Source organism: Pseudochaenichthys georgianus, chromosome 11 (genome assembly GCF_902827115.2).
Source record: "Pseudochaenichthys georgianus chromosome 11, fPseGeo1.2, whole genome shotgun sequence".
Taxonomy (NCBI): Eukaryota; Metazoa; Chordata; class Actinopteri; order Perciformes; family Channichthyidae; genus Pseudochaenichthys; species Pseudochaenichthys georgianus.
Genome location: NC_047513.1, coordinates 25,201,529 through 25,345,707, shown reverse-complemented (window position 1 = coordinate 25,345,707; position 144,179 = coordinate 25,201,529). Strand labels below are relative to the sequence as shown.

Sequence of the window (144,179 nt, the reverse complement as noted above, 5' to 3'; positions counted from 1 at the left end):
CGTTTGAAGTTTGCAAAAGAGCACCTGGATGTTCCACAGCACTACTGGCAACATATTCTGTGGACAGATGAAACCAAAGTTGAGTTGTTTGGAAGGAACACACAACGCTATGTGTGGAGAATCCAAAGGGTTCACTTATACTTTTTCTTGCAACTGTATATAGAACTCCTCTTGGATCAACCAGAGAAACATTGTCAGAATTCTTCAGCAGGGAGTTTTTTTCTGAGCTCATAGAAAGTTGACCTGTTAGAGATATGTGGTTTTCACAGAACAATGACGCCAAATATTCTATCTTATAGAATATGATGCATTGCCGTGTATAAAAGACTAAACCTAAACATCTGCAGCAGTCAAATGCATTATCTGATTTTAAACATCATCAATAAACATCATACAAAAAAGTACACTGACGGGGAACATTGTACTGCACAATGAGTGCTTTTATTTAGAAAATGTGAAGAAACTCATACTGTTAGTACTTCAATTATTTAAATCAAGTAAGGTTTTAATGTACAGGACTCTTACTTTAAAGTTTAAAGGGAGTATTTATTTTCACAGTGTAGTAAAGTATCTTCTTCCACCACTGGTGTGTGTGCATGTGTGTGTGACGGTCACACAGATTTTGTGCGGACATATGGCTGCAGTATCTGGTGTCCGCCATTCATCTCATAGTCTCTGTAATCAATATGACGCTTATGATGTAGAGCCTCCCCCCCTCTGAGAGAGTCAATATGGAAGCAACGCTCTGCGCCTGTCATGTACACACACACACACACACACACACACACACACACACACACACACACACACACACACACACACACACACACACACACACACACACACACACACACACACACACACACACACACACACACACACACACACACACACACACACACACACACACACACACACACACACACACACACACACACACACACACACACACACACACACACACACACACACACACACACACACACACACACACACACACACACACACACACACACACACAATGCTGACTCTTGTGTTTCTTGTCATATGAAGCCCTCTCACTCTGCCTTTTTTTATATCCATGAAACTATTCCGCAACAAACTTTGGCATGCTCGCTCTGGAGGATGGTGATTGAGAAACATCCTTCCTTTGACTGAGTTACCCCTCCATCTTTTCTGAGAAGCAGACACCGTGAAATCCATGTCTGTCCACCTCATCTTCCCATCACCCTCTTTCCCTACACCCCATCCTCTGTCACTCATCCTCTATTCTTCCCTCCTCAGTTACACTCTTTACCCCCACCCTCGCTCGCCCCCCTCTTGAGCTTTTATCCTCAGTCATCCCTGATCAAAAAGATCTTGACCCTACATGAAACAGCGAGACTTTAGAGAGGTTATATCCTCCATTTCCCAGGAGAGAGCCTACAAAGACACAGAACTAACAGACTGGAGAAACAGAAGCGGCAATCTTTCAGTTTCCCCATCTATACCACTTTCTCTTAGCTCCTGATCCCCTCTTTTTTCTCTATATTATGCACTTTTATCTCCTTCCTCTCTGTTTCCTGCCTTGTTACATACTTTGAAATGCTTAATCTTCATCCCAGCCTTTGAATGTATCATCAAAAGTCAACGGGTGTGAGGACCTGCTCCTGCAAATGAAAAGAGAAGACATTTCTTTTTAGATAGTACATTAAGTGAGTTCAGTCCTCATAAGGAGCCCCCACTGTTTAAATCATTTATATGCACAAAAAGAAAATGCGTTTTCTTATAAACGCCAACATTTCACAAACATTTCATTTTTTCCTTGCAGACATGGATGTGCTGCGGTGGGGCTCCCAGGGAAATAGCTCATTTACAGTAATTCCCCTATGGATTAGTGAACCTTGTTTGCATGAAAATAGGAGAGAAAACTTGTGATCTGCGTTAAACCTCTGATCTATCTCAGGCTTTTTTTTTTCTATCTCTCTAAAATACCCATACAGTACAGACATGCCAGCGACAGTCTCTGAGGATTAGTGATACGCCATCACTCACGAGGTACCAATTAAACTCACAGAATAGACTGTCTGATGAAGATGATCTGCACTATGCATACTAATATATAACATACTGGTGCTGGTGTGAAACTAAAAGCAATCTTATTTTAACACAACATACAAGACTTTGGGAAATAAGCTTATTTGTTTTCTTGTTGAGAGTTGAGAAGATTGTTATTACTCATATCTGTCGGGAAATATGAATTTACAGCAGTCTGTTAGCTTAGCTTAGCACAAAGAAAGAAAACAGTTAGCCTGGCCAGAGGTTTAAAATAAATCAGGCTCCTACTACACATCTTCCGTTATAGGCTGAAAACCCAACTGTTTTGACTGCGCCTGAATGCACCTGCTTTCAAAATACATAAAAAAATCATTTTAAAGGGTTGGCCTATTTGTAGCCAAAGCATTTCGCATGTTTTAAGCTAATGTATTTTCAGGATTCTTGCTGATCCAAATCTGATCCAAATCTGTATGGTTGAATGCAATCATTTAAAGTCGGATACAATTTTAAATGTAATGTAATGCACCACCACCTCTTAGCTCATCAATACAAAACGTAGGCTATATCTTGTTTGTTTAATCTACACAAAACTGACATTAAAATATGTGCAAGACTATTTGTCAGGGTAGGCCTACACTTCTCTCCAATTAACAATGTCAAGGACATAACCAGACAATTCAGCCCTTTTCCCAGTCTTTATGCTAAGCTAAGCTAACCATTTGCAAGCTGTGTATTCATATTTACAGATTGTGACTGCCATCAATCCTCTAATCTCTTCATTATCAAGGCTATATATGGACCTGTGGTGACCACCTATTTATACACTGGGTTCATAATTCATACATGGAACTATGTGTATTGTTCCCACACGGACATGTTATGTGTTTATTATATGTTGTGTGCCCTCCTGACTTTTCTCTCTTCTTCCCGGTCTACCCTTTTCTACTCTCTAATAAAGTACCCTTTTGCACCTTCCTTGCACCGCCTCTGACTCCCTATCTCTCGGCACTACACTGGTGACCCTGACGAAGTCTCGAGAAGTTTCCGGGACGGCAAAAAGAACGCAAGTTTTTTTCTCGAAATGCCGGGGATTTTTTGGAATCGTCCGTGGCTGCACGCGGACTGAGGCTCGGTGCGCGCCCCGCAGATGATCTGGGGACGTTGCTCACCATTCGAGAGGCGTCTGCCTGCAGACCTCCACTCTCAGGACAGTTCCGGTGCAGACCTCCACTCCCAGGACAGGAAGTGCAAGCTAAGAATTCCAAAATAACATCACCACTATATCAGTACAGTGCCACTTTCCAAACAGGAAATGCACGCAAATACAAAATAAAATCGGATCTTGATGGATCGTGACACTTATTATATACATATGTATATATCTATATACGGACACCTTGTATTCTTTCACATACGGGTATTGGGCCGAGGGCGACACCGTATTTCCGGTATCCGCCGTTTTACGCGAGGTGCAAGCAGGCCGAGGGTTTAGCGGGTTTACTGTAGCTTTAAACCGTCTAGGTGTTGCTAAGCTTCCTGTACTGAATATCATAGTCTATTGCCTTAATCAATATCTAGTCAACTCTAAAATACCACATATATGCAATGGCATGATAATATTATTGTGACAAGTGGGGTATTCACCTGGTGTTTCCAGAAATTAGACGTAGATGCAGCCAAAATCGACGAAGGCCACTTTCGAGGGTCATTTTTCCATACATTGTAAGGGCAATCCGACAACCCACACAGCTCTAGTTTACGCTGGTAACGACCTAAAGCACACCCCTCAAGTCCAGAGATGTAATCCGAAGACATGCAGCGATTTCTTCGGTCGTTAATTCAGAAAAAAAAACTAGTGCGCTCTGCCTGGCTACGTTAGCTAGCCGTTTATATTTGCACTTCCAGGATATTTGCACCTCTAGGAAAATGGCGTATTTATATATATATGGCGCGTGTTGCATTGTGGGTAGCTCGTGACGTTACTATCAGTACAGCCGCAGCGCCACTTTCCGAACAGGAAATGCACGCAAATACAAAATAAAATCGTACTGACACTTATTATCTATATAGATATATATTTATTTATATATATAAATACGACATCTTGTATTTTAGTTACACCCGCTAGACAACAGTGGAAGGTTCAAGAAACAACCGTGTTTGCCGGTGTTACGATGTGTGAAGCAGGCAGGACACAAAACTAGGGCCACCAGGGTGGGTGGAGGGGGTCTGGAGGACGGGTCTGGGCTGACAACCCAGGGGCACAGCAGAGGACCAGGAAGGGATCTCGGGCGGACGGCCCGGGGGCAAAGCAGAGGACCAGGAAGGGATCTCGGGCGGACGGCCCGGGGGCAAAGCAGAGTTCAAAAAGGGGAATTCGGGCGGACGGCCCGGGGGCAAGGCAGAGTTCAAAAAGGGGTTCTCGGGCGGACGGCCCGGGGGCAAGGCAGAGTTCGAGGAGGGGCGAAGACCACAGCTCTCAGGGGACCGGGCAGGAGCCGGTGTTGACCGGACAGTAACCAGAGCCGGTGGGACAGGTGTCCCAAAATTCCCCACGGAAGAGGACAAGGAGTTGGCAGGACCCCCGGCGAGACATGTAATGTCGAGGCCTCCAACGAAACAGGACATGGGGTTGGCAGGACCCCCGGTAGAAGAGTAGTCGGCGGGGCCTCCAACGGCACAGGACATGGAGTTGGCAGGACCCCCGGCAGGAGAGCAGTCGGCGGGGCCTCCAACGGCACAGGACCGGCAGGACCCCCAGCAGGAGAGTTGACGGCGGGACCTCCAACGAGACAGGACAAAGGGTTGGCAGGACCCCCGGCAGGAGAGTAGACGGCGGGACCTCCAACGGCACAGGACATAGGGTTGGCAGGACCCCCGGCAGGAGAGTAGTCGGCGGGGCCTCCAACGAGACAGGACAAGGAGCTGGCAGGACCCCCGGCAGAAGAGTAGACGGCGGGACCTCCAACGGGACAGGACAAAGGGTTGGCAGGACCCCGAGCGGAACCTCCAACGGTACTTGAGTAGGAACTCGAGAGGAAACTTGAGAGGTAACTCGAGAGGTGATTGGAGAGGGGACTCGAGAGAGAACTCGAGAGATGACTCGAGAGGAGACTCGAGAGGGAACTTGAGAGGAGACTCGAGAGGAGACTCGAGAGGAGACTTGAGAAGTGTCTTGAACAGGGACTCGAGAGGGGACTCGAGAGGTAACTCGAGAGGAGATTCGAGAGATGAATTGAAAGGGAACTCGAGAGGGGACTCGAGAGGGAACTTGAGAGGGAACTGGAGAGAAGACTTGAGAGTGGACTCGAGAGGGAACTGGAGAGAAGACTTGAAAGGAGACTCGAGAGGGAACTTGACAGGGGACCTGATAGGGGACTTGTGTCGGTCGGTACGCCGACGGGGACTTGTGTCGGTCGGTACGCCGACAGGACACGGGGAGCTGGCGTCGGCTGGAGAGCCAACAGGAGACGAGGAGCTGGAGTCTGGAGTTGGGACCATGGCTACTGGGGCCGGTACTGAAGCCGGAACCATGGCTGCTGGGGCCGGAGCCATGGCTGCTGGGGCCATGACTGGGGCTGGGACCATGGCTGTGTGGGCCGGTTCTGTAGCAGGGACCATGGCTGCATGGGCCGGTTCTGGAGCCGGAACCATGGCTGTTGGGCGCGGAGCGGAAGCCTGGACCCTGGCTGTGTAAGCCAGGTAATGGAGAATGGAAGCATGGCTGCGTGGGCCGGTACTGGTGCATGGATCCATGGCCCTGTAGGCCGGTTCTGGAGCCGGAACTGGGGCTGGAACCCTGGCTTTGCGTCTCTTTGGAGTCTTTTGGAGGCTTCGTGGACCTCCAAACGCCAGACCAGACCCTAAGAAAGGGTCAGAACATGAAGACTGGCACTCAGGGCTACGTGAGAAAACCCTAAGCCACTCGGGCAACAAGCTCCAGAGCCAGGGCTTGCGAGCAACCTCCTGACGTGCCTCCTTCAACGCAGCCTCTCTACCCCGTCTAGATGAGGCGCCTTTCCACGTATAACAAATGTACTCCAGAGAGTATCCAAGACATTCCGCCTGTAGCATCAAATGGGCTGAGTCTGCTGGGTCCATAATGGTCGGTTCGTAATGTTACGATGTGTGAAGCAGGCAGGACCCAAATGCAGAATAAAGTGAAAATTCCTTTATTTCAAGGCTAGGTGATAAACAAAGACAAAACAGAACACTCACCGACGAACTAGTCATGACACAAGACGAACCGACAAAGACAGACAGAAAAACCAGAACTTAAATACACACAAGACTAATCACACAAACAAGACACAGGTGAGGAGGGAGGAGAAAACACAGGGGCCACAGGTGAACACAATCGGGTAAATTAGACACACCAGGGAAACTAACGACAGGGAACCACAGACAGATCTAAACAAGACAAAACACAATGCAGACAGAAAACCAAAAACAGATATAGACAAGACACCATAAAGACAGATCGTGACAGCCGGGTGCTCCGCGGCGGAAGTGGGGAGGTTCCAGCTGGGAACCTTCACCCCGCTGCGGTGGGACCCCTGTACGGTGCGTCTTGGTCACGCTTCATATCGGCCGGCCCGGGAAGGAAGAGACACGCAGAGTGGGGGAAGTCCCCCACCCCAACGCAGCACACCCTCCCGGCCATCAGAGTCGAACCCGCAGTTCGGAGGAACCGCCCGCCAGAGCACCGGCACTAGGCCGGGCCGGCGCGGAGGCCCTCCGACAGTGGGTCACGTTTGCCATTCGATCAGTGAGAGGAGAGGAGAAAAATGCAACACAAATGGTCAAAATCCGTTATATTATATATGGATGAGTGTGGGGGGGGGGGGGGGGGGGGCTGGACACAGGCCGTGGGGGGACACCCGAGACTGGGCAATGTCCCAGGTAGAAACCGGGTGGAATAGCCTAAAAAATAATAAAACCGGGGAAAAGTGAAAAAAAGTGTCCGGAAATAGGCACTCGTGAGGCGGGCAGAGTCCCCTGTCAACTCCCGTTACATTCCTCCATGGTGTAATTTGAGCAAAAAACTTTTACGAGAACCAGGCTGGGGGGGTCAAAAGGGCTTGACCAAGGCCGACCGAAATTGCACGGTGGGTGGACTCATCACCTCCGTGATGAGTCTCCATTGTGATTTGAAAACTTCCATCAAACGAGTCCTTCGGTGGGCGGGAAAAAAAACGCGTCAGAATCGTCACTTCCTGTACTGACAGTGGAGGTGTCCTGAGCAGAGAGTGGAGGTCTGCACCGGAACTGTCCTGAGAGTGGAGGTCTGCAGGCAGGCTCCCATGCGCCATTCTCGCATCAGCCTTCCATCCAACAGGGGGACGATGCACGTCCTGCTGGGTCGACCAGGAACCCGATTGCTACCTCGTGGGCTTGTTTCTTCGGGGCGTGCGGCTGCACGTCCCGGCTGCGCTAGCTGACGACGACTAGCAGCTAACCACATGGGGCTAACCACGGCTAGCAGCTACCCATGGCTGCCAGCTAGCGGCTAACGGCTAGCTTGTTAACGGCTGTCGACGTATTTCTGTTAACATCTGACTGTTAACAATTTTTGTTCCGGTGCCGGAGAGGAGGTTCGACCAGCCGGTTGACCTCGTGTGGACACTCTCACCTTTTTTCACCACCTCGACGGCGGTTCCAGACGCCACTCACGTTTTCATCGGCGCCTGGGTGGCGCACTCCTGGACCCCGTCTCGCCTCGACAGTCCCTCCATCGGCCCATGGTTGGCGCGCTCCAGGATCCTGTCTGGCCTCTCATCTGTCCACGGCTCCTTCCTCCCGGGGTGACTGCTCCTGCCTCCCGGGGATACCTCAAGGCATGCCGAGGACTTCGTGCCTGCCGCCGCTGCACGTCTGCCTGCGGCCGGGTTGCGCTCCTTCCTCCCGGGGAGACTGCTCCTGTCTTCCGGGGATACCTCGACGCCTGCCGAGGACTTCGTGCCCGCCGCCGCTGTGCGTCTGCCTGCGGCCGGGTTGCGCTCTTTCCTCCCGGGGTGACTGCTCCTTCCTCCCTGGGATACCGCTCCGTCCTTCCGGGGACTTCATTCGCCACGACACCTACTGCAGCCCCCTTACGACGGCCCGTTCCGGCCCGCCCCCGGTGGGGGTGCCCTTGCCCTCGTTGGGGCCCCTGCCCTCTCCTGCGGCCCCCTTTCAGCCCGTTCCATGGCCTGGCCCTCACCTGCAACCCCACCCTCCTCGGCCCCTGTGGTGTTTCCTCCCGGACGCCTGCCATGTTTAAATTCTGGGGGGGCTTGTGTGGTGACCACCTATTTATACACTGGGATCATAATTAATACATGGAACTACAGTTGGGGGTATTGTTCCCACACGGACATGTTATATGTTTATTATATATGTTGTGTGCATATATGTCCTTTTCTACTCTTTAATAAAGTACCCTTTTGCACCTTCCTTGCACCGCCTCTGACTCCCTATCTCTCGGCACTACAGACCCACTAAAGCTTAGTGCCAAAATGCAACATCATCTGGCAAGACACCGCATTGACCAATCACAAACACACTCCTGGTGGATGACTTAGAGTAATGTGAATGCTGTTGTCCTACTGTTGACTTCACGACTGTAACAACATGTTTTCTGCCATGATAACTTTCCAGAGATGTACAATCCTGTCTCATTGTATGTATCCTAAACTGAACTTCTCCTTTAACAGACAGCAACTATCACAAAACGTTACTTGATTGTTTTTCACATATTTTATTCCAAGACAAGGGAATTACAGGTTTAGCATCTTGTTAGTTTGTCTGAAGATCTCTCCCTGAATCCAATCATTATTTAATTATGTGAGTTATTATAACACTCACATGTTTTCCTTTCAAACTTCACCTGCAGCCTTTTCATATCATACTGTGAAAATAATCGTGTTTCATTTTACTGTTAGGTAGTGACTTCTAATCATAACATTAAATTAGATTACATAAAGCCACAATGATCCCCACGGGCTGATGCAGCAGCAGCAAAGTGTTTTTATGATAAATGACTTTATTATACTGCGGAGTGAGTGTGTGTCTTTGTGTGTGTGTGTGTGTGTGTGTGTGTGTGTGTGTGTGTGTGTGTGTGTGTGTGTGTGTGTGTGTGCGTGTGCGTGCGTGTCTTTGTGTGTGTGTGTGTGTGTGTGTGTGTGTGTGTGTGTGTGTGTGTGTGTGTGTGTGTGTGTGTGTGTGTGTGGCATATGATCAGATTCACACATGGATGTAATACAGAGAAATAATCCTGCACACATTGTTAGCTTTTACATTTCTTCAGATAATAAAACAAAAGTAGTGCAAACACAGAAATAAAACATCCTGCAGCTTGCTTGACTCTGTTACTTTATTAAACATACGAAATAAAACCTGCTCTGACAGGAATATTAATAATTACATAACAGGTTGTGACTCATTATGTGTAAAGAGATTATTTATTGCACTGAAGTAAGGGAGTAAGGATGGGTGGAGCTGCAGTGATGAGTGCTTTTCTGGCTCGTAAGGTGGAGGGAAGAGACGACAAATGGCGACCCCCCGTCTTCCTGGGTCATCTCTCCACCCGCCCCTGACCTTCCAGACTGATCAATGAACACCTAATCTGGGTCCCGCCCATCAGTGTGTGTGGTGTCTGGGCCTCCACAGGTTCGCTTCATGTAATCTGGGAGCCCGGAGAGGAAAAGTGTCAACTGATACCCACTGCATGGTGTTGACCTCCCACTGACACATTAACCACACATCCTGACTCCACCTCATCCCATGCTTGTTCTGTTAAGGGTTAGTTTACCCCAAACAATGAGATGGTTTCGTTTAAAGGTTACGAGTTTGAAGATCTCTCTCTGCTTCTGCTACAGTACGTTGAAAGGAAACTTGTTTGTGTTGTTCTCAACAATAAAAACAGTTACAATTACATCTATCTTAAAGGTAGGTAAGTTTGAGAAACCGGCTCGAGATACACTTTTTGTTATATTCCATGGAATGCTCTTAACATCCCGATAGCAATGAATATCTTAAGTGTTTTGACAAAAAATCCATACAAACATTTCATCTGTGGAAGCCGTAGTACTGTAAAAAGCACGACCAATCATTTTAGCCGGCCCGGCTAAAGTAAATGGAAGGCCTACCTGCCTGTCAGCCTTCCATCGGGGCACAAACTTATCTCGTGCCCTCATTGGTCATGTGCGCGTTCGTGTGTGTTGGAGGAGGGGCTCTGTAAGGAAGTGGCAGAAGTTTTCCGGCTGTTTATTTTCAAAGTCTAGCGCACTCGAGCTGGTTTCTCCAAAATTACCTACCCCACCTTTAAGATACAAATCATATAATTAAAGAGGCCCTATTATATTTTGTGTAATTGTGACATGTTTCCATTCTTTAATGTTCAAAAAGCTCTTTGTTGTTCTCATACTGCCTGTGCTGCAGCACCTCTGTCTGAAACCAGAGTCCAGTCTGCTCTGATTGGTTAGCTGGCCAGCGCTGTTGTGATTGGTCAACCAGAGATTTCCCACCCCTTATCACGTACAATGTGTTGGATCGCTAGCCCATAGAAGCGATAGTGTTGCATTGTGATGTCACTATGTTACAGAAGTAAACAAAGGAGTCCAAGGAGGCGTTTCAGGCAGGGGGGAGAGTGTGTGGGAGAGAGGGAACACAGGGATTTTAGCCTTTGTGGACCATTTTCATCTATTTAAAAATGACAGGGATTGGAAAACCTCCAAAAAGCATAAAAGGGCCTCTTAAAAAAATTATATTTTTAGTAGTAGTCCCTTCTCCTATAATTGGTAAATTTTAACCTGGTTGATGACTTTGGTGTAAGTTCCTGAAATAAGGATTAACACAAGCTAAAAAAGAAAATATGGAGTACATCCCACCTTAAAAACAGCAACATATACAATTAAAAAAAACACTTCTGTTACACCCATTCGTTAAAACATTTGGCACATTAGGTTATCCAGGAACATGTATATGGGGGGATGATGCACCCTGCAGTCATACATGCATTAATTCATAATGACTCATCATGCATTTAGGCCTTACTTAAAGGAGAAGTGTGCAGCATTAAGTGACATGTAGCAGTCGGGATGCATCTTGCACCGAATTTTGCTCGGCTTATCCCTACCTTTACAAGTGTTTCCAAAATCTGACTGCAAGAGAAGCAGCTCTCTCTATGCAGATACGAAGGGCTTATTTTACTGTGACAAAAAGCGTCTTAGTTTCAGGTAGTTACACACTGACGAAAACACATAACTTTTGATCAGAAATTCATCTAAATACTACACACTGGTCCTTTAATATGTGAACCCACTTTTAAAACTGTTACATAAAAGCCTTTTGTTTCAGAAACTCACGATCATCTTTCATTTGTTGCTTTGTATGATCCAAAGAATGCACTGTACTTTTTCTCAAGGACTTTTTATTTGGTACGAGGAAGATTCAGTAAAATAATTCTCACACATGGAGGAATGCATGGTATTCAGAGTAAGAAGGACACATACTGTACAGTTTGTTGCTGTTGAATGTTTGTAATGTTTTTTCTTCAAACACAACCAAAACAATCAAAGCAATTATTTAAAAAACGTGTACTTTGAATGAGTGTTTTAAGGGTATTATAACCAATTTTCTTCCTCATGATATTAAGCACAGAGACATTTCTGCCAAAGCTGAAACTAAGTATTTTAGGAGGTTAAAAATCAACAGCATTTTTTAAATTTCAATTAAATTGAAAATGCTTTTTAACGACTTCCTCCTCAATTGCATTTAAATGCAATTTGGTAATTTTGATAAAATATGCTAAATGAATTATTTTTGCACACCCTAAAACTAAAAAAATAATCCCTAAAGATGTCTTCTTCCAAACTTTAACTGTTTAATCATGAATATTTAATATTGGAGACATATTTAGGAGTTTTAGCTAAGCTATAAAACTGTGTATATTGCCTCTATGTGTGGGAGAATATTTTCCATTTAACCAGAAAAACAAAGCAGTTAAAACAGCACACCCTTCATTTTTACTCCCTGCAGAATATATTTTGCTCTATAATCTTTATATAGATGTTCCTGGGTCATGCTTCTGTACATAACCACCGCGTGTTTTAAAAACCACAGCTGTGTGTCATTATGTTAGAAATTGATTTTAGACAAACGGCAACACAGCTAATGATTAACAGTTATAGAAAAAGCCTCAAAGTGGCAGGCAATCCATTCAGCCTGATTAGAAAAGGACTGAACGCTGAAAACACAGAGTACCTCATTGCTTTTACATGTAACGACTAAAAACGTCATGTGTAGAGACAGTTACATATCCTTTCAAATGTGTGTGTGACTGCACAAGCACATGGAAACTGCCCAACACAAATCACACACACATCAGCATCACTGATTAACATGCTGTTGTTACTCAGTGTTACCCCTCTTCTTTCTTTGGTAACTTTTATTGCATTCTGGGTAGAAATTAATTGTGGAGGAACAGACTGTGAGCACAGACTGTACCCTGGAGAGACACAGAAAGAGAGGGAGGTAAAAAAGAGAGGGTGTGAGAAAGAGAGGGGTGTGTATGAGTGTGTCAAAGAGCAAGGGAATAACAAGTCTGCAGGAGATGTACAGTATGGAAGAAATGAGAGTATTATATATGAAAGAGGAAGAGGGGGGAGACAAAAAGGGGAGAGAGAAGAAATAAATGATGGAGATTTAAGGAGGTGGACGGATGGCAGGAAGAGGGTTGAAGAAAACGGTGCAATTACATAACTGATCTTTGGCAGGGCGGTGTTATTGAGCTTTAATGAAGCACACACACTGACAGATGCACACACACTCTCTCACAGTCAACACAGAGTGCAGATAAACCCACATGTATGCATACAATAAGTAGTAAATGAATACAAGTCTGCTAGCGTGTCCTCTGATAAACCGCTTCGCATTTAGGTTAGATTACGTGAATACAAAATGTCTGGCAAATTATCTGCGTGCGTGCGTGCGTGCGTGCGTGTGCGTGTGTGTGTGTGTGTGTGTGTGTGTGTGTGTGTGTGCGTGCGTGCGTCTACACAGCGAAGATGCACTATTGCTTTGTTGTTTTCTTTAAATACAGCTTCTTAATGTCAGCCGGCTGTACAGCGGTTTTAAACTAGATAGGATAAATATTGCTCGATTCCCAAAGTCTTCGTCTAAATAATGCCTAATTTTATTAAATGGTGATTGCTTCTGGAAGTGATGGGGTGTAACTACAGTAAGCACATTTGCTCTAGAAAATTGTATTAAAATGTGCAGTACTTGTATTTTACTTGAGTATTTCGCCTTCATGCAACTTACAACAATACATCTCAGAGGAAAAAATACAATAGTAGTACATTTCCTGAAATTAATCAAATATTTCACATCTTCAGTCTGCTAAATTAAAGATTATATTGTCCATGATATCATTAAATTGTTATTTCTTAGAATTATTTGTGAAATTAAGGGATTTGAAGTTTGATAGGGATGATGCAAATATACATATTTCAAATACAGAACATTACATTTTCCACTGTTGTCTTTTGTCGGGCCTTAACATGCGTAGTAATAATGTTTTCATCGAATATAATATAATTACCTTGACATTTAGGCATACATACAGTCTGTCATCATCATTGGTGTTGATTAAACTACCCATAGCATATTAAGGAGGTAAAATCAACACTACATTAAGCATCCAATCAGTAAAATGCATCACATACATTGGGTAATATTAATCCAAAAACATCATATGTAATATTAAAGCATTAGTTGCATCTCTTTTACTCGTAGTGTAGTATTTTCACTGTGTGATATGCTTCTGGTCATCTGGACTTCCTGTAAGGTAAGCAATTATTGATGATGCAATGATAGATATAATAGATGTTTTGAGTGCATGTGGTCAAAGCATCATAGACAGATAAGAACTAGGCAGTAAATGTCAAGGACTAAATATTATAAAAACATCTGTTGTCATAACATTTAAAGCTGCATTTACTGCCAACTGGGAGCAGTAAAAGCAAGCTGTAAACACAACACTGACATGCTGTCCCCCTATAAGGTTGATATTGATTGATTTGTTTATGTGAGTGTACTGGAGTGTCCTGGACTATATGGTGTCCATGTGGATTAACACCAGAAAGCAACAACAACAACAAACTCCACTCGACCAATCAAAACACACAGTTCCACAAATTTGATTAAAACATTACATTTCCATGAATAAAAATAGTTATTAATGGTGTCTTTTGTTGTTTTTTGGCTACACATCCAGCAGTCAATTGATACATTAAATGGTAAAGTGATACAAGTACTGTTTTCCACCACCATAATTTAAATTCTGGTGTCACATTGAAGCCAAATGCAGCATCTCTGTGTCCCTGCACAGCTTTTGGTACATTGCCTGAATCCCCGCACCCCCCACTGTGTCCCCTCTGCAGCATATCAGGACGCACTCTTCAGCACTGAGACATCTAGTGGTGAGAAATAATGCTTCTGACTGAGAGTAAACTGCAGGCGCACTGGCCTTGAAGCTTAAGTGATGTCTGTACTTTTCAATTCCTGCATTTTTCGATCTAATTCCATTTCTATGAGGTTTTTCAATATTGTAAGGAGGGAAATAGTTGTCAAGGCAGCAAGAAATAGACATTTCTATGTGCATGGCGAGAGCTTGGTGCTAATTTGTACAGGAATTCACAGGCAAAAGAAGTAGTTACGTCCTTGAATGTGCTTTCTGTACTGACAATGAGGAAGAACTCACTTGGCTTTTGAACACGGTGAAGATGTAACCTTGACGATCCGATGCAGAACAGTCTATGCAGACAGCAACAACCTGGCAAACACTTTGATGCAGAGCAGATGTCAAAACAACAGCTTGCACAGGAAAACGAAGCCCTCTAAAATAACATTCACACCATAAAACGACTTAATTAAACCCGTGCATTTTAGGCTGTTGAAGAAAATCTATTCAAATCTTGCTGTGATGAGACAGTGTTGACACAAAGTTGTGCAGGCAACACATTTAAATCAACATTGTAATGTTTTCAATTAATCAAATTTGGAAGGTTAATGCAAAACGAGTTGCTTAGAGAGACAAACTCACGGAAAAATATCACCCCGGTTAACAATTTACTTGTTTGTAAAAGACAACATTTCTAATAATGTGGCTAATGTTCCTCTGACGTTACTGTCATCATTTAAATTGAACACAATGCTAATTTACAGCTTTTGCATTCCCCCAATGGAACAAAGCTCATTAAATTAATTGTGGCCATGGATGTTTAAATTGAGTGTTAAAGCAATATTTGGGTTGGATTCAGGATTTTCATGAGCCCTGGAAATAATCAATCAATAACATTGTTTTCCCTCGTGGGGAGTTGTTAAAGCTGCAGCATTGTGCCGATGTTAAACCGTTTCAGCCTTGGTTGATGAAACAAGATACAGCATTTCCCTTGTGTTTTCGTAATGAGCAACACAAAGTGTGTCACGTGTGAGCCAATTGAGGAAATCTATTGTATCTCGATTTTAGGATGAGTTCAAGCAACCTTTCTAAACATCACTTAAGATATACCGCTAAGGCCCTTGAAGAGCGCAACAGAAACCAGCAAAGCAGTAACAGCTCAATTCAAAGTGTCGTTTCCATTAGTGTCAAATGTAACACATTAATTATGATAAATAATAAAAACATAATTAAATTGACATATGTTAGGCTATGTGATCCAACAATAGGAAATAAAACGCTTAATTGATTTTCTCATTACACTTTTTGATATTTCTATTCAACTCTTACTCATGTGCCATAATATTTATATGTTTTCTTTAGTTAAACTATCTACACTTGAGGGCTTGTCAGTCTAAATATTGATAGGTTGTGATTGTTTGTGGTTAAATCAGCATATGCATATTTCTACCACCATTTCTACCAAGTCACAATGTTGTGTTGCCAGGACATAACATTACTCTAGAGATCTATCTATCTTTGTCACGATTGTAGTTTCTGTTTCAGGTTAGTCAGATTCATGGTTTTTGTTTGCAGTGGCTCCTGAATACCGCTCCTGAGCTGGTCTTTTGGCCTGGAGGCTGGAGAGGTGGGGATGTGTGGTCGTGACATACAGATGGGCGCTCCGACACAGATGGGCACAAACACACACACACAAACACACACACCAACACACATGCATACACACAAAGGGCCTTGCAGAGAGATCAAAAGAGGGAGTGTGGCTCTGGCTTGTCAGCGGAGAAGACTGATGGACGGAGGCATCTGTGATGGTTTGAGAGCGGAGGAAGTTGATGGATGAAGAGTATGTTATCAGTGACATCTTTTAAACCACTTCTTAAAACTCATCTCCTTATTTATTTAATGCCACTACTCGGCTTTACTTAGCCATTGTTGACCTCATGCTCTGCTGATGCCTGAACGCCTTGTTTTGAAACCATGTAAAGCACTTTGTAGGTTTGGTTGGAAATATGCTGCATAAAGAAAGTTATCATCGCTATTATTTGCTTTTTTTATAATTGTTTTTAATGATGTTCCGCACTCTTTATTTTGTATCTTGTCTTGCTCTGTAAAGCACTTTGGGCTGCATCTTGAATGAAAGTGACTTTATGAGAGGGACTGCTCGAAAGTAGGATATTTGGGATATCCGTCGTAGCCAGGGTTTACGATCAGTTTTTGGGTGATTTGTACTGAGATAGTACACCCTCCTGAGGGTCCGATTGTGGATGTCATGCGAGCATAACATGGTGAAAACAATCAGTCTAAATTAACAATCGGGACGGAAATGTTCGGATTTCCAAAGGGAGGTTCTGTGAATAAATTAAAAATCGAACTGAAAGAATTGAACTATTCATATCTTAGACTGCACTGTAACTTTGATCTTTTAATGTTTATTTTATTAGCTTTTCTTTTTAATGACTGATTTTAAATGCCATTTTCTTAATGTCTTTCATTTTTTGTTTTTCTTTTAATGTTTCTTTTATTATCTTTTACTGTTTTTAAATGCCTTTGTCTGAATGTCTTTCATTTTTGTAAAGCACCTTGAATTGCCTGGTGCTGAAAGGTGCTATATAAATAAACTTGCCTTGCCTTTATACATAAAGAGTATTATTATTATTATTATTATTATTATCTTCAACATCTCACTGAGTGAACAATATCTGGGTTTGCCTAATAAATGGGGTAATACGGAATAATTTAGCAAGATTAAAATACACATAGTAAAATACATTGTTAGCTTTAAAAAAAATTGTATAATTGCTCTTGTAGGCTTGACTGATCTCCTGGATTTCCATCGTGACAGCTTTGAGAAATTTGTTATTCAAATGAACTCGCCCTGTCACTGTAGATTAGATGGGGAAACCACTTCTGTTTTCTTTCTCCTGTTAGAAATGTTACAAGCTATAAACAAATGTATCAACGCAACAGCGGAGGATAAGTGGAGATGAGAGACCACCTCGCCTCATAATTATTTCTAATTAAGACTAATTGCCTTTTGAAGAGCGAGGGGTAATTCCTATTGGCCCTGTGGGTGTGATTTCCCACACAATGATGATTCAAAACAAAACAAAGCTGTCGAAACGCAGATCACTAGTTAGCATTGTCTCAGAGTACAGTACCCACTTTATTTCGGTAAACTGGGACAGCGACCTCATTGCTGCTCGGAGGCCATTTATTTAGAAATGAAATACTGAGAGCATGCTTGCAGAGTAAGCGTAAGATAATGAAACCAAAGCGGCTGAAACGTGTTTGTTTGAAGCCGCTATAATCCACATTCTTATATTAACATGACTATTTGTATGGTAAAGAAGTAGCCTGAAGAGATGAACCCACGGGAAATTAACACAGAGGCTCAATGGTGCGATTTAGGGTCTTTCAGCACATTGTTTTGGTTTCCTGGCCAGCCATTCTACTTATTTAGACAAAGCAGAAGGATGTTTTCAGCCAAAATAAGCTCTGAAAAAATATCACTGAATGCTACCTGCCCTACACCATTTCTAAGTGGTTTTAGATTATAAAAGTAACGGAAATGTTGCTACCTCTGGAGTTGGTAGAGGCCAAAAACAGAGTAAATGTTGGACTTTTGGTGACCAAACGGCCAGAAACACAACTTAAAATGAATGAAAAGACTTGGGTTTTAGGTTTATTTCTATTTTATTGCATCTCTGCTCAAGAAGGACGGATAAACTCAGATATGTCTCAGATATGTCTGGTTTTTTTTTTACATAGAGTGGTTTTCCTTATGCCCTCTTCACATGTGTTATTTGAAATGGATTAACTGTTTGCTTTTGACAAAGATTGACACAACCCAGATGGAAGTAAACACTTTTAACACTTAGAAATAGAGTGTCTTTGAATTTAAATGTTTTTGCATCTTTAACAATGTACCACCTTGAACTATGTGCTTTAGCAATACTGCCAGTCAGCTGTTCCTAAGGCTGACTTCATCTCTGGCTACGTCTCCCTGCAGACCCTGGATTTCCTTGCTCTCACTGAGACCTGGATTACTCCATTCAACACATCCACCCCAGCAGCTCTCTCCACAGCATATTCCTTCTCCCATACACCCAGACCCACTGGCAGAGGAGGTGGCACTGGTCTCCTGCTCTCTCCCAAATGGAGCTTTTCCCTCTTCAAGCTACCTAACTTCACTCCTTCCACCTTTGAATTCCATGCCGTCACAGTGACCCATCCTATACAATTAACCATTGTTGTCCTCTACCGTCCACCAGGCGCCTTGGGGGACTTCTTGGAGGAATTAGATCATCTCCTCTCACACATCCCTGAAACTGGCCCTCCCGCTGTACTTCTCGGAGACTTCAACCTCCAGACGGGGAAGATAGACGAACTAACATCTCTGTTAACCGCCTTTGCTTTCTCACTGTCTCAATTCCCCACCAACTCATAAAGCTGGCAATGTCCTTGATCTCATATTCTCAAGGAACTGCACTACTTCTAACCTCTCTGTAAACCCGCTCCACACATCCGATCACTTCTTCATCTCATTCTCTCTTCCCCTTTCCAAACATAACAAACTAATCTCTTCTCATCCTGCACCTGTCCGCCGTAACCTTCGTTCCCTCTCCCCCTCTACCTTTGCCTCATCGGTGCTCTCAGCCCTCCCTTCCTCTGACTCGTTCCAACTCCTGCCTCCAAACTCTGCTGCAGAAACTCTCCTCTCTACGCTCTCATCCTCTCTGGACTCTCTCTGTCCTCTCACATCTCGGCAGGCTCGTCAGTCCTCTCCTGCTCCCTGGCTAAATGACGCACTGCGTGCTAATAGAACCGTCCTTAGGGCAGCAGAGCGGAAACGGTGGAAATCCAAACACCGCGACAACCTCCTAACCTATCAGGCTCTCCTCTTTCTCTTCTTCGATCTCTCAGGCAAAAAGCACTTTCTTTCAAGATAAGATCCAATCTTCCTATTCCAATCCTAAAAAACTATTTGCCATCTTCTCCACCCTCTTGGACCCTCCCAAAGCCCCTCCTCCCTCCTCACTTCTGTCAAGCGACTTTGTTAACCACTTTGAAAAAAAGGTTGATGATATTCGCTCTTCTTTTTCTGACTCACCTTTACTCACCGCTGGGTCACCAGACCCTCCTTTCACCCACACACTGACCTCCTTTTCCCCTCTCTCTCCAAGTGAGGTTCTTACCCTCATTACCTCTGCCCGCCCTACCACCTGTCCTCTGGACCCTATCCCTTCAAACCTCCTTCAGACTATCACTCCTGATATTCTACCGTTTCTCACCCATTTCATCAACACTTCTCTAACTTCTGGTCACTTTCCAAACAGTCTCAAGGAGGCAAGAGTAAACCCTCTCCTAAAGAAACCCTCTCTCAACCCGTCAGATGTTATAAACTACAGGTCTGTCTCTCTTCTCCCGTTCCTGTCTAAAACACTTGAACGCGCTGTCTTTAAACAACTCTCCTGTTATCTCCATCAGAACAACCTTCTGGATCCGCACCAGTCTGGTTTCAAGGCAGGTCACTCCACAGAAACTGCCCTCATTGCTGTCACAGAGGAGAAGGGATGCTGCTTTGGCAGTGTGCAGTTCCTCAACTGCACACTGCCAAAGCAGCATCCCTTCTCCTCTGTCATCATCCTTTTGGACCTGTCTGCTGCAATCGACACAGTGAACCATCAGATCCTCCTTCGCACTCTCCAAGAACTTGGAGTTTCAGGCTCTGCACTTTCCCTCCTCACCTCATACCTCAAAGACCGTACCTACAGGGTAACTTGGAGAGGGTCCGAGTCCGACCCTTGTCAATTAACTACAGGGGTCCCTCAGGGCTCTGTTCTTGGTCCCCTCCTCTTCTCCCTGTACACAAACTCGCTCGGATCTGTCATTAGCCCGCATGGTTTTTCATACCACTGCTACGCTGACGACACCCAATTAATTCTGTCCTTTCCCCGCCCAGAGACCCAGGTCGTCGCACGCATCTCTGCTTGTTTAGCTGACATCTCTCAGTGGATGTCCGCTCATCATCTCAAGCTCAACCTTGACAAAACTGAACTGCTTTTCCTTCCGGGAAAAGATTGTCCCACTCTTGACCTGACTATCAACATCGGCACCTCTGTTGTTTCCCCTGACTCAGACTGCAAGGAATCTGGGTGTGATCCTAGATAACAACCTGTCCTTCACTGCAAACATCGCTGCTACAACCCGCTGCTGCAGATACACGCTTTACAACATCAGGAGGATACGTCCCCAGCTGACCCAGAAAGCGACGCAGGTTCTGGTCCAGGCTCTCGTCACCTCACGCCGAGACTACTGCAACTCCCTCCTGGCTGGTCTACCTGCATGTGCCATCCAACCTCTGCAGCTCATTCAGAATGCAGCGGCTCGTCTGGTCTTCAACCTTCCTAAATTCTCCCACACCACGCCGCTCCTCCGCTCCCTTCACTGGCTTCCGATAACTGCTAGAATTCACTTCAAGACACTGGTACTTGCGTACCATGCTGCGAATGGATCTGGCCCTTCCTACATCCAGGACATGGTTAAACCGTACACCCCAGCGCGTGCTCTACGCTCTGCATCAGCCAAACGACTCGCTGCACCCTCGCTGCGAGGGGGACCCAAGTTCCCATCAGCAGAAACACGTGGGTTTGCTATCCTGGCTCAATGCAATGTAATGTAAAAATGTAATGTTTTTTATATTGCCATATCAACAGAGCTCCTTTGCATTTGAAAATATAATGCTCTATGTCAATGAAAACTCATGCAATCTCTTATCAGAATACCTTTTTTCGTCACACAGAGGAGGACATTTGTTGTGGAAGGAGAGGGAAAATCAAATGTTCTACTTGTGTAATGGCATGTGATCATTGTGAGAACACTTATCGCCTCCCAGTCAAAATACCAGTGCTGTAGGTATGATAACACTCCCATAGTCCTGTTCTAGAGAGAGGGAGACAACATTGTGATGATGAAGTAGTATAAACAGACTTGTTGCCTTCAATGTGGCTGCATCCCATTCAAAATAACTGGACGTTGGGGATTTCCTAAGAGAATTGTGGGTGTTCCTCATCATTGTCCAGCATTTGACGTAAGGTGTCCTCCCAATGACACATTGTGAGTGTTCAGCGCCCACACACAATATGCTGCAAAAGACTTTATATTCATTGGGTCTGTTTGGGATCCTCGCCTCGTTACAAAGACTCACTCCTCACCTCCCCCCCCCCACCTCCGCACAGACACCCAGCGATTGTCTCTCACCGTCCCCGCTGAAGAAGAAGACACAATGGTTCACTTTCAACAATGCCTCCTCCTCCAGCAGCTCCTCCTCAAAGTGAGCCACTGTGTGTGTGTGGATGTGTGTGTGTGGGTGTGTGTGTGTGTGTGTGTGTGTGTGTGTGTGTGTGTGTGTGTGTGTGTGTGTGTGTGTGTGTGTGTGTGTGTGTGTGTGTGTGTGTGTGTGTGTGTGTGTGTGTGTGTGTTTGTGTGTGTATGCGTGTGAATCTTCCTCTTATTGTCCACAGAACATATGGCCTTCCGACATGGCCGGCACAAGGTCACAGTCTGAAGGAATTCAAATCATTCTGGGAATCTTTCTGCCTCCCTGCCTCTTTAACAAACTCAGTTGAAAGGCGCTCAGGCTTGAAAGTGCAGACACACACACACACACACACACACACACACACACACACACACACACACACACACACACACACACACACACACACACACACACACACACACACACACACACACACACACACACACACACACACACACACACACACACACACACACACACACACACACACACACACACACACACACACACTGATACAGGTCATTCAATACGACCTGATTCGGTTTAATTCACATGTGAAGTTAATAATCCCAGCCTAGTTAGAGCCTACTGTCGCTGCATACTTTTAATATAACACTTTGTATGCAGAGGTGGAAAGAAATAAAAACATTATTATTGTCAATCATTCTGCTACTTATTTTTACCTTGATTGTGAACTTATTTGATTTCCTCTTCATTTAAGCCTACGTTTTTTTTGTTTACCTTTCATCTTCAATTCTGTCCCTTTGCTATTGTAACACTGTTCATGTCCTCACTATATGGATACATACATGGTAAAGGACCACACTGGAAATAAGCTCTTGGGACTTTTTCTGTTGTATCTTTTCAACAAAGCTATTGTGCCTCCTGGTGTGGCGGTGCATGTATTCTTTTCTACATCTTTCAATTTCAATCATCCAGAGATAATACACTATTATAGGCCTGTGTGTAGTAACTTAATACATAATAATAATATTCACTTTATTTGTAGAGCATCTTTCATTCAGGATGCAACAGAACAAGCAGAAACAAACATAACAACAATATCAAAATTAAAGTTACAAAAAGAAAAAACGTGATCACAATAAAACAATAATGAATTAAAAGCCATAACAATGAAATGAGAAGCTTTTGTAAAAACAATACAAAGAGACATATATATAAAACTTATAATAAAACTTATAAATTATAATAAAACTTCAAATTACACTTCAAATTACTTAAACAGTTTGAGGACACGCCATATTCATTTAGATTTCAACTCATTAGGAATTACATTAAATCAAATCACATATAAATGTACATCATGTTTTGTCCTCTGCAATAAAACATACCAATCAATGGTCCCAAATTGTATATGATGTGGTAAGACACACACACACACACACACACACACACACACACACACACACACACACACACACACACACACACACACACACACACACACACACACACACACACACACACACACACACACACACACACACACACACACACACACACACACACACACACACACACACACACACACACACACACACACACACACACACACACACACACACACACACAGATTAGCCAGATGTTATCAGGAAGAGATATCAATGAGGAGCATCTTGTTACATCTTAACTATGGGGAGGGGGGACACACACTACCCCTATTGTGATGCTGCTACCTTGGGGGAAGGGGTGAGGGGTAAACGGTGGGGGTTTTGGGGTGGGATGGAGATAGAGAAATGCAAATGTTCTTATAATCTTGGCCCATTGTATGTGTAAGAAAACCAAAATGTTGGGGGTGAAGGGATGACAAAGAGATGAAGAAAACTGAGGGGATATTTAGTGTTGAAAAATGGCGGTTAAATTCTACGCTGGGTTTGGGTTAGGAGATGCTGGAGTGAGTGGACCCCAGGGAGAGGCTCCGGTGGTGGGCCTGGGTCTCTCAGGTGGTGGCCTCTTGCCTCGGGGGCTCTCCATGTGTCGTCCCCGACTACAGACAGATGTCTCTGAAAGCCATTATTCAGCAGTGATCAGCAGATGATACTGTAGAAGGAGAGGGGTAAAGTAAAAAGAGAAGGAAGGGTCTCTCAACCCCCTCCCCTGAACACGATGCATTACATTAATCATGTGAGCTCATATTTCATACTGTAAATTCACATCTCTGTCTATTTGAACGCACAGCTCTGATAGCTGCACATGTTTTGAGTAAATCGTCATATATGTATTGTACTTACATGTTTGTTCTTTTACATTTCTTAATTTGATCATGTTCACTTTTATTTGTTACAACTTAATTATTCTTAGTGTTGTTTGCACCAGTGTACACTAAAGCACATTCCGTGTTTGTGTCAACTTAATTGGCAATAAACCTGATTCTAATATTGAATCTGGGAAGGATTTATGTTTTATATGTCCGCCAGTTAAATACAGTATTCACCTTCAGACTCAGAATGTGAACTCCTTTGTTCACCCCCTTACAGCAAAGGGAGCAGTGCAAATAAAAAGGCAGAATCAAACTAGTAGACTAACATAGTGAACAAAGAGGCAAGCATACTTTAATATGGTGGAATAAGATATGTACATGTGGTAAAATAAATTATAAAAATAGTGGCATTATCATGTTATTATAATTCTGATGGGTTTGAGTCTTTTAGTTTTAAATCATTTTACATTTGGGCAAGGAAATAAAGCAATTTTAAATAGATATCATGATATGAGACTAGATCTCTCCTCAGTTTTCTGATATCGGAATAATGCAAACGTCTCTTTCCTGGTTTTAACCGTTACGTTACAATAAGGCGATGTTGTTTTCTGAATTTAACACACTGTTTTATTATCTGTCTTTTCCCACAAAGCTTTAATACCCACATAAGACACGATTGCTTATTACAAATAATTCTGTAAATATATTTTTAAAGCACCAAGAGTCAATATCGTCTCAATATAACGATCGAGGTTTTAAGCATAAAAGCTATATTTGATTCTAGAGCCCTGTTTTATATCATTTCTTAACACACCTGATATTTACTGCGTGATGGAGCGTGTCATATAGGATCGAACACACACACACACACACACACACACACACACACACACACACACACACACACACACACACACACACACACACACACACACACACACACACACACACACACACACACACACACACACACACACACACACACACACACACACACACACACACATACACACTCACAGCAAATGTTCATGTTCAGCTCGTTTCTTAACCTTGTCCTTCTTCTTTATAATCTCACTATAAATTGATCCATGGAAACAATGTCCTTGTTACATTCGTGTAAAGCAGGTTGAATTGAAAGATTGAATAGAGTTTGTGAATATTAATTGACTTTCGATGAAATCCTTATCACACAGGAGATTTTCTGGGTAATGCATTTCTCAGTATCTGTGCACATGTTTGCACCCCGCTTCGTTAAATGTCACATAGCGCTGCACGTCTCCGTCCCTGAATCTCTCTCCTCCAGTCCCCTTCTGCAAGATACAATGACCATGATGTGTGTGTGTGTGTGTGTGTGTGGGTGTGTGTGTGTGTGTGTGTGTGTGTGTGTGTGTGTGTGTGTGTGCGTCAGTGTGTCCCAACCATGGCAGTAAATCCATCGAGTGTGTATATTTCAATGCATGTGCACGTGTGTGTGGATGCACTGTGTGTCCATGTGTGTGTTTGTGCATGTGTGTGTTATGCAGGATCCTCCAGGGAGGCTGATGCTTGGACCAGGCCTGTAAATCACTGTGATTGATCAGCCTTCTGCACCCCCCGCCCTCATTCCAATCCAATCCCCCCCATCCTCCCCCCGCCCTCTCCACCCCCGCCGAGCTCCCTGGTGATTAATCACTCAGTCAGTGAGACAGGTAGCTGTGATATCATCCAATACTCCCCCCCCCCCCCCCACCATCTCACCCCTTCACCATCACCCCACTTAAAGAGACACTGGGAATTGGCGGTCAGCAAAGTGATGACAACAGAAGAAAAAAAAATCACCCGCTTTTGTTCCTTAACATCCCTTAAGTAATTATATTGACAAACTCTTACATTCAATTGTGACAAAGGGACAGTTTGCATTTAAATGAATTCGTTTTTAAAGAAGCAAATTTGCATTACCAGCATCTTTAGACATTTCTTTTGGTAATGGACAGTTTGAAGCTTAAATGTACACATCATTAAAAATACGGAGCTCATAAAATGTTGATTTGTGCACAATGTCAACCAATAAGTGACATATTATCACAGTAACACATAAGCCAGAGACATCAAACATGGAAGAGGTCATCATCTCACCTCTTTGTTGTCCATCGTAGATATATGACTGAAATGTTATCAGCTGGAAATGTAATTTAGACACAAGAGATATATATGTACATATTGTTTTAGATACCTATAAAGTGTGGTAATGGTGTTTTTCCCTTTTTTTAAAGAAAACTTACAAAACCCTGGTCCGCTTTGTAATCACATCACATTTTGTACTTAAAGGTGTTGAAATGCAGTTCAATATTCCAATTGCAGCAGTCTTTTTGAATATCGTTGCTCTAAAATGAACATTTCTGAGCCATCATTGCATTACTGTATAGTGTTGGTACTTTTTCCAGCTGTTCATCAAATACAAACCTACAATTTCATTCAGTACGAGTACACAAATGCCTCACACAACGAAAGAAAGATGCCTCTTCCATATCTAAGATGGACAACAGCTTGATATGTGCAAATAAAACTATAAAAATGTATTTGCATGTAACTGTGGGAAATACGTATTTGATCTCCTTGCAACACATGTCTTAGTACTTGGTGGAGAAACCCTTGTTGGACAGCAGAGGTCAGACTCTTCTTGTAGTTGGTCTCCAGGTCTGTGCACATCTCAGGAAGGATGTTGGTCCACTCCTCTCTGAAGGTCCTCTCCAAATCAAGAAGCTTTTGAAGCTGATGCTTGGCCTCTCAAAGCTTCAGCTCCCTCCACAGATGTTCTATGGGATTAAGGTCCGGAGACCGGCTAGGCCCCTCCATCACCTAACTGCTCTTCTTCTTTAGCCTCTCCTGTGTTGCCTTGGCCGTATGTTCAGGGTCATTGTCGGGCTGGAAGACCCATCCAGGACCCCTTTTCAGTGTCCTGGCTGAGGGAAGGAGGCTATCGGCCAAGATCTTACGGTACATGACCCCGTCCATCCTCTCCTCGATGCAGGGAAGTGGTCCGGTCCCCTTAGCAGAGAAACACCAATGTCCCCTCCTCCATGCCTGACGGAGGGGAGGGTGTTCTGGGGTTATAGTCAGCGTCTCTCTTCCTCCAAACACGGCGTGTCGAGTTGATGCCAAAGATCCACATTTTGGTCCCATCTGACCACATCATCTTCTCCCAAGTCTTCTCTGAATCATTCAGATGTTCATTGTTATATTTCAGACGGGCTGTTAATGTTCTTCTTGAGCGGGGGACCTTCAGGCGCTGCAGGATTTGATCCATGATGGTGTAGTGTGTTACCAATAGTTTTCTTGGTGACTGTGGTCCCAGCTGCCTTGAGATCATTAACAAGTTCCTCCCGTGTAGTTCCTGGCTGATCCCTCACCTTTCTCATGCTCATCAATACCCCACGGGGCGAGATCTTGTGTGGAGCCCCAGACCGAGGGCGACTGATGCTCATTTTGTGTTTCTTCTATTTACGAATAATCGCAGCAACAGTTGTCTCCTTTTCACCAAGCTGCTTTCTGATGGTCTTGTAGCCAATCCCAGCCTTCTGCAGGACTAAAATCACGTCCCTGAGGTCCTTAGACAGCTCTTTAGTTTTGCCCATGGTAGAGAGGTTGGAATCTGATCGATTGATTCTGTAGACAGGTGTCTTGTATACAGGTAACTAGTTGATATTAGGAGTACTTTTTTAAAAGAAGAGGACTTATGTAACCGGTCTGTGGGAGCCAGAATCCTTGTTGGTTGCAAGGGCGATCAAATACTTATTTCCCACAGTTGAATGCAAATCAATTTGTATCTTTTATATAATGTACATTTCTGGATTTTCTTTTTGATATTCTTACTCTCACTGTTAAAATAAACTTATTAAAATGATAGACTGTTCATTTCCTACAGGGGATCAAATACTTATTTCCTTCACCGTATACTTTATTTCCTTTGCTTTTAAATGACTGTTCTTACATTTCATTTTATAATGTGTTTCCACTGCACTATTTCCTAATGCTCTTAAAGCCTTTTATTTTTTAAAAGCACTTAGAATTGCTTTGTGCTGAAAGGTGCTATATAAATAAACTTGCCTTGCATATATGTCATGGTCAGGGTCTGTAATTTGTCCCCGGCTGCTTCATATTTACATCTGTTCAGTCATGTCATGTCCTGTATGCAGTAATCACACCTTCTGAGGAATAAATGCTTCTTGGAATAACTGCATGAATGATCGTAAATTCTTAACCCTGGTCACACAGCACAGCAGGACCATTGACTTCACTGCTCCCTGCTGGGCATGTTGTTCTCCTGCACATTACAACCAATTAAACCAATCCCATTGGCTTGAATCCAGTAGTTTTGTAGGGAACAACATAAGAAAGGAATTATGAAATCATTTCACGGACTTCTTAACAAAAATGTTAATGTCACATCCAAAATAGTCATGAAACACGTCATAAACCTCTTAGAATATTAACACTGGTAACATGTGTCATCAACAAAAGAAAAAAAATCTTTTTGGACTATTTTTTGTTATTTATTTAATTTTCAAACAGCCATTCACATGCATTTCTAATTTTCAAAACGTCGTACACAGCAACAAACATTGATAATAATTCAATTAAAACGCACACAAATCTAAACACATCAGAAAGACAGTCAAATACATCAACTAGTGAGCCCTTAGTAAATAGGAAGTAATTATCCCAGGCGCTTTATACTCCTTTTTTTAATCGTGTATTCCAGCTATTTTAATTTATAGTTCTGTTGTTTTTATGTTGTTTCTCAATACAGTTACTGCATTAATGAAACCTGTCAGTGTTAATCCAAACTGTGCTTTGTTTTTTTTAATATATTTTTATTTTTCAGTTATAAAATAAACAGACATTGCTCCAGATAACAGAACATACAACAACACATGTAACAACAAACAGCTAAACAAAACGTAACGGGGGGGGGGGAATGCAAGGATGACTTCCTAAGACAGCTGATTGTGACATACATAGGACATTTCATACACAATACATTATACATTACACAGGAGATGCCATATTGACAGGGTCAGATAGGAGAGCTGCGGACAGTGAACCGCAATCCTCCTGTCTCCCCTCAAAATCCCCCAGCAGAGAAGCTGCACGCTCCATGTTCAGTAGGTCCAGATACTCCCTCAGCCATGAGTCCCTAGTAAAGCAGGCTGGTTTGCGTTCCTTCCAGTTTAGTAGCATGAGTCTTTTTGTGGCTAAACAGCCCAATGTCCAGAGCCGATCGGCAGTCCTTGCAACATTGCCATCTGGCTTGAGACCCAGGAGACATGCAATGGGACATGTAGGGAAATTAACTTTTAAAGATTCAGACATTAAGGATATTACTTCTGACCAAAGTTTTTTTACCGCTGGGCATTCCCAAAGTACGTGCAACAGTGTACCTCGCCTGCCACATTCATGCCAGCATACGTCTCTGTGTTTATTGTCCATCTTGTATTTTGTAACAGGGGTGATGTAAGCTCTATTGAGAATTTTGAACTGTATGATCCTGAATCTTACACATTTAGAAGAGAACATAGCTGACCTCCAAATGGAGTTCCATTGCAAAGCAGACAGAGAGATAGTCAAGGCATGCTCCCAGGACAGTTGGACAGGAGAATAGGTATTCGGGGCAGCCCTAGATAATAATTTATAAATGTTAGAGACCACACCGGATGATATGATTGCTTTCTTGAGGCGCTGGTCCTCTTCCATACATGAAGCAGGCATGGCTCCCTCCTTACATTTTGTACTAATAATAGATGCTAGTTGTGCATATGATAGAAAAGATGCGTCTGAGAGACCGTACTGATTTTTGAGTTGTTGAAATGGAAGGGTTTGGTCTCTATATATCTGTCCAATTGTAGTAATGCGAGCCCTCTGCCAGATATTATTACTTACGGTGCCTCCTCCTGCAGAAAGACAGGGGTTACTCCAAATGGGGCAAGATGGTAAAGAGAGCCCCTCTATGTTGAGTCTCCTGTGCAGTGGCTTTACAATAGAGCATGAAAAGCGGATGATGATATTATCCATTGAGGGTGGTGGTTTTGGGCAGTACCACATTGAGGCCAGAGAACTGTGCTTTGTGACACCTGGTGGTAAAGAAACGTCATCACCCAGAGGGCATGGTTGAGTCTGGAAGGGCTCTTTAAGCTTTATGTCATTACTGTTTTTATTCAAGGGAAACTCTTTGTGCTACCTTTAGGATGAAGATATATCAAATACATTAATCTGAAATGCTGCAATATGCCTCATTAAGAACATGTGGGTGTATTACAGTATTGCAGTGTACTTTTCAGGTGTTTTTATTATGTCAGTCATTAACTCATATTATTATTATTATTATTATTATTATTATTGTATATGTGCAAAATGGAGAGTAAAAACACAGAAAGTTGGCAGTGACTGAGTTTTGAGTGAAAAAAGCAATTAAGTAAAAAAAGTCAAAGTCACCTCTATTGTCAATTCCTCTATTTGTGTTACACAGACACATGACATTCAGTTTGTCACCATCCCAGAGAATACAAATATTTAAAACAAGTATATATACATAATATAATATAATAATAATAATAATAAAACATAATATACATATATTTAAGCAATAGCTCACGACAGGCCGTGGTATACATAGACATATAAAGAGTAGACGCCGCATTGGCTGCTGGGGCGCAAGAAATACGGCCGCCATCTTGGACCGGTCATCCTACAGACATTCTACCCATAGACAGCAGAGGTTTCAAGATGCCAGAGCACTGTGCAGCATATTGCTGTGCAAATCGGCGGACGATTGCGAACAGGGGTCGGGGGATTACTTTTCACAAGTAAGATTCAACATTATAATTGGTTGTATTTTGTAAATAGAATATTATTGTACTGTATTGATGTCCGCCAGCGAAATCGTAGCCAGCAAACATTATGTTCATGGCCAACTGAGACTTTATAAATCGCTGCTGTAACAAGTGAATGTCCCCGTTGTGGGATGAATACAGTAAAATCTAATCTAATCTATCTAGGAAGAAGAAGGAAGAAAATAAGCTTGACCTCCTTCTTAAAATGTTTTTGTGTTGACTCTCAAATCTCCCGTTTTTATTTTTGAAGGTTTCCCAAAGACAAAGATATGAGAAAGAAGTGGGAAGTTGCTTTGAGGAGGGAAGGGTTCACTGCAAGCGAGTCATCCGTGATTTGCAGTGAGCATTGTAAGCAGGACGAGTTTGACAGGACAGATTGTCCGACTCAGAGATGGTGTTATTCCCTCCATCTTCAGCTTCCCGGTTCACCTCCAAAGAGTAGGTGTATCATCATACGGTTATTAGCATTCATAAATGTAAATATTCTATTATCAATAACAGGGCAGGGTGACGTGTGTGTGTGTGTGTGTGTGTGTGTGTGTGTGTGTGTGTGTGTGTGTGTGTGTGTGTGTGTGTGTGTGTGTGTGTGTGTGTGTGTGTGTGTGTGTGTGTGGTGTGTGTGTGTGTGTGTGTGTGTGTGTGTGTTGTGTGTGTGTGTGTGTGTGTGTGTGTGTGTGTGTGTGTGTGTGTGTTGTGTGTGTGTGTGTGTGTGTGTGTGTGTGTGTGTGTGTGTGTGTGTGTGTGTGTGTGTGTGTGTGTGGTATTCTGCTTTTTCATTTTAGCCAGAAAGGGCAGGACTACGTCTACTTCCAGAAAAGCTGAAGAGAGCCTGTCTGTGGCCCCTCAGGACGACCCAGAAGCTTCAACCTCACACTCACAACCTCAGCCTAATGATGTGAGTATTTCTATTTTCAACATCATATCATAATGGTCCTAGACAAAGTCAAATCTCATCTCTCTTGTTTGCTGCCACTCATATTAAACACACTCACAAATAAACACATACACACACAATTGAAGACATGTTGAACATGCATTCCTGGCACACACACACACACACACACACACCACACACACACACACACACACACACACACACACACACACACACACACACCACACACACACACACACACACACACACACACACGCATGATGCTGGCAGTGGCTTTGACAGGTGATGACTATAAGAAAGAATGTGGGCCATACTCTAGTTGTGTCAAAGTGTTGTGTGTGAAGTGAAACATCACTCAAACCATGTTCATCCCTCTTTCTACTGGGATCATAGCTATGTCTTGCCTGCTTCTCCTACTGCTCTTAAGGCCAGACTCAATGAAGCTTTAGCAAGAGTGGAGAGTCTCGAGCGAGAGAGGAAGAATGCCATGGCTAGAGAAAAGAGGGCAGAGACCACAGTGAGGACTCTTTTGGGGGATTTGAGGGAAAAGAACCTCATTAATGAAGAACTCAAAGAGGCTTGATTTCTACTCAGGGAAGATGAAAGTAGCACTTTGAGATTCATGTACATCTTACTCTTACACTCTTTATTAAACTCCTTTGTTATTATATGAAGGGGACTTATTAATTTTTTCTCATACAATTTCAGATCTTCAAATAGACTTGAAGGCAAAGCAGGGCCATGAGTACTCCAAGGACCACAGAGAATGTGCCCTCACACTCCATCTACATGGTCCAAAGGCATACAAATACCTCAGAGAGACTACAACAAAAAGGTAGTCTTAATGTTGTTCAATTTCATTTTTGGAAATTACGGTTGCAAGTACGTTAAATAGCTACTTCTCAATTTTTTTACAGGTGGCTGTGTTCGGTGGATGGCAAGCCTGGCCTGAACAAGATGATGCTGGATATGCTGGAGAGAAGATGCCAGGACGACCAGGCTAAACATGGATGTGTTTCACTCATGTTGGATGACATGGCCATCAGAAAACATGTGCAATATAATCCACATAACCAGTCAATGTCTGCTTTTGTAGACATGGGTGATGGAAACAATGAGACCGATGCTGCTACTGAGGCTCTTGTGTTCATGGTGGTTGGCCTACACGGACATTGGAAGGCTCCCATTGCATATTACCTGACGAAGTCTTTGTCACCTGAAACACAAAGGGTCCTAATCTAAATCTAAAATCTAATCTAATCTATCTAGGAAGAAGAAGGAAGAAAATAAGCTTGACCTCCTTCTTAAAATGTTTTTGTGTTGACTCTCAAATCTCCCGTTTTTATTTTGATGGTTTCCCAAAGACAAAGATATGAGAAAGAGGTTCTCAGTCATGCTTTGGAGGAGCCGCATGCACGGGGCATTCGGGTGTCATGAGCAACTTTGTGTAAATATGGTTTGGGCGGGGGTGGTGTCATGTTCTTGTGTTTAACTTGAACATTTACATTTTTATATAGATGTAGAAGTACATTTTCATTTTTTATGACATAGATATTCATTTTTACTGATATATAACTTCTGTCTATGTATAATGTATTATTGTTTCTTCATTTTTCAACTTATTAAAATAGCTGAGTATAGGCCTACACAATATGCTTCTCTATCATATATAGACCATTAGTGTTTTTTTATGTGTGTGTGTGTGTATATATTATATATCGTGTGTCTTTTGCAAAATACCTATCATACATAACATAGGCTATCAAATACCAGAATATTCTATTGCTGTTAAGCCTACTATGAATATTAAAATACGCCGAATCATGTGTCCGGTATCATGCCTACATATATGACGTTTGCAGAAACCCCCCCCCCCCCCGTGAAAATCAGTTTTGTATTCAGCGAGTTATGATTGATAAAATGCGCTGACACTTCATTGCGCCTGCCAGACAGATTACACTGAGTGGAGCGGGTGACCGGTCCAAGATGGCGGCCCCACGGCTCGTCAGCGCCAATAGGCAGCAGCGGTCGATGCGGCGTCTACTCTTTATATGTCTATGGTGGTATATGCTCATTATATCACAGCTAAGGGGCGTGGTTCGGCCCGACGCGAAAAGCAAACTGCAGGCAGTTTGCTTTTCAGCCCAACGGTATACTGTTTTTCTCAGACGCGGAGGGATACTGACTTGTTGTGAAAAGTAATTTACAATTCTACCCGTGGTATACGCTCAGTATATCACGGCTAAGAACCAATCAGATTGCTTGATTTGACTTGTCCGTTTTATAAATATAGTATATACATTCATACATGCCTTACACCACTTATATATACACATACATAGACACAAATATACATAGACACATATTTAGAGATGAAAATACAAATAGACAGTAAATATACAAAAAAATGACGTCCACAGGTTTGAGTCTGTCTAGTGGCCAGACTGCTAGACGGATTAATTGAAACATATTCAAAATTATTTCAGCAGTACAAATACATACAGTAGTGCAACACTTTCCATAGCAGCGTAAAAAGTGTCTGTTAGATTCATAACCAGGTTTATTGCTTAGTAGGTGTACAGGTAATGTGCTTTGGTGTATAATGGTGCGTGCATAAACACAGCAAGAGAAGATGTAATATAAGAGCAAATGTAGAAATATTATTATAGTAGGAAAAAATACATTTCATCCACAGTATATTTGACATTAACAGATGTTTGCATGTGCAGTGTAATCAAAGTAATCTCAGTATCCCAGACGCTGTAATTCTACAAATATTCCATGAGGTGGCAGCAAAGTTAAACATATGTAAGGACAGATAGAGTCATTTGTGTTCAAAGGGTCAGAATGACAGTGTAATATATATATTTTGTATAATGGTTGGTTATTCTGTATTGTGTTATTTTGGTTTATGTATGGTAATTACATTTAAAAAGTCTAACCTACCTTCTTCCCAGTTATCTGTTAAGGACAAGAAGAAAAAACTGCACTGAGGAAATATACAAGAATGGAGAATAAACGGTTAAATGTTTTTAATGTTAAGGTGATACAAATCTGACATGAAATCAGTCCATACCTTTTTGATGTTTATTTGTATAATATCTACTAACTTGCTGGCAGGGCCGGACTGGGACAAGAAGTCAGGCCGGGAATTATACACCCAGCCAGGCCACTACCAGTTTTTTTTGTGCCATTTTGCTGGATTTATTTGTCAATTTTTACAGCGTTGCTGCCCGTAGTGATAGCCCTCTAAATCTACTACCCAAAAATAAACATATGGACATGGGTTACTATTTTAAAAAATGTGCAAATCTATTTAGGAACCTATGTGAACATATTTTAGGTGGGGGTGGACCTCAAATCCTATAGGGGGGTCCCGGTAAGATTTTTTTTTTTTAAATGTTGAACTTAAATGCATCAATCTGGTGCATTTTGAGGGGTAAATAAAGAGACTACACCCATATGAAACATAACTGTATACATTTAAATAATCATAAAAACATGGCCATAACCAATAACATACCATATCTAATATGAAAAAACATTGAAACTTGTTTATTTATTTGTTTTTGGTTCATTTATAGTTGTGAGTGTGTGTGCTCCTGAACCAGCCTCACCTGTCTCCCTCCTCTGCCCCTGCTCCTCTTTGAGGCAGAAGCAAAGACTAGTTTTAGCTCTCAACAAGTTTTAATAGTTTATCTTGCCTTTTTTCACCTAGTTAACGTTTTTTTATTATTATTCATGCATATTTTACTAATCACTCGTCCCCTCAAATGGAAATATGTGTTTACATAAATGGTGACCAAACCGTTTGAGACCCACAGAGATAACTTAGACTAACGGCCCCTACACACGGCGGCGTGCGTTGCCGCTTCAACGCTTCTGCCCATTCACTTTGAATGGGGTGACGTCACGATTCGCCGAACTGCATTGTGGGAGCAAAGCGTAGCTTCTCTCGAGGTGCTCGCTGCAAAAGTAGAGCAATGTTCTACTTTTGCCGCCTCGACGGAGGCGTCAGCCAATCAAATCCCTCGTATGTAAATCTGACAGTACAAGCAGTAGCCAATCAAACCGGGTGTATGTTGGGAGAGCCAGACCGCAGTTATTTCCCATATGTCAACAAAAGGAGGAGAAAATGATCGTGGCGGTAGGGAACATACAGGGATACAAACCGGAGGAGCCAGGCATGGGGGGAGGTGGCAGAGGCAGTGGGGGAAACTGGTAGGTTTTCGCTTGTTTGGGGAGTTTATATCCAGTGTATTTCGTTTGAATGGACAGCTAGCAAGCAGAGACAGTATATTTAGCCAGCATGGATGTAGCATGAATGCTTTGCTTTGTATGTCCGGGGCGGGACATTCATGTGGTTGGTTGTTGGTCGGGCTGCTCGCGTTGATTCCCCAAGCTCAAGACACGCCCACCGCCAAGCGGTAACGCACGCCGCCGCCGTGTGTAGGGGCCGTAAGGGTGCGTTCACACCTGCCTTGTATAGTCCGGTTGAATCGAACCCTGGTGCGTTTAGCCGCTTGGTGCGGTTCATTTGGGTCGGTGTGAACGCAGTCCGAGACCTCTTAAGTGAACTAAACAAACGGACTCTGGTCCGCTAAAATAGGTGGTCTCGGAGCGCTTGCTTGCGAACTCTGGAGCGGTTCATTGCTGGGGTGAACGCAGTCCGCACCAAAACATAGGAAGCGAAGTACTTACGTGTCACAAGAACACGGATATCTTCAAAATCTTTAGCGAAAGAGTCTTTCAAGACATCCGCGGTTGTTTAGTTAAAGAGTGAAGCAGAATTAAGTGTTGAACAGTGTCATGTAAAGTAAACATTCTCCGTCAGCTACATACAAGTAAGAACACCTGTCGTCGGTGAAACACCCCTCCTCTGCAGAACGTCTCTCATGGATAAGCAGGAAAAGAACACCGACAGGCTGATCAGGAGCCCGACGTGAAGCGGAGGGATCTAGATCGGGATGAAGGTGTTCTTTTCCCCATAATGACCGCGCTGCTGCACATTATGCCGCTTATTACATGGCCACATTCCCAACAAAGTAACGACATGACTCACAATATTAATTGAAATGCTTTTGTGGATTTAGAAAATTATTTTATTGATTTAAAAAATAGTTGTAGTCTATGTATTTAAATGTACATGCATCCGCTAAGAAAAATAGTCCGTTGTTACTGTTTGAACTTAAGGCCCTGACACACCAAGCAGTCACCAGAGGACTAGCCGACGCTGAAGTCGGCTGTTGCCTGGCCGTGTTCTCCTGCGTTTTGGCCATGTGTCGCACGGGAACACACCGCACCGACTTCAGTGCATGAGTGGCAATAACTCTCCTTACCAGCAGGCAGCGGTAGTGTGTATTCGTCATTCAAAAGAGGCAACAACCGGAAGACAGAAGAAGAAGAGTATATTTTCTCCGTAATATCATACAGAGCTGGCCTCTCCTGGATCAAGGTGATGAGCAGGTCTTCGTTTGCATCATTCCAGATCGCCATGATGAGATGAAAATGAATAGCAGTCTGTGTGTGCCTTCTTAAATCGTTTGTTTACGTCCCTCACTTCCGCTTCGCTTCTCATGCACTGATTTGCTAGCTGAACAGCCAATCAGAGTGATTATTTGGTCCGACTGCCAGACCCGATGCATGGCCGATTTAACATGTTGGATCGGCCATGCATCGGGTCTGGCAGTCCAAATAAGGCGTGTCACGGTCGACGGTGCGGGACACACCAACCTGACTACGGCGCCGCGAATGCCCGACAGCCTCTGACGGCCTCTGACTCCCAAAATCGGGTTGGTGTGTCAGGGCCTTAACGTAGCAACGGCAGGAACTGCTTCAATAGCGTTTTTGAGGAGCTTTTTGATTACAGATTTGAAAATCGTTGCTTGCTTTAAAAGTAGCACAATTCATTATGTCAAACCTTGGGAAGTATCTAGATATCCCTGCCATAATGCCAAAGTAACTGGCAACTGAATATGTGTCGCCGTCTGACCTATGTCTGGACCGCTGCGTAAAAAGGAGGGTTTCTGCCCGTTACTTCTCCGCTGTTTTCTTGTCGCTCTTGTCTTGTCAGTTAGTTTCAGCCAAACTGTATACAGTTAAATCGAACGGACCGATGCTCCATGGCGGAGGCTCCGCTAGAAAATGCCCAGGATTTGCGTTTGTAGGCTACTCCCTTAATGTCTGACCAATGGTTGAACAGCATTTCCGTGCACATGACTTGTGTTTAAAGTTTATAGTACCTTTGAGTTTTTGCCAGTGTGAACGCAAACCGAACCTTCTGAAAAATGAAACAATGTAACAAACTGTGGTCTGGTGCGCACCAGAGAGCGGACTATTAGGTGTGAACACACCCTCAGAGAGTCCTTTACCTCACCTGAGCTGTAGTTATTAGTCTCTCAGTCTGACTGGAGTTGACTCTCCAACCACCTTGTTGTTGAAAAAGCTCCTGATATCCGTTAGCGCAGCTAGGACCAGATGCTAACAACAACAATACATGTAACCGGTGCGCGCGCTTTATCTCACTCGCTCGCGCCACACATACACTAACACACACCCTCCCGAGCTTGAATGACACACAGAGACCAATCAAGGGCATTAGTATGATCTGTATGAAAGTGGCCATGTCGGCAGGCCACATCATGTAGACAGCCAGTCACCCTCTGTGAGGCAGAGTCAGACCCACATTTGCGCAGCGTTGCGTTCACAATATATACATTAAAAAAAAATCCTCAGCCCAGCAGGCCACTTAACAGGCCAGGCCATCGGGAATCCTCCTGGTCCTCCCGATGGCCAGTCCGGGCCTGCTTGCTGGCACCATGTTGTCATTGGAGTCACTGCACATTAATGGAGCAGCCCCACACAGTTAAATTTAACATTTAAAGACTCAAACACTTCAAAGATGCACTCTTCAGAAGCACCATTTAGAGAGGAGATACGAGAGGTCAGAGCAAACAGGAAACATTAACAGCAGTATCCCTGGAGAGGCAATAAAGATAATGACTAATGATGTCTGATAATGGTTTACTCTTGGAGATAAGTGACCCAACAACCGTGTGTGTGTGTTGTGATATTTGAGAAACTGTGTCAATGTTCTATATTGAGAGAAATGCTCATTGGGATATAAGTGATAGAAACAAAGCAGGAGCAGCAGATATTACGCACACACAGGATCACAGAGATTACACTTCAACAGGCTGGCGGGGAACTTGCCAACTCTAATTTCCTTTGACTTTCCTTGACTATTTTCTCCCTGGAGGCCAACATGCCACGCGGGGTGAACGCAACACACACACACACACACACACACACACACACACACACACACACACACACACACACACACACACACACACACACACACACACACACACACACACACACACACACACACACACACACACACACACACACACACACACACACACACACACACACACACACAGATAAGACGTCACAGTTTCCATCCCAAACATAAATAAACCTCTGAGAGCACAACCATACACAGACAGTCTATTATGACGCCCCAGCTGCCGTTGTACTGTCACCCGATGTGATAAAAACACAACATTACCACCACGTGTCGAAAACACTAACCAATGTAAGATCTCTGTCCAACTTTCCATGATTTACCTGGATTTGTCATAATAGCCTCGTGGCAGCCTGAGGTGACCCCTGGATAAATAATTACACCGACTGAGCACATGATCCTACGCACACAGCACGGCCACAACATTATAAAGAGCGTAATCTGTAGGTGATTAAAATGCTGCGGTATGTGTTCATGTTTAGAGAGGTTGCAAAGGCTTTATTTTAAGTCATGTGATGACTGTAATAAATGGGTCAACCAGTACTGGGTTAAGTATTCAGGTATTTCGCTGAAATTAAAAAAGTATTCCTTTAGTGGGAAAATCCTGTTTGAAGTAAAAGTCCAGCATTTTAAAATAGTAAAGGTGAGGGGAAAAAAATCTACAATAAATATACTTTATTCATACCCTGGGGTTATTGGATAGTTGCTCTAATTAAAATAACATACACATATTTATAAGTATTAATTGCCAAATGTAGGGGATACCAGGGACAGTTGTAACACGGGTCGGTTGTAACACCTTCAATATCTCCAATCACAATCAAGCTCGAGTGATGAAACTCACTCTGCACATGCGCAGTGAGATGGTAAGATCGCTGAGAAAAAAAGGAGCCATGTTTGAATTTCTCGCGTAAGATATCAGCAAAAGTGTGTTTCTGAGGTAAAATATTAACTAAAATTATATGATGTATTTTTGGGATACTGTCTTGAGTTCAAATGTCTAGGAATCCAAATTAGTATTATTAGAATCACTGTTTTGTAAGCTACAAATATAACTAGCTAAATATGGGTCAAGCTCGCAACCAGGCAGGTTCACAGGGGGTGGAAGCAAGACTGGTGGTCCTGGGACGGTTGTAACATGGCACATTTACAATGATCAATTGTTCATTCAAGCATACAGTTGTATTGTTGATTGGTGTGCATTGTCCCTGTAAAAATAAACAGAATAACATACTGTACAGTAGGCCTAAAGTGTGTGTGTGTGTGTGTGTGTGTGTGTGTGTGTGTGTGTGTGTGTGTGTGTGTGTGTGTGTGTGTGTGTGTGTGTGTGTGTGTGTGTGTGTGTGTGTGTGTGTGTGTGTGTGTGTGTGTGTGTGTGTGTGTGTGTGTGTGTGTGTGTGTGTGTGTGTGTGTGTGTGTGTGTGTGTGTGTGTGTGTGTGTGCCAAATGTCAGAAAGAGGAAGACAGACAGGGGAGTGCCACTTGCTCTGCTGCAGAGGGCCTCAAATGAAGTTGAGAAGGGCAAATCATTCAGGGAAGTGGCAAAGTCCCTGGATATATGCCATGTCACCCTGTACCGGTTCCATACAAAGAGGCTGAGGTTGGAGAGTCAGGGATCACAAACACCCCCAAGAGTAGGCTACTGGACACCAAAGAAGGTGTTCTCAACAGAGCAGGAGATGCTTTTGAGAGACTACCTGATGGAGGCAGCTGATTTATATTATGGTCTCAGCTCAAAGGAGGTAGGTCTACATAATTAAGGTAGAAGCACCTCTCAGAGAACAGTTTAATCCTTCACAGAGGATGATGCTGTGTGTGTTATCTGTTATCCTGTTCATTGTTTGTTGGGGGAAGTGTGAAACCCCATTCAAATCTTGTTGCCTTATAATTTGACAGCTTTCTCTATTTGTTGTCATGTAGTGTGGAAAAGGTAACCGTTATTAAGATGTTACAACCGTGCCTGGCATGTGTTACAACTGTCCCTGTACACAAGGACAGTTGTAACAGTTGAGTTTTAAAAAAAAAATACATTTTCCAACCTGTACTTATTTCATAAAAACATCTTAAATACATTGTTTCAGTAGCTGACATATTGATAATGTATAATATAGCAAAATGGCTATCCTATTGTAAATGTTTTTTTACTTATTGGGGAAAAACCCAAAAAGTGTTGCAACTGTCCCTGGTCTCCCTACTTCATTTTGTTTATGTAAAATAAATGCAAAATATGTAAAAGAAAAATGAAATGTAATAATATGCCAAATATGTAAAGTGTGTAAAATAAAATAGATAAGTAAGAAAATGTATTGTAAAGGAGGGGCTTTGTTTCACTTGATGTAATGCTGGGTAACTTGTATATTTCACCAAGGGGTCGATAAGGTTTTATAATATCCTGTAATAACATTTTTATTCGAGTCTTCAGAGTAACAAAAGTTGTGGTAAATGTATGCTTTTATATGTTTCAATGTTGCACTTGTGTTTATTTTTTATTATATTTTCTGATAGTATGCTCATGTTAGGCACCGCCACACTAAGACAGATGGTGAAAGTGAGAATGGACTTGTATTACTAAACTTCCTGGAGGAGAACACAGTGGAAATCTACATCTGACACCTACGCGACTGGACTTTGGCTTATGTTGCTATGCTGTGTGTGTGTGTGTGTGTGTGTGTGTGTGTGTGTGTGTGTGTGTGTGTGTGTGTGTGTGTGTGTGTGTGTGGTGTGTGTGTGTGTGTGTGTGTGTGTGTGTGTGTGTGTGTGTGTGTGTGTGTGTGTGTGTGTGTGTGTGTGTGTGTGTGTGTGCTGAATAGTGTGTGTGTGTGTGTGTGTGTGTGTGTGTGTGTGTGTGTGTGTGTGTGTGTGTGTGTGTGTGTGTGTGTGTGTGTGTGTGTGTGTGTGTGTGTGTGTGTGCCAAATGTCAGAAAGAGGAAGACAGACAGGGGAGTGCCACTTGCTCTGCTGCAGAGGGCCTCAAATGAAGTTGAGAAGGGCAAATCATTCAGGGAAGTGGCAAAGTCCCTGGATATATGCCATGTCACCCTGTACCGGTTCCATACAAAGAGGCTGAGGTTGGAGAGTCAGGGATCACAAACATCCCCAAGAGTAGGCTACTGGACACCAAAGAAGGTGTTCTCAACAGAGCAGGAGATGCTTTTGAGAGACTACCTGATGGAGGCAGCTGATTTATATTATGGTCTCAGCTCAAAGGAGGTAGGTCTACATAATTAAGGTAGAAGCACCTCTCAGAGAACAGTTTAATCCTTCACAGAGGATGATGCTGTGTGTGTTATCTGTTATCCTGTTCATTGTTTGTTGTATTACTAAACTTCCTGGAGGAGAACACAGTGGAAATCTACATCTGACACCTACGCGACTGGACTTTGGCTTATGTTGCTATGCTGTGTGTGTGTGTGTGTGTGTGTGTGTGTGTGTGTGTGTGTGTGTGTGTGTGTGTGTGTGTGTGTGTGTGTGTGTGTGTGTGTGTGTGTGTGTGTGTGTGTGTGTGTGCACCCTGACTCGTGCCAATCACGAATCAAGATGGGCGTATTATAGTCGCCCTTTACTCTACTCTATGTTCCCACATACCTGCTGTTGTCTACATGCTTCTCACACACTGTATTCCACAAGTAAGAACATTCAGTACATCATTGATCTGACCCCATTTATCTCCTTTAACCCTGCATGCAGTCTTCCATGAGTTCACTGCTAACCATGATGTTCTGTGAGTGAAAGGCCCAGAGATGAAAGGGCAAACTGGTGTTTTACTCCATTAAAGGAAGAGTCGCTTACCAGCCAGAGGAAGATAAGTGATGAAGACTGGTTTCAATCTTTTCTAAGTCTGAAAGAAAACAATCTTTTATCCCAAAATGTCAAATTCTTTCCTTAAAACCTTCTTGTGCTCACTCTTGAAGAGGCCCTATTATGCTTTTTAGTGGATTTCCCTTTCTTGTATTGTGTTAGATTTGTGTGCATGTGAATGGTTTGCAAAGGCTGAAATCCTTCGCTCCAGAGGGAGTTTCTCTCCCACACCCTGCCTGTAACACCTCCATTGGACTCTTTTGTTTTCTTCCCTAACATAGTGACATCACTACGTAACACACGCACTTCTATTGGCTAGCGCTCCAACACATTGTGCATGATAGGCTAAGGGGCAGGCCATCTCTAAGCGTTTGACCAATCACAACAGAGCCGACCAGCTAACCAATGAGAGCAGCCTGGGCTCTGGTTTCAGACAGAGGGTGAAAAGAGGTGCTGCAGCACAGGCAGGATGAGACAAATAAAGCGCTTTTGAACGTTACAGCATGGAGACATGTCACAGAAGAGACACAAAATAAAAATGATGAACCTGGAAATGAGCATAAAAGGGCTTCTTTATTGGTTTGCAAATCAGAGCTTGTGGTTACTTTTTTCACAAGCTGACACTGAGTCTTCGTGCGATTCTGGTTCCAATTGAGTGAGTAATGACTCAAGTATGAAAGAAGGTGTGAAGCTTTTATATTTTATTAAACAATATCCTCAGTGACTGTGTCATCAAACCAATTAATATCGTTGTTCTGCTGCGATATAAACTGCCATGTGATGCATCTATACTACAATGAGAGAAGAGAACACAGACTCACAGATGCTATAGTTTATTTTTGTTCAAGTATAAGATGTGATCTAAATGTGGGGTCTAAGGGAGCGTCCTAACACCAAAACTCAACGACAATCGTCCCTAAATTGATTAGAGATATTATGGGTAAACCAGCAGCAGCCAGTCACCAACTGTTACTCTGATCGACTGATCTTAAATGCCATTTTCTTAATGTCTTTCATTTTTTGTAAAGCACTTTGAGTTGCCTTGTGTTGAAAGGTGCTATATAAATAAACTTGCCTTGTCTTGCCTTGATCACGCCTTCAACAAGCCAAACCTGAAGTTTGTTCAAGTCAGGTGAGTCAAAGTGTTTTTTCTGTCCTTCAACTCTTAAAGCTGATTACAAGGACAAAGCAGGTATACATATTGTACATCCAAAATAAAGAAAACAATGATGTGCAATAAAAAAGTAATCTGTGCAACCGTCAATGCCAGAATGGCGCAGTAATCAGGAATGTGTAGGATGGTAATTATTCAGTTTGTATTTACATGTATATTCGTGTTGTTGCAGATTTCATCATATTAGAATCACCAACCCAACTGCAGAATGTTTTTGAGGTTTACCCTTGCAGGTTTTTTGTCTGTGCATGTTTACACTGTCCTCTTTTCTTCTCACGCATCTCCTGTTCTCATTTATTCCCCTCAAAGGTGCCTGAAAATCCCGAGCAGACGCACAGCACTGTTGACATGAAAAAGATATCTCTCTGTGTGATCTTTTCATTAACACGCCATAATCTTTTATAACATCTTGATCTGTTCTTCTCTTCCTGCCTGCTTTGTTTGTGAGCCTAGCTGTGCAGAGATCTATATGAAGAAGACATGAACACCATTAATAACTCAGAAGTCATGATGATTGAGATACCTTAGTTGATGCATTAATTATTGTTCCTGCATTAAGTCATGCATGAGATACCATTAATACCTGTACATTACTGATAGTTCATGAGTACTACATGAATGAATTCATGCTTTTTCATGCATTAAGTTATGCATGAATTCATGATGATTCATGTACCCTTACCGTAAAGTGTTACCATAATGGCTAAAGACCATTGCAGCGGTTTATGACCTCAGCCAATCAGGTTATGTTTTTTATTTGTTTTTTTTGGTGGAAAAACCTATTTGCTATCAACCAACTGATCATGGGTCAAAGAGAACTGTATGTTTGGGAGCAAATCCAAATCAAGGGGTGGATAAACAAACTTTTATTTTACTTTCGTTAAGATTCCCAATTTGGGCATATGTCCTTTGGAGGGGTCTGCTCCCTTTAACCCTTGTGTGGTGTTCGGGTCAAATTGACCTTTAGCTTTTGGAAAAAGTAAGAGTTGTATTCCACTTAATATAATAATATCTTTCCTAAACAATAAAGCAAGGTGGAAATGTCTTTCAAGCTCTGACAGTAGACACGCCATGACCCCAAAGAGATGCTTTAAGTAAATGGATGCTACTTTACTTTATCAAAAAAAAGCAATTAACAAACTTGATTTTTCACAATTATGGCTTGAAGTTTATTATTAATACTTTCCTCATGGGTTAAGTCAAAATGCATATAAACATATAATATCCTAGCAATAATCTTTCCCAGATTTGATTAAATCATTATAGCACCTTCTCTACTTGATTTGGACTATGTCCGACAATTACACAGAACATAAAAAAACAAATACTGAATATATCAACATGTCAACACAAGGCACATGTTTTTTTGTGGTCATACCGAAGGCATTGTTTCCTGCAGATGAGTGCACAGTCATGCTAGAAGCATTCACACGGTTTCGATTTATTGACATGAATGCTGGTCATACATTAGTCTGTGACTGTGGTGCAGGTTGTAAATAACTGTCAACCAATCCCTGCAGTCTTCATGTAAAAGTGTCCCTGTTCAAGAAACTTAACCCAAAATTGCCCCCATGTCTACGGTATTAAAGTGAAGTAAGTTACTTTGGATAAAAGTGTCAGCTAAATAACATGTAACGTAATGACAGCCAGGTATTTGAGTTTGGTCCCACTTACAATATGTGATTCCTTTATTTTCAGAAATTCATCTATTATATCTGACCATATCTGTTAACAGATCCTTTGGACTTGTAAATATGTAGCTACATTAATGCACTGAGCTTTAAACAACATAGAAATGCTTTGCTAAAGAGTTAAGGTGTTTACTCAGAATTAAAGACGTGGCTTTCTGCGTGTAATTAGTAAAACAAACTTTACCCTCCATTAGCAAACTTCCTGTACACAAGCTTCTCCTTCATTGTACTGGCTACCTGTAAGCCTTCTTTAGAGTACATGAAGGAAGGACATATTCCTTGTCTGGGTTCAGAAACAGCAATATATATTAATCCCTACTTCATTAAGTATAGCTGCAAGTCATGTTCCATCAACACACACTCATACATATGAATGTGTGGGTGTCGGCAAGAGAAAGGGCACAGCTTTCAAAGCAAGTCACAACGGGTAAAGTTCAATTTAAGAATAATTACTTCTCTCTTTCATTCCCATGTGTGTGGGATCACAGCAATACAAGCATTTGACATGTCCCAGCATGAAGGGATAATGCGGATATTTTGAAGTGGACTTGTATGAGGTACTTGAGGTACACTACGTAAAGTTCATATTTGATTAATTCAAATGTTTTACCAAAAAAATTATGGGTTTAAATGCAATGTTTTGCTATATTAGTCAATCGCTTAGAGAGGTCCCGCCCCCTTAGCCTATCACATACAATGTGTTGAAGCGCTAGCCAATAGAAGTCCTGAAGTTGCTTTGGAATTTTAGCCTTTGCAGACCATTTACATGCACCAAAACCTATAATACACTACAGGAAAGGGAAACCTCAAAAAGCATAATAGGGCCTCTTAAAATTCCAGGCTCCTCCAACAATGCAACATAGAGTGTACTTAAGACACAAAAAAACGTTAAAAAGTGCAATTTAACGATGCAAATTATATAACGGTGATAAGTAAAAAGCAGGAATAAACAGGAATAAATAAAGTTTATATATATATATATATATATGCATGTAAAGTTGAATGAGGTAAAACCGAACATTTCATACTGTGCAGACTTAATTGGACACCTATTTGATACTACCAGTGACCAAGGATCAACTGCTTTACAGATGATTGAATATCTTTTGAACCCCATTTTCATGGGAAAATACCTGAAATCCTGGACTCAAGGCACATGACAACTCCCCTCTGTGTGTGTCTTCGTGTATGTGTGTGTGTGTGTGTGTGTGTGTGTGTGTGTGTGTGTGTGTGTGTGTGTGTGTGTGTGTGTGTGTGTGTGTGTGTGTGTGTGTGTGTGTGTGTGTGTGTGTATTGCCTGCCCATCTAAGTTTCCATACCACCTGTAGCTATGTTTACCCGGCGGCTGGATTGACGCACACAAAGCTCGACCCCTGCATTCACCGCATTGCATTACTCTCCTAAACTCTCACACGCACTGCGTTTGACAACAAATACAAATAAAGAGGCTCTATTCCTACACAAAGTGCACACAGACACACACAGACACAGAATAAAACAGCCTGTACACGTTGCAGTTGCCAACGTGATGTCTATGAACTGTCCTTGTCAATATGATGTTATCTTATCTTGTGTAACTCTAACAGCAGTTAGTACATACTCACACACACACACACACACACACACACACACACACACACACACACACACACACACACACACACACACACACACACACACACACACACAACTTGGCCTAACCCTTGGGCTTGCAATTGTTGTGCCGATGCAGAGATCAAGATTTTCCAGACTGTGTCCCTGCTTGCACTCATCTTTCAACAAGCCAACCACAAAACAATATTTGATTAATTTAAAAGGTGAGGTGATCCACGGGACGTTTCTGGATAAGGGTTAGGTTAGGTATCCCAGGATGCAGAGTGCACGGCACAGTCTTTGTCTGGTTGCAATAAAAAGCAAAATACTTAAGTTTCTAATCAGTTAGCACAAGCCCTCAGCTTGGTTTAGGCTTAACTTTTGGAGGAACAGAACATTTATCAGCCTGTGTGTATTAACTTTCAGGTAATAGGCGCGTTCACAAGTACTTTTCCCACAAAGGTTCCTGAGAACTACGATTTAGTTGCGTTCACACCAAAAAGCCCCAGGAACTAAATTAGTTCAGAATTTTTTTTACCCCCTTTCCAGTTCCTGCTAGACTTTCGTGGGAGCAAAAGGTTCCTATGTCTGATTGGCTGGGCGGAATGCAAACCACGCCCCGTCAAACTCCCAAAAACGTTTGTGAAGCCGCCATTTTATTATCCTCGCATTATTAGCATTAGCCCAGCGCAGAAACGCAGAGAGACTAACTTATGACAACACAAAATAAAACATGGGAGCGGTGGAGATGAGGAGGTCTCGGCGTTCTGGCGATTTACTCTGGCTTCAGTAGAAGCTGCTGGAAGTCCGGGGAGTTCCGGCCGGGGATTTTGGACGGCAGTATACGCCGTGAAGTGGTTTGCGGCCTGCCAGTAAACCCAAAGCAGAAGAAGAAGAAGTGACGTCAACGGCTTCATTTGCCTAATCCACCCCCAGGGACTTATTTCCGGTGTGATCGCGATCTGTATTTAGTTCATGAGAACTAAAGAGTTCTCAGGAACCTTTGTGGGAAAAGTACTTGGTGTGAACGGATGTTACGATCTCAGGCACTTAGGATGTTGGACCCAATTGCAGACAGGGAGACAGAGGTAAAGTATTGGTAAGATACTTTATTTTTCCAAAAAAAAAAAACACGATGAACAAAAAAAGGTCACCAACTAATCTCAGGATGAGATGACAAAAAATGAGACCAAAAGGAAAATCGCTCCCGTAGTGAGGAACAAAACTATTCTTGAGCATAAAAGAGCATAGACCAGACCATGACAAGAGACAATACGAACTGACACTGAACACTGGGAGACAGGGGAATTTAAACACAGGGTAGACACAGGTGGGAACAATCAGGGGTGGGGCTGACACTGATGAGCACAGGAGACACACAAGGAGTGACAGGTGAAAACAATCAGGAAATTAGACACACCAGGGAAACTAACGACAGACATGAAAACACAGGGAAAAGAGACCAGACAATATACAGGGAGGAAACATGACAAGGAGAACGGAAAACCACCCACACCTAGACATAGAAACGTGACATGACAAAATAATCCTGACAACGGACGCGCCTAATGAGATGCATGTCCTTAGCTAAGATCTGGGGTTACGTAATGTAACCCTGCTTCTATGAGTATAGGCGCAGCCCTCTAAGGCTATCGCTATTGGGTAATCCCCACTGCACGTGTGCAGCACTGACAGACTTATTCCACGCCCACCTATTACGAGGGCCCCACCTCCAGGCTCACTTCCGTATAAATAGGAAGTAGGCCCTACAATCCACTCCAACAGCTTTTCTTCAGCTATTCGCGGAGCCAGTGGGGCCCGAACCTTAGAGGGCTGCGCCTATACTCATAGAAGCTGGGTTACATTACGTAACCCCAGTTTTATATCGTATAAGGCTTCGCCCTCTAAGGCTATCGCTATTGGGTTAAGGGCGAAGCAGGATGTAGTCTACGCCCCACTGGTTCCGTCCGTTACCAGAAGCACAAAACACACCTAGTTAATAACCCATGTCCATTTCGCCGTGCGTAAATGGAGCATCCCATTCCCAGGGAATATAGCATTAAAAAATGAATATTTCTCCATCAGGGAACGAAGGTAGGCTTACTCGGGCTACCTGTCGTTTATAAAAAGTAGAGATAGAGTCTCACTTGTTAAAACGAGAGAAGGGAACAAAAGGCCGCTCTCTAAGTGCCGACAGGCACAGGCAGGAATGGGAGACATCCCTCAAATAAAAACGAATAAAAGAACAGGGGGAAGACCAAGATGCAGAAATGCAAATGTCTTCCACTGCCATTCCTCCGTGCAACGCCGTAGACGTTGATATTCTCCTGGTGCTGTGCGCTTTAATGTTTTCCGGGGGATCCAACCCAGAGAAAACATACGCCCAGGGGTGGACTGGCCATCTGGCATACCGGGCATCGTCCCGGTGGGCCGTTGACCCAATGTGGGCCGGTCCTGTCTGTTTTTTTTTCTTTTCTTTTTTTCCTCTAAATTCCCTCCAATTGGGCCGGCCAATTGGCTACAGAGGGCTAGCAGTGTGTTGCCAGCATCGACACATATTATTGGTCTATTGTTTGTCATTGTCAATCAATCATGGGCTGACAGGCTCAGAGAGCCCTGACAGCGCTGTCAATCACAACACAAACCAGGGTGGGGCGGGACCTCATGGCAGCATTGGCGGGAGTCGCGGGACGGGCTGCTGCTGTGCTGAGCTGAAAATGGATAAGCGGAAGAAACGCCCGGGTGGTGCTGAAAAACTGCGACTTAAAAAGCTGAAGTCTCTGGAGGTGGAGGCTACTAAATATTCTAAATTGACGGACCTATTTGGTGCCAGGGTCACCACCCCAGCAGGTGCTGCTGCGCAAGGAGACGAGCGAGTGGAGGCATACATGGTAAGTAACGTTAGCCAGGGGCTGGCTAGGCTACATTTTTGAGACATGTCCAAAAAATGTGATGTGACCTAATTAACTGCATAGTCCTACTTGTGACAACATATTAGCCCAGAGTTGAAGGGCTGTGAATGTTGGTAGTTGTGGTTGATTTTGTTTAAATATGCTGAATTGTGATATTATGGGTTATTAATATTATTGTTCAGATGATTTAGCTAGGCTAGCTAAGAGCTGCTAACGTCAGCGGTCTCTTGTTGCCATAGCAACAGTAAACGTTCATATGGACCAACGAGCTGTAAGTAGAGATGCAGAATCAAGCTATATTGTAAATACAGATGAGATACTTTGAATTTTATCACAAAATACAAGTAAACCTATAGGAAATAATTAGTTTAATTTGCAATATTTGCCATTGTATTTATTGTAATCTTTCAATTCATTTATTGTTTACTGAGGTGATAACTATTTCATAATTTGTGTGTAACTTTAATTTCTGTGTAAATGTGTTACTTTTACTGTAGTTTTCAAATGGCTGTGTATAGTGCTGTCTTGAGCATTTTCAGGTATTGTCACAAAGATCTGACTTTTTTGCATTGGAAAACACTAGTAAGTGTCATAATGAAAACATGGCAAAGCCACTAGTGTTGTTACACTCACGAACGTTTCGTTCAATGTGAACTAATCTTTTATCTTGTACATTATTCTGTGGTTTTGAGTTATTTCCCCATCCAATGATATATGCTTTCCCTATGTCCAGCCCAGACAGGTTCAGGGCAAGTCCAGCTGGTCAGTTCAGGGAGAGAGCCAGACCAATTCAGGCAGCCCAAAGACAGGATCACCTGAGAGGGAAAAGGTTGTAGAGAGTGAGGAGTATGTCAGCCCAAAGACAGGATCACCTGAGAGGGAAACAGCTGTTGAGAGCTATGAGTGTGCCAGTCAAATAACTGATTTTTTTTCACAACCTGATCAGAATAATCTCCAGTCATTTTTAAATTACCATGCTCAGCAAAAAAGTAGCAATCCAGTGGTGCAGAAAGTGTTCTGTAGTAGAGACGGCATCAGTAGAAGGTGGCTGACGTACTGTCCAGAGCGTCACATGCTGTTTTGTTTCATCTGTATGGCATTCGGTAAGAGAACTGATAGCAGTCTGTTCATCAGTGGAATGTCAGATTGGAGGCATATACATCAGCGCACAGAGGAGCATGAGAGAAGCAGTGCACACAGAAACTGTGCTGAAGCTTACCTCTTGAAATCCGCCAGTGCTGATATCAGCAGTGTGTTTGGTGGCAGTCAGATGTCGGCGCACAGAGAGCAGGTCAGAAAGAGACGGCAGGTTTTGGAGCGCATCATAGATGTCATCAAGGTTCTTGGGAAGAGGGGGCTTGCATACAGGAGGTCAGAAAATGAGGCAGCATATACTCTGGAAGACCACACAGTTGATCATGGTAATTTCTTGGAACTCATACTTCTACTGGGGAAGTATGATTTCTGTTTAAAAGAGCACCTGGACAGCTGCATTGAGAACAGCAAAAAGTTGCATTTGTCTGGTGGCACGAGAGGCAGAGGCTCCCTTGTAACGTTACTCTCCAAAACCACAGTCAACTCAGTGATAGATGCAATTCACCATCTGATTCAAGAAAACATCTCCAGTGATATCAAGAAAGCAGGAATGTTTTCAGTGCAGCTGGACACAACGCAGGACATCACCTCTCAGGATCAATGCTCTATAATTATGAGGTATGTTACTGATGTTGTTCATGAGAGGCTTGTTGCAGTGCTGAAGTGCAGTTCATCCACTGGACAGGCCTTTGTCAACATGCTGTCAGAAGTTCTGGACAAGATGGGCCTCAGCAAGACCATGTGCATTGGAAATGCGACTGATGGGGCATCAAACATGCAAGGCCAATACAAAGGATTCTCCTCACTGTTGTCTGCACAATCTCCAAACCAGGTGCATGTATGGTGCTACGCACATGTACTAAATCTGGTGCTTGCAAACACAACCCAGATTGTTATTGAGTGTGGGTCCCTGTTTGCGCTCCTCAATGGCATTGCGGTATTCATCAAAGAGTCATATAAAAGGATGAATGTGTGGGAAGAGTCAGGCCGAAACAAGAGACGTAGACGCCTTGCTCCTATTGGCGAGACACGCTGGTGGGCCAAGCATGAGGCCCTGAAGAAGGTGTTTGGCTCCTTTGGAAAACCCGAAGATGGTCTGTACATTGATGTGCTGTTGACATTATCAGCGATACAGAAACAGGCAACAGTGAAACCATGTACCCGTGTCATGGCCAGAGGATATGCAGAGTCATTGCTCAAGTATGAGACGATCTTGACGGCTCAAATCTTCCTCCGCATATTTGAACATACCTCTCCATTGTCTAAATACCTTCAGACGGCAGGATTGGACATCCTCTCTGCTCACAGAATGGTGGCATCGACACAGGATACGCTGAAAAGCTTGGGAAGAGATTTTGATTCTGTAAAAAAAGCAGCAGACACATTTGTCAACTGGACAAACACAGAAATCCAAGAGAGAGATGACACGGACATTGAAGTGGAGGCCACACTGCCACAAAAGAGGAGGAGGATGAAGAAAGTCTTGCCTGGAGAGATGGCTCAGGATGAGACCCTGGATGATGCAGACAAATCCTATGAGGTGAATGTGCATAACCGGATCATGGACACAGCAATTGAAGCCATTCATAGGCGCTTTTTAACACACGGCAATCTATATGCTGACTTGGCATGTCTGGATCCCAGAAACTTCCCTCAGCTCTGCACCAGTGCTCTTCCCCAGTCTGCCCTTCAAGACTTAAGCAAGTGCTTGCAAGGATTTGACAGCAGGGCAACCAAGGAAAATATGCAGGCCGAGTTGAAAAGCTTTGCACTCCAGTGGAACAGGCTGAAGGCATCCCCATTGGCAGAGTACAAAGCAAGAACAGTAGAAGATGGATCAGGTGGTGAGGAGGACAACACAGAAGAGGTTGAGATAACTCCCATAAGCTGTTGCTCCTGCAAAGAATGCCCTCTGTGCTGCTACCAGATACTTCGCCGATTCAACATGCTAACAGATGCATACCCTGTCCTAGGCCTTGCTTATAAATACCTGCTTACATTATCCCTCACACAGGTGGCTTGTGAGCGCACATTTTCAATTTTGAAGTTTATTAAAAACAGACTCAGAAGCAGCCTCTCATCTGATAGATTGGAGGCATTTATGTTGATGGCCACAGAGAAAGACATCCTCATGGCCTTGGACTCTGACTCTGTGATTGACAGACTTGCAGAGAAGAGTGAGCTGCTTAAAAAGCTGCTCCACTGATAAGGTGAGAAATATTTAATATTATTGTTATTATCACACATCACACATTATGGATGTAGTAATTCATTATTTGTCATTTTAATGATGCTTTTCAGAAGTTTTATTGTGCTTATGTGTTGATCCTTAATGGTGTGATCATGTACACTAAATTATCAATTATTCTCCATTACAGGTTGTTCTCCTCTGTTCTATTTGTGGACTTGTTCTCTCATTTGGGACCACTGTTAGAATTTGATAAGTTTATCATGTATTTTTTAATGTTGTATTAATTCATACTTCATCATTTTAAAAAAGTTTTGAAAGTTTTTACATCTCAAAAGTTTTCAACTCTAGGTGCAGGACAGAGGAAAACATTTTATTTATTTTTTAGACTTAATAATGTATCCAATTCCCTCTCAGGTTGACCACTTGACATGTGAGAGCTTGAGGAGTTGTTCCCCCTCCGTCCATGTTCGAGGACTTGCTCTCTCTCTGCCTGCACTGCACCAAAGTGTGGCTGTTGAGTCTCCTCTAGTATGGTGAGTTTATAATGTTTTATGTTTTATGAAATCATACTTAATTTGTGATGATTAGAGACTTAATAATGTATCCAATTCCCTCTCAGGTTGACCACTTGACATGTGAGAGCTTGAGGAGTTGTTCCCCCTCCGTCCATTTTCAAGGATTTGCTCCACTTCACCACTTTTTGGCTACTGAGAAGTCTATGATTTGTTGAGTATGTCATGTGTCTTATAATGTTATATGAATTCATACTTGATTTGTGATGATGAGAGACTTAATAATGTTTCCATGTCTCTTTTAGGTTGACCACCCTATATATGAGAGCCTAAGGAGTTGTTTTCCCTCTATCCCCTTTTGAGGACCTGCTTTGTCTCCTCCATCATTCACTGGGCCACTTTTGGGTTCCTGAGCTAATTTCATGTGGTGAGAGGAATGCAATATGTGTATGTTTAAAGGTTTATGTGAAGAAACATACTATATGTGTGATAAAATGACAATTGGTAATTCATAAATGTCTCTTTATATTCTCTGCTACCATTATCTCCTGTCAAACAGGTTTTCCTGGCCTGCTAGAAGTTCTTCGATGATGCTTGAGTCATCCATCATATCTGAGAGCTTTGTCTTGACTTTGTGAGTTTATTATGCAACTTGTTTTGTCTCAGATTGAAACAAAAGGTTTGATTATGATTATTTCCTGGCTGAAGATTTTCATATTGATGGTTTTAATTTCAAACATCTGCATATCTTTTAAGTTCAATTAACAGTTATGCAGGTAGGCCTTAGGGCTCTTTTGAGACTTAAGTCATCCTTCATGACGGATACATTTGTTCACTAAGTGTCACTACGTCACAAAAATGCTACATGGCTACATATACTTGTCAATACACAGATACTGAGTACAAGTTATGTTTGCTGTTTCTTGCAGGTCACGAATTTGGTGAGGAGTGGAGCTGGCTGGCTGCGGACGAGGAAGTAGAGCAATACATACTTGTGCACATACACGTATATGAGAATGCATATCTATTCAGACCTGTAACCCATGTCTTAGACTTTTCACACAGCTATATATATATATTTTTTTTTTTCTTCAATTCTCTATTTATGGTTTCATAATGACTGAGTCACCGTTGAGTGAGTGAGTGAGTTTCAGCTCTAATGCTGCTACTGTCTGTAATATGTTTCTATTTAGATTATTTGTCAGGATATTTTTTTGTTATTATTATCTGAGTCTGGTTTTAACTAATACTGGGCTTACACCAAAAGATTTTCACAGACTAAAAACTGAAAGGGTAGCATAAGGGTTCTTCCCGTTAGTCTTGTCCCACCCCTAGTCATGACATGTGATTTGACACTATAATGAATAAAGATTGATTGATTGATTGATTGATTGATTGATTGATTGATTGCTATAGCTGTCAATTTTAGTCCTTGAGTTCATAGTTAAGTGCTTTATTTGTTAACTGCTATCAAGGAATATGACTCCTTTGTAGTATGCATGAGAGAAGATGCCGCGAGATTAGTGGACTTCTATGTAGTGTCCGCTGATAATGTAGTGGGCTGGTCTGGACAGAAAATGCCAGGGCTGCATTTTTGTCCCAGTCCACCCCTGCATACGCCTGTGACACCGCCTCACACAGCCAGTGTGACAGGCGCTGTGCAGATAGAGGCTGAGATTGAGCGCTCTCTGTAATGCACAAACAGACGCTGGGATTTGCGTAAAGCAGCCGTGCGTGCAACATAGCATGCCAGCGCGCGCACGGGATGGAGGAGATGAGATGTGGCTTCCTCCTCTGATGTGTGAGAAGGAGGAAAGAAGCCCTCCAAGGTTATCACTCTCGATCTAAACGAGCTTGTGATCACCTTTGGCATAAAAACCGGGTTAGGGCGCAAAACAGCTGAGCTGTTCTCCTTGGATCTGGAGACATGACGGAGCCACAGAGAGAGCAGACAAATCACTCACCCCTTAAGCTGATGTCAGAGCCAAGAGCAGAGCTACTTTGGCTGACAAGAACTTCAGGGGAACCTGATCTAAAGGTTCAAATGGAGCTTTACTCAGTGCGCTTAACACTAAAGCCAAAACCCATTGAGGCGCCAAAGTGCGTGACACAGGTCTGAGTCTCTGTGCTCCTCGTAGAAAACGTTTTGTCAGAGGGTGACTACACACCGTGCTGACACCAATCTACGTGGCAAGATGAAATGGCAGCAGCATATGTTTCGACCGTGCTATAGGTCAAATTCCTGTCCAGCAACAGCTGGAGGAACGACAGCACGAGGCAGGGGGCCCGTAACGGGGTCCAGGTTTTTCCCTACACACCAAACGGAACATTGTCCATTTGGCTGTGTAGGATGTGTGTTCAGCAGCTGCGCTGATCGAACACCTCCCTGGCGATTTATACAGGCCGCCGCTGCTTTGTTGTCTGTTCGAATCAACACATGTTGATTGTACAGCAACGGGACGAAGTGCTGGATTACTTTCCATATCGTAATTCCAGCACGTTTATATGGAGAGACATGTGACCCGGCCACTGTCCCCCCACTGCCTGCGACATGCACGTTCCTCAGCCTGCGAGAGATGCGTCTGTGAACACTGTGGTGTGTGACGTCTCTCTGCTCAGGGGCACCCCCACTGACGTGGAGATTTTTCCATGGGTTCAATCCCAACCCACGGATGGAATGTACACCATGCGTCTCCTCTGACGCACGGGGTCGATACGCAGGCAAATAAACCACCTCTGGTGGAGTCTCCTCACTGTGAAGGAGACCCCGGGGGATCACCACGTGACCAGCTGATATCCTGCCTAACAGCTGCGTCACGGAGAGGTCGGTCACCGCCCCGCGGGGTGTGACACGCCGGAGGTGAGCTGTCCGAGCTGCCTAAAAACCTATAGGTTTTTAAAGACAGCCGGTTTATACAGCGAGCCATGCTGCCTATAACCGACAGGTCAGGGGCAGCCGGCTTAACCGGTGAGCCTTGCTGCTTATTATTATCAATCTGTCCATCGAACACGCACGTCGCCACTCTGAGTAATACTCTGAGAGCGCGCGACCTGCTCTGGATGTGCTGTGGTTGTCATGGTGACGAGCCACGTCAGAGCCCTCGCCGCCGTTGCCCGTGAAGCAGCCCAAGAGGGGCCCTCCACACGCTGCATCTCACACATAGGGACATAGGAAAAACCGTGCTGCCTGCTAACCGAGAGGTTAACAGCTGCACCGGAGGAGAGCTGTCACTTTCTCCATTCTCTGCTATGAGAGTCGCGCTCTCATGCGGGCTGAGTTCAATTCCACTCCCAGTTAAATGTCTGGGAAGGAAGAGGACAGCTCTTCTTCCAGTTGATAATGAAAAACCCAGGCTTGACAGATGAGATACGAGCTGTATCGTCTGAAAAACCGCTTCCTCCCTGGAGCGAGCCAGCCACAGCTGGTCGTCCAGGCAAAATAACCCTCATCCCCATTCTGAGTAGCTGCTCCAACCGTCTCCACCCACTTTGAAAAAAGTGTGTGGAGCCAGGAATGAGAAACGCAGGAATTTGCTGTGTTTCGGGATGATGGTTACGTGGAGGTAAGCATCCTTCAGAACTATGGATGTGCACCTGCCTGGTGAACACACTCCAGCACCTGTTTGATCGTCAGCATGGGAAAAAGCCATTCCCTTGTTGGACACTGGCAGATCGAGGATGGGTCTCATTCCCCCCGCTCCGTCTCCTTCGGGACCAGAAAATAGAGGGAGTAAAAACCCCTGATTTTCTTCCCTTTGAGCAACCCCGGGAAAAGGCTTTCTTTAACCAGAGTTCCTGCCGCTCTGCACGGAGCGCGAGACACTGTTCTTGGGATGACAGGACTTCCTGTATCCCGTAGAACTGCGGGGGGGAGAGGCGAATTGCAGAGACTACCCTCTGTCCATCCGCCTGCTCATCCATCTGTCCATCAGACATACTCGCCGCCACCCTGAGTACCATACAGTACTCTGATAGTGCCGGGTGTACATTCTCTGGATGTGCTGTGGTTGGTAACAAACCATGCCAGAGCCCTCCACACGCTGCATTTCACACCGGCTCTCAATATGTCGTCGTTTAGGAGAATACTCGTAAACTGCGCGTTCACACTCAACCCCACTAAGGGATGAGCGGAGGTGTGTGCAGTGCTGTCCACACGAGGCGTAATAATGGCCCTCTGTGGATTTATTACGACCGTGGGTAGGAGCCTAGGAGGTGTCTGAGACAGAGGAAAAATCCATGCTGCCTAAACCCAAAAAGTTTACGCTAGACGGATTTGAATAGCAAGCCCAGCTGTTTTATTAACCGATAAGTTAAAAAACCCAGCCGGCTTAGGCAGCGAGCCATGCTGCCAAGTAACCAATAGGCTATTGGCAGCTGGCTTAAACCGGGGAGCCTTGCTGTATATTAACTTCCCTCTGTCCATCTAAACCACGCGCCGTCCTCACGGCGCGAACCTGCTCTGGATGTGCTGTGGTTGTCATGGTGACGAGCCACGCCAGAGCCCTCCAGACGTTGCATTTCACACAGGCTCTCCTTATGTCGCGTTTAGGAGAAGGCTCGTAAACCGGACATTTAAGGTGCGTTCACGCTCAACACCCCTAAGGGATGAGCGGAGCAGTGTGCAGTGCTGTCCACACTGTAATAATGGCACTCGTGGCTCATTACGATCATGTGTAGGAGGTAGGTTTGGGACAGAGGAAAGAATTTCCGAGCTGTCTAAAACCCAACAGGTTTTAAAGACAGCCGGTTATGCAGTGAGCCATGCTGCCTATAACCAACAGGTTAGGGGCAGCCGGCTTACCCGGTGGGCCTTGCTGCTTATTATTATCAATCTGTCCATTAAATACACGTGTCGCCACGCTGAGTAATACTCTGAGAGCGCACGCCTGTTTTGGATGTGCTGTGGTTGTCATGGTGACGAGCCACGTCAGAGGGGCCCTCCACACGCTGCATCTCACACCGGCTCTCATCCTGTCTCTGTTTCGGAGAAGGCTCGTAAACTGGACATTGAGGCGCGTTCACGCTCAAACCCGCTGAGGGAATGAGTGGAGGTGTGTGCAGTGCTATTCACACAGTGCGTAATAACAGGGCTCATTACGACCGTGTGTAGTATAGGCACATCTGGGACAGAGAAAAAAACCGTGCTGCTTATAACCGACAGGTTTAGGAGCATCAGGTTTAACCGTCAAGCCCTGCTGTTAAATAACCGGCTGGTTAATTATAGCTGGCTTGTGCCGCGAGCTCCGCTGCCGCGCTAACCAACAGGTTACGGAGCGTCCACACTACAGCTCCAAAAATAGCTTGGAGCTGGGCGTGTCTGGAGCTTGGGGATTTTATTCAAGCAACACGGCCAACAACCAATCACATGAATCTCCCGCCCCCGACATACAAAGCAAAAACCCCCGGGGATTTTATGCGAGCAATATATATATAAACTCCCCAAACAGGCGAAAACCTACCAGTTTCCCCCACTGTCTCTGCCACCTCCCTCCATGCCTGGTTCCTCCGGTTTGTATCCCGGGAGGTGAAGAGGGTCTGGTCATACAAAACCGGGTGATTCGCTACGGCGATAGTTAGTTTCTCCTCCGACTTTTTTTGAAAATATAGAAATGAACGGCGGGATATCTCTCCCAGCTTAGACGCGGTTTGATTGGCTAGCGCTTCAGCTGTCAGATTTTGGGAAACGGGATTTGATTGGCTGGCGCTGGCTACTCCGGCGTCCAGGCGACCAGAAGTTGAACAATGTTCAACTTCTGGTCGCCTGGGTCGCCTGAGACGCCTCGCTCGGCTACCCACAATTCAGTTCGGCGAAAAAGCGCAGCTACGTGACGTCACCCCATTGAAAGTGAATGGGCAGCTTGGAGCTGCTTGGAGCTTTCGACGCTGTAGTGTAGACGGGCCGTTACAGCCGGCTCAAACGGCGAGCCCCGCTGTCTGTTAACCGTACAGGTAACAAACAGCTGGCTTATGCACCTCAACACGCTGTATTACACAGCGGCTCTCCTCATGTCGCCGTTTAGGAGAAAACTCGTAAAACGGACATTGAGGTTCACGCTCAAACCTGCTTAAGGAATGAGCGGCAGTGTGTATAGGAGGCACGGGCTGTCTAATTAACCGACAGGTTTTAAAGACAGCTGGTTTGAGCCGTAAGCCTTGCTGCCTAACAACCGACAGGCTGTGAGGCAGCCGCTTATGCAGCTTTATGTCATCCGGAGGAGAGCTCTCCTGAACCGGGAGATCTCATTAGGCGGCTGCCTTTCCGATGATCTCCGGGAGTTCCTGAAGAATACCGCCTATCGACGGCAGAGCCGAGATGGCGGATAGAGGGACCCGTTGACCCGTCGTCAGCCCGGCAGCCCCGTCTCCCCCGCCGGAGGAGAGGGAGACAGGGCGGGGGAACCACATGGTGATCCGTGAATGGAGGGGAAGGAGTCGCTTGCCCGCCACTCGGATCCAATAAATAAAGGGCTTGGTCCACAGAGTAAGAACTCCTGGACTAGCCAATCATCCTCGGCCGCAGCAGCGAGAGCGTCCGCTCTCCACTGCCTGTGGGCCCGAGGGAGATGGACACAATGAGTGCACGACACCTGGGGAGTGAGACCCGCGTTTGCGTGCTCTAATCCCCGGCAAAACTCACACCGTGAGCTCCGGTCGTAACTCATATGTCGGGTTGACACTGGGCCCCCACCCTGTTTCCCCTGTCCGGAGGAGAGGGAGGATGGGCCCAGGGGAACCAGGAATGTTTGCTCTTTTAGTAAGTAGCTCTTAAAAGAACTTGTTTTTCCTGTCAATGCTTCTGCAACGGAGTGCTGAAGAAAAGTAGGAGTGGATTGTAAGGCCTACTTCCTATTTATATGGAAGTGAGCCTGGAGGTGGGGCCCACGTCATAGGTGGGCGTGGAATAAGTCTGTCAGTGCTGCACACGTGCAGTGGGGATTACCCAATAGCGATAGCCTTAGAGGGCGAAGCCTTACGGCCCATCCACACAGCGGCGTGCGCTGACGCTTGCCGGCGGGCGTGTCTGAAACTCGACCAACAACCAATCACATGAATCTCCCGCCCCTGACACACAAGCAGCGGTTTGATTGGCTAGAGCTTCTACTGGCATATGATTCGATTGGCTGACGCCTCACCGAGGCGTCAAAAGTTGAACATTGCTCAACTTTTGCAGCGAGCCACGCCAGCTACGCTCCACGTCGCTTCCCACGATGCATTTCGGCTAAAAGTGACGTCACCCCATTCAAAGTGAATGGGGAAGCGTCAACGCACGCCGCTGTGTGGACGGGCCGTTATACGATATAGAAGCTCAATCAAAGGCTCAAAATGTGCGAAATGTGTGAAGGCAGGGTGACAATTACAGGGCAAGAGTTGAGATTATTACAGACCCCTTTAAACACCTTTTGTTCACTTACTTGGATTGTTGGGAACGTTATTTAGATCTCTGTCTGTATAAACACACAGAAAAATGTACATTAAAGGTGACTTTGACTTACGTTTTTTAAATGCTGCTGCTTATTTCTTTATTTTATAATCTTTTTTAACTTGAGCTTGCATCTATATTTAATTGCTAAGTCTTCTCTTTTTTCTTTTTGTTAGACTGTGAATTTCCTCGCTGCGGGACTAAATGAAGGATTTCTAATTACTTTTTTTTCTTTCCTCAACAAGCAACACAACCAAGTCAGTGATCTGGCTCAGTGATATCTGTTCCACCCCAGCAATATGTATCTAAAGGTATCTGATACCTCATTCAGACCAACGCAACTCCGGTTCAATCTCCGTGCTAGAGCTTTTCAGGTTCAGAACCGGTTCTTCGGTTTAGCTCCGGCTCTTTTCACACTGCCCAGAGTCCGACTGGTGCTGTGTCATTGCGTCATCGTTTGCGTCATGACGTAACTGTTTACGTGCCTGCTTCATAAAGCCAAACCGCGCGGAAACCCCTCACAGCTGACACCGACAACAACAACAACAATGGCTGATTGTGCTCCAGCTTCCTCTGCACCTCTTCGAAAGACCAGATTCCCAGTAGGTAGTAGGTCTCTTCAGTTGACCGCTGCTGCTTGTTAAGTTTCTCCATCGTTGTGTACAAGCTGGATACAACGCCGGCTTTTTGTTGTTGTTCTGGAGTTGATCCCGCCCCTGCCCCTGCCCCCGCCTCGACGTAAGCGTGAAGTATGTGGTGCTTGAAACGAACCGGATTCCGGAGCTAAGAGGCTGCTCCACTGCGGTGTGAAGAGGAAAACTCGGTGCTTTTCAAGCTCCAGCTCCGAACCGGCCCTGAAACACCGTTGGTGTGAATGAGGTATAAGAGAGATACACTAGTGTTACAGTAGAACAAGAGACATAAGGTCAGTGACTCAGTAATTCTATGAAGCATTATCATATAAAGTTGGATCAACTGCGAATAAATTCAACTTCTCATTTTGTAAGAGAAAAACAAGAAAGGCATTATTATCATGTGATTCAGGATAATCCTTTATTAGTCAATATATATTTAAGATTAGATACCATTCATCACCATTAGCCACATTGGATTGGATATACTTTATTAATCCCAGTGGGGAAATTGTTTCTCTGCATTTGACCCATCCTAGTGTTAGGAGCAGTGGGCTTTTGAACAGCGCCCGGGGAGCAGTGCCTTGCTCAGGGACACCTCGGTAGCACTTGGTCTTGCCGGCAATTGAACTGGTGACCTTCCAGTTGCCAAGCCAAGTCCCTATCGACTTCGCCACCACCGTCCCGCATTAGACCAAGTCAAGCTGTAGGGTGTATAGAACTGAGCAAAGGCTTGTTTCTTTGTCATGAATTGAACTTTGTTTTGTAAAACGAAAGGTCATAAACAGTTTCTTTCTTTTGAATTTACACTCAGAGAAAAGTGGGTTGAACTTTTTTCATTTCATTTCATTTCAATCTTTATTTCGAACAGATTAAAAAATAAAAAATGTGAAAAAACAGAATACCGTATTGTTAAAATACAGTATTTATCCACATTCATGATACAAAAAAAACGTCACTAAGTCAGTCACTTTTCATTTGTTTGTACACATTAAGTTTTAGTTGCTGTAAGATATCTGCAATTTTGTGTCATCATTACACAATCTGTGACTTTCTTTTAACATCAACCTTTGTCCATAAGTCTTCCAATTTTGTCTTTGGCATTTGTCAAAATGTCCTTCCTTGGCAGATAGAAGTATTTCAACATGCACACTTTGCAACAGCTTTGAGACAGACCAGTAACTTTTATAATGTCTTGCATCAGAAGCATTACAAAAAACATTTTATAATTAGATTGAAATAAGCTCAAAGGTGAGCAGACGATTGTCAGAACATGTTTCTTTTACACCATGCACCGGTTATATTCTTGAATCTAGTCAAAATGGTTTTACTATGTATTACACTCTTTATTGGGGCATCTGTATCCAACACGTATTCACCAGTAAAACTGCCACTGAACCTAAATCCACCAGCACAACTTCAGCCAAGAAATACTGTCTTATCTAATCTGCGGCATGTTTGCCCACATTGATTTGTCCATTAGACATCATGGGTGCATCTAGTCTGGACTTGACTGTACAGTTGGCAAGTTCAGGGTTCAACCATTAAAAGTTTAATAATACAATTTGGAGAGTCCCTTTAAGAGGTGTAGGTGTAAACAAATCGGTGCTAACTCAGCCAGAGATAAAGCTGCATTGTGAATGTGTGTTTGATCTATGGGCGGCAGGTGTGTGTGTGCGTCTACCTAGTGAGGCCAGTTGAAATGTGTGTACAGAAGTAAAGACTGAGTCCATGCATAGGCTACCCATAAGTAAATATCTATAGGTCTCCTGCAGCCCAGAGGTCCCGAGCGGACACAAAGGTGAGTATTCAGACTAGTGGTGATGTGTGCATACTGCATGTCTGTAGGCTACTGTATATGCGTTCTCAGCTAAACTGGGAACATATGCATCAAAAACAGAAGACGCCGAGAAAATACAGGCGTGAGAGTCAGAGAGTTTTTAGAGACCCTGAGGCAGCGAACAAATTCCCACCTGCCGCACAAGAGGAATTTTGTGCAATGCTCCCATTTAGCAGCCAGGCTATATGTGTGTCCGTAATGAAAATGTGTTAAAACGGTCACTTTGAACCGCCTTCATTGAGGTTATACCAGAGCATGAGTGTCTCAGAGATAGCACTAACACACTAACACAAACAAAAACAAGAACACACAATTCGTGCCAAAGAAGTGTGTACACGTAGATGATATTACATCTCTTAATAGTATCACATTGGAAATTGGAAATGTTGGTGACATTCTGATAATCTGCAATATATTATTTAGAAACTCATTAGATTTTTGTATTCTTATCTGTCAGTTCAGACTTTGCACTATTTCTAATATTATAAGATATATGTAAAAGATTTTATGGAACATATTCAATCTGATACAGTTTTTAATGTATTTATAAGAAAATGAAAATATTATAGATTTCTAGTTAACCTCTTGGGTCAATCAATCAAATCAATCAATCAATCAAAGTAAATACAATATAATACCAATAATAAAAGAATAAAAAAAGAATAAAAATAAAAGAATATAATACATAATACAATCATAAAATCTAACTTGAAAAAAATCATATATACTGATATTTAATATGAAAAAAAGGTTTTACTAAAACAAAACAAAAAAGAATTGAGTTGTTACAAAAATAAAAAGATAACAAAAACAATAAATACAATTTGCTATTTTGTTTTGTAAATGGAGACACAGATTTATGTTTGCTGCTTTAAGAAAGAAACAAAGGTGCAGGACTTTTTATGTTTTCATTTCCTTTATAATCTTTTTGAGGTTTCCTGTTTTGAGAGATGTTGTGTCCTTGCCAGCCTAAAGGGGACACCCCTTTATATATACAGTCTATGGGACACCCCCTACCTCCGAACAAAATGTGGTGTGGACAAAATTGGCCATTTCTTACTATTGGTATTTCTTCGCCCTCTGTATATAATGTGAGTACTCCTTCCACCTCTGTATATAATGTGAGTACTCCTTCCAACTCTGTATATAATGTGAGTACTCCTTCCACCTCTGTATATAATGTGAGTACTCCTTCCACCTCTGTATATAATGTGAGTACTCCTTCCAACTCTGTATATAATGTGAGTACTCCTTCCACCTCTGTATATAATGTGAGTACTCCTTCCACCTCTGTATATAATGTGAGTACTCCTTCCACCTCTGTATATATTGTGACTCACATTATATACAGAGGTGGGAGAAGTACTCACAATTTGTGAGTACTTCTCCCACCTCTGTATATAATGTGAGTACTTCTTCCACCTCTGTATGTAATGTGAGTACTTCTTCCACCACTGGATATAGTATATAATGTGAGTACTTCTTCCACCACTGTATGAAGAAGATGATGATGATGATAATGATTATGATGATGATGTATTAAAAGCAGGATCCGTCACACCCGGACACACCGCCTGACTGAGCTCCGCCTCCAGGGGGCGGGGTTAAATATGGGGTGAAGGGGAGGGGCGGGGCCTCTCTGCTCTAAAATGACTACGTCTCCCTTCTGCCTCCCCACTTTCAACCAGAGATTAGACCACGACGATACATCAGGACGCGTTTCCTTATCCTCAAATATTTTCGAAAGACCGGTTTCATATTTCTTCAATTCATTTTTCCCAATTGAAGAAAAGTGCGTTTACTGCTATGGCAAAAGGAGAAGGGAGTGAACAATACTCAAACGCCAGTTTATTGAATAAACCTGACAACTCGGATGGTATCAAGCTCTCATCAAAGGTGAGTTGTTTTATTCATTCAGAGTGATCTTTTTGCCATTTTTCTGGTCTTTAAATCGATAAGAGGCAACAGGAGATGATGAGGAAGTGAGGTTTTAGGGGATTGCGTGTTGAAGATTTGAATGAATTGAGCGTACCGGTGAAGTGACATTTCAATGGAGAAACGTTAAATAGGCGCGTTGCTCATAGTGATATAATCAACCACACTGCCACTGGAGTTGCACAATATTTCTCATAAATGTGACTAATTTACATAGTTAATTAATATTATCATCGAAACGAATGTAAAACTGAATATTGTTAATGTTCAGTCAATAAATCCACCAAGCCTCCTCTGAACGTTAAGAGACATTCATCCAATCGTTTAAATTATATAAACCAAAGCTTTGGATGGTTAAGTATAGTACATTTAATTTATTTTAAGACTGTAGAGAGAGGTTTTCGATGGACTCCTTTACCACAGTCACATAGAGCTTAATTTAAATCCCTATCATAACGGTCTCTTTAATGCATTTGAATTAATGTCCGTTGCATTAACATATGCACTACTGCTGGGACTGTGTCTCTCACAAAAAAACCTTGTAGGGTTAGTCAAATATGAGCTATATCAGGCTACATGCTGCATATTCATTTAAATGGCAGTGCTGCGTTCAGGGGCTCCTCTGTAGCCCCTTAATATCTAGAAAGAACCACACCTCTAACATCATGCAGTAAGTGTAAATTATACCAAAACAAGTGAAACAAACATATTTTTCTTTCTCAGTAATAGTGTAACACAATGGTTTGCATTGTCGTAGAGAAATGCGGAGTAGATAATTTGCATACGTATCTACTGTTTGTAATGGAAATTATGTCAGCGATCTCCTTTTAACGCTGTCTGTAGTTATTTGTATTCACCATAATATTCATTAAGGGTTCCGAGGTTGATGTAGAACATGAGTTAAATAGATTTTGGTGTGCATTTGGGGCATACCAACGATATCTCCGACTGCTTTGAATGCAGCAGCGAGCACAAACACCAAGGCGACGTGTCAGACAGAGAGCAGGCAGAGGAGCATTTCCTAAAATCTCATCCTCACGTTTTTGGCTATTCCGTTATTTCCAGTACAATATGTTGTCCAACATTAATCAGAAAATACCGTCTATTTAGGATGTGTCTTTAACGTGTCTGCACTGCAGTGATAACATATCATTACTGGTAGCACTGATAACACAAGTAGTAGAGAGTAATAGGAGGCATGTGGGGTTTACTGACAACTGTTGAGACCTCACTAGAGACTATAGAGAATATATAAAGTCTATGGTGTTAAGAAGACTCTGTTACTGATTTAATTCGGATGTGTAACGCAGAGAGGAGTGTTTTTAAGTGGACTTCTTCAAAGCCATGTGAAGAGTCACATTATTGCATGACAAAATACGAACACTCACTGCAATGTAATTTTAAATCTAGGAGTGGCAGCATTGTTATGATATGGACACTGGTAGAACAGGTGTAGGAGAATTATGTATGGCAACAGGAATACGTTTTACTCCCACATAGTGACAGTCAAATATGTCCACATTCATCATTCACATTTGGTTTCGGGGGACATTGGCATCATATGGTGGGTAAACCTTGATCCTCAATAGGCCTACCCCACAACTCACCAAAATGAATATATATTGCCTAAATCAACAGGTAGTTACTGTTGTGTTATCAACAAGCCAGCCTTTGTGTGCTGTCTGTCGCTAAATTTTTAATAATTACTTCTATTTTTGATGCTGCCATGCAGAGAGCTGTTTGTCACCTAAACAAAGGCCGGGTTAGGTGTATCAACAAGACATAGGCTGACTCATTCATTCACAGGGATGTTTTGTGTTGTGGTCTGATCTTAGATGAGGTCTGTTTCTTTCTCATGCATATCAGTGACATACACTATTAACTAGGCCAGCGGTTAAGGTAATTTCCATGCTCTTTGAAACATGTTTCAAAGGCTTTATTTCTCCTCTTCCTCACCAGTGATGAAACCACCTGAAAAGAGCAACAACATTTTGATTGGTCAGGGAGGAGGGTGTGTTGTTCTCCCTCTGTGGGCACGAGTGGTCAGACCACTGGTCAAACTGGCAGGCAAGGTCATGCTTGTGCCAAGATGTTATCACCCTGGTTTTCTGAGTGCGACACCATGATGCCGTCATGCCCTGGCACTAATCTGCAGAGATTTGTGTTTCTATTAGATGGGTTGTTAAGAGTCTGTCTGTTGGGTAGATTAGGACATATACAGTGGAGACAATGGAGAATAATGAGCACTTGTTGTTAGAAAACCAAGGGTTACTTGTTTCCCAGTGGCTATCCCTGACTTCTGCCAAACACGCTACATGGAAGCTGCCAGCTAAACTGCTAATTAGACTATAGAATTGAGAGCCCCAGTCCTTTTTATAAAGCATGGCATTTTTTTCCAAGATTAGGAGACACTGAAGATTGGAGATATTGATAAAGTTCCCTATTTATCAGCCTGTTGGGAGTATATCTATGCGCAGCTGTATTGCCGTCACCCTGTTGAACTGCTGGCAATGTCGACTCTGCAGAATCAACACCCTGCTATAATTACAAGGGCTAGTCCCTGCTTGGCCTGAAAAGGTTCACAGACAGCTGCTAACTCTTAACCTTTACGACACTTTATCCAAAAGTACATTAATGTTGAATGAGTAACAACCCTAGAGGATGTGGTTTGTTAGGCATTATCTTCTAAGTAGTTGAACGGATGTCTTATTTCTTTGTCTTGATCTGGTTCCACGTTTAGTGTTATTTTCCTTGATTAACAGTTTTTTTCTGTCTTTTTTTCCAGAAGGAGAACAGGAACCGATTGTCAGTCTGCAACAAGATCTGCTATGCCGTCGGCGGAGCTCCTTACCAGATCACAGGATGTGCCTTGGGGTTCTTCCTGCAGATCTATCTCCTGGACGTAGCTCAGGTGAGTTGAGATCAAAACCCCATGATAACACCTGTCCAGACATTCAGTGTCACTTTCCTAACACAGACTTAAATATAGCCCCCCGTGTCCTCAAGAAACACCTCACTGGGAGAGGGTACATACTGTACATGCAATACAGTCCTTCCTCTACCCCAGTGGTGACATTTACAGACTTGGTGACAAGGAGTTTACATGCTCTTTCCTTTGGCCTCAAATGATCACATGCAGGACATTGTGCTGCCAAAGCCCACCAACAAAGGGAGCGATTGTCCTGAAATGAAGAGGTGGAAAAAGTTTCCATTATTGACTCCATGGTGTGGCTCCACTGTATCAAAGGGGGCTTACGGGGGCTGAAAAAGGTTGAGGCGGGGAACGATGGTAGAGCTTTAATGTGCTCTGACATTAATCTGATGGTTAAGAGTCACATTCTTAAAGAAAATCTATTCAGACAAACTACTTTTCCACTTTCAAGATTTACTTAAACGGGTATCTATTATTATTACTTTGGTAAGAGAACAAAGCAAAAACCAGTTATCAGAAGTGCAGTATTTAGATGAAATAGCTTGAAATTACCAACTGCCTTTTTAAGAGTCACAATCTTAAAGAAACTCATCCAGACGAACTACTTCGTTTTCTACTTTTAAGGTTTTGCATACAAAAATGTGTATCTATCAGTACTTTGGTAAGAGAAGAAGGCAAAAGACAGTTGAGATATCTAAGGCGACGAGGAGTGTTCGCTGTAATGGGCTCTGACACTAATCTGATGGTTAAGGCCAGCATAGCGTAAGTCGACTGCTTCCCAGGGTTTTGCTTTGTCTCGCGACTGAGATTGTTGATTAAAAGTCTATTGGGTGACACAGCATGGCGCCGATCGTACAGTCAGGAGTCGAGCATTCAAGATGAATGAACAGCAGACGGGCCGAGCTGCCGTGTGGCACCTTCACTGATTCTATCCGACTAAGTGATTACTGACTTATTACTAAACACCACTCACTGTAATGTCATGTTGTCAGGCCTCGCTGCTGACTGCTCATCAGAAAGCCTAACGGTTCCCCTAAACAACCACAGGGTGTCGGCTGCTTGTGACATGTAGTGTCTCCAGTGTGGACGTCGTACGTGCACAACGTATGGTTGATGGTTAGCAATTTATTGAATGTGAACCCAAAGTTCCCATAAAAATGCTTTGAAGACATTAGATTTATTTATTTAAAATAACTTGTTGGTTATTTGTTAAAAAGAATCTTTAAAGAATCTTAAAATGTTTTTGTTTTTTTCGGTCAGATAGTATTTTTTAATCCTTTCAGTTAACAGTTCAATCTTATTTCTGGTGACCCAACAATGGTGAAGAAAACAACGAACAATAAATAAGCAAAAAGAAAACATACTTTTGTATAATCCCTGTCTTTTTTCCTTAACATAAAGAACACCCCATATCTCCTGTGTCTTTAAAAAAAACAATTTAAAGATTTATTTGTTATGCTAGTCAGCAAAGACTTGAAGAACAGTTTTATGTTACGATAAAAGTAGGGAAAAATTATTTCTTTCCATACGTAACTGAGGTTGTTTTCCTCCTTTCATGTTGATTTTAGATGTATCTACGAGAAGCATTAAAAACGTTAATGTGTCGGAACCTGTAATTTAAAAAATGACCAACTTTATGACATTTTTGTACGTTTGCATCTTGCACTAACCCTTTCTTTCCCTTCTTACAGCTCGATCCCTTCCAGGCCTCCATTATCTTGTTCGCGGGCCGAGCATGGGATGCAGTCACAGACCCCACGGTGGGCTTCCTGGTCTCCAGAAGCCCGTGGACGCGCTTCGGACGCATGCTGCCCTGGTAGGTCTACATTCACATTATACAGCATTTAAGAAGACTGAAAACTGACTGAAAACTCATCTCTTTCGACTCCACTTCGAGCGATAGAATTATTAACAGAGCACTTATATACTAATAAAGGACTGGCTTATCTAAAGCCAGTTGAGTAGCACTTGAACAGTTTTGGCTCTATGAAACCTGATGTACTTATATGATTCTGTTTTCTTCAAGTTTGTATTTTGTTGGTCGAACGCACTTATTGTAAGTCGCTTTGGATAAAAGCATCAGCTAAATGCAATGTAATGTAGGTCATTTTCTCTGGGTCATCCTCCTCCCACTGCAACTTTCCACTTGAGCCAGACTATGTTTATAACGCTGTTGATCATTTCCCAGGAATGCGTCATTGAGATAACGCAGAAATGGCTAATGGGATGCTGGGGGTGAGTCAGAGCAGAGAGTGGAAGTTTTTACACGTGTCAGTATTTGGGGGCGGATCTTTTTGAGTGTTTTTGAATCAGCCGCGTCATTTCCAGGAGGGGTTACTCATGGGTCATGTGGCGGCAATTATTGCTGCTGCTTCCTCATTTCCCCCTCCCACACACACACACAACTGCTGCTACTCACATGGTTATACAATAATGCATACACACACAGCTGCTGCCAGCGAGCAGTGATTTTATTTGAACTTTTTATGGCTGGCCACTAAAACCAAGAGCACTGAGGTTATTTATTTTCAACCAAGCAAATATAGGGTTCCTGCCGGAGCTAGTCTTGCACATTTCCCACAGTTTAGTCTTTTGGTATGACATTGACAAATATAACTCCTGCCTGTTACTGGCTCTGCCTCTTACCGCAGGCACACATTCATTTTCTAGAAAGTACTCCCCTAAAGACACATGATACTGAAAATACAAAGCACATTTTTTTTTTAATAGTACATTTATATGTTCAAATTGACCGTCAGCAGGGAAATTCACATTATTACGACAGCAGAAGTAAAGTGTAGATAACATAAAGAGAATAGACTTACACATTAAAAATAACACGTATGTACTTAAGTATGCACACGTTATTAATAATAAAAAACACAATACGTAAAAAAAAAAATAGCACATAAGGACACCATAGTTAAAAGAAGTAGCAGTGTATATATTTTAAAGTAACCTTATAATATTTAAAGAGGTAGCTGGTACTGTTTGCCGATTGTAAATAGATGGGAACAAAATAAAGCATGATTTGCACGAGGGGCCGTGATGTCCGTGAAATTGGACTTTTATTTTTGAATTTCCCCTTATGTTTTGAGTTTCCCCTCCTTATGGGAAATCCCCTTGTGACGAGTAAAACTAATGTCAAATGTTGCCTTATATCTGTGTGGCAGCGCAGCTGAGCGTGTGGGGGGCTTAGTGGGCTTCAAGCCTTTTTTTACAGAAAGGTTGCCGTCCCTTTTCAGCTGCTATATCCCCTCCCCCGCCCCTCAATTCCTGAGCACTCTATGGGTTCATCTCATTTAGTTATCGGTCTGTTTCTGGATATCGGACGAACTGTTAAACTGTGATCAGATAAACTGCAGCCCCTTGTGTATGAATGGTTAAATGCACACAGTTATGTAAGAGAAGTATGGTGCCAGGTGTCAGTGGTAGCTGCTGGTTACAGAAACCCTCTGTCAACACGCCAGATAAGTTGGAGCTGCTGTCCCTTTGGATATTTCGGGACATGTAGTACCTCCGGAGTGGGACCAGGGTAAAGGGGACATTTCAACAAGACTGGGTACAAGACAAGCTTTGGCAGCTAACAGCGGTAGAGGAAGTATACAGATGCTTTACTTAAGTAAAAGTCCTGCATTGAAATTCTTACTGAAGTAAAAGTACAAAAGCAAAATGTATTTGAGGTATGAAAAGTATTAAGTGCAGAAAAATTGCCTTTATGTGTGTTTAGAATTATATTTCTATATGTGACATTCCTAGATATTCTTGTTGCGTCAAGTAGAATTTTACTGTTGTAGACACACACAGTTCTGATAGACTAAAACATATTTAAATAATTTGACTCTTTTGTGACTTAGAGTTAGTCCACTAGTTGAATTTTCAGAGATGAATTAGCTAAAGCTGTTTGATAAATGTAGTTTACATTATTTTCCTTTTTAAATGTAGTTAAGTAGAAATATAAAAGAGAAATACTCAAGTTATCAAACTTTTACGTACTTAGTTACTTCCCATCTCTGGCAGCTAATATTGAGCACCACGGGGACATGAGTGTGAGACCAGCATATTTACTCCCTGCACTGCTTGATTACAAACATGATCTCCCCAGTTGGTTATAGAGTGTGTGAACGGTGTGTAAGGAGAGCACAATTGGAGATCATTAAAGGTCTCGTGGGTTAATGTTCCCTTTGGTGTGAATGCATTGGGAACACCTCCCTCATTCATTTTAGAATACGAAGGAATGATCATCCTGTCCAGCTGTTGGTTAGCAGTCTAACTGATGTTTCACAATATCTCTCCGTGGTCACAAATACAAGAAATGGCACATAGATATGTTTGTTTGATCGAAATAGCTTCTTGTTCTGCAAGTTGAGATGGAAGTTTTACAACAAATAGTCAGCCCTCTGAAGACTACAGTGTTAGTGAATTTCATATTATTAAAATCTATTATAAAAAATGACCCCACTGGGATCATTTTATTTATACACGTTGACGGATAAGAAACACATAGATGTACACCTGAAATTACTTTAGCAAGAATAGCAGAGCTTTGGATAGACGTCATAAATACATATCCGTTAAATTGAGCATAATTGAATTAATGTGGAGGAGGGGGGAGACCAGGATATCATTATTTAGATTTCCAGCCAACATCAAAATGCTCATGTCTGAGTCTCAGAAGTGGGTCATGCTGCTTGAGCATCTCATCCATTCGTTGCTAGAGATGGGGTGTGGTTGTGTGTGTGGGGGGTGGGGGTGGTATTGTATGTGCAAGATGAGAGAGCTGAACGTGATGTGGTTGAACCATAGACTGTTGAACGTGCCCGTCGACTGTTGAACGTGCCCGTCGTCGTAAAGATGTCAGGAGAGGGGTGCGGCGGCTGCGATCAGGGAAGAAGAAGCAAAATTGCAGCTCCATGTGAAAAGCTGCGTGTGGGGGGAGGGTGGAGCAGTCAGGCTGTCTCCTCATTGGTCAAACCAAACACACCACATGTGTGAGCCAATGAGGTCTCAGCTTTCAGCCTTCAGTGTTCTGGTAGGAATTTTTTAAAGACTGACGGAGGAATTCAAGAGTTTATCAGAGTTCAAGCTGCAGAGTGTGTCGTGAGGCAGCTACAGAAATACAGACATGTCCCTAATATGCGTTTACATTTATTTATTGTTGCATTGGCTGTCATGCATCCAGAGTTTGTATTGCGTAACTTGAACAAATTCATGTCTGTTGATGGTTAGGAAGTGGGTGTTTTAACCTACCTTGATTTAATGATTAGATTGGACAGAAGCATGCTTTGTAAGTATCTCTTTAAGCTATGAGAGAAATAAAAACATGAAGTCAAGGCTTGAAAATCAGAACATTGCCTTGATTTTCATTTTCACAGCTGTTCAGTCCCCCAACCAGCCTAATGATGGCTGCCAAAAGAAACAATTATTGTCAGTACCATTTATAAAAAAAAAAAAAAATCACATTAAAGGGTGTCCTGACTAATAGCTGTCACCTTCTATATTAACAGAAGAAATCCCCCTCCATAGTCAACACAGCTATTTAAGAGGACATTTAAATATGATTCCAGGAGGGGTGTCATGACACTTTACATGGCGTACTGTGTCACTGCACACTGCAAGACTTGGTTTAACCTTCCATGCTGTTTTGAGAGCAGTTTACAAAGGGATACGATTCAGTCTTTTATGTTTTGGATTATAGCTTGTTTTATCCATGTTGTGGGAATAAAGCTAAGGAATTCAAGCAGAGGTGTTTCCAAATCAAGCACCATGCCTGATTTGGTCTGTGCTGTATCGCACAGAGGATATTCAAATAAAAACAGAATTCCTGAACGCAGCGTCATCTCCTGATAAAATATATCTGCCATCACTTGCACACCACTCGTGCTCACTCCCACAGTGCCTTCACATGAGTGTACAGTTAATCACATTACATGCTCTGGGGACTCTGCTGTATGCCACTCTTCATGACATTAGACATTACTCTATTAGGCAATTATCAAAGTTTGGCTTTAATTTGATTAGCAGTGACTTTAAATGCTGCTTTGTTGCAGAGAATTTAGATCGGAAATCAGAATCAGAATTTAGTTTATTAGCCCAACAGAGGGGGAAGTTAACATTCTTACAGCAAAAGAAAATTGGCAAAATATAAAGTAATAAGCATGCATACAAATATTAAAGATAAAAATTACACAATTGACAAAAGTACTCGTCTAGGTCAACAACAATAAGTACAGTAACGGTATTTAAAAATTAAATATGTAGAAGATTTGTGTAACAGTAATTGAATTGTCTACTAGCAGCCAATACAAATTTAACTATAAAGCGGTATGAATAATTAGTGTTTCCCATAGAATTTGATTCTATTGGTGGGGCCCCCCCGGGCAAGAAAAGCCAAAGGCCCCTTAACCTATTTGGGTGGCCCACGCATCCACCCCCCCCTCAAATAAGAAAAATACATGCAAGTTCATGGCTATTGTAGACAACGTTCTTGTTGCGTTGTTTATGAGTGAGACACACCAGAGTTGAGGATCTGTGGGGTTTATTCTCCCAAAAATATAATTGACAATTTAGGAATTTAGCAGACGCCTTATTCCAAAGCGATTTACAATGACCAATTACAGGGACATTCTCCCTGGAGTAACTGAGGGCTAAGTGCCTTACTCAAGGGCACACTAGTAGTGGTGTTCTTGGCGGGATTTGAACTCGCAACCCTCCGATCATCAGCCCACCTCAATATCAATTAGACCACCAAAAAAAAAAAAATGTAAAAAAAAAATATATTTTTTTTTATGAGATGTGGCGGACGATATTTAATTGTGGCGGGATCAATGTATGGGAAACACTGAAGTATAAGACATGTCGAGAATTTACGTCATTTGTACAAGTACTGCAGGCTATTTCCTTTGTTCCATTCACTTGTGACTTCCTGATGTTAAAGAGATTTCCCAGAAAAGACGTCAAGCAGGATGCCCGTGTCGTGTTGCTTCCTTTTCCACAGACTCCAATCCAGTCTCTTATTTCCCATCAGAGGTGTGGCTGACCTCGCTGTATCACTTCTGATTGGAGAGTCTCCATCTGACCATAGGAAGTTGTAAACGGAGGCGAGGAAGTGACTGAATGGAATTCCATCCAAGCTTTTTTCCAGATAAAATGACTTCAATCACAAGATATCAAGGCCAGGGGGGGAGGAGTAAAGGATGGCAAGGATGTGTTTACAAACTAAAATGACTTATTCGTACATATTCCACATACGTAGACTTTGCCTCATCGCACTGCATTGCGTAACCCAAGATGATCAGTTATTTGAATATCAAGAGACCTAAGTATGTTTGGGTTTTGATGAGCAGCATTCCCGTCCTACATGATCCCATAAGCTCAACCTGTTCCACAGACGTCACTACAAATAAACACTGTCTCTATTAGTGATAATCACCGTGAAACACCCAACAGTGCTATGTGAGGGAAGGTTTGGCACTGAATGAAAGCCAGGCGTAACTGAATGACCAGTTTGTTGCGTAACGAGGTTCCCCTCTTTTCTTAAAGGCTGGTAATTGTTTACAGAGGGAGAGAGTTTCACGCTCGAGTAGAATCACGATCACCACTGATGTTTTTGTCTCGTCCCTCTCCCCTACCCTCCTCTCTCTCCACATGAAGGATCCTGTTCTCGACCCCTCTGGCTGTGATTTCCTATTTCCTCATTTGGTATGTTCCTCCCTTTGAGAATGGAAAAGTCATCTGGTACCTTGTGTTCTACTGCATCTTCCAGTCCCTTCAAACTGTGAGTACCAAAACGCAGACACTCCCAGTGACTAATACTTTGTCTATAACGTATTGTGATCCCAAGATAGTGTAATATCCACACTTTTACAGTTACCCCTATACCCCTACTATGAAATTCATTGCAAAGTGCAGCAATGTTTCCTAAAAGTATCAATGTCCATACATGTGGTTAGCATATCCTAAAGTTGTAGAATCAGAATCAGAAACAGGTTTATTGCAAGGTAGGTTCACACATACGAGGAATTTGACTTGATGTCATGGTGCATGCAAGAAATCTAATATAAAACAAAAAATCTTGATGTAAACACTGAATTAACGCACAGAACAAGACAAAACAGAGCACACCAAAACACCGAAGCAGCCATCTGCGGCGCCATCTTAGCTATATCTGTGTTTAAATGATCAATTACTGTGCTGATTGTTTTCTCTATTTAATGTACGATATAAAACATAGAAAAGCTTCCAATTGCCATTATTTAAGTGGCTAAAACCGCGTTTTATGTCATTTCTGCATGAAAAGTCACTTGAAGGATTTACCGAATATCGAAATAGTTAGAAAATGGTGCCGACCCACTTCTGAGTTTTGTATCAATCTTCTCATCTGGATTTTTATAAGAATGCAATTACACACATTTTCCAAAAACGTGAACACATACTCCCCTCATCTTCCCTAAAATGCATGACCAAAAATGAAAGCTCCATTTCTTTTTCTCACCTCGCGTCTCTTTTCTTTCCTAACCAGTGCTTCCATGTGCCGTACTCTGCCCTCACCATGTTCATCAGCTCAGAGCAGAAAGAAAGAGACTCAGCCACCGCATACAGTGAGTTTCAGAGTCACAATAAAATGTATTTTAAAAAACGGTTATTCTCCTCTCTCGCCTCCTCCAAGACTAAACATCCCGCATGTTTTCCTCCTATCAGGGATGACTGTGGAGGTCCTGGGCACTGTGGTGGGCACAGCCATCCAGGGGCAGATCGTGGGCATGGCCAACGCCCCCTGCCTCCCGGGCCCCGGGGACATCCTGGCCAATCTGAGCAACTACTCTCTGCTAGCCGGACACAATAGCTCCGAGCCTGTCATTTCCCTGGATCAAACGGTAAGCAAACTTAAAAATGCTTGACAGTGAGGGGTAATGATAGCCTTTTCGACAAGAACAACTCAAGTCAAATTTGGGACACGAATGCTAAGTTTTCTTCTCTTGTTCTGTCCTCACAGAAAACGGCCTATATGATTTCTTCCGGTATCATCAGCATCATCTACGTCCTCTGCGCCATCGTCCTTTTCTGCGGTGTAAAAGAACAAAAAGGTAAGGCGTTAATCCCTTAAATCCCATCCTTTGATTTGGATGCCATTGGTGTTTAATAGCCTTATTTTGACTTGCATTGAAAGCCAAATGAGGAAAAACTAAACAATTAGAGCAGACCAATCAAATATGTGGTTTGAATTTTGAACTGTTAATTCTTGTCTAACAAAGCGAGACTGAGTTTATGGTTGTCTGATCCTCGGATTAGGTTCAACCTCCAGATTACATGCCCAAAAGTTGTGTCTTTAAAGTGGCTTAGCTGTTTTTTCACTCTAGTCCAATAGGGAAGCACAGTTTAGCTACGATTATGGCCTGATGGCTGTGAGGGCTTTCTAATTGGTAGCCTCCTGACCAGTGACGTGGCAAATAGAAATCTAATAGAGCAAGGAAAGGTCGCTCCTCATGCCAAGTGAACTGAAAAACCATGGTAGAAGAAATACAAGATTGTATTCATGTGGATGTCATTTTGCATCTTTGCTCACTCTTTCCTGTTTCTCCTCTCTCCAGATTCTTGTCGTCCCCGGTCAGAGCCCATGGGTTTCTTCCAGGGGATCAGGCTGGTGATGGGACACGGACCCTACGTCAAACTCATCATGGTCTTCCTCTTTACCTCTCTCGCTTTCATGGTGCGTATATAAACACACAAACACAATTTAAGAGGGAGGCGTGTGGCGCAGTGGATAGAGCCTTGGTGTTGGGATCAGGGGGTGACAGGTTCAAACCCCACTGCAGCCAGCATGTCGTTGTGTCCCTGGGCAAGACACTTCACCCCAAATTGCTCCTGTGGGGATTGTCCACAGTATTGAGTATGTAAGTCGCTTTGGATAAAAGCGTCTAATAAGTAACATGTAATAATAATAATAATGTAATAATAATAACTCTGAGATTTAAGTGCTATTATTTTTGACTGATATTGCAATTGCTAAATGATTCACGATATTTGCTGGAAAGGTCATTTTTGCATTATTAGTCTCATTATCATTGAAATATGTGATTAAAATGATCCTGGTGTGATTTTTATGAAGTCCTAAGAAGAGGCCGGGGCATCTATGCTGCAGCACAATCCTTTATTTAGAATTAAATGTACACATATATTTATAGTTTTGTTGGCTGACTGGCTCTTCTAATGTTAAATGTCGGCAGTCTTAAGCTGTATTTTGCTCCCAGTCAGAGTTTATGTGGCGCCTGGTGGCCGTGGTGTGTGTGTGTGTGTGCGTGTTTAGACTGTACAATTTGTCTGAGTGTGTGCTGTTCGCCCCACAGCTCCTGGAGGGAAACTTCGCCCTGTTCTGCAGCTCCACACTGGGCTTCAGAAACGACTTCCAGAATATACTGCTGGTCATCATGGTGAGTTCACAAACACACACATTTTCAGACCTTCAGACAGATGGGTGCACTGTTCCCATGGCAATGACCGCATTTACCTCAGCACATGAAACCTGTAGCAGCCCCATTTGCGTGGAATAAGTTAAGCCATTAGCTTCAGAGTGAACACAAAAGCTTTCCTCCCCGGGGCAACACATAAAATGTCTTCAATTACAAGGCAGGAGAAAGCAGTGTCTGCTGACTGCCCGTTTCCAAGATAAGTGTCCTCTCTCAGCCTGAATGCCATCCCCTTCCCACAGACAGTCAGGGAGCCTGTGTTTATGCACACATTCTTCTGATGTGATAAAATATTTGCAAAAGGGAAGGAAATTATACACAAAGGTTTACTGTTATTGGCAACATGAAAACCACATGCCTGTTTGTGTGGTCCATCTATCGGTTCAACCTTAAAAAAAGTGGGGGGAAATACTGTTGCACCACTGTCTTCTCTTAACCTTAGTCAAACACAGAGGGGTCAGAGGCCAAACTGATCCAAGCGAGCCCCCTGGAGAGTCAGAGCATGACCCCTGTGGTGGTTTGCATCACATTTGAGCTCAAATGTGTTTTGGGAAGAGCCGTCGAAAGCATATTGTCTTCCACCTTCACTGTTGTGTTTGGCAGGTAGGAGAGGTCCAATGTGCTTCACTGCGCTCATGTCATGTCGAAACCAAACGGAAGCTAAAGCTTACTAAAAATGCAGCTAATGTTTTTATTATTGCTTTTTTTGGCTCGGAGGGACTTCCCTTATTTTTTCTACAAAAATCATTTTAGTAACTTGTCTGGCTTTCTGTGGAATTTACTAGAGTGTGTGTCAGAGCAAAAACATCTGGTTAACCTGGCTTTGAATGTTTTTTTTCTCCCCTCAGCTTTCCGCTACTCTGGCCATCCCATTCTGGCAGTGGTTCCTGACCCGCTTTGGGAAAAAGACGGCGGTTTACGTTGGCACCTTGGTAAGTCCCACAACCGCATCCAAACATCACTTCTAAGTCATTTGAAGCCTGTGAGATTGACAGGAGTTAGCTCATATTATAGCAATTGCAGTGAAAACAGCTCTGGTTTCATTATGAGACCTGTTGAGGAAGTACATCTCAGCAGATCTGTGTGCTTTAGTTAATGTGTTCCTGTGTTTTCCAGGCTGTGGTCCCCTTCATGATCCTGGTGGTGTGTGTTAAGAGTAACCTGATCGTCACGTACATCGTCTCCTTTGCTGCCGGGGTGGGAGTGGCTGCAGCCTTCCTGCTGCCCTGGTAAGACCCTTTTTGAGTCCTTTTTCAGGCACTTTTTTTACGTTTTCTCGTCTATAACTGTGACACTAATTTTGTATATCTTTCAGGTCTATGCTGCCCGATGTTGTCGACGATTTCCAAGTGCAGAACCCCGACTCCACCGGCCACGAAGCTCTCTTTTACTCCTTCTATGTCTTCTTCACCAAGTTCGCATCTGGAGTCTCCCTCGGCGTCTCCACACTCAGTTTAGAGTAAGTGTTTCTACACACATAGCTCTATTGTCTATAAGTTATTCAATTCTTGTAGGCGTTTCATTAGGTTTTTAAAAAAAGCCTTTCGGAGGCTTAGCCAAAAGGCACCCTTTATCCCACATCAAAGCAAGTCATTCCTTCTGCTTTCATTTGATTAAGTACAGTAAGTCTGTAGTGCACGCACCTCATGACTGACTTTACAGAAGTGACGGCCTTTGATCAGACATTTGATGGGAATCTTTCCCTCTCACTACCATACTACTGCATTGCATAACATGGAGAGTTTTTCTGTTTTAATTGAATAATGTTTTTTCTGTTTTAGTTTCGCAGGCTACATCAGTCGAGGCTGCACTCAACCAGAGGCAGTGCATGTAACGTTGAAAGTGCTGGTCTCAGCCGCCCCCATAGTTCTCATCCTAATCGGCCTGACGATATTATACTTTTATCCTATCACAGAGGAGAAGAGGCAGGGCAACCGCAAACTGCTGCAAGAACTGAGGTAAGGCTGTGAACTGAAAGTGTGTGTGTGGTGTGTGTGTGTGTGTGTGTGTGTGTGTGTGTGTGTGTGTGTGTGTGTGTGTGTGTGTGTGTGTGTGTGTGTGTGTGTGTGTGTGTGTGTGTGTGTGTGTGTGTGTGTGTGTGTGTGTGTGTGTGTGTGTGTGTGTGTGTGTGTGTGTGTGTGTGTGTGTGTGTGTGTGTGTGTGTGTGTGTTCTAAAACTGACGACACGTTTTCTTCTCTTGCAGGGACAACGAAGCAGATTCAGAAACGGAATCAACAGAGCTGGCCAACATGATCTAGAACATTTTAAGAGACCAATCGGGTGATCGACTGGCATTTTGCACTGGGCGGGACCAACTGCCATGGACCTGTCGGATCATACAGACACTGCCTTGTCCAATCACACTGCTGCTGTTCCAAGTCTGAAAAAACGTTTATTGACTCAGAAAGTGTCATAGCTTCAGGAGCGCTGAAGCCTAAAGCAAACATCCTACACATTTGTGACTTTTCCGCTGCATGAGATTCTCTCTATCTTCTTTTGTTCTGTCAGACCTCAAAAGCCTTACTTTTTGTATAACTACTTTTGAGTACTGTGGAAAATCCCTTTTTTCTTTTTAAAGGTTGGCCTTGTTCTCAGTTGAAATTGCACAAAAGTATGAAATGTGATGGAAGACGTTATGAAACTGCTGCCCTTTTTATACTGGTGCTACTCGCTATAGATGGACAGTTTCCATCCTTGTGCATAGAACACATTGAGCATTGAAGACCTTGAGCACTGCGGTACAGAAAACCTGAGATGTGAGAAACAGTGATTACGCCTTAATACCAACCTTGTTTTGGGGTTAAAAATGCAAAACTGTCCCTCAGCCACTTGCTCTTGTGCCATTGATTTGGTGTTTTGGACGTCTTTAAGTGTGTAATTTCATAACTAATCCTCAGAGTTTACTGGAAGCAGTCCAACCATTTTTCCATCGCATTCCCATCCAACTTGCTTTTTTTTTTTTAAAGAAGCCATTATAATGTGATATTAGTGGTGGAACGGAAACAGCTTTGATATTGTTTTAGCTCCCCACCAAATGAAACCACTACAAAAGTAAAATAGTTTAGTTAGCAACTACATTACTGACATATCTTATTTATATAATACTGAAGACAGGAAAAGCCTTTTCTTCTCCTAACTCTTTAATTTCCTCAATGAGCGGCACGGCGATTAGTGCCGGTACTGACATAGTTATATTTCTATTTAAATATTTATATTAGCTTTGATTTTACTGTTTTTGAATTCATGCTAGCTGGAAAGTCATGTTTCTTGCAGTATTTAAATATATTTAAGCCCTCTGAGGTTCCACCTGCATTTGAAGTTTCAAAATGTGGAAAATGGGGTGGAAGCTCATTTTTTAAACATTAACACGCCTTTTAATGCATGTTGCCGTCACTACTACCTTTGCTCCAAATGCATTCAAAAAGGGAAGCACATAGTTATGAAAAATGGAAGATGGGGCAGTAAAGTCGTTTGTGCATTTCTCTGTATATGTGTGTGTTTATTGAAGGAACAACCTTTGTGATCATCTCAATCCCAGTGAGAGTGTGGATTGACATATTTCATATCTGTTGATATGGAAAATGTGTACATAAAGTGTCATATGTTATACATACGGTTACATCATTGACATGTTGTTTCTGACAACTGGGATGCCGATGTGAAAATGTTCATATTTCATTCACTTGAGTTTTTTGTGAGTGTTTGTTTTTTCTTAGAGGTTTCGTCTAACTCTGGAGGATACTGTACATGCCAACCCACTAACTCTGTGATAATTGTACATTGTGTAAACTGTTTTATTTTGTCAGTGTTTTCTTTCGGTGGACGCCCCTCATGACTCTTGAGGCTGTAGCCAAATGTGTGAGCGTTAACCCTCCAGGGACACACTGAAGCCTTGTGAACATGTCTCCTGTGCATATGTATATATTGTATGTAAACCTGTTAATATCTTTGATATTTGTGGCTGTGAAATGAAATCTGTACACTTTAATGTAGTTATTTAAGAAAAAGATGTTGAGATTTTAAAAAGTAATTGTTAATAAATACTAATTGATAAGTGTACTGTGAACAAGTTTACATTTCTTTACTTGAAGCAACTACAAAAGCCAATTAAAGAAAACAGACATTGTAATACCTGTTTTCCTATATCACACACACATCATGTGGATGATTGGCAATCACCCAATGCCTACTGATGAGATAATGGTATCAGTCTTTGATGATTTATTATTTAGCAGCTTCTTATACACGCTATCAAAAAAACATCAGAAACCGTTCTTGGAGCAGTTATATAACAGAAATAATTATCAAAAACAACAAATACATACCAATGAACCTATCTGCTTTGATAGGCAACTATATCAATCAAACCAGGCATTATGTGGAGATATTATCAGCAAACCTTTTGGATAATTACACAGGCTAAATGCCCTTCATTTGCACTTTGACATACAGCAGCTCCAGTACAATTTACACATTGAGTCTAACTCATGGTAAACTGCTGCCATCTAGTGCCTGGGGTTGTCCCTATTTTATGGAATGGTGCACTTAGTGGCAGATAGTTAGTTAATGAAACAATTACCTATTCATGTTGTTCTTATTTCGAAGCAGCTATGTATATTGCATTTACAGAAACATCAGATTGCATTATTTTCAAAAGAAGTAGAACATTCATATTGCAATTTATATATAAATTGTATATAATATATATTGTATATAATTATATATATATATATATATATATATATACATATTGACATTTGATTACATATAATTAAATGTCAATATGTTTCTGTAGTGTATTTCTACATTTGTATGTTGCCTATTGCAATTGTATATTAGAGAATACTGAATATATTTGAGCACTCAAATGTATTCTGTATTTTCTTATTTTGTGTATTTATTATTGTTCAAAGTCTGAGGAAAGAGGCTGGTTTACAACTAGACAAAGCAGGCAACTGGCTAAATATCCTGGTCTTTCAACGGCTCCAAAGACCCAAGTTGATAAAAAAAGATTAAGATGATCGATAGATCGATGGATAGATAGATAGATGAATAAGTAAATAAATAAATACATAACACACAACAACGAAGCATTTGCGTGTGTCGTAATCATAGGCTCTGCACTCGATTGCTTTCGCCTAGAGTCTAAAGTGAATCGATAGCAGAGCTGAAGCTCGCGCTGATGCAACACTGACAGGTCCTCCACACCGGCTTTACTCACCACCGACCCACTGCAACAAGACAGGATTTCAGGTGAGTACAGGCGTTAAATTAGACTGATATTGCCATTGGATTAACTGAAAACATGTATGTTATAAATAAATTGTAATTATAACCCGAAACATCACCGGAGCTAACTGACGTTAGCTGCACATGGTTGTGTTGCCAGCTAGCCAGATAGCATTAGCTAACCTTTTCATTCTTTATGAGCTGGCCAGCTAAGGATGAGCTGGCCAGGAGAACAGATGACAGATTAAAGTAAAAAGTATTGAAATATAGAATAAACTATAGATGTAATACATAACAAACAAAGCTAACATTAGCAAGTAGCTCCCTGTTTCGTGATGATTCCCAGTTGCTAACTTACTTTAATATAAAAATCCCTATACCTCAAAGCTTTGTGGTAAATTCGTTTAATAGGAAATCAGTTCTTTCCATAAAATGGCAAAATGTAGGTTGGATTCCCACAGATTTTTGGGTTACCTTATATTTGTGTTTGTGGCTGAGAGCAATAATCAACTAACATTGATTTAATAGAGTTTGAACTGCATTGAATATTATATTTTAGTTATACTGTAAACCTTCTTGCCTGGCTCGTTCTTTTTAAACGGTTTTAAATATATTATTAATATGTATATATTCTTTAATTAAATAATGCTTTTGCTTCTCTATTTTGTGTTTTTAGTCTATGTTCGATTACACCAAAACTAATTCCTTTCATGTTAAAATGTACAATAATCCTGACTCTGATTGATTTATACTTTATATCTCATCTCCCGTCTCATCAGGCTCTGTGCCATGGCAGATCAGCTCAGTCCGGATGAGAAGCTCCAGCTCATTACCAGGAACCTCCAGGTGGGACAAGCAAACAAACATGAAGTCACAGTGACTGAAGTCCCTTTGTAGCTCGCTGTCTTTAAACCCTTACCCTTGTGTATTGCAGGAGGTCCTGGGAGAGGAGAAGCTGAAGCAGGTCCTTCAGGAGAGAGAGGTGAAGGTGTACTGGGGAACAGCGACCACTGGGAAACCCCACATAGCTTACTTTGTCCCCATGTCCAAGATAGCAGACTTCCTCAAGGCAGGATGTGAGGTGAGTGGATCTCTTGGAAATTGGAAAACATTAATGACATATTATTTGAGTATTGAAAGAACAATGTCGGAAGAATCAGAATCAGAAACAGGTTTATTACCAGGTAGGTTGACACGTACGAGGAATTTGACTTGGTGTCGTGGTGCATACATAAAAGTAAAACAAAAAATAAAAAAAACACAAATGGAGAACTATTATAAAAAAACTATAATAACATTAAAAATAATCAAAAATATAGTAAAATGAAATATGGCAGTATTTACAATGTGATAGAATGGAATAAAATATGTGCAATAATAATAAAAAAACAAAACGGATATTGTGTACAAAACCAGATATTGTGTACTAATACACAATAAAACAAACAATTAGCGCATTTACAAATGGAGCCACAAATCCGTTTATTTTAAGAAATACTTTGCACCAACATTGTCGTGTGTGTGTTGTGTGTGTGTGTGTGTGTGTGTGTGTGTGTGTGTGTGTGTGTGTGTGTGTGTGTGTGTGTGTGTGTGTGTGTGTCACATGTTTGTAAATGCTTGTGTGAGTAGGGATGCAATATTATCTGGGATGCCAACCGTTTTTCAATCTGTCTTCGAAATATCGAAGACAGATTTCTAAACACTTACTCAATCATAAAAAAATAAAAATCTATGTTTAAAAAAATAAAAAATGGTAAATAGATCTAATTAATGTTCTTCTGTCCAAGCTCTCATCACAAGTATCTTTGTGCTTTTGTTTCTTCTTCTCTTCCTCAGGTCACTATTCTGTTTGCAGACCTGCATGCCTTCCTGGACAACATGAAGGCCCCCTGGGAGCTGCTGGAGCTCAGGGTGAAGTACTATGAGCAGGTGATCAAGGCCATGCTGGAGAGCATCGGCGTGCCTCTGGATAAACTCAAGTTCGTCAAAGGAACCGACTTCCAGCTCAGCAGGTCAGTAGTTCTGACAGAACTGAAGACTGTGTTCATATACGACAGCTAACTGATCATCAAATACCGTCAGAGAGGCAGATGTGACACAGAAGGACGTCTTTATAATATTCAGAAACTCAGAAAGATGGTTCCTGTCTTATTATAGGACACACTGGATTCAACTCCACACTCCGTAGAATAGACAAGCACACCGGTATGAACCAGAAACTGTCAAGCATAAACTAAAAATAAACTAAAAATATGCAACAGTTATGACTAAGAAAATATGAAATACTTGTCAGGATTAATTGATAAAAAACTTAGTATTACATTGGGCAATTTTTCTAGGAAGGAAATAAAAAGAGCAACCAGAAACATTGAGAGAATTTCATTTTCTTTGTGTCTTTAACTGTGTGTCCATAGACTCACTTTGAAACCCAAGAAACGCGTTGAGAAACATTTTGAACTAATGTTTTAGCTCTGTGTGTCTTCCTGTTTGTCAGAGAGTACACTCTGGACGTGTACCGCCTGTCCTCCATGGTGACGGAGCACGATGCTAAGAAGGCCGGAGCGGAGGTCGTGAAGCAGGTGGATCATCCGCTGCTAAGCGGCCTGCTCTACCCTGGACTGCAGGTAATTACACTGTTAGTAACCCAGATGGTGTGTGTACCTTTAAGTGGACAGCACACTCATTTCTACAATAAGACAGAACTCAAAGATTAAGTTCTTTATTGTGTAACACAGGCATAATGCCATCAACGTGCTGCATGTGCTGTACATGCAAATAGTTTGTTTTTGTCGCATTTCGAATGATTTCTGTAGAATAAAGTGTTGTCACATGTGATTTGTTCAAAGACCGTTGTAAAATGGAAAATCCAAAGAACATTTTGAATGTTTCTGGCTATGATCAGGGGCGGACTGGGGGAAAAAGTGGCCCGGGGATTAATTGACAGACAGGCCCACTTAATGCGCGGCATGTATCGGCCGGCCGGCGACGAAACTATGTAACTTAACAAAAAACCCTATGCATTTTATGTTATTTTGGACCATTATTCATATAGTAATCACATTACCTGAGCCCTTGAGTTGCCTAGAGCAAAATAGTTACAACATATATTTAGTGATTTTAATGTTAACAGATCATTGATGCAATAACATTTGGACCCAATTTGCCTGGCTTGACGCATGGAATAAAACATGGGCATAGGAAGCATCCTCAATGTGAGACAATTTAACAGGGGGTGTGGGCAGGTGGTGGACCTCACCTCCTCTAGGGGGGTCCGGGGGCAAGCTCCCCCCCCCCATGCAAGCCCCTCCCTCTGAACCCAGGGCTCGCTACAATACTGTATACACAAACTATACAAAAACGCCTTTACGCTTTGGAGCTTGTTTATCCATCTGTAAGCAACTGCCAGCTAGGTCTCTCAGTCACTCACTCCTGATCGTTCACTGCGCAGTGACAGCTGCTACGGGCCTGATGTGTGAAAGTGAAACTATCTGATGGATAGAACATAGGTAGCCTATCAAAACGGCCCATCCCAGCCCAGTGGGCCAGGGAGTGGCCGGAACACTGACAAATGTGGGCCGGTAGGATTTAGGCAAAAAAATAATAAAATGTGTTGGCCCACTGGCCCACGCACAGCACCGGCCCACCGGGAAAACTCCCGGTATTCCCAATGGCCAGTCCGCCCCTGGCTATGATGAATGGTGGTATTTTGGAAAAATAAAAGGTCAGTTCAGCTAGTGTATATGCTCCTGCGTGCACTTACAGATCTTGATTAAACTTGTTTTGTAATTTGTCATTCAAAGTTATATTTGCAGTGACTTGACATAGTTTATCTGTGCCTTCAGGCTCTGGATGAGGAGTACCTCAAGTGCGACGCCCAGTTTGGAGGCGTTGACCAGAGGAAGATTTTCACTCTGGCAGAGAAGGTACCGTCTCCCTCAGTCTTTGCATCCTTTATTTCAAACTCCTCACCCCCTTTCCTCCCTACATAACTCACCCCTTTTATTTCATTTTTAACACATTCCTCTTAGCTCTTGTGTAACTTCATTAGTTTAGGAAAAGCTGTGAGTGTGTTAATGTTCTTTTACTTAAAAACCTATTTACTCATCTCATTTACAAGTTACAGGTGTTGCCATAAAGCACAGATATTAATGGCGCTGGGTGATCGAAGGAAACAGTTTTTCATAATGGGATCTGTATAAAACTTGTAGCCCTCTCTCTCTCTCTCTCTCTCTCTCTCTCTCTCTCTCTCTCTCTCTCTCTCTCTCTCTGCAGTACCTGCCCTCTCTGGGCTACGCTAAGCGCTCCCATCTGATGAACCCGATGGTACCTGGCCTGACGGGCGCCAAGATGAGCTCCTCAGAGGAAGTACGTCACTGTCAAAAAGAGTTAATCTATGAATAGTTTCTTCTAGGTTTTGTGGTCGTCATAACATTATGTCTTTGGCTGCAGGAGTCAAAGATCGATCTGCTGGACTCGGCTGGAGACGTGAAGAAGAAGCTGAAGAGAGCTTTCTGTGAGCCGGGAAACATCGAGAACAACGGAGTCCTCTCCTTCGTCCAATATGTCGTCTTCCCTCTGCGCGGAGGTGAGAAAAAACTCTGCCCCTCGGCTTCAGACTCTGATCGTATAAAGTATATCAGAATCAGAATACTTGATTTATTCCTTGGGTAAATTAGGTTTTCTGACTAAATAAAATAAAACTGAATAAAATAAAGTTAAAATGGGCAATAAAAGTCGGTACAACCACTGGGACACCGTGTCTGAGGAACAAGACAGGGCCTCCTCCACAGCACAACTATATACAGTAATAATATATTAGGAATTTTAAAATAGAACATTTAAAATTGAAAGAAAATCCCATTTCTGTAGGAAGCACTTTAAAAGGTTTGGCTTATTTGCAGCTGATGTATCTCTGTTTTGAAGGTGTGTCCTCATGTTTGGATAAAAGCGCCAGTCTGACAAAATGTGATTTGTAAATGTGTTTCAGAGTTCTCCATCAAAAGAGACCCCAAGTGGGGCGGAGACAAAACCTACACTGTGTTTGAAGAGCTGGAAAAGGACTTTGCAGCGGAGGTAGAGTTCACACACGCCGGTTCATTTACAGAATAAAAGCATCTTAAAGTTATCCCTGATTGTTTTCTCACTGTGGTTTGATCTAATAATTGGCTATCTTTAATGTATTAGTCGGTGCACCCAGGAGACCTGAAGGCCTCAGTGGAGGCGTCACTGAACCAGCTGCTGGACCCAATCAGAAAGAAGTTTGAGTCCCCGGAGCTGCGTAAACTCTCCAACACCGCCTACCCCTCAAAGACGAGTCAGTATTTTACCCATCATCCTCTCTGTGTTCCCTCTCTTCGTGCGGGAAATTGCAGTGTTGCTGGTTCTGCATGTATGCATATAAGGAGGTCAACTAGCTAGTGTGTGTGTGTGTGTGTGTGTGTGTGTGTGTGTGTGTGTGTGTGTGTGTGTGTGTGTGTGTGTGTGTGTGTGTGTGTGTGTGTGTGTGTGTGTGTGTGTGTGTGTGTGTGTGTGTGTGTGTGTGTGTGTGTGTGTGTGTGTGTGTGTGTGTGTGTGTGTGTGTGTGTGTGTGTGTGTGTGTGTGTGTGTGTGTGTGTGTGTGTGTGTGTGTGTGTGTGTGTGTGTGTGTGTGTGATCAGAAGCAGCAGCAGGGAAAGGTGCCAAGGCAGGACCAGGCGGAGGGGGAGATGATGATGACCTGTCCCCCTCCAGAGTGGACATCAGGGTGGGCAGGATCATCAGTGTGGAGAAGGTAAGACGTTCAAATCCTCACTTGATGCCTGAGTAACTATTTTGAGTGTTTTTTCCATATGAACATGCCTCTCTGTGTTTGTTCACGTGTTTTTTTTTCTGGATCCCAGCACCCGGATGCTGATTCGCTGTACCTGGAGAAGATCGATGTGGGGGAGGCGGAGCCGAGGACGGTGGTGAGCGGCTTGGTGGCGTTTGTGTCCCAGGAGGAGCTGCAGGACAGGCTGGTGCTGGTGCTCTGCAACCTGAAGCCCCAGAAGATGAGAGGCATCGAGTCTCAGGCCATGCTGCTGTGTGCCTCCATGTGAGTGCGCTCTCTGTTTCTCACTCGCATTCCTTCATGGAGGGGGGGGGGGAATCAAACCACAATATCTTGATTCTGTTATCTGCAATTCTGATTCAATTAAAAACTTAAAGGTCACCTAGTATGCAAGATCTACTTTTCCATGTCTCTTCTACATCAACATGTGTCCCCTCTTCTTCATGTCTCTTCTACATCAACATGTGTCCCCTCTTCTTCATGTCTCTTCTACATCAACATGTGTCCCCTCTTCTTCATGTCTCTTCTACATCAACATGTGTCCCCTCTTCTTCATGTCTCTTCTACATCACCATGTGTCCCCTCTGTGTAAAGACATTCTGAACGTTTCAGGAAAAAAGATTCTCTCTCTTTTTGGCTTGTGTAACCATTAGCCAATCAGCAACCAAGGTAACCCCCCCCCCCACCTTATCACCTGAATCTCCTCCTAGAGCACCATTGAGTTCTTTGTAAGCAAATATCTCTCATGCGGCTTTCACACCAGCGCTTTTCCTTTTCTAGCTCCGAGCGGGAGCTTTTCTGGTTCAGCTCCGGTTTCCCTTTTCAGCTCCCGCTCTGTGCACACCGCCCACTGGCGCCCCAGAGCTGCCCCTGCTGCGTCATGACGTCACCGTTTACATCGCTGATTTGCCCCCCAACGGCAGCTCACAACAACAACAACAACAACAACAACTGCGTCGGGTCGATGATCGTGTTGCTTTTAATCACACGAAGCCAGAATAAATTGAATAACGACTTCTCCAACCTTATACTTTGCTCCAGAGTGCCGTGGTTCATTGTTTAGTAATGTGTTTCTGCAGCATTTACCGACCGCTGCAGTGCTGGCTGCTCTTCCACGGGAGCTTATTCTCCCGTTAGCTCCCGGTTAGCTCACACTGCAGCGGCCGCTCTAAAGTATTCACTGTCCGACTCACACAAGCAGCTGATGCATATCCCCAGTTCCCCTTAGCCTAAGTGAATGTGTGTCAGTCTGAATTGACGCTGTTTGGTATCACAACGCTGTTATGAAAGTTTCTCTGGTATAAAACGGGTGATGTTGGCATAGCAACCGAAGCTAAACTGACTACTTGCATCCGATAGCTGCAATAATACAAAACAACACGTCTGCCTCTCTCCACAATGATGGATAACAGTGAACGGAATCACACGAAGCCTGGTTAGTGTTGCCTGACTTTATAAAGTGTGTTTATAGGCACTACTGCTTGTAGGCAGGCATGACAGTCGACCCATGGGAGGTGGGTTTAGTTTCCTGCACGCCTCGATGTAAGAGAGACGTAAGCGACGCCACCTCTTAGCTCCGAAGCTCTTGCCTCTAGACCGACAATTTTTTGGAGCTGGAAGTGAACCGAGCCGGAGCTAAGAGCCGGCGCCGCTGCGGTGTGAACAGGAAAAACCGGCACTTTTCAGGCTCCAGCTCCGAGCTGGAGCTGAAAAAGCGCTGGTGTGAAAGGGGCATCAGAGGGGCGTGGGGAGTGGCTCCTTATTTTCATCCAAAGTAACAGACAGAGAATCAGCACTTTTGAAACAGGGCTGAAACAGAGGGGATTGTGGGTAATGCTGCAATGATCGGTTTGGTGTTTGGAGCCAAACACTTCAGAGACATGTTTTGTGTATATATGAGACCTGTGATATATTGATGAAAATCAGTATAATAGGGGACCTTTAAGAAATGTTATTTTGAAAAAACATTTCGGTAAAATGCAGTAGATAGTCTCAGTACTTTGGGAATTAAACAATTGCCCCGTCATACATCAAGAACCAGTTTTTATTCTCGAGGGCACTGAGAAATGTGAAAATTAGGGCTGTCAAGTTAACGCGTTAATAACTAATTATTTTAACGCGATTAACGCATGTGTATTTTTTTTCCTCGGCCGCCCCGTAGTTTCAGAGCGCATCGAGTTTAAAATACCATCTACAAGCTGATGCTGACAGCCCCGCCCCTGCTGCCCGCTTGCAGCAGACCACACTTCCACGCTCACCGGCAGGCACCGACTGGCCATCGGGAGGACCGGGAGGGTGTGTGTGTGTGTGTGTGTGGCCAGAGAGAGACCTTACGTGCATTGTTGTTGTTAGCATCTGGTGCTAGCTAGCTGCGCTGACGGATATAAGGAGCTGTTTAAATGAAAACAGAGGAGCGACATTTCGCCACAACTGCGCCGAGCATTTGACTTTATGCAGGAAGCAGACAGTGGGACATTGTACGAAAAGTCAGCACACTCAGCACGGATAGTGCAACATGATTGCAGCATCCAGGCAGCTCCCGTTCGAGCATATGCCTTGAGTTGCACATAGCTCCAACACACACACACACACACACACACACACACACACACACACACACACACACACACACACACACACACACACACACACACACACACACACACACACACACACACATATACACATACACACACACGCTTATTGAATGAGAGAGGTTCCAGGTGGAATTGAGGCGAATATTTGTAATGTTCAGAGGTTGTTGTTTAATATTCATGAGAATATTTGTCATTGTTCAAATGATAATAAACATTAGCATAAAGCATATTTGTCCACTCATATGTTGATAAGAGTATTAAAAACTTGAAAAATATTCCTCTAAGGTACATTTAGAACAGATCAAAAATGTGCGATTAATTTGCGATTAATCGCGATTACATATTTTAATCGACTGACAGCCCTAGTGAAAATACTAACATTTTGAGAGTAAAACTTTTTTAGTTTTTGCAGTGTTGCATAAATAAATGTTACCTTTTTGTTTAGTTCTGCCCTTTCTCTATAATCATCGTTGATAATCTAATCCCCCCTTACTCGTTCCTGCCACATCGCCTTCCTTAGCACTCAGTGGACTGCTGTGGATCCTGAATGTAGCCCCCCTATGTTCTGAATGGAGAGTTGATTTTGAAGCAAGAGACACAGCCATCCCTCGTTTTTTTTGTATTTGTGTAAAATCCCTCTCTTGTATCTGGTTTCTAGTGAAGGGGAGCCCAGGAGGGTGGAGCCTCTCGACCCTCCAGAGGGGTCGTCGCCTGGAGACCGGGTCTTCGTTGAGGGATACGAGACGGGAAAACCAGACGAGAGACTCAACCCAAAGAAGAAAGTGTGGGAGAAAGTACAGGTGGGTCTCACTCAGATTTGACAAGCACAACTCGTTTTTCTTTTAACCCTTAGATGCCCGAGTGACTGGACCCTACACTCCCATAAGTGGGTCAAAAAGGACCCGTATTAGAATAATGTGTTTTTATGCCATTTGTCATTTTGGTTAAGAAAAATCACTTGTATAATATTTAGTATTATATTTTGGTTCACACTAGAAATATTAAATATTTAATTTTAGAATTTGTTTTTACATTTTGAAAAAAAAACATAATTCCATAGAAATGCATGCAGGTCATTTTTGACCCACTTATGGAAGCTTGGGGTAGTAATACAAAAACTACAATTTCTTAAAATGTAAATTTTAAATGTGAATGGCCTGATATCCAAAACATGTTTTTTGAGTAATAGCTGGAATATGAAATGATAAACAAATTTAATTACAAAGATACTCTAAGAAAACCAGAAAACCACCTCACCAGGTCAAAGAAGACCCACTTATGCATCTGAGGGTTAACAATCCAATTTGGATCGATGTGTTTTATGAGGTTTCTTTGATGCAATAACGGCTTATTGGGATAAAATGTGACCTTTGTTTATATATGATTTTGTCTGTCTCTCCAGGCTGACCTGAAGATATCCGAAGAGTGTGTAGCTCAGTGGAAAGACAACCAGCTGATGACTAAACTGGGACAGATCACATGTAAAACACTCAAAGGAGGAAACATCAGCTAGAAACTTTGCAGTCACCTCTGAAGCTTCTCCTGTCTGCTGCTTTACAAACGAGATTCAACAAATCACCACTTCAACGTTGGTCAAACTTCATCTCTTTTGTCTTCTTGGACATCGATGCCAAAAGTCTCTTCGGGCGAGCTTCGACAAATCCTGTTACCTTGCTTTGAGTTTATCAGAACATTTCATTTTTTAAATAGAAATGCACTTAATCATCCTGTGTTTCATTACTGTTTCTGTTTTTATCTGGTGTTGTATGGTGTTCCTAACACACTTAAATATACAAAAACAGTTTCTGCAAAAGAGACATACAGCTACTCAGATTATGCAGGGTACCTTTTATTAAACAACTGTTTCCTGGAAGTAGCTGATAAGGATCTCAGGTGAAAAGGGACTTAATATTTTAATGCTTTTCGTGATTTAAATTGCCTTCATGGTTAATGTCAGGGCTGTGTTATAAAACAGAACGGTTGCATTGAGGATAGTGTACAGAAATCAATATCTGCTCATTAACTGTCATAACTAAATGATGCATCATCTTTAACATTGAATAAACGCTGGCTGAATTGTGTGAAATTAAATATACTTGTGATATAAGAGACACATTAAAGAAACAAAGCAGGGAGATGCATTTTTAATACACTTACATTTTATTTATAGAAGTAATAACTGTACATAATTCTTTATAATCATCAAGATTGGTGACCCTTTACGAAGAGTCAGTATAATTCACTCTGATGATTTTGCTGGGGGAAAGCATTCTGTGCAAATAGTGATAAGCTGGATTTAACACTAAAAAAGGCTTGGGCCACAGTTTTAGATGCAGCACATTTAATAAAAACACTGACCTCACACTCAGCTACTCCAGTGTATCAATCATCCCGGCTACATCACAGCCAGTGCCCTAAGAGCGGTTTGTCAGATGAAACTAAAATATTTCATATTTGGTAGGAAAAGGTGACCGACAGTGCTACAAGTGGAAAGAACCACACAAATAAATAGGACGCTCGTGTTACCGTTGTCCTGACGTGTTTCTCAGAATGGATTGACCTTTACTAAACCCAGGAACAGATTGTGCAGATTGTGTAGAAGCGTCTAAAGACAGCTGCTGTAATCAGATGCTTTTTAAATGGTTTATAAGCTTTACAAAAGTGTCTCAGTTGACAATCATCTTACTTTTTTTTATTGTGCAGAATTTATCTTTCTCTAATACATTTCCAGATATAGCTATCCGAAGTTAAAAAAAAAAGCAGGAGTAAAACTGTATTTAAAGGTAGGGTAGGTAAGAATGGAGAAACCAGCTGGAGTGGGCTAGAATTTGAAACTACGCAGCCGAAACAAATCTTCCACTTCCTTACAGAGCCCCTCCTCCTCATGACCAAAGAGGGCACGAGATAAATGTGTGCACGAGATGGAAGGCTAACAGGCAGGTAGGCTAAAATAACTGGTCGTGCTTTTTACAGCGCCACGGCTTCCACAGATGACATTTGTTTATGTATTTATTGTCAAAGCATTTAATGTATTCATTGCTATCGGGATGTTAAGAGCATTCCATGGCATATAACAAAAAGTGTTTCTGAAAGTGAATTACCTACCCCACCTTTAACGATGAGTTTTTCTCTGATCTTGGTGATATAAATGTCCATTTAATCTAAAGCAGATGCCATCGTCAGCCACTGCCTAATTATGTATTATATTACAACAAGCAAAAAAAGACTTAAGAGACAGTAAACCTCTGTACAGAAATGCTTTATCATCTCTGAGCTCCACTACCTACCTCTACCTCTGGGAGGCGATCTCACACAAGCTAGATATTTACAGTTAGGCCAATGTACACCATTTCATCCTGAGGGGACAATAAGAGATCAACTATAGCTTAGAAAAATACTCCAGAATAAAGCTATCATTAGAAATTTGGGAGCGACATGTTCTTTTTTGCATAAATAAGGCCGTTACAGGCTAAGGCTTTTTGGAGACACACTCTAGTTGAGTTGAAGTCTTTCAATGATGTCAGTCCTTGCTGTGAGTCGCTTGAAGTCTTCAAAACAGTGTTTCAATTGTGTCCGCTGTCACTCTCGTAGCTGAAGAGAAGAAAAGATGAGGTAAGACATGATGGCATCGACATAATACAGTTACAGGAACACACATAATGCGTATTCTGTCCGTATGTAATACTGTATAGTCACAGAGACAGGATCACAAGCTTCAGGTTAAGGCTGATTGAAGCACATGTTTACAGACTTAACTGGGAAAAAAGCTGAAGGAAAATCCAGCAGTGTTTCTGTTGTGTTTCTGTTAAAATGGGGCTTGCGTCTGCAGTTTCTCTTGTTGGTATGCATAGCAAAAACAACAAAACGCTTTCAGGCAATAAAGAACTGCTTAGCCGTTCAGGATCATGGTAATGCTAGAATTAGCATTTTGTGTTTTCATGACGAGAGGTAGCTATTGATTGACGCTCGTACTGAATCAGCAGTTTTGAGTTAACACACTCAGCAGCAGATCGCTCAAACACACGGATGAAGGCTGTATGTCATGAGTCATGACTTAGCAAATGACAGAAAATCATAGAAACAAATAGGGATGGGGCAAGAAGGATTTTGTCTCGGATCAGGACACAAACACAAAAAATAAGTTGATTGTGGTGAATGCCCATTATTGCGATACTCGTAAATATCCTCACGAGTGACTTGAGAAAGCTGTCAAGCCTGCTATAATGGTTAATAAATAAAAAATAGAGATTTTTTTAATAAATATAGGAATTATGTAAGAAAGAACAAAACACAAAACAATCCCATATGTTTTATAATTATATTTTTAAATGTATTGATTGCTTAATTATTTAGAGAGACCTGAATATATATGTATTTTCTTCTCTTTAAAAATACGTGTCCTTTCTTAACAAAATGTAAGGTAAAGTGACACCAGTTTCTTTAATTGTTATTTTTTAAGGGTTTTAAGCATATTTTGATGATTACGGGATAATATTGTATTTGAGTACGAAATCTTCCTTTCATCTCATGCCTAGAAACAGATCATTTATTTGCTCTTACTTGTGATCTCAGGATGCGTTACTCCACTCGTATGTTGCACTGCTCCTATCGCTCCTATCGCTCCGTTCCCTTCAACACTGAAGTCTGTCTTCGCTGAACCAGCAGGTGCACTGGGTGGGGGGCTGATGCTCCCAGAGGCTGGTTTCTTTGCCACCGGTGGAGGAGCTCTGTCCAACTTCACCCCGCCATTGGAATAAACGGTGGCCTTCGATTGGTCAGACACCTGCATGAGTTCGGCCGCCAAACTCTGCTTCAGACTCACCTGAGCTTCAGGGGAGGAGGCAGCTGGAGTCTCTATCACAACTTTCTTTGTGCTCCTGGAGAAGATAAAGCTGGCGGTGGAGGCTGGAGTCTTGAGCATTTCAAATCCCTCGGCTGATTTCAACGACAGAGCGCCGTGTTCCCCGAGAGAGCTATAGGTGGATCTAACGCCTAGTCGGGATGGGAGACCACCTCTTGAAGACATGGCGGCCGTTTTCATACGTATGGCTTCCTGTAAGCGCATGGAAGGGGCGACTGAGGATGTCTTTACTGACTGAGGGGGGGATTTTAGTGACAAAGACTTGCGGATGGGCTTCTGTGGAATGTTCTGAGCTCCTGTGACTGAGACTGGGCAATTGTCCTGAACTGAAGCTCCCTGATTTGTTGTTTTGTCCTCCCTCTCCGCTTTCACCACATCTTCAGTCATGTTGACCGATCTGAGACGAACCATCTGAAGCAGGGAAGGGGTCACCAGAGGTATGTTAGCGTCCTCTTTAGGAATGAGTGCACTTTTGTGGCGGGAAAGGAGCTCCTTGCTTCTGGCGTCTCGGTTTGGTACGCCTGGTTGCCGTCTGAAGTTAACCCCTTGGGTCAAACTCTCTGCTGGTAGAGGCGGTGCCACTGGGACAATAACTGGAAGTTGGGCGCTGACGGGAGCCTCGATGGGAGACTGATCTTCAAGTTTTGGAGAGTCTCGCTTCAGGGAACTGCTTGGAGGAACCAAAGTAGACTCCAACATTGGGTGATCTGCTTTTGTAATGGATGCCAAAGGGGTTGCCACGACTGGTGGAGATTGGACACAGTCTGAAACAGATACTACACTCTGCACTGGTCTGCAAATAGTATCTTCTGCAATGTTGGATTCTGAATCTTGCACAACAACCTCTGGTTCGATGTCCGTTACTGTTTGTGGTACAGCAGGGGGCACGTCTGCAATTTGTCCATGTGCAGATGTGTTGGCTTCACTCGAATCATCAATAGTCTCTTTATCCTCCTCTGTCCGTGTTTTTGTTTCACCCAGATCTGTGACGCAACTGTCCATCACATTTGTTAGACTTTCTGTCACCAAGGGCGGAGGGGGTGGTGGAAAGTCAACGTCATCTCCTCCATCAAACACAGAGTCTCCGTCCATTGGAGGTGGAGGGGGCGGCCAGCAAGACTCCACAACGTGGATCTCCTCCTGCACCCTCTGTAAGTCGTCTGGTGGCGAAGACACTGATGAAGGAGGCGTCTTTCTTGACAGGGGAGGTGTGGGGTGGTATGCCGGGGGGGGAGAAGGAGGTGGCGAGAACTTAGTGATTTTGGGGACTTCTACTGTGGCAACCTCACTTTTGGCCATTTCGTTGTCACTCTTATCAACGACAAGTGTAACCCTGTGCTGAGACGTGGTCGTATGGTTCTCACCAGGCAAATGAACCGCTAAAGACGCAACACTCTCTTTCTTCACCAATTCCTCTTTGTGCAGTACTGTCACTGGTTTCTTCATGACAGGAGGAGGCTCTTTCTTCGGACTCTTAGGGTCCTTCACCACAAGGTTACTACTCTGCTCTTGTTTTTGAACATCTGAACTTACTAGCATCTCCTCTTGTTTGTTATTTGGACATTCCATATTCTCCATCTCCTTGTTAAGACCTTCAGAACTTGTTTCTAACAACATCTCAGGCTTTACTTGGCTTTCTAAGACAGATTGGCATACAGTTGATTGTTTTTCAATTGAATCTGGTATCTCCTTGATGTCTTCAGTCTGGGTTCCTGCTTGTTTAACTGTGGTGTCTTGTTTCTGCGCTGGGTTCTGGGTTACTTTGCTGACATTAGGGTTTGGCCCAAACAGTAACTGAAAGGTGCGGTTGTTGTGAACCCATGTCTCTGGAGGAGGAGCACATGGCGCTTTGACTTTGGGAGGTGGAGGGATTTTCAACAGTTCTCTGACTTCAGCTGCAAAAGTTGAAGAAATGTTATTCGGAGTGAGTTCATCTGCTGCAACAGTGGGTTGAGATCCCTGTGAAGGCAGGCTGGAGCTACATGTGGAAACATCTGGATTGACAGGCTCAGATGTACCAGAAGATAGAGAGGTAAGCGAGGAGCAAGGAGAAGCTGCTGAGGATGAGGCCCGAGACACCGATCTCTCCGGTTTGACAGGTTTCTTCTTCTGTTTGTCAGGGGGGGTTGGGGAGATCCCTTTTGGGGTGAGTGTTGGAGTGCCACTCTGACTGGAGTAGCCACTGGAAGGGGACATGGTGCGTTCAAATTTCCCCTCATCTGAGGGAGTTTTCTGTGGGGAGTAGCTGCTGTGTCCAGTGGAAGAGGCCTGTGTTGGGTTCAAAGGACTGGAGGAAGCATCTAGACAGCTTGACCCAGTGGAGTTCTGTAGCTTGACTGATTTGTTCTCATCTTGTGCTATACTGTTTTCTGTGGCGTTTGCACCATCAGAGTCATTGATCTCTACCAGAACGTTGGAGTTACTCTTGATCTTATTACTATGCAGAGAGTTTGTTCTCCGTGGAGGCGGCGGGGGTTGCTTGGTCTTCATAACCGACAGACTGCGAGTGCAATTCTGTTTAGTCTTTGCATCGTCCCCAGCAGCCACTGACCCTGAAACGTCAGACTCAGATTCTTGACCTGTAACATTTTCTCTTTTACTGCTGAAGCTGCTGATCATGCTAACTGAACTACGCAGACTGTCAATGTCTTGGTCCCCATTACACTGCTCTGCCTGGCTCTCCCGCCCATTCGGTCCCGCTCTGTGTGAGTTACTACTACGCGTGCTACCCTTAGAAGATCCTGGAGAAGAGTTTGAAATAATGATCTTTGAAGACTGTGTCTCGCTCCAGTTCAACCCCGAAGCAGATGTTAGCATCAGTGTGGATTCGCTTTGGGAATTGTCACTCTGGGAACCATCTCCATCGGATCTTCTGGACAAAAAAGGGCTGACTGATAAGTCCCCTGATGCCAGACTGCTCTTGCTTACAGTGCGGACACTACTGCCATGGTTTACATTGCCGCCACGCGTCCGGCTACTGCTGCGGTCGATCTCTATGACGTCAATCGAGCTGGGTAAGACTGCATTAGGGATGATTGTAGACATGTAGGTGGCCTGGGGAGACATGGACATCACTGGGCCCTAAAAACAAAACACAGAAAAATGAATTTGTCTTAAATGGTCAACTCGGGATTTTCTAAAATACAGAAGATTGAATTCAAAGCAGTATCCTGAACTAACTGAATTACATTTTACCTGGCGTTCCTGGAGGAAGCTTAACATCGTTGAAGGACAGAAGGAGGAGGAAGTGGTCGTGCCAGGTACTGCAAGCGACTTGGGTCTCATGGATGAGTTGGGGCAGAGATAGGAGCCAAGGCCCTGGTGGTTGAAAGGCTGCTCGTCTTGGTACATTGCCTGGAGTTGCTTCCTCAGCAGCTGTTCATCTCTGGATGCCTGTTTAGGAGTGAAGTGAGGACCATTCTTATGTGAAAAAAATCACAAAAACCACTAATGCATGTAAAAAGAAATGATTCTGGAGAACTGTTTACCTCTAGCTCTGACAGGTGCACTCTTGCTCCCTCCTGTTTTGCGTCTGGAGTCCCTCCATCAACTGTAGGAATGATAACTACGCCTGATTGGCTGTTACTGAGATTTCCGTCATGATCCGGGGTAGAAACAAGCTTCTGGAAGCTTCTGTGCAATGCTGGAAAAGAGGGTATAATACCATCAATAACAAGTTCACCACCAACGATATTTGAAGTCTACTAGTTTAGAAAAGATGAATGTGTGGACATACCGAGCTCTTTCTGGACCTGGTTGGGTATGCCCATGATGGTGGTCCTCCGGCCCCTCTTCCTGCTCTTATCTAGTATTTTCACTGGATTCAGAGGCTTGAATGTTGACCCTAAAAGAGAGATCACATTGTTATAATACTATATTATTTTTGCACTGAAAAAGCTGGAACAGGTGAAGAAGTTGGGAAAATAATGGGAGGAATAATACATTAATAATACATTTATTTATAAGCACTTCTCTTAAAATGTGTTACAAATTGCTCTACACATGCAAACAAAACCAAACAAGGCATAGCAAATGTGTTCAATGTCAAAGGACATGAGCATAGAGAAAGTAAGACACTATGAATGAAAGGGCTCAGATAAATAGGTTAATATAAAATTAAAATAAAATACAAAAAGCTTTCACAAGAAGAATCATTTTAGGACGTGAATTAACAGAAGTTAGAGACTCAGCGTGTCTGTATTTAGTAGGCAGAGTTTCATTGTGTTTAGTAACCAGCAGGTATCCATCTGCTAGCATTAGAATGCATAACAACTTAGGGAAGAATATTACAAGACTGGCTTTTCCAGAGGATTTGAATTAAGTTTAAATTATGGACCAGAATACCAATCACACGGCATGCTGTGCTCCAGCTGTGATATGCAGTGGGAGCCGCAGTGCTGTCTTCAGATGCTTAGAACTGTTGAGTTATTGAAAATGTGCTGTGTGTGTGTGAAGTTGTTTTCCCTTTGAATTCACATCATATCTGCACAGGCACCAAGCAGCTGGGAATAAGACACACATGCTAAATAAGTACACACTTATGACGCGCTAAAAAGCAGGAACAAAAGCTCTAACATTCACAGGCAAAAGCACTGTGATTAGCTCTTATTTCACTAAGATGAACCAGATATAGATGCTTCCTCTCAGAGTCTTTCTCACACACGTGCACACACACAGCTGTGGTTTACCTTGACGAGTGAGCACAGGCCTGGTGGACACAGCAGAGGTTACCGTGGTATCAGTGCTCCCCGTGGTGGACCTTGACTCCGGAGAGCTACCATCGTCCTTGGAGCTGATATCCTGCTCCGGACGCAGAGTGTCTGTGGACTGAAGGACACACACACACACGGACACACACACACACACACACACACACACACACACACACACACACACACACACACACACACACACACACACACACACACACACACACACACACACACACACACACACCGTTTTGAGTTAGCTGACGTTCTTTGTGTGAAGGAAAGATGACACTTAGCATTCGGGGGTAACTTACAGCAATGCTCTCGTTGTCAGGTAAGTTGAGTCCATTTGGGTGTTCTGTTAGAACAAAAAGGAGGAGAATCAAACGAGGGAGCTCAATAACTACATTTCCAACCATAGAATCAGGAATATACAGTATCTAAAATTAGTGTTGGAATCATAGATACAGAAAGTGGTTCATTTGAAGCTCTAGCTAGTGACCTTCGTATAGAAAAGTACCGTTGAGAAACACAAATCTGTTATATTTTCCAACTTGACTGTACATCGGTGTGAATAATATGCCATTTGGTGTCTACAGTGTGAGCTCATATGTTTTCGTGCCGCCTCTGACCTTCCTGCTGTTGTATCTTGAGCCCCTCCTGGGCCTCAGTGTGCAGATCCTCCAGGTACTGTGGCCTGCTGCCCTCAATGAAAACATTCTCCTGGTAGTGCTGGGAGGTGCTGTAGTGGACGGTCAACCTCTTCTGCTCTTCATTCCCCTTTGGGCCAGCTGGGGTCAAGAGGAAAGGGACAGGGAAAAGAGAGACGGAGAAACATGTGATATGGTTTGCTGTTGTGTCCTAGAGAGTTCTCCATACGTAGGAATGGATACCACACGTACTTATTACTGTGTATCTTCGATTTTGCCCATTTTAAACTAAAATTCCACAAAGCTATTTAAAACATCTTTCTTGACTTTCTCATCCTCTTAGGGAAAAGAAACGCCAACCCACATCCACACATATCCAAATGATCAGCTTTACATCTTAACAACCCTTTGCATCTCCACTTCTCTTGGTTATGTTTGTTTCTATGAACCTTTGATGTAGAGCACTCCTCAGCCGAGCAGTTAGTGTGGGCACACGTCCAAACCAGACTGGGCTCTCTACAGTGAACTATTGACGGGTTAATCCTCTGCAGTATCCTCGCTAGTCCATGGGGGATTAGATAATCTGGATTGTCCCCATGTTCAGATGCCACTGGACCCCCTACCAAGTGTCCTCCTGCAAGGGAAATGAGCCAGGCTCTCCCTTAATGATGGCTTTACAATATGTCAAAGAACTGCCAACAAATGGGAAAATAAAGTACTAAGCTAGCAGGTTCAGAGAGGGCTAGACTTGCATGTTGTTGTCTTTAGTATGTGGACACAACAATAATATTTGATGATTAAGGCAGTGGAAGCACTCCCTTGTCTTCAATACTGTTGCATTATTGTCTGTTTTTGATGTGATCACATAACATGGTTTTATTTTGTCAAGAAGTTGGTGGTTGGATCCGTGGCCCCTGCGGTCAACAATCCACTTCTCCTGATGGAACAGCCATCGTGTGTAAGTGGAGTCAATGTGTATCGCTCCTGATGAGCAGGTTTTGAACCAGTGTAAGAATGTGTGTGTGGGTTGCAAAGACTAGACCAGCATTTTAAGCAATCCATTTATTTATTTAATCGTTTATTTGGCAGGGACGATGCACAGTAATGAACACTTACAACATTCAAATGTGTCAAGCATGTACCGTGTCATTGCAGAGGGCATCTGAACCGAATACATTTAATAAAAGTGGTCTCTGTTTCTCTGCACGTCTATCTTGAGAGTTCATCACAAAGCGTGTATCTGATCGACCTCACGCTTGGCGAGCCATCGCTCTGGTTAATAACAGACAACATCCAAGTTGTATGTTGTCTGTTATTAACTAATCAAATGTCAAAGTGAGGTGTTCGCTTTCCCTCCCTTTGTCACTCTCAACACTGGGGCTCTCAGTCTCAGTTGTTAAGGGAACACTGTGCGGTAACAGTGTGTGTGTGTGTGTGTGTGTGTGTGTGTGTGTGTGTGTGTGTGTGTGTGTGTGTGTGTGTGTGTGTGTGTGTGTGTGTGTGTGTGTGTGTGTGTGTGTGTGTGTGTGTGTGTGTGTGTGTGTGTGTGTGTGTGTCCTCATGAATTCACACAGGTGAGGCGGCCCAGACACAATGCCCTCCCCTGTGTGGCTGTGGGAAGTCTCAGGTCATTGTGAACCTGGGACTTTCTGATGCAATCCAAGAAACGGAGACAAAGTTCATTACAAAACGACCACCTCTGAGTGAATGAGTCTCACATTTAAGGTGCTAGTTGTTATTAATTGGAAAAGCACTTAATGAGATTCCACAAGACCCCTAAGGGAGGATTTGGGTCAATTTAGACGATACCAAGAAAAAAAAAGTCAGTTAAGCCTTTTATCTGATTAGAGAGGACCCCCGAACTGCCTTTAATACTAATGCGTTCTTACCAGTGTGTCTATACATGAGACAGATAAGCTGTGCACAAAATCAGCCAATTAAAACCTTTACAATAAGAATATCTGACTTATCCATCACCTTATAACAGTCACAGTGCAACACGACCGCTTAATGGTATATAACGTATTGGAAAATGTCAGCTCAACTGCAGAAACCGAGTATTAACGTTGTATAAACAAGTGTCTGTCAGCAGCCTGAAGCCTGCCAAATTCCTCCACGTGAGTCAGCACTCACCCTTCTTCTTGAAGACAGACAGCAGAGAGTGGAGGCTCTTCCTCAAGGACACCACCATGCCTACACCAGCGCCATAACAGACACAAAATCAAAGTATATGGGAAAGCTAATTAAAGTCCAACAAGTCCTCTCTCTGTCTGAAAAATAAAGTAGATCCAAATGAGCTCGGAGGATGGAACAATTATAAAAATCTTGTCAAGCTCTCTCTTCCTCTGCGGGGACTTGAGAAGGACGAGTTCACAATCTGCTTCCAGCCAAGCAGCATGTCCCAGCTGCCTTATCCCGAGTCTGATACCCCTCCCTCCCTCCCTCTCTCTCTTTAGCTCTGTCGCTCACACTGGCTCGCTCCATTGCAATTCCCTCTCTATTGTCAAATTAAGAACCCCCCCTCAGCAGCAAAACGGCTGTCAAAGGTTGGCTTTCAGGAGGCATCGACCCCCACTTTGCTCAATACGGACGGACACGTGTGATTGTGAATGCTCACACACGAGCCAAGAGCCTTGAAAGACAAAACTTTCAAAGGCAAAAGGGAATATTTGAGAAAACTATCACTTTAAAGGATTTTGTGAAGCTTCAGATTTCTCTTGAGACCCCGTAAGGAGTCTGACTCACAGGTTGGAAACGACTGTTTGATTACTGTTTGGTATTTTAATATTAAATTATTCATATCTTGTACATCAAAGTATTTTACAAGTTTTTTGAAGAGTTTGGCGGAGAGCATGCATTACATTCTTGTTTTAAAAAAATGAAAGTTAAATATTACTAATAATTACTGATACAACCTGAACATTTTACAAATGTTTGTGTATAAAACAACAACAATATAAATATTCTTCATTAGAATACATAGAAGCTAGAGACTCAGACTCAAACAATTCCCTCATAACAAGACATAACAAAATAATTATTTAAAAAATGTGTTACTTTAAAATACTGCATTCCTCAGCCTGTGCCATAAAATGTTATTTATAGGCACTTACAGTAAGGCTTTCCTCTTTGTGTTATTTGTTATTAATTACAAGTGTGGCTATAATAAAAGCTGGTTATTTATTTAGGGTTATACAGCTCCATTTGTCATTGTCCTTTCCCCTAATGAAAGCCTTCAGCTGTCTGACGCTGCGTCTCATTATCTCACGGCTACAGGGCTACATGTGACAGCAGAGGTTGTGTCCTTACTGCTAAAAGTAACTGCATTTCCATGCCTACGTCTAACCCTCGTCCCTGCATCGCTTCCTCCAGTGGCCTCTCTCCTCCCTCTGTCTCTGCAAATCTCTCCTCCTTTACATCTCTGCCGTTCCCTTCCTGTCTGCCTTTTAGCCACAGAAGTTTAAAGTTATAAATAACTGACACAGCCGCGGATCATCATCATCGCGCTTTCGTGGCGCTGTGTGCGTGCGTGTGTGCGTGTGTGTGTGGATTAGTTTCTATGCAACTACTGATGTTTTCTGAGAAACTGCAGCGGGTATGAAATACAACACGGCTATGGGGGGGGGACTTTTTTGTGTGGAAAAAGGCTGATTCTGTGCCAAACAAACAACCAGTGCTGTGTTGCAGGGTTACTTCCACACCATAGAAGAAGTGGCACGGCAGAGGGCTACAGCTGGCCCCTACAACAGGACCAGCTGGAGGGTGAACACTATCACGTTCATCCACAACACTCCCACCATCCCGCCTCACACCAAACCAACACGGAACTCCTACAATACAGATTTGAAGGATAATAAATAACTGTCAGATTAAGGCTGACATTTGTCACAAATATGTATCGACAAATATTTAAGACAGGAAACATACTTTTAACATAACTTTACATTACTAAAAACAACAGATTCAAGGCCCTTACAGGTGGGGTAGGTAATTCACTTCAGAAATACTTTTTGTTATATTCCATGGAATGCTCTTAACATCCCGATAGCAATGAATACATGAAATGCTTTGACAATAAATACATTTAAAAAAAATGGATCTGTGGAAGCCGTAGTACTGTAAAAAGCACGACCAATCATCTGAGCCGGCCCGGCTAAAATAACTGGATGGCCTACCTGCCTGTCAGCCTTCCATCTGTGCACAAACTTATCTCGTGCCTTCATTGGTCATGTGCGCGTTCGTGTGTGTTGGAGGAGGGGCTCTGTGAGGAAGTCTGAAGGAAGGGGCAGATTTGTTCCGGTTGTGTACTTTCAAATTCTTGCGCATTCGAGCAGGTTTCTCCATTCTTACCTATCCTACCTTTAAATCTACATTTCATATGGGATTCAAATCTGTGTTTAATGTTGGGATTGTCTTCATATTCAATTGTTGGATCCTGTATCTCTGTTCAGTTAGGGTATTTTGGGTTTAGGAAGTTTCCTAACGGAGTACAATTACCCAGAAGTACCTACATGGCAGCCATGATAATAGTTATTGAATTATTAGAAAGCTGAGGAAAGGCTTCCCTTATTGTCTCCTTTAAAATAGGAGACATTTGACCCTCCTTTATAAAAGAAAAATGAGATAATCCTTTTTTTGGCAGCAACTTTTAAAGTGACACTCACTCACGAAAACAACAGTTTGTGACTGACAGGTAACATGACGATTATGTTAGTTTGGTATCGATAAAGCATTTCCAATCCAATGCCACGCTTTTCCTAAATCACGATTAAGTCTGTTTTGCATCTTTACTTAACCCTATGAAGTTTTTCACTAAAGTTAAAGAAAAGGCATAGATTTGTTTGACTTTTCGATCAGAGTCAGAGTTGTTAGCCAGTGTCCAGGGTCAGACTGCCACGCCTGGTTTGGGGCTGGAATAATCTGAGACCTTCAGGAGAGCAGCTTTCAACATGGGAGTCATGCCAGAGGATTTACTCTGTCAGAGACTAAACCTGTCCCTCTCCTCACCTCACACCTCCCGCCTCTCATATGTACTTCCCCTCCATCAGCACTTCTCTTTAGCTCCTAATCCATTTTCATTTGTGCACGACAGTTTACTAATATAAGGGAGCTTATGTGCATGAAAAAATGGCTGCTGTTTGACAGTGATGTGGCCTTTTAATATATGCCAGGGCAATATTAATATTATACTGTTATCATGATATGACACTAGATATTGTCTTTGCATATAAGTTTTAAATATTAGTAGCAACTGCTGTTTTTTTCCTTATTTAAAGGCTGCATTACAAACAAATATGTAATTTTCAATATTTGCCACTTGGTCATTAAATCCACATTTATGGTGATGAATTATAAAAAATGGCAATGTGGCAACCATAGAATATCATCATTATTTGAAGGTATTTGGTCAAAACTATTGTTATATTTACTATATATATATATTTACTATCCCTTCTACACCCAATCCCCTCAATGCAGACCTTTACTAAGTGCCAATTTTGGGCTCCTCTGGACCAGCCTGTGCACCCCCCTGTTCTTAACCAAGACCCCTCATATCAATATTCATTAGAAGGCCTAAAGAGACACCATCTGGTCCTGGGGCAGAGGGTTTCTAAATGCCTTTGATTCAGCACACAAAAACACACCATTCCTCTGCATAGGCTAAATTAAACCGTGCAAAAGAGGGAAGTAACATATGCTAACTTCATGCGACTTTTACCAGACTTTAAAAAAATAAGAAGAGACAGCAAACATTTTTCTTTCAATATATTTAACTCTAGTGGCGACAACTTTCTTTCAACACTTTTAATTAAAGTACTGTGTCTTTTCAAGGGCGGCCCAGAGGCTGATTTACGGCTTTCTGTGTGTAAAGATAATACAATAAATCAGCCGAGTGGACGGTTAGCCGGTCAGACTGCAGGAGGACAATCCGAGTTCAGACAGCCAACAAAACAGACTTGTTCAAATGTCAAAAGGCCAAAAGAAAAACAGCTCATTAGTAAGAGCCACGTTGAAAATAATGTTGGTAATTTGACATGCTGCTTTCTCTTTCTGATTTATATCTAGTGTTGTGGATTCAAGCCAGTATAGCTGGAATGTACAGTATGTAGAGCTGAGGGAAGTAGTTGATAATTCGGGGTTAGTAAATCAAAGAAAACACATTTTTTATAATCGTTTTAAAAAATCAATAATCAAAGTGAACATGTTATTGTTTATGTGTCCAGTTTCTCTCAGACATTTTGTAGACTGGACATATTTTGTTTCTGTGTTGGTATTTTGTTTGTTCATGTTTTCCTGAAATGCCTTCCCCTCCTTTCCCTATCAACACACCTCGCCTCAATCAGCCTGGTTATTGTTCCCCTGCCTTTCCCAATCTTCTGCCTGACCTCACCTCAGCTTTCTCTCCACCTGCGCCTCATCCTCTCGTCAGGTTAGTCTGTATTTAAGTGTTGGCTCTCAGTATTTGTTTTTGTCTTGCCTGTGTGATTTTATGGTTATATATCAAAATCCCGTAGCCGCCTGCATTCAGGTTCACCTTCTCCACTCTTAATGACACTTTTATGAGGACGAAACATCCTAAATGTTTCATAAATAAAATAAAGTGCACCTTTAAACCAAAACTGTCATCATCCAAAATTCTAAATAAACTACAATACATCCAGAACTGCGCTGCCCGCCTCCTCACCCACACCCGCTCTAGAGACCACATCACCCCCGTCCTTCAAAACCTGCACTGGCTCCCTGTCCGTCAACGAATACACTTCAAAATCCTTCTGCTAACACACAAAGTTCTCAATAACCAGCCCCCCCCCCCTACCTCACCGACCTGATCCACCACTACACCCCTTCCCGCAGCCTTCGTTCATCAGAAGCGAACCTCCTCTCTATCCCCACACGAACCAAGCTCCGAACCTGGGGGGACAGAGACTTCTCCATCGCTGCCCCCACCCTCTGGAACTCCCCCCCCCCCCCACTTTCAAAACACACCTCTTCAGACTGGCTTTTAATTTGTGAATTATGTTGTGTTGCTGTTTTAATATTTTTTATTCTATTTTATCTCGTTTTATCACCACTGTAAAGCGTCTTTGAGCACCTGAAAAAGCGCTTCAAATTAAATGTATTATTATTATTTATTTGCAGCTAGCTCTTGAAGACAAAGTCACCCACCATATATATTCTGGAATCAAATGCTGCTTATAGATCACTAGACAAAACGTAATAATGAACAAATAAACCAGACAAGACTGACTGACAAAAATCAGGCACTTGCTGATTTAATAAAAACCTAATATACCAGTTTCACCGGATAAGACACAGATATGTTGCATTAACACGCCATTTGGTGTACACAGATATAACGTATTGCTCCACTAGAGGGTGCTGTATCCACTTCTATTGTTCTGCAAGTATGATTCTGCAAAAACAGCAGGTCATTGTATGAGAACATTAACTGGAGATAAACAGGGCCCGTTTGTACTGATGATGAGCTAAATGTAATAAATGAGTCCCAGTGGACTGACCAAGCCCAGAGTCTGACTCTTAACACGCACACACACACACACACACCACACACACACACACACACACACACACACACACACACACACACACACACACACACACACACACACACACACACAACACACACACACACACACACACACTCTTATTGGAAAATGTAATACCTTGACCACATGGGGAGTATTAGCTCATCTCATGTCCTCAGCTGAACCACTTATTAGCTGCAGAGGAAGAAGCTCGTAAACAGAGACTCAGAGAGAGGATGCAAAAGGCTGTTCTATCTTTGTCTTAAACTTCAGGTGAGCATTCAGGCCACTGGGCCATGAGAAGTAGCCGGGTTTCCACTTCATGCACGACTGCGCTTTAAATGGCCGCTGTGTGTGCATATTCAGTGCCAACATGCTGGGTCTATTTTGGGTGAGGGGGACAGTGGAAGGAAGGCACAGAGCTATAAAGATAGACTTGAGTACAACAAAGATAACATTGAAAATAGAAGGAGCAGTGATTCACACCAGGTGTCAGGCACACCTGCAGAGCCACAAGGTCACAGCTGGGGAACACACAAAGCGTCTGTTCAGGACCGGAGCCTGGGACTTTCTCATCCTGGGAAAGTGTCTTGAGGTTTCAGGGAAATGTACCGTTGGATTGATAAAACACTGTAATTCTATATGAGCTTAATGTCTGTTCATGTCTACAAAATTGAAAACTGAGCGTAAATGTGTGAGGCTGTAAGATGTGTTATTGCCTCTTAAAATACTTTCCTTCCTGTCTTTCAGCCCCAAGATATTTTTGTTTTCATACAGAGGATTATAAAGATAAGGAAGACTAATGGGGAAGATAAACGTAGAAATCAATGATCATAAACCTATTTTGTGTCTCTTATAAGAGAAGAAAACAGTTATTCGTCTTATATCTGTGACTTTACAGTACATGACAATGCTTTCATATCATTTCATATAAATAATAATGAGCACTGACTCAACAATATACAGTATGTTGAATATTCTTAAAGAAAGAGGGAAAAAACTACAACTCGTACAACTAAATATTAAAAAATATGTACAATACAATTTCATAAATAAATGAAAAAATAAATACTTTAACAAGCAAGCACAATAGTTTTGAGGTAATGTTATGTGATGTTAAACTGGAGTCAAGGCATTTGTTGGGAACTATTTTCAGATGCGGATGAATACACCGTTGGACGGTGTTTTTCGGATTGTAGAAGATAAGAAAGGAACATACCACAGGGTGGCCCATTAATGTATTTTAAATGATTTTTAGACAGCATTTCAGCTTTATTGCACATATAAACTCTTTTTGCTTTTGATTTGTTGGAAGAAAATACAAAAACAGTAGCCATAGCGATGACTTTCCCTATCGACCGCAATGTGTTCACTACTGGTTGTTCAGATAGAGGTAATGAAACTGCCAGAGCACAGAGAGACAGGGTTAACATGTGACCAGCAATAAACCTTGCCCCAACACACACACACACACACACACACACACACACACACACACACACACACACACACACACACACACACACACACACACACACACACACACACACACACACACACACACACACACACAGGCCATTACTCCCCTGATTTGTATTCCATGGTTGCTGTGGTGTACTTGAGTTATGAGCGCTCCCTTCTATTGAGTGGTGTAGTATTAACCAGGGGGGGGGGGCAGCAGACTATGCACATTTTAGTGGAAGACTTCATGTTGCATTGTTATGTTGTGAAAATATCCGGCACAGCTGTTCAGGTAACACAATATATACAGTGAGATTACTCTGTGTCTGTCCGATGGGAGCTGATCGTCCTTGAGGGAGCGTTACGAAACAAAACATACACAATGTAAGACTTGGAGATGACAGCCTGAGTGGTGGAGAGAGAAGACATGAGGAAGGAGACAGAGGGGAGGGGAAAGGAAATAGGAGGAGGAGGAGGGTTCAGGGGAGAGGCGGGACATACATCACCGAGTACAGTAACTGTCACATGAACCTCTGCATTTCTGATTTCCTCTGGGGGGGGAACGGAGAGAGAGAGAGAGAGATAAAGAGGGAACAGGAAAGGAGGTGAGAGGAAAGGGGAGGAGGATGAAGAGGGAACAAGTCACTGTAGGGTTATGAGCAAAACTGCATCATAAAACGTGCAACACCAGATTATGTTGCGGACTCAGATCATGTGCTTTCCTATCATTTATTGTAAAATGGAAATATCAGTTTACCTCTTTGTTACGTATTCTATGTTAGATATCAGGAATAAGAGAAAAAGCTTTTGACAAAGTTGAGGTTTTTACTGTGGGCATGTTTTATTATGATAAATGAGTAAAATCAGGTCACTGCAATATTTGAGTTATGGTAAAATAACATATTCTAAAATCTAGATTTCCCTCTTAATACAAATAGTATTGCCTAAACTGAGAATTTAAATATACTATTTGTATACACATCTATCAGAATGTGTGGCAGACTATAGTAATGACACATTTCCACTGCAGCGAGGTAGCCCCGTTTAAGCGTCCTTGCTCAGGCCTCGGGCTGCCTCGCTGGCCGTCCGAGGCCGTGGCGCATTTCCATTACAGTTTAGGACCTGGGGTAGCAACGCAGTGTAGGCGGGGCGGTCGGCTTTGTTGTTCCGTCGAGCTCCCGCTGGATTTTATCATCCCCAATGAGATGTAGGAACGTCGTCACCTCCTCGGTCGACCACGGTGTGCTCTTCTTTGACGTTGCCATTTTTGTAGCTCCTCCGTTTACAAAAAATGCTGTGTATAAAAATGCTGCAAGCTTGCTTCTAGATATATATGCAACGCTAGGGATGATCTCACGCGCGATCTTGTGACGATTCTCTCTGACCAATCAGCAGTCGAGAGTGTTGACGTCACTAGTTCAGCCCTGGCCTGATAGAACCACGGTTTTATGGGGCCGGAAAAAGAGGGAAAAAGTACCCGCTAGCCGGTGCTATGCTATATGGAAATGCCACCAAAAACTGGCCTGGCCGCTTGAGGACGCTTAAACGGGGCTACCCGCTGCAGTGGAAATGCGCCATAACATACATAAATACTATTATTGTTTATTTATGGTGGGTCTCAAGACTATTGCTCCACTACTAGGTTTGTATAAATATAAACAAATGGAAGTTAAAGAAGACATCTTATCCTAATACAGGGCTAGAAGTATAGACACTATTATTTAGATCATCCCTGCAATTAGCATAAACAGAATTAAATGAATGCATTGGTTCTTCTATGGTTTATATATTTCATATTGCACTGTAGGCCTTTCTAACCTAACTCTTGTTTCTCATTTCCTCAGCACAGGTCAACTCAGAGCAGCTGATCCTGACAGGCAGCAGGTTGAACACCTGAGCGAGAGACTGGTTGCACTTCAGGACTCTGCGAGGAAACACTGAGCTACACTGAGCTGCTGCAGCACCACGAGCTTAAAATAGTAACTGTGTCTCTTTTTGTATTTCTCCCTCTGTTCCTTCTTCTTTCTCGCTCTACCCTATAAGGGGATTTCTCCTCATGGAGGATGAGCTGTTTTGGCTTCCTGTCATATCGACTCAGAAGCTTTTTTAAAAGCCAAACTGAGAGCTCTGCAAACACTGATACAGATGCGTCACAGCGGAGACAGATATTCTATTGTTCACTTCTATCATACAGTCTTAACACAAGATAATACATCTATTTGTTGCCAATTAGCATGTGAGTTAGCAAAGTAGTCCTTGAGGGTGACCCTAACAAATTTGAGGGTCGGAGAGACACAAAGGCCTCCAGACAAACCAGACAGAGGGCATGAGATAATACAACAAAAACTGTCTTCATTTCATTTTGTATGTCTTCCCATGCAGTGTCACAGAGCCAACAACTAGAGCCAAAAAGCCAACTGCTTAGAAGCAAAAACTTGCGTTACTATTATTAAAGGTAAATCAGCCAAGCAACAGCTGTAAAAAAGGCACAGCAGGTGCAGCAGGTTATTTGAGGTCACGTCTCCCTAATGGTCCAGGCCTCATTTAGTATGATTGATGAGTTAATGAGAGACCTACGGCTTCCGCACAGACTCATCTCCGAGCAGGACATGATACGACAGGCCAGGCGCCCTCAGGCTTCTGTCGGACCTAATGTCCGTCTCCAGAATAGTGTGAGGAGATGTGGGTGTAGAAAAGAAAACAGTCCTAGCTGAGAAAAAAGGCATATTTAAAAAATGTCTTGAAATATTTAATGTATTTAAGTCCCAACATGGTGTATACTTTGTTTAAGCATTAGTTTGGCACTTTGGGAACTTTTTCACTTCTCAATTAGCATTATTTAGCACAAAGAACGGCAACAGCGGGAAAGAGCTAGGCTTTTGTTAACTTTGGAAATCAAATACGTAACAAAAACGGCCAAGCAGCACATGTAAAGCTTGCTTAATTCCTACAAAAATAATGTGAGAGTAGGATGACAAGTTGTGGTTATGTCCTCCCCTGCTGTCAGTCTTTATGCTAAGCAGCAGCTAAGCTAACGGTATCCTGGCTGTAGCCTCATGTGATCGTTCTGACAGTGCATTCATCAATGTCACTTTTCAACTTTCAAGAGGGAGAATGTGTCTGTAGAGAAAAGGCGGTTTCACACATATTTAGTTTTAGTGATATCAATAAAAAAAATTTAAAAAGTCATGACACCACTAAACAAAACTTGGGCCAAAAGCAGAATCACACTCCTGTTACGGACAAACCCTCATTTACAATTGAAAGGTATTCCTTGCACTTGCTGTAAAAGTAAGTGTTTCTATGTATGAACCTACACCTAACACGAGACTTAGACTGATGAATGCATACAGAAAGACAGTGTTTCTCTCCGCAGTCACACATGAGGACTGGATTATCACCATAACACTTCCACAGAGATAAAGACATCTGTTTTACAGGAAAACATTGTTTCACATCGAGCTGCTGTTCCAAATCCACGCTTCCTGTTGCCCTTTTCTCAATTTGTATACAATCCAAATGTCACAGCCTGGTTGGTCTCATTAGTGAATCAGAATGTATGTCTTCATTTGACTTTTAACCAAAATGTCCCTACCCTCCTCTGGAAGTTATAGAGATTGTAAAGATTTCCAGACATGGACATTTCTGTGAGACAATGCTCCCTTGTTCTTTCCTGTACATGGACTCTGTCTATTATAATGGATTGATCTCATGTGATTCAGCCACAAATTGCTGAAACACATGGGAATGGATATGGCTGTTTTAACAACGAAAAATATAAAACTACGCATTCAGGATAAGGTCACCATGTTGACGCTTTTCACCAAAGTCAAGTTGGCTGATGAGGAACAGAGCTACATTTGTTTACGTCTGAAGTCCTGAGCTGTGGGGTGAAATTAAGTTAATTTCACTTTAAGTTTTCGAATCACACTGAACACATTAGGCTTAAACAGGTACACGCTGTTTTAAAGAACCACACTTTAAAGCACAGTGAAAGTACTAGTTGTTTCATCAGCAATATAAGTGCTACAACACGCGCATGTGAGTAAGAGATATGCAGATATTTTGGGTTGTGAATGTGTCCCCTGCCCACAGACAACAACATCTTGTTCTGCCAATTCTGAGCCTTCATAAAAGCCCCCAAAATACACTCCTCTTCATCTTCATCTTCATCACTCTTCCTCAGTCAAATCCCATTATTCACGGCCAATGAACTAAGCTCCCTTTTCGTAAACAAGTCAAATTTCGACTGAATCACTCTGAAAACACTCGCAAATCCGCGTGAAAAAACAACAGTGTGTGTGAGTGAACCTGCTGCCAAGTGTTGAAGTACAAACAGCGGCCGAGGTTCCACACCATCTGCTTGACACACACACACACACACACACACACACACACACACACACACACACACACACACACACACACACACACACACACACACACACACACACACACACACACACACACACACACACACACACACACACACACACACACACACACACACACACACACACACACACACACACTTCCTCGCCAACATGGTAACAAGGTTTACTGTCACCAGTTAGATAACATAACTAATGTTGTTGAGGTTAATTATAGCTGGTGTCATCAAAGACTTGAATCACATGTATTTAAGTAGATAAGAAAACCATAGCTCTGACTAGTCCAAAACTCCACAACATTAAAGTTGGAAAAACACATTTTCCGTATCTTTGTCTTAAAGGGGACCTATCATGCAAAATGCACTTTTTGATGTCTTTTATACATAAATGTGTCCCCGGTGTTTCGGGGAACTCACGCAGCGTCAGAAAATAAAACCCTCTCTTTTTCCCTCCGTACCCAAATCGCTAAAAGCGGGGCTACAACGGAGCTGATCCAGATTTGCGTCCGATATGACGTAATATCGGAAATGTAGACTGGCTTTACGCCCACGGCCCTATCAGAAACGTTGCTATCAGAAACAATGCCCGACTGTTTTGGACGTAATATGGTCTGTGTTTACATTAGCATCGCTAACACTCAGAGCTAACCGGTACTGGAGAGCATGTGTGTGAAGAAGCAGGAAATAAAAAGGAACTCACCTAGTGGTATAACCGGCAAGACAGAAAGCCTTTGAGCTCCATACTGTTTCAGAAATAATCCTTGATAATCCATGATATGGTAATTTCATCACCGCAGAATCTAGTTTAGACGGGTCCCGCATGAGCTCAGCCCCCTCCTTATTAATTTTTGTATCACATTTTTTAAAGCTTTATACCCCAAATCAGCACTTTTGAAACAGGAAGTGAAATAGAGGGATATGAGGCATGGCTAGAATGGGTGATCTGTTTGGTATTTTGAGCAAAACACTTCATAGACATGTTTTTTATATATTATATATCTGAGACCCATGCTATTGCCTAAAAATAGCATGATAGGTGCACTTTAAAAAAAAACTTGGCCAAAATGTGTTCCTGTTTGCTTACATTTGTGTTTCCAAAGTGTGGCGGCTCAATCCCCAGTTACGTTTGAGTCGCCGAGAGGCTAAACTTGGCTATGAACTGTGACGTGTTTTCGAAGAGAAAGTCCTTAGTGAAGCAAGATAGTTTTTGGGATATTTAATAAACAAAATCATAACATAGTAACTATGGACAAAACGGTCAACAGAAAAAATGACAGCACAAGCTCACCCTCTGTCATCCGCACTCGACATGAAACAGGTGACTTAAATAGACAAACCACATCCATGTGACAATTACCGGAAGTGCTCCACAAACAAATAAAAGTGACGTAAACAAATAATAATAATAATACAAAAAATAATGAACTTGGGCTAAGTAGTATTATGGCACCGACACTAAGACCAAAGTCATTTAAATTATCTGACAAAATAAACCCTACCTGGTGTTTGGGATTTACTTAAAATTGGTCGATGTCAGTCTGTAAATGCTGCTCTGAACTCTGTGTTTCTGCCTATTGCACTTAAAATATATCACAGTAACAATTGGTTAAAGAGAAAAGGTCTTTCATGCCCTATTATGGTCTGCAAAAAATACAAATTCTGTGGTATTTTCATGCCGATGTGATGTAACTGAACCACTCATCGTGGTCCAAGTTCTATATTTGTTTAAATAAATCAAAGAATATTGGCTTAAGTCTTGTTTTTCCCACGCAAGACAGAACAGTATTGAGTAATGTTCGCAGAAAAGAAAACTAGATTTACTCTTATCAGTGTCAGAAGAAAGCCTCTGAATGAGAGCTCTGAGACGACCAGTATAAGCCATTTTGATTCATTGATAAGTTAATTTCAGCCAGGTTTAATCTTCATTCTCCATCAGCAGGCAAGACATGCAGCACTAAGGCTGTCACAAGTTTCAAATTACAGATTGGACACTGATTTAGGAAATTGAAGCCTAACGTGAGCATTTGAAGGTGATTTTGTTCTCGTTTCAAAAGGATAACATCAAATCCATGCCATGTCTACATTTGAAATAATGTCCTTTGAATGTGGAGGTCACACACAGGTCTGTGTGTGTGTGTGTGTGTGTGTGTGTGTGTGTGTGTGTGTGTGTGTGTGTGTGTGTGTGTGTGTGTGTGTGTGTGTGTGTGTGTGTGTGTGTGTGTGTGTGTGTGTGTGGTGTGTGTGTGTGTGTGTGTGTGTGTGTGTGTGTGTGTGTGTGTGTGTGTGTGTGTGTGTGTGTGTGTGTGTGTGTGTGTGTGTGTGTGTGTGTGTGTGTGTGTGTGTGTGTGTGTGTGTGTGTGTGTGTGTGTGTGTGTGTGTGTGTGTGTGTGTGTGTGTGTGTGTGTGTGTGTGTGTGTGTGTGTGTGTGTGTGTGTGTGTGTGTGTGTGTGTGTGTGTGTGTGTGTGTGTGTGTGTGTGTGCTGTTTAGCGACATGGCCTGATGCTTTAATTCTATTTAGGTGGCGATGCAGGAAGCTACTGGACTGGGCCCCATTACAGAGCAATCCAAACACTGAGTCCTTTTGTTCTGAGACAGAGACATGAAGCTACCGGGGTTTGGAGCAGCAACATGGATTATGCCTAGTCATAAACATTACTGAAACACAAAGTCCATTGAAACAACGTCTACAAAGTAAAAGTGAAAAATGGTATAAAAAACAATAACAATATGTACGTTATTTTGAAGGAATTACAATCAAATTGAAGCTGCATTAATGTCTTAACCTCCGGTTGACATGGTGCAATCAAAGCATTCGATGTTGCCTTTAAGACCAATTGAAGTGCCCGTTCCATACAAACAACATAAACATCTGGATTTGAAGTTGCTTAATCTTTTTTCTAGTCAACTTTAATGTGTACTTTGATTTGTAATACCTTCCTCTTATTTACATGTATTGCTGTTACTGTATCATATTTAAAAATTCATGATTTTCTTGTTACAACGCTGTTATTCTTATTTGTATGTTTCTAGTACAGCGGTGTCAAACTGAAATACACAGTGGGCCAAAATAAAAAAATTGGTACTAGTCGAGGGCCGGACTGGTTCAATGTTTATTGCAAAACGTATTGAAATGAACTTATTGCACATATTAAACCTGGAACTAACAAAGCTTAAATTATTGCCTATATAAACCACATGAAACATTAAATAATCAGATGCATTCATTTCTTATGGCTCTATCTGCAGCTTTTCCGGAGTCATTTCTTATGATTACATTTTCCCACAGGCCAACAACAGCTTCTAAAAAACTATTTCCCTCAAAGAAAAACCAAACATGCCCTGTTGTCGTGAGAGAAAAAGTGCAGAAGGAAACATCCATGTAAACTCAGTGTGCTGCTCTGTGATGCTAGCTCAAGCAGATACTTGGCATCTCATCTTGGGAGCAAGGTCATCAATGTTTGGGGTCAGGCTCTGAGCGGAGGGAACCCGCAGGATTGAGGGTGTGCGTGCAATATACCAGTGGGCAATATACCGGTGGGCCAGAAATTAAATCTACCACGGGCCTGATTTGGCTCGTCAGTTATATAATAACAGTAAAAACTGTTCATTGCAAAGAAAATGTGCTTTATTTAAAACCGTGTTCACCAGCTAACATCTAACATCTGTTTTTCGGTGCTGAGTACAGTGTTTCAATTGTTTTTAAATGAATGCTAAACACAGCTATCTGGAAACAAGGGTACTAAGATTTAGATTTAGAGTTTAAAGGCCAGGTGGAGCGGAGAATAACTGCAAGGTCGTGTAAAATGTATCTTTGGATTTGTTACTAGCGGCTACTCCTTTAAAGTCCTTTCATCCACTGTTTATACAAAAGTTGTTGATTAGCGCTGCTTTAATTAAGCAATGGATGTTATCGTTGGTTTAATCTATGACTGCCTCGGGTAGTAAAACACTTTCTTAATGAGTAGTGAGCCCAACACCGCTCCTTATCATGGCTGAAATCACAGCATTTCTTTCACAACGACAGCTTAAGTTAAATTTGGGTCAACTCTTGACATAGGAAACTTAGAAACACTCCACATACACTTTCTTGTTTGAAGAAAGAAGGATGTATCCTTACTTCAAAGAGTCCTGGAGCATTCCCATTCTACTTTTAGGACCAGAGTATGCAGACGAACCACAATTGCATGGTGCTAAACTCCTTTCATTCCGAGGAAGAAAAGAAAAGTTCCTAAAGCTAAAGGGCATGAGAGGACAGGGTAGAGGAAGAGGGAAACGACCCCCTTTCATCTCCAAAAAACACTTTGCTGCAACAAGCCAGAACATGAGGTTACAGGTGAAACATTGATGAGGAGAATGAAAGCAGGCAGAGCCTTTTCACTGACTTGAAACAGACTTTGAAATCAGGAAGATGTAGATGAAGAAGAAAGGCAAACAGGAAAGTAAGAGAACAGTTTCTTAGGAGGAGGAGATCGGGTGAATAGATGGTTCAATCCTGAGCTCTGCAGTCAAAGTGTCCTTGGGCAATGTACGGCCGAACATGCTCTGCCTCTGTATGAATGTGTGTACATGCTGACTTGTATATGCCAAAGCACTATCAGGGGTTGCAAAGACTGGACAAGTGCCATATAAATGCAGTCCTTTTACCATTTAGTTTGTCTTGCCTCCTGTGTTGGGAAAACGGCTTCAAAAAGAGCAGAAGAGAAAATAATGGAAAGGAAACGGCTGTTATATACAGTATGTACGCCGTCGAGACGTGCCTGTGTGCAGCGTTTGCTCGGCCGCATGAAAAGCAGTGTAATGCAGAAAGAGAAACAGCAACAGCATATAAAAGATCAGGGCTGGATGGCGAGATGGGGTAGGAGGGAAAGACAGCAGAGAAGAAGAAAAAGTCGACTTCTTTTTATCCACGTATGTTGCCTCAGCTCTCTGCAGGGACTCCATGACTTTGACAGTGGCGCACAGTAAATGGGATCTTCAAAGGAGGACCAAGAAGAGAGAGTCTTAGCCCAGCTTACAGAAATCAAAAGGCTTAGGCCGGATAATGGGATATGCACAAGACAGTGGTAATGAAAATGGCAGGGAAATCTGCCTGCAGCCCTGTTCCTGAATTCTACACAGCGCCATACATCGTGCTTTATATCCTCTGGTCTCGAGTCAAGCTTTTTCAGATTTCGCCTCACTAATTCTTCATCAGTTACTTCATATCAATCCTTCACTGTTACTTAAGCCACACTTGCTCCATGTTGCAGTCCAAGGTGTGCAGTCAGTGTAAATCTTACAGTGTGTTCATGCAAATATCAGCCCTTTGGAATGCTGTAAGATAAACGACCAGCCAACAATGCAAGGTCAAGAAGATAACAGCATAGGGGAGGAAGCAGGGGGGAGGAGGAGGTGAAAGTAAAAGGCAGAGGAGATGTTTTATTTTAACAACATGTCCTAATATTTTAGTTTTCAATTTACAGTGCAAGAGATGAATCATTCTGACGTCTCATCTTAGTGCCGAAACACAATATATCCTGGGATGAAAGCCAGCTGAGGTTCTCCCTGCAGAGCGGACAGTCATGAGAATGTAATATGAAACATCTGGAAGCACATCAGTGACATCATACAAGTTTCTAAAATCTCAAAAGGGCCCAAGAATGATATAAAGACGTCACTATGTCTGTATGTGTACAGTGTGTGTGTGTGTGTGTGTGTGTGTGTGTGTGTGTGTGTGTGCGTGCGTGCGTGCGTGCGTGCGTGCGTGCGTGCGTGTGTGTGTGTGTGTGTGTGTGTGTGTGTGTGTGTGTGTGTGTGTGTGTGTGTGTGTGTGTGTGTGTGTGTGTGTGGCTCTCTCTGTGTGTCACTGACCACCTGTGGATAAAGTGAGCTAATAGGGAGCTAATCTTATCCGCTGTTGTTGCGCCCACAGCTCCAGATGAATGGGCATCTGTGTGACTTTGGAGCTCATGGCAACATCTCCACACTGTTTCTTTTAACAGACTGTACAGAGAAACGCAGGCCAGGCACTCATTGATCATTATTTGATGAGCTGATAGTGGGAATGTGCCAGAGAAATCAAAATCCATATTAAAAAGTTCAAAAGCATCTAGTTTTAACATTGTAGTGAACAATAAGAACGTTTCCCTGTTTTAAGAGACTTTAGTCAAATGACAATTCGTCATTTAATGAATTACTCGATTGAAAGACATGACATTTTTCTGTTCCTTAATCAACCATTCACGTTCACAATAGTGACCATCTGCTGCATCACTGCTTTGTGTGATAGACAATTTAATGTAGGGGTTTTGGACTGTTGCTTAGGCAAAATGTGTCATTTAGAGTAATTAGTCATGCTTTTCTAGACAATTTTTAGACTTCAAAAACATTGCTCACAATTTTTCTGATTCTATTCCGCCCAACAATTAATTGAGACAGTAATCAGCATCAAATGATTTGATGAGGATAATTACTTGTTACATCGCTAACAGTAGCTCTTCTTCAGTGCTTCCCTGTGGCTCCCCTTCATTATGGCGACACACTGCTCGACAAACAATCTGGGCAACTATGACTCGTTTTCATGATGACACTTAATTGGGTTTTGAGTTCACACTGTTGTTTAAGGAACAAAGGAGCTGAAACATGAGGCTGCTGAGCAAAGCAAATGGGGAACAAATACCCTTATGGGTGACAATGGCCAAAGATACAGGAAAAGCTGAACATTTTACGTGTGACGTCCAGTCGTTTCCCAGTCTGTCAAGTGTTACATTCCTCCACACAAATAACCTCTCAGGTGTTGTGAAGGCCACAGGCAGGGTGTTTGATTTGGAAAATGTCCAAAACCACATACATAACACATATTCCAGGAGCACACAGTGAAGATCTGGTCTCTGTGTTCATATCCTGCAGCACAGCGACACCATGTACCATAAGGTTGCTGCGTTTACTGTAACTTTAATCCATTAGCTATGCTTTACTGGTATATAAATACACATTTGAGGAGAATTGCCATAATCCAACTCCACATAAACACATATAATGACCAGTCCATGCAATACAAAGCACTCTTTTCTTCTCTGTTGCTCAATCTTTACTCATTTTGGGGCATTGTGTAACAAAAAGCAGCTGCAATAAGCACCAAACAACAGGACTTTTGCCTAATTGCATGTAGTTGTGTGCTTGTGTGCTCGATGGGTGCTCATGCGTAGGGGAACGGGCTGGAATGTGGGAATGCTTTCACACCCCGACTTTCTGAATACACTCCTCATGAATGAGGCGGCTGAATACAGGAGAACAGAGGAAGACGATCACACACGGCCACATGCGCATCGACCACCCGGACAGAAAATTGAATCAAGATGTGCTTGTACACACGAAGCAGAACACATTTATATTCTAGAAGAAGTTTTGTCCATTTTTTTTGTACGCACACTAACAGCATTTTGATGTTTTGATGAAAGACTTAACTGTCCAGTCTCCTGACAGCCAACACAGGGTTCAGGAGGGTCAGACGTAACCATGGAAACCAGTCGCATCAGGGACAGATTTCATTCATCACAGACGCACGGATGTAAAAACAAGATCTGCTGAAGGCTGAATACATTTGTGTTTTGTTGTTTTCTGTCATCTTCCAAAGTCTAAAAATAATAGAAAACAAACTAAGAAGAAGAGATGGAAGTCTGTCAAGAGTGGATTAGTCTCGGTCTGATTGTTATTTGTGTTCCAGCTAATGTAAGTGATATGTTATGCAGCCTAATGACACAAGCATTGGATACTTTTAGAAATGTTCCAATGCACAAACTCCACCAAATGGCCTCTGACCACGACTGCCTTCTAACGGAAAGAGGAACCGTAGATCTGTGGTGGACAGATTGCTTCATCAGCATCTGCGCGTGACAAGTCTTTCACCTTTCAACTTTAAGTGTTGCAACAGTCTTTTATCAAAACGTCACCACACTGACTTTTGGATTTGGTTTAGAACGGTTTCCCTAAAGGTACTTGGATGGAAACTAGTCAACATAATAAAACAGCTGATGTTTTAATAGTGCCCTTATAGTTATATTCTGGGTGGCAGTCTTTGTCAGGTTAAAAATGGAACCAACCCAAGAGTAAGGAAGGATCATTAACGGTATGTTTAATGCTTGCAGTTTTGGTTTGTTTTTTAAAGCACAATAACAATTGAGCCTGAAAAATAATTGACTCAAACTGCATGGCTCCAAGCGTCATTTCCTGAAGCAGCACTAATTGATTCTTGTGGTCATTCTAGGCTGTGGAACGAGCTGTAAACATGATATATTATTACCTCATTGGTTTGATTTGTAGCGTTACCGGCCATTTGGTGGATATGGCTCAAATATCCAGTCAGCTTTAAGCCATGTTTTGGTGTGTACCAACTCTCAAATAAAGTACCTTGCTCTTTCTCTTCTTAATGACCCTTAAAAAGGGTTTTTCCAACAGCTGCCTGCTGCGACGGGAAACAAGGTTAATGATAGCGGAGTGACCCAAAATAGTACAATTTATAAAATTAAAGTGCAGGGGAAAAAACAAGAAAATGAGCCAAACATACAAAAGCTGTGCAGCGATAAAGGGATCAGCAGATTCCAGAGATCATTCTGAGTGGAACAAGTAACCTTATACTGTGTACACGCAGGGATTGGATCCATTGTTAATATACAAACATTGACTGCAATTTCAAGGATAGAGTTGGCACAGGCATCCAGAACGTTTTTGTTGTCAATTTAAAAGGCAGAAGAGAAACGAGGTGGATCTATGTGCGAAACACAGGTAGACTAAAAATAGTCCTGGGCGAGGACAGAAAACATGAAATGAAAAGTAACAGCCTGAGAAACAGAAAATGTCAACAGCAGATCAGTGAAAGACAAATCTCATTATCTGACAATCTGTCTGTGTCAGTGTGAGCTTGTGTTAAACCTGTTTGTCTGCGTTGTGTTGCTCCAGGGTCTGTTAACAGAGACAATGATCAGCGTGGGACAGGCTCTGTTTCCCACTGCAGGTAGACGAGTATAGCAATAACAGCTCTCAGAGTCACAAGATAGCCCACACACAGGATCAAAGACACACACAATGAGGTACATGGAGGTCTAGGTGAAAATAGCTGCAAAAAAGGCTAATTCCCGGTCTGTCTTCAACCACAACCCTCTGTTCATTCTCACCAACCAGCAGGAGAAACAAATCACTGGAGCAAACTCACACTCTTGCCCACACACAACTCTCTTCTGCACACGTGTGCAGTAAGCAGGAAGCCTTGAAGCTGACTAAGGTAAAGTCAGCATGGGAATATTGTCACTCTGCAGCTAAAATGCTTAGTGTAGGAACTAATTCACATGCACATAACCAAACACCCACAGGCATCCTAAGCCAAGTACGTATGTCATCTTAACTCTGCGATCACATTCAAAACTGAGAAAGGCTTTAACCAAATGTCCTATCTGACAATAACACATGTAAAAGTGAAAACTAATTAGTATCCGCTTCATAATTGATCAGGTTCTATCCTTGGCCATGCTACAGCCTTATGCAAAGTGTCATGAATATCGGGTCAGTCGTTTCTTTAACCCTAACCCTAACCCTAACCCTAACCAAATACATCAACTAACAGAACCGAGAACAACCCATTTGACATATCCAATAACATGCTGCTCGACTGTGCATGAACATTTATGACAAATGCATCCACTTCAGATATCCTGCGTCCTGCTCACCTGTTTTCACTTTGTCTTGATGTCCTAACAGCCAGAAGCCTTTTGTTTTCTCCCGCTTGGGGCTCGGGAACACAGGTACAGAGAAGTTTGTCTCTGCCTGGAGTTTCTTCTTCTTCTGGACGCTGTTCCCCATTTTGGGTCGTGTGCCATTACATCTGTATTCCTTCTCGTAAGACCTTCTTTCTCCAGCATGAAAAAATGATGTGCTCCTGAATCCCTTTGGTCAAATAATTCCTGCTCATTCAGTCCTGCTCCACACACACACACACACACACACACACACACACACACACACACACACACACACACACACACACACACACACACACACACACACACACACACACACACACACACACACACACACACACACACACACACACACACACACACACACACACACACACACACACTCCTCGGTATAGTGAATGCGTGCTAAAGACCCATTGACACAATTACTATAACACAAACAGAGCTAATGCGTACACACACATATCCAGCATGCAAGAAAACACTTAAATCAATCCTATTCTCCAAGCTGACACACTTCCAGTCCTCTAGTACATCCAGCAGCATCCGCTACTGACAAGATCACTACCAAGTGTGTGCGTGTGTATGTATGTGTGTGATTGTGTGTGTCTGCAAGTGCCCCTCCCACTCTTTCCCTCTGTGCTCGCTGCGCTCCCGAGCTGAGCATTCACAAAGCGATCTCACTGTTAGAGACACACACACACTCTTCTCCTTACTATTCATCATGCTACGATTAACACACATTTATCTCATGGTTATTGCTACTGTTCGTTTGCTTATGTCCCAAAATGTCCTCTTTTGGAGATAAGTGATTTGTTTTCTTTATTCCAAACCATTTCAAGCACAGCTGACAGATCCTGTCAACAAAACGTTGTGATTGGAGCAAAAACACAGATTCATTTATGACACACACACACACACACACACACACACACACACACACACACACACACACACACACACACACACACACACACACACACACACACACACACACACACACACACACACACACACACACACACACACACACACACAGCTGGGCACAGAACAGTATATCAATGGTGTTAATAGGAACGACTGATCAAAAACGGACTAAAAGGCAAGACTGGAAACTAAAAACAGCGGAGGGGGATGTTCAATAATTCAAACGATATTCACAGGTGCAGCTCTCCTGCCTGGCACCTTTTGACATTTCTCACAACTCACATAGATAGATAAAACTATAAAGGGCAGGATATGTGCCAGTCAACCGGTATGACGGATCAAAGCTTGTTTTAAGATGAGAAACATTCCTGCTATGCCTGACGGAAAAATACAGATGTTGAGCCAGATGGGTGAGTCCCAGAAACAGGGATGATGGGGGATTTCATGGAAGCAATATGACTTTAAAAGTAGCATTTACCACTATCATTCCTCATGTTCTGTTTTCTCTTCCTCCTGCCATTTCTCTCTATCCTTCAAAGTGAACATCCTGAATATCACGATGACTTGGCAGGCTATGTCCCACAATGATGTTGTCATGACCCATTGGCTTCACTTAGGGCTCCCAGAGCTTCTGGATCGATACCGGTCATCCCGAGCGAGGTCAGAGAGAGACAAATGGAAGAAGAGAAACGACATGTGCTCAAGACACGTGAAACTGAGATTCCTTGTAGGAACAAAATGGAGGAAGAGGCAGGGAGTGTGTAATGATGAAGAGCAAGCACGTGAAACCCCACACTGCTCATCACGGTCACCCTGATCACGTTTCTTCCCATCCTCTCTCCAACCCCCCCCCCACCCCTCTTGTGTGTAGAGGGCCGCTGGAAGATAAAAAGCAGATTTACTGACTGAGGGAGTCGTGAGAGGGGGGGGATGTGCTAGACCACTGAGCGAATTTACAATCCCTCGTTTTTATAGTTGAGGAATTTATTCGATTTCTGAAGAGAGTAGTTTGGGGAATTCCCAAGTATGAAACATATAAAACATGCAACATGCAATACAGACTTATTTTGGCGATTGTATTGTGTGACGATCACTTTAATGTGAAAAAAAACATTCTTTATAAATGTCTCAACGTCTTTTATCCTTTTCTCATAATGTCTCAACACCCTATTATGTTACTTATGTATTATAGTTAGTCTGACTGTCTTTATTTGTTATTCTTTTACTAATGTGTGCTTATTTCCCCTGTATTTAATAAGTTAGCTTTCCTACTGCTTGCCTTTTCCACCTGCTATGCCACTTTTACTGTAACACTGCACATTTCCCCGCTGCGGGAGGAATTAAGGAATTCTGATACTGGAAGGCTTTGTGTATAAAGAGAAAGTTAGATCGAAGATATGAGATGATGTCACTCGAGCTTAGTGTGTAAAATGATCTGCAATAAAACGCTCACAAAGAGATGCTGCCTCCTAATGCTGCCCCACCAGAACCACACCCAGTACATTTGTGCTGGTGGAGTACTCCGAGCTCACTACCTCCCCGTAATAGAGAGTGCACTTAGTGTGTGTGTGTGTGTGTGTGTGTGTGTGTGTGTGTGTGTGTGTGTGTGTGTGTGTGTGTGTGTGTGTGTGTGTGTGTGTGTGTGTGTGTGTGTGTGTGTGTGTGTGTGTGTGTGTGTGTGTGTGTGTGTGTGTGTGTGTGTGTGTGTGTGTGTGTGTGTGTGTGTGTGTGTGTGTGTGTGTGTGTGTGTGTGTGTGTCTGTCTGTGTTGGATGCTTTGTACCCTGCCATCATCCACCAGCTGCAATACAACGTGCCCTAGATACATTTAAATATGAGTGTGATCAAAGTGTGTGTCACTGTCAGGAGACATTTTAGGATTTGACAGCAGCGGGGGAACTCAAAGGATATCAAGTCTGCACGTAGACATGCGTACATTAAAGGGAGTTTGTGCAGGGGAATGGCGTTGTCAGGGGAAAGTGGTTGTCAGGGTGACCATCACCAGGGTGTCAAGACTGGATTAGGGACCCTACCTTTCTTAATGTACTTGAATTAGTGAGACTTGGCTGGTTTAGGATTAGTTGCGAGAATTTGTTTTAAAGAAAAGAAAATGTTTCCAATATAAATCCCTGTGAGTCATTCTAGATTGACATATATGGCATTGATGGTGTCGATTATCCTTTGTACAATTATTACAGTTTATTCTCCACATCCAATGAATATGCCAACATCAGCCCAGCACTCCCATCTTGTGGCAAGGCACGGCTAAAGCCATTACATTAATAACAGTTGCAGAGCTGCAGACCAATATGTGCCATCTACAGGAAAAAGCAAATGCAGGCGAATAGAATCCATGTCAATCCTGTAGTTTTTTCTTCGTTGTAGCTTCTGTCTATGTCTATGTGTCTTTTTGAGGTATTAACTAAGATTCCTGTTAACTGCAGCATGTTTTCTGCTGAATACAGAGGAAATGTACAAAGTTCACACAGCTCTAAATGTCACTAAGAGTCCTTTGTCCTTCTGGTTATTCAAAACAACGAGTTTTTTTTTAATCCAATCCAAACATAATTTGGATCCAAAAATATATATCATATTTTTTTAGACTATTTGCAAATGTCCTCCATTAGAGTGATAGATAGATGGCTGATCAACCATTTTGGACCCCCTTCCTCCCCATTCTGAATATCAGGTGATATATATATATATATATGTTAAATGTAAAAATCCAATTAAATTCAGAAAAATGAAACATACTTCCTAATATCCTGCAGGGGGCAACTCCCCCAAAAGAAGTCTGACTGATGAGAAAATGACCGAAACATTTGTAATGTAATGACTGCTAGTTTCAGGTCTACAATTCACAGCGACTACATCCACTTTTTAAAGATATTTGACCGAAGCCATCAGTACATGAATGGTCCTGAATGTTCCTTTACTCAAGACTGACTGAATTTCTAAGTTGCTTTATCATCATCTGGTCTATTATTTCGTTTTCACAACAAAAAAAGTCTGGATCAGGTAAACATCATTCATTCAACAGGTGTATCTATTACTACAAATTACATAATAGGAGCCACACACACACACACACACACACACACACACACACACACACACACACACACACACACACACACACACACACACACACACACACACACACACACACACACACACACACACACACACACACACACACACTCTCTTTAAGGGTAAATCAGTTGTATATATCCCTGTGTGTATACAGGCTCCCACTCCCCCAGTCCCACGCTGATGTCTCCCATCTGCTCCCCCTCCCCCCCCCCCGACATCAAACGCACTCCATGTCCTATAAAACAAACCATTAGCTCTTATTCCATAAACAACACCCTCTGGAGAGGAGCTATGGATGTTGATCACGAGTTATCTTGGTAACCCCATCCAATGTACATGTGAGTGTATCCATATGTGGAATCTGCATGAGTGTGTGTGCATGATACTGTACAGACATATGGTGAAAATATATAAAGACTAGTGTTACACGAGAGGGCAGACCTCCGCCAAGGCCAATGGTGCATTCGCACAACCTGGGAATGTCCATGGGAAGTGTTACTTCTGACTTCAGTGTGTTCATGAGCTTTAAGTCCCAATGTGGAAACAACATGGACACTAAAAAGTTATTTTTTATCATAACTCTTTCAACATGCTTTAAACAGCATGTTGAAATCTGTTTCTGAGTTGTTAATCCGACCTAAGGAGCCGTTCAGTGGATTTACCCAGTCTGTAAATATATACCTGAATGCAGCAATGTAAAGAAAAGTGAAACATAATTCCTGTCTTCACCCTTAGATTGGCTCCACATTTTTTTGGAGGAATGCTACAACCTTCCTCAAAGTTTCATGAAAACCAGGCCCCTAGCTTTTCTGTATTCTTTTTGAAAGACAAACAAACCATACAAACAGACCAACTGAGCTGGAAACGTAACCTCTTTTGGAGGAGGTAAAAAGTGACTTGCTCTCTGCGTTGGCGTGTGGATTGGCCTTATCATTAAATGGATGAAATGAATCTGATGAACACAAAACGCTGGGGGGTTGTGACCTCAATTCTTATCGTGTTTTCCATTCTCTTCATGTTATCTCCATCTGCTCTTCATTACCCCACTTTGCTGCAACACATCTCGAGACGAGAAGACGATAAATGTTTCCGTGCAACGCAGACACTATTGCTGCCACACAGTGTTGCTGCCACACAGTGCCGTTGCCTGGGAGACGTTTACCTCACCACCGTGGCTTTAGGCTTTAGGTCTACGGGTGATGGATGAGGGCTGGAGGTATCTGCTTACCCAGGTAAAAACACCTCGCTCATCAAAGTGTGTGTGTGTGTGGTGAATGATGTCTGCGGGGTACATTGTGCGGTTGCATTAAACTTTCACACTCCTCCCTCTCTCTGCTTCGCCCTCCACCCGCTGCCTCCATCCTGTCACACTGTGTTAAAGTGGCCCTGGGTTGTGGCCTGTAATAGAGCTAAGGCGGTATTCAGTGTTCTCCATGTAATGAGATGTTTGCTCTTCAATTACTCCGTTGAGTCTGTAATCTGCATTAAAGTTTGTGAATCTACACACACTGACTGTGTTTTGTGATGTGGCGACCACACCCACACACAGACAGAGAGAAGGAACATCAAGGAACCATTATGAACAGATTTACAAGGCCGGCCTTTAAAAGTATTCTCTCACACACACACACACACACACACACACACACACACACACACACACACACACACACACACACACACACACACACACACACACACACACACACACACACACACACACAATGACTACACACTCGGATACACACGTGGAATCCCAGGGATTGTGCAGAATGACCTCACCGCTCAAACAGCCAGCAGCAGAAGATGAGCTCGGCTGGACAAAGCAGGTAGTTGCGGGGGCTCTATATGCACTTGTGTGTGTGTGTGTGTGTGTGTGTGTGTGTGTGTGTGTGTGTGTGTGTGTGTGTGTGTGTGTGTGTGTGTGTGTGTGTGTGTGTGTGTGTGTGTGTGTGTGTGTGTGTGTGTGTGTGTGTGATGTAATGAACGCCAGCGCTGGATTGGCGCCGCCCTAAACCCGGCAATATGCTGCTGACACACAAACACAGAGATACCCTCTGATACAGGGTAGCACTCAGTCACACACACTCCCTCAGCAGCAGATGTCCACACACAACTTTAAACACACGCTGATTACACAGCAATAAGCAGTGAATGCCAACAGACCCACAGCAGCGCTGAATCGAGGGTATGAAGCAATGTGAGAAACATATGAGCAGAATGAGTGAGAGAAAGAGAAATAGGTGTGTGTTTGTGTGTGCTGAGAAGTCGCTCTAATTAAAAAAAGTATTGAGAGAGTGTTCCCTAAGAGTCCTCTCAAGGCTGAATGGGCCTTTTGTGATTCCTTGTAATCTCTCCTCTTCATCACATAACTCTAGGCCCAATCTGGCATCCAGGCTGCCACGCACGCACACACGCACGCTGAAAAACCTTGACGACACACACACACACACACTGTGATGAACGGCTCTCAGGAATTCAGCACATCAAAGACAGTTAGTTTCTTTTATGGGAGAGAAAGCTCTGTAAAATATAGCCGGCAGTCAGTGATGGACTGCAGAGCTCTGGATCACGGAGGAGAAGATCTGAGCCAGTTCCGCAGGGAGGATGACACGGCCAATGTAAACACAGCAACAAAGACATATTATAGTAAGAGTTGCATGACATTGCAACAGAAACAAGAAGGCATTGGCTAACCAGAGGAGGATAGAGACAGAGTTTCTCTTTCACTTCACTCCCTGTGTTCTGTTGGAAGTCAAATATCCCAAAGAAAAAACAAATTATTAATTTTACGTGAAGATCTTTTGCTTGTACCTTGGCGAATTAAGAGTTTAATTTATTCACCAGCACTTACAATGTAATTGCTTGTTTGAAGTGTTGTCAGGACTGTTCTTATTGTCCTTAGTTTGAATATTTATGGTTTATTGCACTTATGTAATTAGCTTAGGATAAAAGCGTCAGCTAAATGTAATGAAATGTAATGTGATCAACCTAGACATTGGAAACATGATTTCAGTTTCTGAAATGGTTTCTTCACTATGTATTCAATATTTCCAATATGACTGACTTTTCAATCAACGTGAGTGGCATCACAGGTGTAGATTTTGCATTATTGTAAATTATTGTGTACAAGATCTGTTGTCATTAGAACAAAGACTATTTTAAGTCTATTTTAAGTCTATTCTTTTGCTCCAGAATATAAAAAGGGGTACTACAATGTGAAGAAACAGAAACAGTCAGAATGAAGAAATTGGATGCATTTAATTAGTACAGTACTGATTAGCAAATAAGTGATGATTTCAGATGTAGCTTACGTGAGTGGATCCCCACCCTTTATTGGCTCATGGCCCCATCCAAAGAAAAGCAGCTAGGGCCCATAGTTGACAACTTTGAGTTTTCAGCAATTACATTTCATACACAATTTCCCCTTTATACTTCGAAAATACATTTATTTGTAGAAAATGGGGCCAAAGCAATCATCTGCTGACCAATCCGACTTATCTTGTGACCCTTTGGAGGGGCCAAGTCTGTGTTTAGGGCTTATTTCAACATATTTAGATGATGCAACCTGTTTCTAATGCAGCCACTGGTTCAGAGATTTTGTTCAAAGAATCAAGAGGGAACTGAAACTTTTTACATTACGACATTTTCCAGTATCACAATAGGACAAGTCACTGCTTGTTCAGATTGTGTCAAATAGAAACTTGATTGTGACTTTTGCTTTGTAAACCATTTGATTGGAACCCGTCAAGTCAAGGACTAAGTAGCCAGATAAAGGGCCTTTATCAGTTGTCTTTCACACATTTCTGCTTTGTCTCGTAAGGTTTTTAAAGTCGCCCAGCGAGTTCAGGGAGAATGAAGCGAAGCAAGAGAAAAATGAATGGTGCAATGAGCCAATTATTTACTGGTGGAAAAACAGGCTTCCTATCACTCTATCTGTAGTCTGTAAGAAAGTGTCAAAGGAAAAAGCAAGACATTCCAAAGCTAACAATTTGTTGACACTTACGGGTGAAACAGAGAGCGTCAGCTGTTCATGTTGGTGAACTAAGGAACAGATTGTTCTGTCACTAGATACAGTGTATGAAAACGTCAACGATGGCTGCATGAACACAAAGCACCTTCCACTTCTTTATGTTCTGGTTTCACTGATTTCTGATACAAATACAACTTTTAACCAATGGTAATCCCATCTGCAGATACAAGGTCAATCACCATCAATCAACAGCCAAACTAAAACAAAATAGTGAGAGTTATTAAAAGAAAACAATTGAAGGTCACTTGAATCTGCAGTGCCTGGCTTGGTGTTCATAATTATCTGGGAGAATGCCCAAAAATATATTTCCCGCACGTTTTTACTATGAGCCTTTGACCACATCCTCTGCTGGGGAATTATTAGCCCTACTACTAGTTAATCTTTGGTTTCAAATGGAGTCACTGTCTGCTACCCATCCAGTGTTCATAGTTCCCCAAAGAAGAAAACAAAAACATGATGTAAAGCATAATAAGGGATCATGGAAGATGTTTTTAGGCGGAACGAGCACAAAAACCACAAAAGCCCAGAGACATAATCTGGATTTCCAAGAGTTGTTGGATAGTTACAGTAACACACGCACGCACGCACGCACGCACACACACACACACACCCACACACACACAATGACAGAGGAGAAAGGGATGACTTTTGGGGTGGAACAAAAACAGGAAATGGGGACCGTGGGTAAGCTCTGTGCTGCCGACCAAGCAAACGCATCAGTAAACAGAAAGGGGGATTAAACCCCTGTGTCAGTCTACGTGTGTGTCACTTTGGCCATTTTAAACATGTCCAGACAGATGTCCTGATGATAACCCTGTTTCCATCTTAATCCAAAAGTCAACACATGTATCTGAAACATCATGACTATGCAGTCTTTGTCACGAAAGGCAAAACAAGACATAATTATACAGTGGAGTTTCCAAACAAGCGAACTGACCTCACCTCACCTAAACTGAACCTTATGAAGGAATGTCCATCCTGACACAGACTTTGATGCAACTCTTATTAGAGACTGAAAAGGATGTCATTGATATCAGGCAGCTTTTCTGTAGATGATGGATTTAAGAAAAACTGTTCGCAATTTTACTAATAAACAAAATACCTTCCTGGATGGAAAGTTGCTGCAAGGTCAAATATTTTTAAAGTTAAGCTCACGTCTTAAGGGTTTTTTATATTAAACCTATTATGGCCACTTGGGGGCAGCACAAAAAGCTGTAAACACAACACTGACATACAGTATAATATTATGGGAGACATATTAGCTAACGCTTGTTTTATTTGGACTTCCAGCAGATATTGGGTAAACGTTCATTTAAAGTATTTTTTTGGATGACCTGAAACAGTGAAGTTGCTGACCATAAAATTAAAACAATGAGCTGAAAGATATAATTGTCTATTGACTCAAACAAATATTGAAAACTAGCAAAAGTCTTGCTTGCATGGGGTTGGGATTCTGTAGTCCATGACCTACATTTTCTTTTTTTGTGTCTTATGTACTCACTGGATAAAAGCATTCGCCGAGCACCAAAACTAATATAAAAGTATTAAGTCTTGACCAACTCACCTTTTGCAGGGTCTTGATTCTGAAGTCCTTGCTTGGCATCCGTCACACCAATTCCAGTTCGGTTCAGCCCATTACCGAGGCCCTTCTTCTTTCGGCTCCCTTTTAACCAACCAAAGGCCTGTCCCAGGGAGCTACCCGGCTTCTTCTGCCCACGCTGAACCTTCGCCTCCCGGGCTAAGATCTGAGTGACGTCCCTGGGCACCAAGTCCCCTGTAGACCTCCTCCGGGACATCTTGGAGGTCGGTCCTGGGAGCTAAGTCTCGGTACCTCCACCAGGATCAATGTGTCTTCTTTGGGAACAAGTCACAGAACCTCCCAACTCTCATTGGTTTGATGAACCCCTCCGTCCCTCTTTGGCCTCACTCAGTGTCTCTGTTTTTCCTGTGTGTCACCACCTGGGACAACAATGAGATCAGCAGGATGAGAGAGGGAGGGCGAGATGGAAAGACACCAAAATAGGTTAAAAATTAAACCCAGAGGGAGGACAGATTGAGATGAGATAGCAAGGATAAGATGAACAAAAAGCAGATTCATTAGAAAAGATGAAGTGGAATAATTCAAACTCACATAGGGTTGTTACAGAATAAAAAGGGAACATTCCGAAGATACCAGCCTACATGTTAACAATGTATCAAGAGCATTCCCACATTGTCCTTCTAATGTTCCCCTCACATTCGGCCTCACTCCCCCTTTTCTATTCTCTCATTTCTGTGTATGTACTGTAGAACAGGAGCCCCTGGGAGGAAAGCTGGACCTCTGCAGAGTCTATGTGTGTGTTATTGTGTGTGTGTGTGTGTGTGTGTGTGTGTGTGTGTGTGTGTGTGTGTGTGTGTGTGTGTGTGTGTGTGTGTGTGTGTGTGTGTGTGTGTGTGTGTGTGTGTGTGTGTGTGTGTGTGTGTGTGTGTGTGTGTGTGTGTGTGTGTGTGTGTGTGTGTGTGTGTGTGTGTGTGTGTGACATGTGGTTCACATCAGCAGAATAGTGTGTATGGGTGAGTTGGAGACGAGAAAGAAGTTCAATTCAATAAAACTAGCAGTGGAAATGTTTTACTTCGTTCAGACTAATTTAAAGAATGTAGATGAGTACATGCACGTCATCTGCTCTGAGTCACATTAGAAAGCAATGAAAGAGTTTTGCTGTAAAACGGTCAGACAGTATATTACGGTATACAACTTACTCAGTGATCGAGAAGTCCTCTCCTTCGTTCCCCTCTTTTCTCTCAGCCTGAGAACAGCTTTTCCGATCATGTGTGTGTGTGTTTAGCAGTGAATGAAGCTCCATGCTCTCTCAGCCCCTCCCTCTGTGTGAGAGCCAGCCTCTCCTCCCACCTCTCACAGTGTTGTTAGGATTTAGCCATACCATTCCAGTATTAGGTGCTTCTTCTTAAACAGTATTTTAGCTTTAGCATTGAGTCCTTTACAGAGGTCATTCAGAGTTACTTGTCCTGCTGTTGGCTTTTCCGTTTGACTTTTTTGCTAGTCTCCTTTCCGAGGATCAGGTGCAGTCATCCCAGTCTCCCTCAGGAAGGGAACCCCTGGGTGACGATTCATCATAGTGGATAGGAAAGAAAAATAGACCTTTTGCCAGTATATCTCCAGATAGATTAACTCCTTTGTGAGGACAGCAGGTGATTTTGCTTTTTCTCTTGAAGTTAGAAAAATTGTAAAAAGCAAATCTCATGACAACGTTTCCTGGAAAACTAGTGAGCAGTCCAGTGTTGGAAGCTCGTCTGGCAAAGGTGAAGAGGTTCAGCATTTGTTATGCAGATAAGAGGGAGTGGCTCTTTCCTGTCACTGTGCAGCCAGGTGGAAACCCAACCCCCCCTTTTAAACATGACAGACAGACAGACAGACAGCAGACAGACAGACAGACAGACAGCAGACAGACAGACAGACAGACAGCAGACAGACAGACAGACAGACAGACAGACAGACAGCAGACAGACAGACAGACAGACAGACAGACAGACAGACAGACAGACAGACAGACAGACAGACAGACAGCAGACAGACAGACAGCAGACAGACAGACAGACAGACAGCAGACAGACAGACAGACAGACAGACAGACAGCAGACAGACAGACAGCAGACAGACAGACAGACAGACAGACAGACAGCAGACAGACAGACAGACAGACAGACAGACAGACAGACAGACAGACAGACAGACAGACAGACAGACAGACAGACAGACAGACAGACAGACAGACAGACAGACAGACAGACAGCAGACAGACAGCAGACAGACAGACAGCAGACAGACAGCAGACAGACAGCAGACAGACAGCAGACAGACAGGTGAGGTGGGTCACAAGGGGCCATTTACCTTTAAGTGATGTCTAATTGTCGATCTCAACATACAACATCTGTAACGGAACTTTAAAGTGAGTTTCAAATTGCTCTGTGGTGAAGACAAAACAAGCTGACATCACTGTATGTGTGTGGGTATGTGTGTGGGTGGGTGTGTGGGTGGGGGGACACTTGTCAGAAGTGGGTGGAGTGCACATGTGTGTCGCGGGACTGGATCATCTGGTTTGAATGTGGAGGAGAGTCACTGGGGTAAAAAAGGGGAAGCAGGAGTTAAAGGAGTTCATCTTAAGCTGCATTTACACCAAACCAGGAATTGTCGAGAACAGCGCAGCGTTGTTGGGCGGTGTAGGAGTGATTCTAAAATGGTTTAACTAAAAGGGATTGAACAGCGATGTACATGTGTGTTCCTCCTCATGGTGGGCTTGTAAAATGATGGATTGCCGGTTACATGGTCGGCCACTTCAGCGTTATTTCAAGCTGGTTTTATCCAAGCAGGTTTTATCCAAGCAGTTATTTTGTTTCACTTCACGCAGTACCTAGCTACATTATTTTCCAGCTATTTCCTGGGCTCCCCAACCCCCACATGCTATTGTCAAGCAGCTAGAACATATCCTGCCTCACAAATAGTAATGTTCACTTGCATTAATAGATATCACTTGGGTATTAAAAGGGCACTGGATGATCTCCCGGTAACCTCTTGCAGAACTTACAAAACCCCTATCCCCACTTCTCGTCTGTGTAAAAACACCAAAGAACATCGTAAATTGTCCAGAGACGCTTAAATAAAGTAGCAACATTTGTTAGAGATGATTTCCAGCAGACACATTACATGAAGTAGTATATATCCACACAAAAACAGTAACACAGCTTTATCATATCCTTGGTTTTAGTTTTCAAAGCTAAAAGAAAAAAAGTTGTTCTCGACAATTGACATTACTAAACGTGTATATTATCTGTTATATAATGTGTGACAAAAACAGATTCACAAAGTTTGCTTCCATTAGAAGTGACCTATTGGTCACTGTCTTCATTTAGTTCCTGTGATGAGGCAGCCAAATTACCTGTCCGTTGAGATTCCTGGGCTAATTCTGGCACACGACCTGAAGATATCACTGTTCACTGTTCTTCTGTACACTGCAACTTTAATGGCTTCATTCCTGAACTAGATCACATACCGGCAGCCTCGTGCTATATCTCATGAGTAAACATTACAGAGAATCATATGGATCCTCTTCAGTCAAGAGTGGATTCATACATGTGGAGTAGGTGAACTTATACATCAAATATTGTGTTGAATGTGAAGCAGATTCACTTGGTAAAACATATCAAAACTTTATATGCTTTCCCCCTGAAAAAACCTGTTTTCAGTAATGGATGATTCATGATGTTTCTCCATGTGGTGAGGGTTTTTTTTCGACTGGGGGAATCCATACTGTGTGCGTTTAACTGGTGTGTTGGGAGGGGTTCAAATGAGTCATACTTTAGTTCACTAAAACACTGAAATATTTCAACGTTTCCATGGTGATACAACCGAAAACAGCCGCCCTCTGTATGTCTGTGATGGAGTTGCAGAGTGTCTGTACATTTTCAGTAAGAAGAACATAATAATGAACAGCCATACCCCTCTGAGCCTTCGGGGGAATGTTTAACCAATCCTCCCTCATCTGTTCCTTTTCTCTTCAATCTCCACTGTTCTAGCTCAACTGTTAGCTTCATTCGCTGGCTATGTTGGTATGCACACACTACTTTGCAGGCATATACTGCTATACAAAGTAAGTAAAACAAAATTGATGATCAAAATGTAAATACGTTTTTAAAGACACATTGTTATGCAAACCACTTCTGGATTGAGTTATAGGGCAAAAAGACTGCTGCACACATTTTGGATCCAGCATTTCTCTGTGCATCAAACTTAATTCTATATAATCTGTGGAGAACAGAGAGAAAGAGATCTGTTTATTCATGAACCCATGATTACAGAGACTTACCAGACCTTGTTATGTATGGATGATGAATATTCAGAAAACAAGGCAGTATCTGGAAAACTGTGCATATAAAAGACAAACAGCAAACACAAGGAGCCTAAAATGCCTCACAAGTAGGGCTAGCAATATGTTGTCAAAGTATTGGAGAATATACAACAATGAACAGAGTGAGAAATTGAGGTAATTTACACAAAAGTTGACGAAACTATTTACTTAAAGGCACTGTTATGAACCTAAAGGTATAGCGCTCAAGAAGAAGCCAAGGGATCATCAATACCAAGGGTCGGACGGACCAAATGTCACTGCCAATAATTGAGACGTGTCACTAGCATGACTAAATTATACTATATATAACTAGCACTCCGTATATACTTTGAATTAACGGTCTGGCAAATTTACTATCATCATATCACCGATATAACAGGTAGTTAAATGATGGTACTAAAGTAGTACGGAAAATGCATAGAAAATATTATCGTCACCTAATGGAGTGTGAGAATAAAGCTGATTAAAAAACGTCCAAAAATCGTTACTGGCGTAGAAAGGCACCTTGATCAAGAATATTTGAGGCTGTGAGATTGAGCAATCACACAGTGAGCTGACAGCAGCATCACAGTAATGACAGTAGCATGACCTTTCTGTCAATGACCTGGGTGTAAGTGTATTTTAGTTTGTATTAAGGCAGGAAGTCCATACTGCCAGTTGGGATAAGCTGAGCTCTCTCGGACCAGTATTATCGTTCCCGACCTGCCTTTGTCCGGCCACACACACATTCTTTCTGCACCGACTGCTTCTCTCTGTCTATTCCTCTAACAACAGCATAACATATTGAAACTACATTGAAAAGAAAACACCAAAACATTTCTAAACAGCACTTCTCTGTTGTTATGTTCAGATACCTTCTTTAGCATGTAATTAAAAGTGCTAAAAATGAACTAAACTCTCCAAAAGTTACATTCCACAGTCCACTATTTATACAGTCAAGGCTGGGAGGGGTGGCAAGAGACATTGAAGGAGAAATGAGGACAGAGAGAGAATCAAGACATGTAATAATAGTTTTAGAGAAAAGAGGGAGATGTTCCAGGTTGAAACTCAGATGTGAAATACAGGGGGGACTCAACAGAGACAGCTTTGTCTCACCGGCCTACGACTGGAATAGATGTCTGTCTCTTGGCAGTGAGTTCTGGTTGGAAAAGGGGTAGGGAAAGAGGAATGAACATAAGTATAAAGCAAAGTAGTGAAAAATGCAACGAAAAAGAAAAAAGGAGGTTCAAAAAAGGATCCTTCGACTCAACTGCACTCCAGTTTCCCCTGTCCAGACATGTTTTGCCCTTGGTGATAGGAGAGCCATTCACTGTCCCTACCACATTCCTCTGACCTGCCTTCATAGGAGGCCCAAAAAGACTGGGTAATAAGGTTATAAGAGCAGGAGGGAGGTGTCCATTTCATTCCCCTTCTTAAGGAAAGGGAGAAAGTAGAAGAAATATCATTGAGGCATGTCTCTAGTGAGAGATGAGGAGGACAGGAAAGAGAACATGTGGGTTGAACCAGCTGAAAATCAAGCTGTACGAGTTGGCTGTTGTCTGCTTTATGGTGCCTCTAGGGAACAATTTTGTCCAACAACCTGACGGCCTAGATAGACACTAGGGCTAAAGGAGGGTCATGGTCTTATAGCTGTAATTTCTACCCTTAAACAAAGCAATCTCCTCCAAACACTGCAGTTTGTGAATCTTAAAGTGACCACACCCTTTCAAACAGACAGGCGTGTTATTCTGTTCCTGTAAATAAATGGCCATGTCAGTTAGACAAATTACACAACAGACCTAAAATCCAAAAAAAATGCTGTGTAAATTGCCATTTTGTAAACTAAGCCGATTTGAAGCTGATACTAAATACACTTTTGTATCATCTGTAGTGCTTTGAAAATAAAGATGTGATGGAGATACTTAAGAAAATGTAATTGAAGTGTCAACCCTGAATTAGTTTTTCTATCTGTGATACTGTGTATGTAAGAGGCCAGGGGTGGGATCTCTGTGTGTGTGTAAGCCAGTCATAGATCAGCTTTTTGACCCATCCATCAAATGTTATGAGCCAATCAATGTTTGCTTCTGCCCAGACACGTCGATGCTAGCCTAATGATGGTTCTTGCTTTAAGTTGACATGCCCATTTTCTGGACATACATAAACAGATATAAATAAACGTTATAAATGGTCCATTTCAGTTACCCTGGATCTTGTGCTTGCACTTACCGAAGTAAGAGCAGCAAACTTCCAAATCCCTTTGTTGGTGTTCAGAGTGAGACTGTCTGCACAGTGGACAGTAAAGTATTTCCCAGAATCCCAGAGTGGTCTGAGCCAAAACACACTGGCTGTGTACAGAGCCATCTGGCTGGCAATTCATATACACACAAAGATACACACTCAGAGACTAATACACACTATTTACTCAAATAAAAGCCAGATATACTTAGGGCTTTGATACACAATACTTGAATGAAAAGCATACCTGACTACATGACTACAGTCTGTAATTGTTTCTTCTGCTTTACTCCTATTGTGCCCTCTGACATTTGAGTATTTTGCTATCTAAACTAATTACATATCTCTCTAACAATGGTCCATATATATGTTAGGGTTTGTTACGTTTGTATTTATTTCTTGTAAAAAATAATTATTTTCATTGATACATTTTATATATATTTGGACGTGAAATATATGGCTTCCATACATCCTTTTAGGCAACATCGAGGCTTTTTTAAGTGAGAACACATTAAACATGTTATGTTAAGGATTAACTACTCCTTTAAATAACATGACATGAAATATTTTTGCAGCAGGAATTCCTGCGAGGGTGTGGTTGCTGCTGAGTTGTTTGGGACTGGACAAAAACAAGCTACAAGTTTCCATCCAACTATTTCTCTTTTTTTTTTTCTTTGTCTCTCCCTCTCTCCATTTGCAGTTAAACTATCTGTCTGTTTTCGATCTCTCAGGGGGGGGTCGTTTTAAATTAAGCACTGACGTCTGTCAGCTAGGAAACCTGCGTAAACCTCTGTCGAATCTTTATTAAAATAACAGGTTTGTTGCACAACATCTAATTAGGATTCTGAAAACAGAAAACAGAAACCATTTCTGAAAACAACAGGGATTAAAAACATATTTGTGCAGTCCCACTCCAAGGGTTTTGGGAGTGCGTATAAGGACCTATTTTTTTAACTTTTTAAAAGTCATAAAACCTCAAATTATATTTCAAGAAGCAATCTTAATACTTAATAATATATTAGTGCCTCAATCAAACACACACACACACACACACACACACACACACACACACACACACACACACACACACACACACACACACACACACACACGTTTGGGATAAGAGCTAGCTTCAGGTGAAGGCTGTTCTCTTGGAGCCTTTATGATGGATGGTTTTGCTAAAAGCGGCACCAGCAACTGGGTGAGCCTCTACTGGAGAGAGATGAGTAAGACCAGTGGAATGCTACAATTTATACTGACTAGTGTGCTGGATAATATGTAGATGTACTTACTGGAACCAAGTAAGACCGACTTGGACTAATGTTGAAACAAGACCATAAATCTACAGCCATGCTAGCAGCTCTGTGTGAGAGCGCACTGAAGCACAGGGGTGCTTTGAGATACATGGTAACAAGTAAGTTTAAAAGATAACAATTACGGCTAAAATCTCAAAAGTACAACTAGGGGTGATTGGAATTAGGGCTTTTATTACTTTTTAATGATGATGGCATAAAATAAAGAATTAAATAATCACCAAAGGGATTCCAATTCCTTCTGACGGGGCCGTGATTGTTTGTACAACATTTCATGGCACGACAATTTAATAGTTGTCGTGACAGCTCAGTCAAAACCAGGTATCCATCTCGTGGTGGCAATAACTGGAAAGTCAGGGGGTTTTCAAACTCGGAGGGTACATTTTCTGTAAAATAAATTGTGCTAATCCACCGAGTAGATAT

At 42.6% G+C, this 144,179-nt stretch overlaps 3 protein-coding genes and 1 long non-coding RNA gene across 7 annotated transcripts; 3 read left to right on the top strand and 1 right to left on the bottom strand.

Moving 5' to 3' along the window:
• Positions 1 to 50,217: 50,217 nt before the first annotated feature.
• On the top strand, positions 50,218 to 55,118 carry LOC117454942 (uncharacterized). Its single transcript, XR_004553040.2, has 3 exons — positions 50,218 to 50,244; positions 54,623 to 54,697; positions 54,993 to 55,118. It is a non-coding gene; the product is annotated as an uncharacterized lncRNA (long non-coding RNA).
• A 10,458-nt stretch (positions 55,119 to 65,576) lies between these two features.
• Positions 65,577 to 83,358, top strand: mfsd2ab (MFSD2 lysolipid transporter A, lysophospholipid b). Its single transcript, XM_034094416.2, has 14 exons — positions 65,577 to 65,851; positions 68,676 to 68,801; positions 70,514 to 70,638; positions 76,476 to 76,599; positions 77,344 to 77,422; positions 77,523 to 77,698; positions 77,818 to 77,908; positions 78,413 to 78,531; positions 79,169 to 79,252; positions 80,137 to 80,220; positions 80,405 to 80,517; positions 80,604 to 80,747; positions 81,070 to 81,246; positions 81,493 to 83,358. Exons 1-14 carry the CDS (start codon positions 65,762 to 65,764, stop codon positions 81,545 to 81,547), a joined length of 1,587 nt encoding a protein of 528 aa, XP_033950307.1. The 5' UTR covers positions 65,577 to 65,761; the 3' UTR covers positions 81,548 to 83,358.
• A 1,072-nt stretch (positions 83,359 to 84,430) lies between these two features.
• yars1 (tyrosyl-tRNA synthetase 1) lies at positions 84,431 to 95,025 on the top strand. 2 transcript variants are annotated; one of them, XM_034094682.2, is made up of 14 exons: positions 84,431 to 84,542; positions 85,298 to 85,364; positions 85,453 to 85,599; positions 86,355 to 86,530; positions 87,013 to 87,142; positions 88,361 to 88,441; positions 88,791 to 88,883; positions 88,968 to 89,103; positions 89,506 to 89,591; positions 89,703 to 89,832; positions 90,179 to 90,288; positions 90,398 to 90,591; positions 93,583 to 93,724; positions 94,327 to 95,025. In XM_034094682.2, the coding sequence occupies exons 2-14, from the start codon at positions 85,308 to 85,310 to the stop codon at positions 94,435 to 94,437; spliced, it is 1,593 nt and encodes a 530-aa protein (XP_033950573.1). In that variant the 5' UTR covers positions 84,431 to 84,542; positions 85,298 to 85,307; the 3' UTR covers positions 94,438 to 95,025. The 2 variants fall into 2 exon arrangements, with proteins under 2 accessions (XP_033950573.1, XP_033950572.1); XM_034094681.2 differs by having other exon boundaries at positions 84,433 to 84,542; positions 90,176 to 90,288; positions 94,327 to 95,024.
• A 28-nt stretch (positions 95,026 to 95,053) lies between these two features.
• Positions 95,054 to 137,210, bottom strand: nhsl3 (NHS like 3). 3 transcript variants are annotated; one of them, XM_034094076.2, is made up of 10 exons: positions 137,066 to 137,210; positions 135,891 to 136,285; positions 103,127 to 103,285; positions 102,809 to 102,852; positions 102,474 to 102,612; positions 101,522 to 101,629; positions 101,274 to 101,428; positions 100,981 to 101,178; positions 97,485 to 100,866; positions 95,054 to 96,515 (listed from the first exon to the last, which is right to left on the bottom strand). In XM_034094076.2, exons 2-10 carry the CDS (start codon positions 136,120 to 136,122, stop codon positions 96,475 to 96,477), a joined length of 4,458 nt encoding a protein of 1,485 aa, XP_033949967.1. In that variant the 5' UTR covers positions 136,123 to 136,285; positions 137,066 to 137,210; the 3' UTR covers positions 95,054 to 96,474. The 3 variants fall into 3 exon arrangements, with proteins under 3 accessions (XP_033949967.1, XP_033949968.1, XP_033949969.1); XM_034094077.2 differs by lacking the exons at positions 135,891 to 136,285; positions 137,066 to 137,210 and adding an exon at positions 126,245 to 126,552; XM_034094078.2 differs by lacking the exons at positions 135,891 to 136,285; positions 137,066 to 137,210 and adding an exon at positions 105,278 to 105,542.
• Between the last annotated feature and the right edge of the window lie 6,969 nt (positions 137,211 to 144,179).

Coding starts and splice junctions, on each gene's coding strand:
- mfsd2ab (XM_034094416.2), top strand. CDS start 65,762: ATGGCAAAAGGAGAAGGGAGTGAACAATACTCAAACGCCAGTTTATTG. Junction 79,253..80,136: donor ATATACTGCTGGTCATCATG/GTGAGTTCACAA, acceptor TTCTCCCCTCAG/CTTTCCGCTACTCTGGCCAT. Junction 81,247..81,492: donor AAACTGCTGCAAGAACTGAG/GTAAGGCTGTGA, acceptor CTTCTCTTGCAG/GGACAACGAAGCAGATTCAG.
- yars1 (XM_034094681.2), top strand. CDS start 85,308: ATGGCAGATCAGCTCAGTCCGGATGAGAAGCTCCAGCTCATTACCAGG. Junction 88,442..88,790: donor TTTTCACTCTGGCAGAGAAG/GTACCGTCTCCC, acceptor CTCTCTCTGCAG/TACCTGCCCTCTCTGGGCTA. Junction 88,884..88,967: donor AGATGAGCTCCTCAGAGGAA/GTACGTCACTGT, acceptor CTTTGGCTGCAG/GAGTCAAAGATCGATCTGCT.
- nhsl3 (XM_034094076.2), bottom strand. CDS start 136,122: ATGTCCCGGAGGAGGTCTACAGGGGACTTGGTGCCCAGGGACGTCACT. Junction 101,429..101,521: donor CCAGGTCCAGAAAGAGCTCG/GTATGTCCACAC, acceptor CCTCTTTTCCAG/CATTGCACAGAAGCTTCCAG. Junction 96,516..97,484: donor AACGCATCCTGAGATCACAA/GTAAGAGCAAAT, acceptor TCTTCTCTTCAG/CTACGAGAGTGACAGCGGAC.